This window comes from Lygodium microphyllum, chromosome 23 (assembly GCF_053477565.2).
Source record: "Lygodium microphyllum isolate KBCC chromosome 23, Lygodium_microphyllum_v1.1.10, whole genome shotgun sequence".
In the NCBI taxonomy this organism is placed as follows: domain Eukaryota; kingdom Viridiplantae; phylum Streptophyta; class Polypodiopsida; order Schizaeales; family Lygodiaceae; genus Lygodium; species Lygodium microphyllum.
Genome location: NC_141157.1, coordinates 137,504,151 through 137,648,329, shown reverse-complemented (window position 1 = coordinate 137,648,329; position 144,179 = coordinate 137,504,151).

The following is a 144,179-nucleotide window of genomic DNA, read 5'->3' as shown; positions in this document are numbered from 1 at the left end:
GAATCTTGCGTCTTCTTCCTTCCTTCTCCTATCATGCATCTCCTTTAGAGAGCAAATGTCCTCTGTATGGTTCTTCCGCAAACAGTAGGAACAAAAGGCTCTAGGAATGGTTGGTTTTCGTGTACATTTAGTGGCTAAATGGCCTGCTTGATGACACTTACCACACCAAGTATTTGACCACATCACATCTCTTCCTGCTCCTACAACGTTGGATATGCTCGCGGTATTCACTTTCAACATCTGTAGCTGCTCTGTAATCACATCCATCAACTCCTTTTTGATGTTTGCAACTGAGTTGGATAAATAATCCTTCAAGCTTTCTCCTCCTGACGTACTAGCAGGAGGGTTTTGAGGAGTTTCTGTGATCACTGCATAAACTGGTTGGGCTGGTATAGAGGGGTCTCTGTTCTGGTTCTGATTCAGTGCTCCTGTTTGAACTGTTGGCTGTTGGCTCCAGTTGGTAGGATTCCACTGTTGCTGCTGATTTGGCATTGAGGAAATTGGTTGGGACCATTGTTGTTGTGGTTGAGCCATCATTTGAGGCATGGATTGTGGCCACTGTGGATTTGGTGCACTGTACTGTGATACCGGGGACATCTGTTGGTAGGGATACGGAACAGTCCCTGGAACTGCATTTGGTGGGTACATCATTCCTGGCATCAAAGGAGGTAGGACTCCTCTTCCCGAATTCATCGCTAATCGAGCTTCCACTTCATCGTACAGTCTTGCACCTTCTGTTGCAGCTTGCAGGGTGGCTGGTCTTTGTAGCTCCACAAACTTACGGACTTCTGGTTGTAATCCTCTGAGAAACACCCCCTTCTGAATGCCATCATCTAGATTATGATTAGTCCATCTCTTCAGGATGGATTCCATTCGTGAGACATAGGCTTCTACTCTTTCTCCAAAGGATTGACTTAGGTTCATAAATTCCTCTCTCATCCGCTCTTCAAAACCTTCACGCCTGAATTTAGTGAGGAAGGCCAACTTTAGGTCGTCCCATGTGCCAAAAGTTCATGCTGCTTGTCTCTCATACCACTGAAACGCCGCGCCCTTGAAAGTGGCGGGGAATATTGCTAACCAATGCTCAGGGGTTCTGGCATTGTTAGCCACACACGCTACCATAAACTCTGCTACATGAAGATCGGGGTCTTCATTGTACTCTCCCTTAAAAACTGGCAATGGGACTACATTCGCTGGGCTGTCATCAATATTTCCAGGACGGATTTGGCTTGGAAGTGGACCTCCAGCAGGAGGAGGAAGGGCTTGATGTGCCATTGGGACTTCTGTAAAGAGTTCCGCAAGGGTGTCAAAGGCGGCTTCTGCTGCGAGCTCGCTCTCGGCTCTGATTCTTGCTTTCTCTCTTCTCACGTACCTCTAGACTCGTTCTAACGCTTGCCTCTTTATTGCATCATTCATCAGGGGGTTGGCTCCACTATGTTGTTAGTGCTCCACAGAGGGTTAACAGAAGGCTTCAGTCTCTGGAGGACTCTCTTGCCAACATTTCTTCTACTTCTTTCTTTTCAACGTCCTTGAATTCTGCTTTCATGCCACTGCACAGGGGAAGGTATTCGGTTCGGAAGGTGTCAAAATGCATACGTCTGAGCATCGTGGTGGTGCCATCATCATAGTAATGCCAGCTTCTGATGGTTTCAACAGTGTATGTTGTAAAGAACACTCTGTCTACCAACTTCCAGTGGGTTGCTAATTGAACAAACAGAAGATTATCAGTACACCAAGCATCCCATGTATCTTGCTGTTGAGCGTCCACGAACAAATTCCAACTCTTTTTCTTCTTGTCCCTGTGAACCTCTACAGACCAAGACTCCTAAAGCTTCTTCACAATCTCCCACTTGATGTTGTCTGGAAACTTCTCAATGAATGCCAAATCTTCCATGGATGGTCATTCTCTCTGTTTCTGCTCTTCAATTTATTCCCAAACAGTTTGCCACCAAGATGCAAGTTTCTGCTGCTTCAACAGGAAGAGGAAACTGTCCACCACATAGAGCATGCATCATGATGGTGATGTGTTTCCGCCATTGTGGGATGAACTTCTTGTGGAAAGTGGCTTTGATTATGAGAAATTCTAACTCTTTAGTGGAAGAAGGAACTTTACAAACATATATTGAATTCTTCTCTTCTTGGCAATGCCATTTCCTTTATTTTCAGCCTCTTCTGGTGCTTGTTGATGGCAAGTTTCCCCGGCTGCGCAACAAAAACATGGAGCCCCAAGAGGAACACCAAGGAAAAGGGAATTCTCTTGCAAGAAAATCTATCTTGTAACATCAACAAGCTTGTTTATCATGATTCATATGATCACAATGAAGAAAAGAACACCAGGCACAACAAATCTTCATACAGCATCATGTAGACCTCCCACGGTTTTGATAGAATCAACCATATTCTTCAACATCTTCACAAAATCCATCAATAGAACAAAGAAAGCAAAGGAATACACCATCTTTGAATGGAAATACATCACATAGTATTCATCTTCAATATCTTCATAGTCTTCTCTCTCAATCTCTCATATACAATCACTCTGTTTCAATAGAATTGGCTATCTCTGACTCTCTCTCTTTCTCTCTCCATCAATAACACATCATATCCTCACTAAAATCTCTCAAAATCCCTCTCAATAATCCTTCTTAGGTCGTGGATACCCCTCCCAAGAGGCATGTCTGATATGAAGGGTCACCAGAGCCACTACAGTGTCCTTTCATAGCTCACTACTGTCACTTCACTCTAGTCTTCACTTGAGTCTTTGGCAGCTACTTCTTTCACTTCTTTTAGCTCTTTTGCACTTGTATTCACCTCTTTCCAAGGCTAGAAAACTTTTCCAAAGTCACACATACATTCCACAGAACACTTACAGAAGCATACAGAACAGTCTACAGAACAGTACCAGAATAGCTACAGTACAAAACAGAACAGAAGCAGAACAGAAGACCTACAGAAGGTTACAGAAGGTCATCAAAACTACATAACTCATTCTCAAACCATTCCAAACTCTCACAAACTATTCAATAAACTTTCTCAATATCTCAATCTTCATCAATCAATACTCCATCCCTCCTTACAGAAGACAATCAGAACAAAACAGACCAAAACAGAAGGTATACATAACCAATCAGAACCTGTCAGAACATCACAGAACCACCAACAAACATCATGATCTTCCAAAACACGATCAATATCATCCAAAACATTCTCAAACCACTTCCAAATCAATCAATCATCTCATAAAATCAACCATTCAGCTCTTAAAAACAACAAAAATCAGCCAAAAAACAAGTCATTTCAACACTCAACATTGGGAGGCATACTTGTGATGTCCTTCTTCATCTACTTTGTGTCAGGTCTTCATTCGGCAAGTTGCGTTCTAACTTCTTCGTCTTCGGTGCTGACGATCTTCTGACCTACTGTAAATAGAGCTCCAAATTTTGCTCAGAGGTCTTCTTAATCGATAATGTGATTCTTGTATTCTTCAAGATGGTTTAATTGACAGAGAATCAATGCTTCACGTATAATGTCTGCTATTCGTGAGCACTGAGTCAGAAAGCCAACTACAATACGCTTCGAGTTCAATCGTCTTAATGTAAAGGACACGAAGGACGAGGAAGGTGACGAGAGGCGGTAACTGATGAAACGAAACATCGAGGAGCTCTGTGATTTTGAAAAACTTAAAGGCATAGACGCTGCTATGACTGAGAAGATGAGGGAAAGAGGCTTCAGAGCGTTATCGGTAGCCACATGCCACATAGCCTCTCCCAGCACTATCGCGATATCATCAATCTGTCTATCCTGAAAAACATTGTCTCGCTCCACTACTTCAAAGGTCTATGCTCGAGTTGCTACGACTAGCCTGACCTGATCGGGTGCCATGCTTAGAGAGTAAGAGAAGGACAATCCTCTGTCATTGAATATCATCAGAAGAATTCGTGTATAAGTCAAAGACTTGGAAGTCCTAAAGAAGGAAAGCAGGGAACGAGAAGATTAAGATTCTGTGCAACATCAACTTCTCCTTGCTTCTCGCACATTGAAGGAGTCAATAATCTGATTATCAAATCTTAATAAATGAAGCAATTCGATTTTGCGAAGTGGAGCTGTAGGAGTTCTTGCTTGATGAGCTTTTTACTGCTGTAAAAGGAGGAGGAGCATTCTTAAATGGAAGTCCTATGACAGATTCATTGCAGAAGGAGATTGGCAAATCATTCCCAGCTTCTGAGGTGGGGACCAAGCACGTTACTGAAACAGTTAAAGTCGCCACAAGGAGATTATCTCAAGCTGTGAGAAATAGTCTATTTACCACATTCAAGAGACGGAAAGGCTTGAACAAGTTGATTATAGTGCCATTATCAAAAATTGAGGTAACCTTCTTTCAAATTGAATTGTGATCTTGCTTGATTGATCTTCTATCCTAAAATTAGTCAAGGTCCTCTGTGGTCGCGACTTTGCTTTCGAAAACCCTTCGACATCTTTGGTGAACCCGACGTGAAAGCGTCGCAGAAATTTCAGGATGGGAGATACTTCAGCCTCTCTTTCAGCCTCTTCTACAATTCCAGCTGCGTCTTCTACTTCAACTTCATCAATGAGTGCTGCGTCAAGTACTTCAACAGAGGATCTAAAGCAGATTTTACAAAATATGTCGATGTATATGCAGCTCCAAAATCAGCAGACACAATTGTATATGCAGCAGCAACAACAATTGCATCAACAGCAGTTGTCTCAGCAAAGGCAACTCTATTCGGAGCAGGAGAATGCAAACAACGCGACTAAGGCTATTGAAGCAGTTGAGAATGAGAAGAAGCTATTTGACGGCCGTAATGTTTCAGCATATTTGAAGACATATGAGATCGAGATGGGGTTTTTTGGAGTTCCAGCTGGACTTATGAGTAAGTACTTCCTTCGTCTTGTCACACCCGCTTTGAGGGAAAAAGTGACTAATCTTTTTATTCAAAACATACATTGGCAAGATTTTAAGAAGGCCTTGAAAGAAGAATACTTCCTTGAGGACTTTGGTATGGCTACTCGGCGGTCATTCCGAGAGTGGGTCTACATGTCAAACAAAGGTCTAGCTGCTTCAGAGTTGATTCGAGAATTTGAGGAGAGGTACAGTCAGCTTGATGCCATTGAACAAAGAGCATTGGATGTTGCAAAAGTTGAGCTTTTCTTGCAAGCTGCAGATCCTGCTCTTCAAGAAGAATTGGGTGAGCTTCTTGAGGATCGCATGAAGCCTATGGGTCTTAAAACGGATTGGCAGGATGCTCAGGATGCAGTCTCGACTTTGACTAAGAGAAGGATATGGAAGACTCGCCTACAGAATGGTTCCATGACACCTACACCATCATCTGCTCCTATGCCTGCTTCTATCCCTGTTATTTCTTCTCCTCCTCAGCCAGTTTCTTGGCCTATGCCAGTGCCTACTGTTTCCACTCCACCTATTCCTCCTGTTCCACGACCGATGCCTACACCTTCTGCTCCAAAACCATCCGCTCCATCGGTGCCTACCTCTCTTGATGACATAATCAAAGGCATAACAGATTTGACACTGGAGTCAATCAAAGCCGAGTTGGTGGGAAAGTTGAAAGAGCAGTTTGCTTCGACTGCGCCTACTACTTCTTCTAGTGCTCCTACTGCACCTAGGAGTGCTCCTACTGCACCTAGGAGAGACCGGAGATGTATTTGGTGCGATAGTACGGACCATCAGCATTGCATGGATTGTGAATCTTTTCAGGATGCAAGGAGGAAGAATTTGGTATATTGGGGGCAAGATGGTAAGATTTGGTTGACTGAGACAGGAGCTCCACTTGCTACCAACTTTGGTAAAGGTGGAATGAAGAAGTTAGTGGATGATATGGCTGCGTGTACTTCTTATGTGACAGCTAGAGGTGATGCTTTTGCATATGGAGTCCAGATTGAGAAGGGATCAAAGACTCAGTCAGCACTATGGACTTATGCTATGGAGACTGGAAACAAGGGAAAAATTCAGCAAACTGTTTTGACTAGTGCAGGCTCTAGCATCAGATCAGAGACAGGTTGGGACTCGCCTGTTGACAGGTACTCTATTTATGCTTATTTGGCTAAGTCTCAGGGAGCAGATGCACTTGTTGAGGAGAAGCGTAAGAGGGATGAAGAAAATCCAAGTGCAGCTAAAAAGACTAGAGGGGGTGAGTTTGTTACTCCACCTACTACAGGACCGTCTTCAAGACCAGGGCCAGATTGACAGATGGAAGATGCTCAAAAGGGAGAAAAGAGGCAAGAGCCTAGAGAGAGAAAGCAGCCAGGGTTTAGATTGATGTCCGATATTGAGACATCTACAGACATGAAGAAAATCTTTAATGACAAGATACTTGGCAGTGAGGTGACTTTCACTATTTTTGAGATTTTAGGCATCTCGAGAAGAGAGCTTCAGGATCAGTTTCAGGAGGTCCTGAAGAGGAAAAGACATGCATTGTCTACCACTGATACACAGGGAGTTTTGATTGGGGAGTTGGATGAGGATGAGGATGAGGTTATGGTTGAAAATGCTTCTGTTTTTCTGCAGGTAGAGAAGAGGGTTCAGCCTATGCATTATGCTGAAATTGATGAGCATGTCTTGATACCGCGTAGTCACTTTTCGCGGAGCCATTGGGCTAGGGCAACTACAGAGTCGATGGTAAAGATTGGAGAGAAACAGGTGCCTTATGTTGCATTGGTGGATCATGGTTCAGAGATTAATCTCATAGTTCGTGGAGTTTATGAGAGTAATAGATGGCCTTTGGATGTAGAGCATGGGTGGCGTATGAGAGCCGCCAATAACACTGCAGGTGATTTGTATGCTGCCTGTCCTAGTGTCAAGGTTTCTATTGGTGATGTAGAGGAGGATTTTTATTTCTTTATGCAGGATTCATGCTCTTAAACTATAATTCTTGGACAGCCATTCATCACAGAGATGCGCATGGAAACAAAGGTAATGGATGATGGTTCTGCTTATGCGCGGATTCGCAGTAAAGATGGCATGAGAGCAGTTCAGTTTATGACTGTATGTGTGAACCATGTTAGAAACAGGGATACTCTCAGAGATGCACCTTTGCCCACTGTGAGGGATTCGGGTTTTCATTAGGTACCGTCGTTTCGCGAGACGACGGTGGTACAGAGCAGAGGAGATTGGAGTTCTCGCCTCCTGGCAGCAGTGTTTTCTCCTCCGATTTTGTTGGGATTTCAGCAAACAGTTTGATGAGCTATCAGAAGACTTCTAGGTTGCCTAGAGCTGCCAGGTAGTACATATGCAGGAAGGAGAAAAATTTGAAAAATGTAGGAATTTTGGAGGATGATGAGCACATAGATGGGATGTATGACAGTGTGATTTGTGCAGATACGATGACAGAGATGGGAGATATGCTGAAAACTGATATGCAGAATTGTCACAGTAATGTATTAGTGCAGTCCCTGGACATGTTTCATGAAATTGCAGATTTTGTGTCACAGATTGAGTCAGAGGCTGAGGTAACTCAGCAAAGAGTGTTGAGTGCTGAAGAAATTCAGCAAACACAGTTTCCACCTGATTATGATCAGCTTATAGAGACACAGAGGGCTGAAAATTTTCAGCCAACAGAGTTTACTGCTGAAATATTTCAGCATCCAGAGTTTAGGGCTGTTCCTATGCAGTCCATAGAGCAAAAGGCTGAGGATATTCAGCCACCAAAGTGCAGAATTGCTGATTTACAGCAAGATTTGAGTAATGTAGAGGATCATAATGAAGCCAAGGTTGACACGAAATACAAGACTGTGGATAAGAAGGTGGATTCTATAGGCAAGATTATGGAGTATTGTTCTACCACTTCAGAGATACAGAGATTCATTGGAGCTTGTGTGTTTTACATGATTTGGATACCCCATTTTGCACACATAGCAGATTGTTTATATGAGCTATTTCGAAAGGGGCAGAAATTATTTTGGGATGAGAGCCACACTAGAGCCATGCGGAAAATGAGGAAGTTATTGCAGATTTTTTGGAAGATGGTGAAAAGATGGTTTGGGTTGTATATAGTCAGAAATGTCTTTGATAATGCAACATATGACTGACAGAATTGGATGGGATAGTGCTTAGAGTGCCTATTGCAGGAAAAAGAATCAAGATTTTCAAGAAAAGAGATGATGAGGATTATGCATTGGAAGAATTTGAAAGAGAAGAGCAACGAGAAGAAACTCCAATAGAAGAGACAGATGATATGACAGATAATCTTGTTGATATACCGGAAATGCATAATGAAGAGATTGATCTGTTTGTGGATCTTGATGATAATGATCATGGGTAGTTGGCCCATCCGGAGGATGCGCAGGATTAGAGGGGGTGGATGTCGTATTGCTGCGCATTCGAGGTGTGAAATCCACCCAAAAGTTGTGTGTGTGGGATTTGTTACTTTGTACATACTTAGTCGTTGTGTTTGCATTTGTTTGCGTGGGCAATATAGTGGAAAAGGGATTGGAGCAAGAGAAACTTATTTGTAATGCTCTAGTTGGCATGTATGCCAAGTATAGAAACCTACCAGATGCACATGTTATTTTTGATACACTATCCAATTGAGATGTTGTGACATGGAGCTCTTTGATTGGAGGATATACCCAACAAGAACACATTCAGGAGGCTTTGCGACTGTTTGATCACATGAGTGATCTAGAATGTGAGCCTGCTAGCTTCACGTACAATCGTGTTATAGACTTTCTCATCAAGGCACAAAGATTTGATGATGCATTGGAAATGTATAATAGAATGCAGAAAGTAGAAATGCTTCCAGATAGTCTCACTGAGGGTATGGTTACTCTTAGACTATGCAAAGCCAATAAAGTAGATGATGCTCCTCAAGCTATATTTCCAAGTATTGTAGGCCGACCATGGCACACTGGTGTTATGGTTGGTATGGGATGCTTATGTTAGTGATGAAGCTCAATCTAAACAAGGAATATTGACTTTAAAATATCCCATTGAGCATGGTATTTTTACCAACTGGGATGACATGGAGAAAATTTGGCCACCGTGCAGTAAAAATAGAGCTGTCCGACTGGGAAGAAAAAGCAATGAACGAAAGGAGTGGAAAAAGCTGCTTTTATGGTCCGAAAGGAGAAAGAAGAAAAGACGTTGAGCTTTTGGAAGAGAGGCATATACGAAACGGAGAAGAAGTGGAAGGAAAGGCAAAAAAAAAGTTGATGAAGTGGAGGAGGAAGCATTAGTCATGACGAAGCGACAAGGACGAGAGGGAAAAAGCTGGAAAGGAAAAGCCGAAGAAAGCAACGCAGACGCTCCTGCGGGATGAAGAGGAAAGGACAGAAAAAGGGGAGGAGATGTAGTAGATGTGGCCGCAACAACGAAGAAGGAGCTGTGACAGGAGACGACAGGGCCACCATGAAGATGTTGAAGTGGTGGCTCTTCAAAAGATAGAACGGAAGTCGTAGCTAAAGAAGACGTGGAAGACCGTGTTGCAAAAAAGACGGTGCTATGATGGAAGTTGTTGGGAGGCATATTTGTGATGTCCTTCTTCACCTGCTTTGTGTCAGGTCTTCATTCGGCAAGTTGCATTCTAACTTCTTCGTCTTCGGTGCTGATGATCTTCTGACCTACTGTAAATAGAGCTCCAAATTTTGCTAAGAGGTCTTCTTAATCGATAATGTGATTCTTGTATTCTTCAAGATGGTTTAATTGACAGAGAATCAATGCTTCACGTATAATGTCTGCTATTCGTGAGCACTGAGTCAGAAAGCCAACTACAATATGCTTCGAGTTCAATCGTCTTAATGTAAAGGACACGAAGGACGAGGAAGGTGACGAGAGGCAGCAACTGATGAAACGAAACATCGACGAGCTCTGTGATTTTGAAAAACTTAAAGGCATAGACGCTGCTGTGAGTGAGAAGATGAGGGAAAGAGGCTTCAGAGCCTTATCGGTAGCTACATGCCACATCACCTCTCCCAGCAGTATCGCGATATCATCAATCTGTCTATCCTGAAAAACATTGTCTCGCTCCACTACTTCAAAGGTCTATGCTCGAGTTGCTATGATTAGCCTGACCTGATCGGGTGCCATGCTTAGAGAGTAAGAGAAGGACAATCCTCTGTCATTGAATATCATCAAAAGAATTCGTGCATAAGTCAAAGACTTGGAGGTCCTAAAGAAGGAAAGCAGGGAACGAGAAGATTAAGATTCTGTGCAACATCAACTTCTCCCTGCTTCTCGCACATTGAAGGAGTCAATAATCTGATTATCAAATCTTAATAAATGAAGCAATTCGATTTTGCGAAGTGGAGCTGTAGGAGTTCTTGCTTGATGAGCTTTTTACTGCTGTAAAAGGAGGAGGAGCATTCTTAAATGGAAGTCCTATGACAGATTCATTGCAGAAGGAGATTGGCAAATCATTCCCAGCTTCTGAGGTGGGGACCAAGCACGTTACTGAAACAGTTAAAGTCGCCACAAGGAGATTATCTCAAGCTGTGAGAAATAGTCTATTTACCACATTCAAGAGACGAAAAGGCTTGAACAAGTTGATTATAGTGCCATTATCAAAAATTGAGGTAACCTTCTTTCAAATTGAATTGTGATCTTGCTTGATTGATCTTCTATCCTAAAATTAGTCAAGGTCCTCTGTGGTCGCGACTTTGCTTTCGAAAACCCTTCGACATCTTTGGTGAACCCGACGTGAAAGCGTCGCAGAAATTTCAGGATGGGAGATACTTCAGCCTCTCTTTCAGCCTCTTCTACAATTCCAGCTGCGTCTTCTACTTCAACTTCATCAATGAGTGCTGCGTCAAGTACTTCAACAGAGGATCTAAAGCAGATTTTACAAAATATGTCGATGTATATGCAGCTCCAAAATCAGCAGACACAATTGTATATGCAGCAGCAACAACAATCGCATCAACAGCAGTTGTCTCAGCAAAGGCAACTCTATTCGGAGCAGGAGAATGCAAACAACGCGACTAAGGCTATTGAAGCAGTTGAGAATGAGAAGAAGCTATTTGACGGCCGTAATATTTCAGCATATTTGAAGACATATGAGATCGAGATGGGGTTTTTTGGAGTTCCAGCTGGAGTTATGAGTAAGTACTTCCTTTGTCTTGTCACACCCGCTTTGAGGGAAAAAGTGACTGATCTTTTTATTCAAAACATACATTGGCAAGATTTTAAGAAGGCCTTGAAAGAAGAATACTTCCTTGAGGACTTTGGTATGGCTACTCGGCGGTCATTCCGAGAGTGGGTCTACATGTCAAACAAAGGTCTAGCTGCTTCAGAGTTGATTCGAGAATTTGAGGAGAGGTACAGTCAGCTTGATGCCATTGAACAAAGAGCATTGGATGTTGCAAAAGTTGAGCTTTTCTTGCAAGCTGCAGATCCTGCTCTTCAAGAAGAATTGGGTGAGCTTCTTGAGGATCGCACGAAGCCTATGGGTCTTAAAACGGATTGGCAGGATGCTCAGGATGCAGTCTCGACTTTGACTAAGAGAAGGATATGGAAGACTCGCCTACAGAATGGTTCCATGACACCTACACCATCATCTGCTCCTATGCCTGCTTCTATCCCTGTTATTTCTTCTCCTCCTCAGCCAGTTTCTTGGCCTATGCCAGTGCCTACTGTTTCCACTCGACCTATTCCTCCTGTTCCACGACCGATGCCTACACCTTCTGCTTCAAAACCATCCGCTCCATCGGTGCCTACCTCTCTTGATGACATAATCAAAGGCATAACAGATTTGACACTAGAGTCAATCAAAGCCGAGTTGGTGGGAAAGTTGAAAGAGCAGTTTGCTTGGACTGTGCCTACTACTTCTTCTAGTGCTCCTACTGCACCTAGGAGTGCTCCTACTGCACCTAGGAGAGACCGGAGATGTATTTGGTGCAATAGTACGGACCATCAGCATTGCAGGGATTGTGAATCTTTTCAGGATGCAAGGAGGAAGAATTTGGTATATTGGGGGCAAGATGGTAAGATTTGGTTGACTGAGACAGGAGCTCCACTTGCTACCAACTTTGGTAAAGGTGGAATGAGGAAGTTAGTGGATGATATGGTTACGTGTACTTCTTATGTGACAGCTAGAGGTGATGCTTTTGCATATGGAGTCCAGATTGAGAAGGGATCAAAGACTCAGTCAGCACTATGGACTTATGCTATGGAGACTGGAAACAAGGGAAAAATTCAGCAAACTGTTTTGACTAGTGCAGGCTCTAGCATCAGATCAGAGACAGGTTGGGACTCGCCTGTTGACAGGTACTCTATTTATGCTTATTTGGCTAAGTCTCAGGGAGCAGATGCACTTGTTGAGGAGAAGCGTAAGAGGGATGAAGAAAATCCAAGTGCAGCTAAAAAGACTAGAGGGGGTGAGTTTGTTACTCCACCTACTACAGGACCGTCTTCAAGACCAGGGCCAGATCGACAGATGGAAGATGCTCAAAAGAGAGAAAAGAGGCAAGAGCCTAGAGAGAGAAAGCAGCCAGGGTTTAGATTGATGTCCGATATTGAGACATCTACAGACATGAAGAAAATCTTTAATGACAAGATACTTGGCAGTGAGGTGACTTTCACTATTTCTGAGATTTTGGGCATCTCGAAAAGAGAGCTTCAGGATCAGTTTCAGGAGGTCCTGAAGAGGAAAAGACATGCATTGTCTACCACTGATACACAGGGAGTTTTGATTGGGGAGTTGGATGAGGATGAGGATGAGGTTATGGTTGAAAATGCTTCTGTTTTTCTGCAGGTAGAGAAGAGGGTTTAGCCTATGCATTATGCTTAAATTGATGAGCGTGTCTTGATACCGCGTACTCACTTTTCGCGGAGCCATTGGGCTAGGGCAACTACAGAGACGATGGTAAAGATTGGAGAGAAACAGGTGCCTTATGTTGCATTGGTGGATTATGGTTCAGAGATTAATCTCATAGTTCGTGGAGTTTATGAGAGTAATAGATGGCCTATGGATATAGAGCATGGGTGGCATATGAGAGCCGCCAATAACACTGCAGGTGATTTGTATGCTGCATGTCATAGTGTCAAGGTTTCTATTGGTGATGTAGAGGAGGATTTTCATTTCTTTGTGCAGGATTCATGCTCTTAAACTATAATTCTTGGACAACCATTCATCACAGAGATGCGCATGGAAACAAAGGTAATGGATGATGGTTCTGCTTATGTACGGATTCGCAGTAAAGATGGCATGAGAGTAGTTCAGTTTATGACTGTATATGTGAACCATGTTAGAAACAGGGATACTCTCAGAGATGCACCTTTGCCCACTGTGAGGGATTCGGGTTTTCATTAGGTACCGTCGTTTCGCGAGACGACGGTGGTACAAAGCAGAGGAGATTGGAGTTCTCGCCTCCTGGCAGCAGTGTTTTCTCCTCCGGTTTTATTGGGATTTCAGCAAACAGTTTGATGAGCTATCAGAAGACTTCTAGGTTGCCTAGAGCTGCCAGGCAGTATCGTGATGCTAAAGATATTGGTCACCAATTTACAGCAGAAAGTCTACAAAAGCTAAAAATTGGTGAAGACTCTTTTCTCTTGCCGACTGAAAAGAAAATCTTCATGCAGATGTTAAAGAACCATGGTAAAGCCTTTTCATTTCAGCCACATGAAATTGGCTGTGTGGATCCAAGCATTGTGGCACCAATGGTAATTTTTACAGTCCCACATGTTCCTTGGAATCTTAAACCAATTCCGGTTCCAAGAGCTCATTTGCCTAAGTTATTGGAACTTCTAAATGAAAAGATAAAAAATATTGGAGCCATCTTCAGCTCCATATTCCAACCGATGGTTTGCCATACCTAAGAAGAATGGATCTTTACGATTCATTCAAGATTTACAACCCGTCAATAAAGTCACTATTAGAAATGTTGGATCAGGACCAATTGTGGATGAGTTTGCTGAAGCTTTTGCAGGTAGGGTAATCTATTCCATAGGTGATTTATATTCAGGCTACGATCAATTTCAGCTTGCTCTGGAAAGCCGTGACATTACCACAATGAAGACGCCTCTTGGCCTAGTCCGCATGTGTACTCTACCTCAAGGGGCTATGAATTCAGTAGCTCACATGATGATTGATATGCATAAAGTATTGAGGGATTATATTCCTCAATTGACTCTTCCTTTTCTTGATGATGTTCCAATCAAAGGATGTGAAGTTCATGAGAAAAATGAAGAACTCAATGAACTTGGATGTCGAAAGTTTGTTTCTGAACATATTAATGATTGTGCTCAAATCCTATCTAAATTTGAAGAAGTCCATCTTACTCTTTCAGGAGCTAAATCTGTTTTTGGAGTCGAAGAAGTCCTTGTGGTCGGACATATGTGTGGTCCATATGGCCGAAAGTCTTCTCCATCCAAAATAAATGCTATCAGCAAAATGTATGAAGAATGTACAAATGTTTCAGAAGTGAGAAGATTTCTTGGAGCATGTGTCTTCTACCTTATTTGGATACCACATTTTGCCCATGTTACTGAAAGTCTTTATCAGCTTCTAAGAAAGGGCCAAAGGTTTATATGGGAAAAAGAACACACTCAGGCTATTCGAAAACTCAAGAAAATGCTGACTTCAGCCCCCACTTTAAAGAGGGCTAATTACTCTAATGGACAGCCCATTATACTCACACTAGACACAAGTCCTATTGGAATAGGATGGGCAATTGGTCAAGACGACCTTGAAGGCAACATATATGTAATCCGTTTTGGAGCGAAGGTTCTTAATGAAGGACAAAGAAGGTATGCTCAAATTAAAAGAGAGCTTTGGGGAGTAGTAACTGCATTAAAATGTGACAGAGAGTACTTTATGGGCGCACATGTTATAGTTGAAATAGATTGCCTTCCACTCTTGGGCATGATCGCCAACTGTTCCACTCCTGACATAGCCATGCTAAGATGGATAGCCTATATTAAATCCTTAAATCCTGATTTGAAACATATTGCAGGTAAAGATAATCCAGTTGCTGACATGCTTTCACGTGCCAGATATATGGATAAAGAAGAAATGATGGATGAAGAAGAATCAGAGTTTATAAATGATGTTGTTAATGCAGGTACAACAAAAATTACAGCAAGAACAACAGGTTCAGCTGTTAAAACAAATTTTACATTAGCAAGGAAGGATGAAACAACCAAAGAAGGACAATGGATAGCTAGTAAACAACATGTTCAATGTTATGTTATGGTTTGTTCACATTTTAAAGAAGAATATTATGCAGATGATTGGCTAAAAATTGGCCAATTGTTTAGCACTATGACAAAGAAGGAAAACTGGACTAATGAAGAGTTCAAAAGAATTAAGAGAAAAGCTTATGGTTTTTTTCTTAAAGATGGTTACCTTTGGAGGCATGCGAAAAAGAAAGGAAGGATGCCTGTTCGTGTATTAGGAGACAAAAAGACACAAAGACAGGTCATGTAAGAATTTCATGAAAGCCTATTGGCTGGTCATAGAGGCATATGGGGCACTTTTGCCAAAATAAAAGAGAAATTTTGGTGGCAAAACATGTATAAAGACATTGAGTATTTTGTTGAGTCTTGTCATGTTTGTCAAATGTATTCTATGGTAAAGCATAGAGATGGGCTTCAGCCTACCTATCCTTTATCCATTCACTATAGATGGGTTATTGATTTAGTAACCATGCCTACAGGAATTCGGAACATGAGATATCTAGTACTTGCTAGAGAAGATCTCACAAATCAAGTGGAAGGAAAGGCCTTAACAACAAAGTCCACTCATGCTGTTTGTAGATTTTTACTTAAAGAAGTATTTTGCAGGTATGGATGTGTTGCTAAAGTAACTCCTGATAGAGGGGAATTGGATGCCGATGAGGCTCGCCATTTCTTCACTCAATTGGGAATTAAGCTATCTCTTACTTCAGCCTACAACCCTGAAGGCAATGGTAAGAGTGAAAGAGGTCATCAACAAATTCTTAAAGCTTTAGCAAAATCATGCAAAGGAAAGTTGAGGGAATGGCCTAAAATGCTACCATTCGCATTATGGGCTGATAGAACTACCCATAGTGCAGTGACAGGATATATGCCAGATGAACTCATATATGGACAGCCACCTATTATGCCTATTGAGGAATCCATTGTCACATGGAGTATCTTGCCTGGGGATGAAGGCATGAATAGAGAAGAATTGCTGTCTTTGCGCATAAGGCAACTTGAAAGAAGGCCAGAAGATGTCAAAACAGCCATTGAAAGGCTGAAAACAACAAGATTAAAGAATAAGAAGAGGTTTGACAAGCATCATCGACTCCGTCCAAGAGCTATTCAAGAGAATGATTGGGTTCTTGTCTATGATAGCAACCTGGACAATCAATATAGTGCTCATAGAAAGTTAGCCAAGCGATGGTTTGGACCATATATTGTAAAAGTAGTACATAATAATGCTACTTACTCTTTGGCTGAAATGGATGGGACCATGATTAAGATTCCAATAGCTGGGAAACGAATCAAACTCTTCAAACAAAGAGAACCTTCAACTTATGAACTTGATGACTTAGATATGAGCCCTCTACTTGAAGACATGGAGGAAGAAAAAGACTTAGAGAATGAAGATGAAGAAGAAGACCCTCCTTGACATGTAATCTTATGAAATGGCACATGCCGGAGGATGTGCAAGTTAGGAGGGGGTGAATGTCAAAGAGTTTACTATTTATAATATAAATTATGGGATTATTATCAATACAGAAGAGCTTCACTGGAAGTTATATGAGGAATTTACATACAAAATTTAGACATTGTTATCCAATAATCACCTTAGTTACACAAGTTCTTTTATATTTAGCATATAATTTTCAGTTATACCATGTATATTTATGAAAAATAAGTCTATGGGAACCTACAACTTGGTCAACTGGAAGTAATTGACAATCTGTAGGATAAATCACATTGATTCAGGTGCAAAAATATGGTCAGAACTCAAGAAAATTGCCAAAAGTTGCCAAAAGTCCACTAGGTTCACATGGGACTTGAAGTAATAGACTTAAGTGACCAGCAATGACCTGGGTAGATCGAAAAGTGACCACAGGCTGAGCAGGGAGCAGCCCACATTTTTTGGCACAAAATGCGGGCTTGCACAGTCTGAAGCAAACTGGAAAGAGCTGGAGCTATGGTGCATGATTTGGAGCATGCAAACTGAAGATCAACACGCCCAACTACTGAAGATGTACACATGGTGAGAGCTCTACTTCTCTGCCCCTTTGGTCTGACGAAAATGCATCCTGAAACAATCTATAAAAGAGGGAAATTTGAGAGAAAAGTATCCAGCCTACTCTTATGCACGACTTCTCTCATTTTGTCTACCTCAATCTTGGTCCAATGAAGCCCGCCTTGTACCCAAGTACTTGAGTGACTTTGGGACAAGCAAAGGGTGAGGATTTTGAAGGTATATGGGCTGTTATGGGCTGAAATAACCAGTCATAAACAGGGCAGCCCACTGTTATGGTCCATTTTTATGAGTAAACATGGGATTTATGTGGTTGTAATGGAAGGAAATGACCTCTTTTCATTAGGGCATTGTTCATTAATTATTAGAGGTGCTTCTTCTTGAATTTATACACTCATTTTGAGCTTGATTATGGGATGGAAATTTCTATTTTAAAACAGGGCTGAAGCTAAAATTATGCTTCTTCAATTCATTTCATGTATCATTGGCCCAAATCTTGAATGCATTTGAGTCTATCAACTTAATACTTGTTCCAAAGGGTTGAAATACATCTATGTACTTGAAATAAATGCCATTAGATCTTGCATTTGATATTCATAAATTGAATTGAGAATATGGAAATATCATTTATGATATGATGTAAGTATCTAGAGGCATTTGATGTAAACAAGATAGGCTTATTTATTCCGAACACGTATGCTAAGTACATAGTGAAAAAGCTTGAACTCTTCTTCCGTACCTAAATCATTTCTAAATTCCAGATCTTATTAAATCCCAATCTATTTTCCCTTTCTAAACCTTGAATCCTAAATTCCTCTTTTGCACTAAAGCCCTGGTGGTAGACCTTCAACCCTTAACAGGACGACAACGTGCTAGGTACTGAGTACTAGGTACTAAATACTAGTGTTCTATGATACTATATGCTAGGTCATAGAAAAAGAGAGAGATGGAAGGAGAGGATAAAAATCTAAGAAAAGAAAAGAATAATAACAAAAAAAAATTATTTGTTGTAACGTAGACAAAATGGAAAACGAAGAAGGTCCTGTTGTTCAAGATCGTGAGGCGTATCTTAATCAGCGTGTCCCATGTCCTTACTCTCAATGCAAGCTGGCAATTAGACGAAAACACCGATTGTCTATAGAACACGTACAATGATTTGGCGAGTTTCAATCTAAGATCATTGATCAGGCGATTGCGGATTTTCAACAAACGGTAATTTGAAGTTAATATCAATCATGCATTGTACTCGCAAGCTAATTGAATACCATATACAATAAGATTGGGTCTCGCTGGAAAATTTTCTATCCAAGGAGGTGATGTCTCATCCCAAGGAGGAGTGCAACATTGCAGCCAATTAGAAGAGTATGTGGGCATGCAATGGATGGAGTGCAAGAGCCAATCCACCATTTACAAGGCCAATCTATACCGTCAATGCCAAAGGAGACAGGTAACCTTCCAGACCTACCTACAATCTTAGAGCTTGAGATGGAGGCAATGATCGATGCATTGATTCCCATGGATGTCGAGACTTTTGATCCGCTTAGAGAGGAAGCATCCATACCATTATATGATGGGTGCCAAGTATCTCAGCTGAAGACACTGCTTGCACTCTTAAGTGTACAAGCAAAATACGGGTGGAGCGATACGAGTGTGACCGAGTTATTCAGGTACCTTGTACATACGCTTCGTTGATTTTTTTTTTTTGGCACTATTATTACAAAAATTTGTTCTTTTTCAAGGTGTTTATGATTTTTTTCAGGATATTGAAATATCATATATTACCACCTGCAAATACCATGCCTGAGTCTCGTGATGATGCACGACATGTTTTACGAAAGCTTGGCATGGACTACAATAACATCCATGCATGTATCAACGATTGCATACTGTTTCGAGGAGAATATGAGACTATGGAGACATGTCCAAAGTGTGGTGCTCACAGATATCGATAGGACTTGCAAGGGCAAACTATCCCTCAAAAAGTTCTCAGACACTTTTTGCTTATTCCTCGCATAAACCACATGTTTTGTATGTCTGGCATGGCAAGCTTGACAACGTGGCATGCGCAGAATAGGTCCACGGATGGAGTTCAACGAATATCAACGGATTCACGCACATGGAGCCACATTGACTCTACCTTCCCAGGCTTTGTCCGAGAGCCAAGGAATCTTCGGCTCGGTCTTGCAATGGGTAGCGTGAACCCATTCAGTCTGCACTCAACTTCTTATAGTATGTGGCCTATAGTCCTTGTTAATTACAATATTCCTCCATGGCTTTCTACGAAGAAAGGACATCTCATCCTTAGCTTACTCGTCCTCGACCGCTACAAAGTCAAAAATATGGACGTGTATCTTCGTCCATTAGTTGATAGGTTTAAGATTTTCTGGGAGGAGGGGGTCACCGTGCAAGATATGAGCAGGCGAGATGGTCAGCGGTCAGCCAATATTTGAGCCATTCTCATGTGGACAATGTATGACTTTTCGGGATTCGAAGAGTGCTCAGGTGAGCAGGCCTCCGTTCTCGTTATTAATATCTATATTTTATCTCTTTCAAGCAAGTATTCACTGGGTCGTAGTATTGGAATAGGTCTGGTTACCTCAGGTTATCATGCATGTCCATTGTGCGGGCCATAGTTAGACTCTCGAAGGTCATGAACCATGAAGAAGATGGTATATCAAGGATACACTACTTTCTTGCTAGAGGATCATGAACTCAGGGAAGGTTTCCTTAGACGACCTCCAACACGTATGAACGCTGCAAGCTGGTACGAGCTGAAAATGATCCATGCGGAATCACATCCAAATGAAATGTGGCGGTTCTCAGTTTTCTACGAGTTGCCATATTGGACCCACTTACAAGTCATCCCATGCATATTTTCAAGAATGTGGGCAGCTTGCTATGGGACCACATCACAGGAAAGAGAGACACTATAGGGGCACGAATGGATTTTAAGGAGGTAGGTAAGATGGAGGCGCTTTGGCCACAGTCAAGTGCTGATGGTCGCATGCATCTTCCTCGCGCTCGTTGGGTTTTGTCCAATAAAGAAGAGCACATTGTGAAGCAAGTAATCAAGTCTATCTACACTCCGATGAGTATGCGTACTCTCAGGTCTGCATTTTCTAAAGACGACCAATTATCAGGGCTAAAATCCCATGACTCGCATAACATATGTCAGGTTTGTATTACAAATGGATTGTAATTGGCGTGCGTATTTTGCTATTTGGAGTGTAGCCATTATTCATAATGTTTTCTCATTTGTGGTAGTTTGTACTACCGATCGCGATCGCAGGATGTCTTACTTCACAAATACGTGGGGCCATTTACAGGTTGTCGACTTTGGTGCAATGGATCTCACAGAAGGAGATTAAGACATCCTCTATTGAATCCGCGAGGCGAGGAGAAGTGGAGATGGTCTATCTCTTTGAGAAATACCTACCCACCATCATGCTCACGATACAAATCCACCTTCTTGTGCATCTTGTAGATGAAGTGGAGATTGCTAGACCTGTCCATACGCGATGGATGTTCTTCTTGGAGCGTTTCATGAAAACCCTGAAAGGCTTTGTGCGATAATGAGCTCGGCTAGAAGGTAGCATGGTTGAAGGTTGGTTGGTGTGTCTGATGCGCTAGTGCATATTTCACAATGGCTACCAATGGTGGATCCAGACAATGAAATGCTATGGTTGCTGAAGGACGATGATAGACTGACTGGAGATGTGCTGGTTGGAAATGGGGTAGAAAAAAGAATGGATGCCTCAATGGAGGAGAGGGTGAATCGCTTTTATATGTTGCACCATGCCTCTATGGAGACGTGGCTCGCCAAGTACCAGATCGCTAGGCAAGATCGAGAGGAAGCGCTAGCTGAATTTTGATGTAGTACACATTATCGACCAATTTGATATCCCGAAGGCATGGAGGAGATGCCGCGGTTCATGTCAATGCGATGGTTGTATGGAGCTTTGACCGCAGCGTCTCGCGAAGGGATAGAGGTCTCAATGGAGGAGTGGGAATTCTCGAGGGGATGTAGTCTAAAAATGATGAGGGGTTTAGAATCTGTCGTATCTAAATTTTATATACGACATCTAATTTGAGTGTTTCAATGTACAGTACAAAATATATAGTGCAGCGTGGTCGCGCGGACGACATTTTTGTGTGGAGCGTATTGACTAAATGCGCTCCACAATGGACTGTGGTATCATGGCAAGGTTCGAGCAAGAGAGCCAACGACGAGCAATGGATCCAAACACGATTGTGGATGAGATGGAGTATTTTGGGAGCTTGCAAAGTATTGTTACGGTGGATTACCGTAGCTTCTCCATGATACTACTCGATGTGCAGTGGTTCAAAGCGGTACTTGGAGGAGCTAGAGCAACAGTTCAACGATGTCCATCTAAATTTCTCGAAATAGATTCTGAAAAAAAATGGACGGATTTGCACGACACCTTTGTGTTGTCGGCCCATTGTGAACAGGTGCATGGAATCATTTGTTTGCTAATTATATTATGACATGATTTATGTCACAATGGTTTGAACTCTCTTGTACATGTTTGTGAATAGGTAATCTTCTATCCAAACTCCCAACAACCTCGATGGTGGTATGTTATACCTTCAACTCCCTGAAGTGCGAGAGTATATTATCAAAGTAATGTTTCGAGCATAGATGAAGATAATATGCAAATAGAGGGGTCGATATTGCAAGGGGTGGAGGCCGTTGAAAGCTTGGAGCCAACATCGGCTAACAATGATGGAAATACAGGAGTCCAAGAATTCTTTGAGAACAAGGTGGACTCATTCTTTTGTGGTGACATGTCTATCGACCTTCCAGTGTATGCGAAGTTGTGTCAAGAGATTAACATGGAACCATAGGATACTTCATACTTGGAGCATCCACTTACTCAATTTGTTGACCAATCGCTTATAAGGGTACATAAGATATGCATTTTAAGTGAGAATTTTTTTAAAATGATTTATATTACTGTGCTTTGTATGATTTAAATTGATTATTCTAACATCTTTTTTGTCTATGCAGGTGACATTTTCAAGGTGAGTCGAGGGATGAGCGATGAGGAGTTACAGGATATCTTCACATGCATATCTCCAGAACAGATCGTGAGATTCAGAGATATGGTAGACCAGGAGCTATCTCGGTCTTCATCAGGGTGCTCTGCTAGATCTATTTCAATGCATCAGATGCTTCGGCTTCGACCAGACGAGCTCGATGCTCTAGACTTGGGCCAGAGGGAGGGAGTGCTTCCGGGTCAAGGGAATCCTGTAGAGATACAGAGGCAATGAGCCCGCAGTTGACACGGGATACAGGTGCAACTCCTCACTCTCGTGGCCCTTCTAGGGAGCGTGGCTCAGGCTCAGATGGATGCTGTGGAGGCATAGACACGGTGTCTCTGTCTCATCGTTCAGCTGGAGCTGCGTCACCTCAGGGATTTGTCAGACCTGTGGGGACGTCTACTCTAGTTACTCCGACTTTTGCTCAGCCGTCAACATAGGTGGTACCCCTATGGGTGTCACTCCGAGAGATATTACCCCGGTCGGTACACCGAATGCACAGGGATCTCCTGGATATGCCCAGGAGCATGGATGTAGATGGAAGAGGACCCATCTTAGGCAGGCTATCAAGATTGTGGGAGAGAAGGAAGGAGTCTCACTTGTAGCTTTCTTGCTTGCACAATGGGGGAATACACATAAAGGTGGAGGTTGAAAACAGTTTTCCTCTTCTTAGTTGTGTAAGCCAAAAGAACTCAAGTACATAGAAATAGAAGAACCCTATATATAGGTCTCAAACCAAACTCAACTAACTAAGGTGGCATACTAACTGAGCCACGAAGTAGAGTAGATAAGGATAGTTGTCATCTAGCTATTATTCATGGGTGGTGTACCAACCGCATCTGCAACAACAACTGACAAGTCGGTGACATAAATACACAACGGTCACCCTAGCATATCACGAGTGGAGCTCGATATCTCAACACAGACTCCAGGGGGATATGGATATCTAGTCAATGGTAGGTCAGGAGCCATCATCATGAATGATGAGGGGAGGAGGGTGATGGCTCGCATGAGAGAGTTGTGGCAACAGGATTTTCAACACAACATCTTGGATCATTGGAAGAACATACCAGAGGGGAGCAAGGACTACATAGTAGCATCCTTTCAAGAGGAGTTTCTGGTTCCAGCCTCACTAGATAGATTCTCTACAGGCAGGATGATGGATTGCATGCGTGCATACATGTCACACAGACGATTCGACACACGCAAGGAAATTAAGAGTGGGACTCCAAAGCCTGAGTGGTTAGATACAAACAACTGGCGTCGTCGACTGAGGGAGGAGGCTACAGATTCTCCAAGACGTTGGAGTCAGCAGCACGAGGCAACGAGGGCACAACTTGAGGCCGGAGTGGTCCATCATCTTGGGAGTGGCGGCCACATGACATATTTGGAGGACTTTGTAAGTTTTTCTTTTGTTTTACTTGTTTATTTTTTTGCAATATTCTTTGTACTGACAATCATGTTTCTAACAGTTATCATTTTGTTTTCTTTGTAGCACTCCATTACAAATCGTGATTCAACTAGCCTTGAGACTCGATATGCAAAGAGGCATGGTCTCACTTCATTGATCGACCGATTGTATAGATGTGGCGGCCCTGTAAGTCACTCATCTTTCTTGTCCGTAGTTACCATGTTTAATTAGAATGCATTATTGTATGGTGGACTGATGTGTTGTTTCTTTTTCTGCAGAGTCCGTTCGATGCTCCTTTGCGGTGGGACGAGCTTTCGGGGGACGAGGATATGTAGCTCGCCTTGGATCCCTGGAGCTCACACACCTTTATTTTTGAGTCGCCTGATCTACATAGGCATTTTCTATGTATTAGTGATATCTTGTCATGATTGTACCAATCACTTATTATGCAATCGTGTATTTATTTCATGTATCAGTGTTATAATTTCAGTATACATTGTTTTTTTTGCAAGCGCATTGTACACAGTGCAGAAACTATTTTGTATGGCTCTAATAAAGCACACAGTGCTATATGTGGTAGGGCAGCTTGCTGCCCTGCCACAATTTTTTTTCCCCCATTACCATCGCTATTAGCATCGCAAATTTTACTGCTCACATCGCTATTGGCATCGTTATTTATGTCGCAAACCGTCGCTATCAGTGTCGACGGGGGCAAATTTTGATATTTGCATTTTCATCGCTTTAAACGTCGGTATAAGGCCTATATCTTGTAGTGAATGTAACATCCTTCCTTTCCCTCTTGCTGGAGTGTTGGACCATCCTCCGAAGATAATAATTACAACCACATTTGCATAAAATTAATATAAAAATTTAAAAATAATGTACAAATTGTATACAATTTTGTAAAAAAAGTTTTGCAATTTTTGGCATGGTTCTAGATGTTGTCATTTCTCCCCTAGTTAATTGATGCAAAGTGTCCTTACGAGCACAGCTTTCACGAACATCACGCATCACAAACACAACTACCACAAGCACTACTACACAACTTAAAAAAAGAAAACATATTCTCCCCCACTTAATTGCGAAGTGTCCTCACGAGCACAGACTCCACGAACTACAAAACCGCACAGAGAAGACTAGTAGACACTGAAAGATATAAAAATATTGACTTGTGTCTTTTTATAAACTAAACAAGAGAAATCTTGCAAGTAAGTTGTATAAAAGCTTGTTGAAACTAGCATTCCCCTTCACTCACTCTCCCCACCAGAGTGCATAACATAGAGGCATCCAATGCATGGAGCATACCAACTAGGAAGTGTTTTAGAGCCGTTAAGCAACAATAATCTCTCAAGGTAATGAAATGCCACACTACTTTCCTACGAGAAATATTGGTTGTGAAATAGCATCATTGATAAGGTACATGCTTATCAAAGAACCCATAAAAAGTAATCTAATACTACAATAGCAAATAGGACTCCTATGGTTTAACTCCTAACCCTCAATGTTCTATTAGAACAACTAGTCAATGATCCCTAACTCCAAAAAAAAAATTTTGGAAAGCATTCCTTCATAACTTTTAGTCAAAAGAGTATATATATTTATTATCCTTCCCAAAAAGGTCTCACCCGAAAGAGATGCAAGGCATTGGACACATGGCACCTGTTACAGAAATCCCTACAGCCTTTCAGGACGTCAGAGGCAATGGCTATCTTCTTTTGGTTTTTGTTTTTTGTTTTTAACCCTTCAGGCTTTAAGTTTTTTTTAAAAAAATAAGAATAAATAGATATACTCTCTTGAACTGAATTTATTATTATTTTAGTTTGGAGTCCCTTGACTTATAGGAATTCCTAGAAGGCTAGGAATTCATCACTAAGTTGAAGTTTCAAACATTTCAGCTCAATAGCTTCACTCGAGGAATCTAATCTAGCACATAGTATCAATCAACTTTCCTAGGCAAATGAAAAGACAAAGATACCCACCAGCTCAACATCTCTCATCCACACTATCCCTAGTCAAAATTTCATGGAGAGAACAGTGTTACTCAACTACCCTACATCGCTAAGAAGCAGCAAAGGTACGGGAGTAAACTCTATTAGATTACTAGGTAGTCATTGTTGGGAGATGGATCCTCCTGCCTGTGAGCAACCCATACAAGTGATCATGGGGCTTGATTCCCTCCTGGATGCTGACTCTATCGCCGCCTCTCGCTCCTCAAATGGTGGCCTGAATGGAGATCTGTGATTTTAGTCTTTCTCTCTCCTCCCTCTCTCTCCCTTAAGGGGGTGTTCTTGTGTGGAAGAAGACAATGAAGAATGATGGAGGAAAGCTTGTCCGGATGAGTCTGGATTGCTTTCGGATGGATGAAGACATGAAGAGTGCTGTTCTTAAAGATTCTGAGCATTAAATACATGCTGGAAATCAGTCCCGTAATCAATACCAAGAAACCAAGACCTGAAAATAAGCGGTAATGCTATTTTTACAAAGAAAAATGATCTTTTTATGGTATTTGCTTTATGAAATCTTGTTCATATGGGATGAAAGTTCATTATAATATTTTTTTTCCATGATTTTCAACTGTTTGCAATCTAAAAATCAGAAAATATAAGGCTACATGGCCGGAATTAATGTCAAAATACATGAAAAACACGCATTTTAAGGGTAAAATTGGGTTTTTTGCTATATAAATGAGAAATATGATATGTCACACCAACTAAATCTGAGTTTTTGCTATCAATGAACCTAATAGCCACAGCCCACAATCAACTTTCATTTTTAGTCATTATTTATTAAAGAAAAATAGAGAAAAATGCTTTAAAAAAAGAAAAAATGGGTTTAAAATTAGGAAAAAATGAAAAATGGGTTGAGGAAAATTATATCTATGTTTTTGCAATGTATAACGATGGAAAAGCACAAGATTGACCTCGGTTTGTCCCCGTTTCTATGTTTTGTGTGTATTTATTGTTCTTTTAAAATGGAAAAATGCATAGAAACCCTATCTAACTGATTAATGATGCAAGATGCTAAGAGTTGGATGAAAAGGGGCTAAAACATTGAAAGATAAGAAAATATTTGATTTATGCATTGCACTTGGCAAATAGGAAACGATTTAAATAAAGAGGATGATAGCAGGAGCACATGGCTTGGTGCCTCCTTTCAACGCAGCACGTGTTAGTGAAATTCATGGAAAGAATACTTTATGCACCATGCACGATGCTTATTTTTCTTTTGTTTGAGCACATATAGCCATACATGATTTTCATTTAGCATAATAATTAAAAGGTATCAGAAAAACCTCCTGGATGCATGGCACCTGTCTTTCTTAGGTTGTGACCAACGATGAGCGTGAAAGGATGTCCCAAGTTGTAGGTTAGTCGTTGGGTCCTAAAGGAAAATTGATGTGAGGAATGGTACATCCTGGAACATAAAATATTGGTACCTTGAGAGGAGTTTGTGCTCGTTTGTGTTATATGTTTAGCAGCGCATCAAAGGGCCAATCCCTAAGATGTAGGAGAGCTTCAGTGAGGCTCCCCGACTATTAGTCGGTGGAGTGCCTCCTATATGTGTGTGACGAGGCGTTATGCCTATGTACTTTGGATCTCCCTCTGAGGAGTTTTAGGAAATGTTGGACTATAAACTATAAACTCACGAATTAAGATTTAGGGCAGTTTGTCCTTCAGCATTAGATTGATGCTCCTGGTCCGTGAGGCCGTGAGGGTGTTTGTGTGTCATGAGTATGAGGTCAGGCTAGTGCCATAGCCAGTGCCGGCCTATTTTGGGTCCGATCAGTGGTGCGCTTGTTGGGAGCCACTTATAAGTGGTGGTTTTTGGATCTAGGGTTTCTAGGGACCAAAAGAAAGTTGGTTTATGTCGTCTAACAAGGACCGTCAAGCCGAAATCCAAAAAGTAGAACGTACTGAGAGGGCTAGACGGCAGTTAGAGATCGTAAGCCGTTATTCTCCTCAAAGGAGTAGCCCAGTACGTATAGGTAGCAGTGGTCTTAGTCACCCAGCTGCTCCACATATTTCGTTAGGTGCAGGAGGAAGCATAAGTTCTTCCTCTCCTCCACCAAGTCTACCCACTTCATCTTGTGCCAAATCTCTACATCTCTGATGGCACTCTCATCATGAGCAAACATAGCTGCTTTAAGTTCAGGAATGGTTGCTTCCAAAGTAAACATCCTGCCATCCCTTCTACCCTTGGCAATTAGCTTGCAGCCATTTCCATACTCCTCAATGAAACATCCATCCTTGTTAAACCTCACTTGCAGATTCTGTTCTGCCATTTGACCCACAGACAACAAATTCTTCGTTATGGTCGGTACATGTAAGACATCATGCAAGCCTTTCTTCTTGCCATCAAGCATCATCAATGGAACAATCCCTTTATGCTTTATGTCATGTTGGGTGTCATCCCCAGTACATACATGACCATGTGTACCTAGAACCATCTCATCAAACCACTTTCCATGCGAAGTCATGTGGTTTGACGCACCAGAGTCAATGTACCACCTGTAATCTCTGTTCTGCCTTGACGTAGTCTTGGACACATGCTGCATGGCAAAGAGTCTATCAACTTGATCATCCTGACCACCACTAGAGGATGCATAATGCCCATGTTGTTTGCCTTTTGCCTTCATGTCATTCTGCTTTTTGTAACATTCCTTCGCTATGTGCCCATACCTGCCACAATAATGGCAATCTTTGTCCTTGTTGGACTGATCAGAAGACTACCAAGATCCAGATCCACCTCCTCTTCCTCGAGGTGATCTCCCCCTGCCTCTAAAACCACCAGATCCTCCCTGGCCCTATGTATTGGCACCATGCCAATTTCCCTGCTGCTGCTGCTGTCCATAGGCATTACGAGTGTCGCCACGACCTCGATATGAACCATGGCCTCTACCTCCTCTGCCACGCTGGCTAGATTATAACACAGTGTCTCTGCTCTGAGAGGTACTGGAACCTATATTTAGGCCAAGTTTGACCTCCTTATGCAGCAACAATGCAACCAGTTCTTCCCAGTCAGGGGGATCTGCTCTAACTGAGATGGAAGTGTCAAATTCTTTGTATTCTTTCCCTAAACCATTCAATGCAACAACAATCCTATCATCTTCTGATACCCTTGAACCAATGGTAGCTAATTGATCAGCTATGGTCTTGATCTCCGTGGTATACACCTAGATGCTCTTGCTATTTCTAGACATATTATTGAACTACTGTTTCAACTGGATCTTCCGTGCATGTGTCATGGTTCCATAATTTCTCATCAGTATATCCCAAGCATCCTTCGGAGACTCACATCCAGTGATTTGAATAGCCATAGCATCAGATATACATAGTGAAAACCAATGCAGTACCTTACATGCTCTTTCAGTCCATAACCTATGAGCTCTCTTCTGTTCATTTGTTGCATTTGCTTCAGGCAATTCAAGAGCTGCTTCATCTCCTGTGCATAAGTCCTTTGCCAACCAGAAAATTTTTCATTCTGAATTTCCATAATGCAAAGTTTTTTTTGTCTAGCTTTTCTCCAACTATTTGAGTGATATTATCAGTCCCATGTGCATTAGCCATGATGCAACAGACTGTATATCAAATGCCTGACTCCTTCAGTCCACTACAGTTGATGATAGTTTTCTGCAATTAATTGTAGTAAAAAAATCAGTAAATTTCAGCCCAGTATCAGCCCAAAATAGTCCACAATCAAGTGGTCCAGCTCGTAGAAATAACTATCAATACATATGACGTGTACTTGCTTCAGATTGAACTCCTGCAAATCCACTGCCAAGGTCCAAAAACATGCAGTCTAAACCTGTAAACTGTGATTAACAGCAGCACTTTCAATGCCAAAAACAACATGCACACATGTCATATATGTCCCAAGTCTTCTCAGATGACTGTAAGTACATATGTCACTCCAGACATGAGCATAGAAGCACAAAACAGTGCATAATCAGCAAGTACAAGTGTCAACAGTTTTGTTTGCAGGTTGCAATCAACCAAAAAATAGCATAACCAGCTTCAAACCGCTTCAAAGTGTCTTCAAACCAAACCATACATTTGCTCCAGTATGACAAGGTCAATGCATGACTATGTAGTGACCATAGACTGTCTGTCTCTAATGAGCAAAGTCATACATTACTTCTGCAATTTGTATTCAGCCAAAAAAAAAACAAGATTGCATTTGCTTCAGCTCCAAAAATTTCGGCATTCAGTAGCACTTAATGCTTTTCTCAACCCATGAACATTCTAACATACATATGTCAGTACATACATCTCATAGATGTCACCAAATGTCACAGTATGCTTCAGTAAAGAACAAATGCTTGCTGTCCATGTTAAATGACAGTTTTCAGCCTGTTTGAAATGCTCCACATCTGAGTATTTCAGTTACCAAAATCATCTTGCAGTGGATCACAACAGGTACATATGACCTTCAGCATATACCTATGCTCCAAGAGTGCTTCTGGGCTTGTCAGAGAGCTTCCAAGGCTCTTCAATGTGTTGCATATACCATGTATGCTGTGTATACAGCAGTGCAGGCCTTTTTTTCAGATCTGCCCACTCTGATCTCAGCTCATGTCAGAGCTCAAAGTCAAGCATTTGCTTCTTGCAATCTCAAAGCACTTCAGTGATGACCTCACACTGAGTATGTGAGATATCCCAAGCCGTAGGGCTAGATATTCGGTTCCTTGGAAGCTATTTGGTGAGGTTTATATATCATGTCTTGGATGGATTTATCAAAAGAGTGGACTTTGTTTCAAATGTGTTTTATGTTCACGACACATCTTGGGGCCAAACCCTGAGGTGTAGGAGAGCCATAGTGGAGCTACGGTGATAAGTCAAGGGGTGCTCCCTTTGTGTGTACTTATGTAGTGAATAACACCAACATGTTTAGGGACTCCCTTTGAGAAGTGTGGGGAAGAATATTCCTTGAACTAGAATCATAAAAACACAAAGTTCTTAGACGTTCATGGTCCATATGCCATGTGGGGTGGTTTTAGGTGAGTAGTAGAGGCCCGGCTAGTGCCTTAGAGCTAGTGTTGGGCTCGTTTTAGTTCTTGACATGATATTTTTATTTGAAGATCCACAAGTAAAAACCATTATAAGTGTGAATGATCAAATTATCTACCAAGATCAATATATCTATGATGGAGATATCAACATCTTACCTCTTGATAGAATAGCTCACCTAGGTAGGTAAAAACGAGATGACTACATTGACAAAGGATTCCCCAAACACCCAAGTCACTATCGACTTCTTAATGTCCATGAGAAATCCAAGTTTATAAAGAAATACATGTGGCCAAGTTTCAAGACTAAAAGCCTTATATAATATATCAAAAAGCTATATATTATATATATTGAAGCAATACAACTTGAGCTTTTGATGGTGCAAATAATCTTAACTAAGGTTACTATACATCTTTCAAGTATTCCTACCACAAATTTTCTTGGTCGATCAACAAGATAAAAAATTCTGCTAAATTAAGTTAAAACACTTGCATTTAATGATGAGGGATTTAATATAAAATCAATGTTGAGACATGGATTGAGAAAATTGAAGACTACTTCTCTCTTGTTGGGGTGAGCATTGGGATGAGCATAGTCAATCAGGCTATGGTTACCCGATTACATCTCACTAGAGAATCCCATGTATGGTGGAAACAATGGTGCCATGATAAGATTGTTACCAAGACATCCCAAACTTGGAAAGAGATCAAGACAACTGTCCAAGGAAGATATCTATCCCTAGCATACCAAATCCATAGAATGGATGATTTCTTTAGCGTAAGGTAGTATGGCCTAAATGTGGAGGGGTACTACTCCCTTTTTTTTTCCCTCATAAAGTATGCCCCCAAAAATGAGAATGACACAATAGGTACCCTTAATAGAAGTGACCTACTTGTTGTGACATTTCCCTATCCAAAGAGATTTTCCCTATCAAAACTATCAAGGGTCAATTTTTATATGGAAAATCAAAATTGGGGTCGCCTTGACCTTGCTAATAAGGGACACCAATATCTAAGGAGTTTGATGATCAGGAGGGTCAAGGTACCTTGAATCCTAATCAATAGGATCAATATCTTAAAGATAAGGCATCAAGAAATTTTCAGGAAGGGGGTTTAGAAGAGCTATTTCAAGCTCTAGCAAAGTGCTCCTTGCCATTAACCTTGGAGTAGATCTTGGATTTAATATCAAGGTTCAAGGAAAAGTTACTCTTGAAGATCAAGAAAAAGCAACAAGAAGTTCTTGAAGCTAAATCAATTTAGGAAAAGGCAGTTTTTGAGTGTCAGGAAATCATACCAACCCAACAAGGAGTTGTGGATTATTATCAAGTGCCCACCATTCAAGTTGAGGATGGAGGAAATAAGCATGATTATATCCTATACTGGATGGGGGATCGTGAGTCAATATACTTCCTAAATATACATATTTGGAAACCAAGCAGGAGGAACTGCTACCAGCCCCATTTTAAGTTAAGATGAAGGACCAAAGTATTGAGAGTTTGGTAATCACGCCCATTCGTATGCCTCTTTGTATGGAGAAATGGGCAAGGAAAATGCAATTAGGAGTCTAGAAAGAGATGCATAAATCCCATAGGCACAGTGGAGAAAAATGGAACCATCATGAGCCTATAAAGTATTATACTTTCTTATCATTTGAGTAATGCTATCTTCCTTTGTCCTTTTAGTCATTGTCCATATACACGAGCTTGTGTTTTTGAGTCCAAGTATTTAATCTTGGAACCTAATTCACTTATGTGAGAATCATTCTACTTATCTATGACTTCATGAGTTTAGTCTTTGTCTTTAAACCTCCATAGCCATGCTCTGGATCCGTGTTTTTCAACATGGTATTAGAACTCAGTTGAGCATGGCTCATCTCTCCTCTCTACTCCCTGAGCTTCTCTTCATCTCTATTAGAAGAAGAAAATAAAATCAAAAGCAAAGAAGAGGCAAGAACTTCAAAAGATGAATAAGTGTCATATGTAAACAAGTACAAACAAAAGAAAGACCAATTGGTTTGTGACTTTTGCAAAAGAAATGGACACACTACGAGGTTCTATCATGCTCAAAAAAAGTCTCAGAAGACCTACCTTACAACTGTGAAATAATAAGAAGGCCATGGAAATGAAAAAGAAGAAGACCATCAAGAGAAGGACAAGCCTCACCAATCCTTCTATTTGCACTCTTCTAATTGACTATTTTAAGTCTTGGTATGAACTTTCCTTAGTGCTCCTTTCATAAGCTGTGTAAAACTCCTCATGTAACTTCTGGCACTATAGCCTCTCTACTCTTTGTGAAGCCTCTGTTATAGCCTTTAAATGTCCACCATGTTTTTGGTGCCCACACTTAGCCCTGTTTGCGACAGCCTCTAGATGATTACCATGTTTGTGGTGTGCCCACAATTTGCAGGTGGTTGTTCAAAAAAGCCTCTACACACTTTATGCCTTCTTGGTTGTGACTGAGGAGGGGTGTTGAAGTTTGGTAATCACCCAGTTGAGGACAACAGGAAAGATTGGGATGAAAAGCTGGATTCTGCAATATGGGCTTTTAGGATTGCATAAAAAGTAACAACTAGACTTACACCTTTCAAGCTGGTATATGGATTAGAGGTTGTGGTGCCTATGGAGATTTTGGTTCCAAGTTTGAGTGTTGCTATAGAATACAAGTTGGATCTTGAAAAATCCCTGCAGTACAAGTTGGAATAGCTCCTAAAATTGGAGGAAGACAAGGTGTTACATGCTTATGTTTTAAGAGTTACCCAGTAGCAAAGACAAGCCTCGGCGAATAAACAGATTAAAAAGAACATTTTTGAAGAAGGAGACTAGGTTGTGGTTTACAATTCCTGACTTGACAAATTTCCCAGTAAGTTGAAGCTTCGATATGCGGGCCATTTATAATATGTAAGGACCTTAGACATGACACATTTTTGTTAAAGGATTTGCAAGGTAATATCTTGAAACTTGTAGTCAATGGATTTAGACTTAAAAGGCTTGTTCAACCTTATTATTCCACTATTAATTTTATTATTTCAATTGGAAAAAAGGAATCAATTAGGGACAATTATGGGATATTTATGTGTGTGAAAGGTCACAACTTCATTATCATGATGTGACAATTGACACAAAAGGGTTTTTGCTTTCTCATCCTTCTCCCCCTCATTTTGTACAACTCCACCTATTTCACTCGCCATGACTCATACCCAGCGCACTTCAACATGTAAGTTGTCGTCTCTATCAAAGCACACTCGGCTAGATGAGGATGAAGAAGATAAATTTGATGCTGTCGAGATGATGACAAGTCTGCTCAGTTCAAGGAAAATGAAACAACACTAAAGCATGTTGTTCTTCTTTCTAGTCTAAGTGTTGTAGGTACTCCTTTTGTTGATTCAACTTTGGTTCTTAATGTTGAAGAGGATGTCCATTGCATATGGTTGGAGAAAATTGGCTTGGATGCATATGCTCAATTGCCCTAGGATATATGGGCTTGGAAAATTTTCCATTTGACCATATATCCTAGGGCATATATGCTCAATTGCCCTAGGATGCATATGCTCAATTGCCCTAGGATGCATATGCTCAATTACGACATGTTCAGAAAATTGTAGAAATGCAACACTTGATAGATAAGAATAAAATGTCTATTGCCTTGTTTGAAGGATGAAAAAATGAACTTCAGAGTGAATGTCTAGCAGAGATGGAAACTTTCATGGAAATGTATGTAAAGCTATAGGTGGAGCATAGACTGCTATTAGAGAGATTACAACCTCTTCAGGAGGTGGAGCAAAAGATCTTACAGAATGTGGAGGTTGATGTAAATGCCTCTGTGGTCTTGAAGTCTAAAGTTCAAGATATAAGAAATGCTTAATTGAGTGATGTTAAAAATACATGGCAGTTGATTGATGAGATATTTGATGGTATGATATCTAGGCAGTATAACATGCTTAAAGATATATTTTTTTCAACAAAACATGATTCAGTGGCACAGGAGAAAGATGCATTGGCTCAAAGAGGGTGACTGAGTTAGAGACTAGATATATGGACTTGAATGCTAAGTTGAAAGTTTCTTTGGAATCAAAAAGGCAAAGTGATGATTATGTGGCATCATCATTGCAGAAAAAGGATTTTAAGCTTGTTAACAAAGAAGATGTATTTGCAAATGTGATTCATAAAGTTAATCAAGAGCTTAATGCTATGAATCATGATTATACTGCAGTGTATAGTGATGTTGCTATATTGCATGCGGTGCTGATGATTCAGTTGTGTAGATGTCTTCATGCAGGGATATTATACTTTATGTCCCTAAAGCTCTTTAGCTTTTATCTCTATTGTACTTTTGTATTTTCATTCATGACATTCCTTAGCTCATTTCGCTAAATCTTAGGACCAATTTTGCAATTGCACCATAGAGGGCTTTGAGTATTCTAGAGGGGCTATACTCACTACTGCTTAGTGTGGTTTGCCAAGGGGTGCAAGGCCTCTAGCAAGTTATAATTGTGTTCTTTGAGTCAGTTTTCATGATAGAGAGTTTTCATGCTTTCTAATAGTTAGTTGCATGCTTGTTGTGAGTTTGAGTACTGACTGTCCTAGTCATCCACTAAGCTGTGTCAGGTGTTAGGGCTCAAATTCCATCGTCTATTTAGTACTTTTATACTTAGTACTTATATACATGTAGGCTTTTAGGATTAGCATGTGTAAAGCGACTTATATTTCATATGATGTTCACTTGAAGTTCAAGCACCTGTCCTAAGAAACAGGAAGTTGTATCTTTTCAGATTATGCATAACTAGGGTAATAATTTTTTCAAGACATCTCTAGAATATAGTTGCTAATGTCTAATTTTATTTATCTATGTTGTTCTTTTGAATATTAATGATATCTACTTCAAGTTATTCAATAAAGAATGGTCATGATAACATTAAACTATTTGATAATTGTCAAGAGAGCGGTGTCAATTGGATGATTATAATATGTATTTCATGTTTTCATATTGTTCTTGAACATTAAATGCTTAATATGGCCTTAAATAGATTCAAGAAGTTATTTGCACCAATAAGACTATTTTTAGGTATGTTGATATGTTATGTGTTCCTGTTGTGGTCTTGAGAGGCCACAACATTGTTCACCACTTCTTTCAAATGATTCAACCTTGCATATTGATCTCTTCAATGATCATGAGAGAGACCAACTCATCGAGATCTAGAAATGTCTTCTGTACATACAACACAAAAGTAACAAATAATTTCCAAGCCTTTTTATTATTAAGACCACCTAAAGTAGATGATACCAAATCATCATCATCAGGCATTGCATTAATAGCTCAAGGCATCAACAATGCTTCTCACTTTCAAAATATACTCATTTATAGACATCTTCTCTTTCTTGAAAGTATTCAACTCTTACTTGAGTTAAACCTTTCATGTCTTTATATTTACTAAAAGCATGTTTTGAAAAATTATCCAATCTACATGTGAAGTTCTACATTTTTTATATCCTAGCATAGTATTATCAATGACTGTAGATAGAAAATATATTACATTTTTGTCTTTTGCATTACATTCTTTCCACCCCTTTAATTCATCTTTAGTCGCCTTGCGGGGTCACTCAACTCTGGCTCCTTTTCTTCACCTAAAACAAACTCAAAGAGGCATTTTTCAATAAGAAAATTGATCACATAGAACTTCCATGATGGGTAGTTGTTCTTGTTTAAGTTCTCAATGACCCATGGGGTTTTCACTCTTCTCTACCATTATCACAAAACTAATACAAAATAGATCAAAGCAAGTCCTTTGAAACCTTTCATAATAAGTGCAAAGCAATATACCAAGCAACCTTTTTCACTGATTTCTCAACAATACATGTAATATACAACTTGTTAGTAGATAAAACTTGTGTTCGCTTCTTGACAAATATCTCATAACTTATAGATCCAAAATTTATAACCTATGCACCTACTTTTGGTCGACACAGGTAAAATCACAATATGCCCTGAAATTGTTGTCTGTAAAACAAGACCCAAAATAATCTCAAATGGCCAAAAATGTATATAAGTGCTCTGCTCGGATGCCAAATCCCCCAACAATCTGAGATTTTTACTATGCCATGCTTTCAGTGTCTCCATGGGCTCTATCCAAGAGAAAGAGTGGAAGAATAGGAGACCTTCTTACTTATTGCTTGCTTTCTTGAATCCTTTGTTTGTCTCCTTCAATTCATCCCTCAATACTAGCCTCTCTTACTGGTGCCTCTCTGATACCATATCACAAATCATGTGGTGAGGGACTTGCTTGAGTTGTTGCACCGAACACACATCATACTACACACTAGAGGAAGCTCTCTCAAGAACACAAGAAGAGAGACAAGGACCAAAACATTTTTTAATGTTGGTTTCTTATTCTTCTTTTTCACAAAATATAGTGTACAAAAAGTATAAATAAGATATAATTTATTGTGGTACTACTTATTCATTCATGTTTTCTAAGTGCATTAAGAAAGTATGATTGGAGCTTAAATCCACTAGAAAACTTGTAGTTCAACTAGCAAATGGGAAAAAAGCATGCTTAAATAAAATTGTGAAAAATATTGATCTTTACTTAGGAAATCAATACATAAAGGCAAACTTTAGGGTTCTATTCTTGGGAATATATAATTGTCTCTTAGGTATGGATTGGCTATGATGTCATATCAAAGAATACATTGATGAAATTAATTAACCTTGGGGACTGAACCAATAGCAAAGAGACCTTATAAAATGTCTATTTGCAAGACCATCGAAGTAAAAGAGTAGCTAACTATGAGAGCAAGGATTTATCCAACCTAGCAACTACTATAGGTTGCTCCCACACTTTTCCAAAAGAAAAAGATGGAACTTTAAGGCTTTGCATCAATTATCATGGGCTACATCAAGTAACCATTACAAATAAGTACCCCATCCCATGGATTGAAGAGTTGCTTTAATAGACTTCAAGGAGTATAGCTATTTTCAAAAATTGGCCTAAAATTAGCCTCTATATCAAATTCGAACTAAGGATGAGGATATTCCAAGAAATGCTTTTAACATGATTTATGACCATTTTGAATTTAGTGTAATGTCCTTTGGTTGACTAATGCACTAGCTACTTTCAGTAGATTAGTCCAAGACGTCTTCAAACCATACCTTGATGAATTCATCCTTGTATTCTTTGATGACATCATAGCCTATTAGAAAGAAGAGAAAGACAAACCAAACCACCTCAGAATTGTCCTAAAAACCTCGAGGGAAAATAAGCTCCCTACAAAGAGGACCAAATGCACCGTGTTTAAAAAGAATATTGAGTACATTATAGGATTCATTGTAGTGGAGAACAAGGAATTATTGCTAATCTTCATAGAGATTATAAGTTGCAAGGCAAGTTAGAGGTGGTGAGAGAGATTAGAGCTCTTCCAGGGATGGTCACCAGTGCATTTAGGGGAGTTGATACATGTGTCTAAAGAATGATCTTGAGAGGACATAAAAAGACTAGCCGCAAGAACTCTTAGTGGAAGTCCTATTTATCAGGTGGAACTAAGAAAATTTCATCTTGCCCATGAGTAAGGAGGTTGAGTAATTATAAAATATCTCTGTCTTACCATTTGACCGTATTTTACATGTAGTACCTAATTAGCATGTAAATTGTAAAGTGAATGGGGATTTTAAGGTCTAACCTTAATTGATTATGGAAGAGTGGATAGGCCCAAGGAAGCACCAAAATATGTTTAGAAACTAGGCTGTAAAGTGGCATCTACGATGTCCAACCTTCAAAATCTATAGAAATTCTTTACATTGCCATTTTGCTAATGTCCAATTACCTTTCTATTAGACGGGACGTCTTTTTTTTCCCTTTCCAAATCACATTGACATTATAGTGGTGAGTCATGGCATTTTTACAGAATGTTTTTATGTTTAGGAGGAGCATAAATATTACAAAGAAGATAGCCAAATGCTAGGCATATGTCCATGCAGAGTACACTTTAGTGCCTTCTTTGTGCTCCTCCTAAACATTAAAACATTATGTAAAAATGAAATGAAATAATAAAAAATTGGAAGGAGATGGTCGCAATAGGATGAAGGGGTGATAAGAGAGGATGCAATCTGAGGAGTCGGTCTATAGGAGAGGAAAATATAGGGAGAGGGAGAGAGAGAGACCATCTTCTTAGGACAGCTTTCACTGGTGCAATGTCTTGAGGGGAAGCACAATTTTACTAATCAAAAGAAAATGGGCAAGAAGATATATGATTTGCAATATCATAAGAGCAAAAGCAACAAATGGGCAAAAGAGAAGTATAGGAAGATTTATGGGCAAATCAAGAGATCCACGGCGTAGGGTAGCAAAAATCCAAGCTCATTGTGGTTGCCTTTTTCAACTTGAGCCTATCCTTTCTTGCCAATGGTTTGTCAGAATGAGAGTGAAAGATATAAAACAAAACATTTCTTTCCAAATCTATAGGAGAGTTGAGGACCAGAGCTTGTAAAATGTCACGAACATAAGCATAAGATAGGAGTCGAAAATCAATGTAAAGCCTCTAATCTTGAGTGGTATTGGCTCTCATTCTCTTGCCATCAACACCATCAAATGTAGTAGAATCAACATGACAATTTGCAACTGAGAGAATCCTTTTGAGAGAGAGCATCTTCTCAAGGAGAGAGAAGAGATGGAGGGCACCATTTTTTTAACCATTTGATGGGTAATTGGGTAGAAATGGAATCCATGACAGTAGAAAGAATACAATTTAATTCAATTGATCTCCAAAATGACACCAATTTCTCTTCTTCTCCTCCACGGCCATGATCTTTCTCTAATCATCAATCTAGAGCTTCAATGTATTTGGGTCAACTGAGATTGCATGTGTCAAGAAGAGTTTCTCAGCTTCAAATCACTTTACTTCACACATAGTTTGGTGGACAAATTATCAAGATATCAAATTAGTCCCCTACCCTTTCATTCATCACCATGTTGGATAGGAAGAAGCCATAGTCATTAAGCTTTTAATTAAAGCTTAAGCTTTAAGCTCATAAAGCCCATTCATATTGCAACAAAGCAATTGTCAAGTGGGTAGTTCTTGAGAATAGGGATCAAAGTGAAGAGCTTATGATCACGATGACTCGGTGGACCTCACTCCCTATTTGGACTACAAGATGTGCTTACGAGGACGTGATATGACCCATGCATTTCCAAGTAAGCATTTGTTCCATTTAACAAAAATAAGTAGTGTGACGTTATAATTTTCTTGGTTTAGAATTTTTATCTAGTGTCTTAAAGCTTTTTTTTCTCGTTTCAATGGTTTTTAGTATTTATATATAATTTTTTATTTTTCAAAATTTGAAAATTGTTGAAAATGCTTTAAAACGGATCTTAAACTGTAGATATAAATTTTTATAAACTTTGTGGGCAATTATTTATTTGATATAATATTTTTCTTATAAATTTTATACTATTAAACTTTGTTGAAATTTTTAAAAAAAAATTAGAAAAGATTTAATATGCTTTAAAATTCAAAATTGATTATTTTGTGTAAAAATTATAGTCTTTATTAATGAGAAACCATATTTATGTCAATAAAAAATATGATATCTCATGGGAAAGTTGAGAGTACATTTTTCAATATATAGTTGAAATTTTTAAAAGTTTAGAGAAAGAAAAAGAGCTTAATGTTATTTTTTAAAAGAAATATTCATATAAAATATGGTGTTTCTACTTTTATGTAAACTAAGAGTGTACGTATTACGTTGATTTATGTTATATGGGTATGAGGGGGATATAAAAGTATTCTTGATTATTGTGAAGTTTGGTAATTTGTTATAATTTATAAAAAATAATTAATAAAAAATAATAACAATTGTTAAAATTCATCAACAACATCGAAATTTACAGTTTGTTAATACGATGGCACGAGGGAAAGCCTCAATATCTATGTTGAAACCCTACATTTTATTTATATAAATATTGCCTAGGTGCTCGAGAAAATAAAAAGTGGAGGACCATTAGGTTGAAAAATGGAGGAAACCATAACTATCCTAGGTTTAGTATTCTAGTGCCCAGTCTAGAGATCTACCTATGAAGTTACTAGTGAAAAGAGAAACAAGAGAATTGAGTAGTTTTGCTTAGTTTGTAGGCATTGAATAGTGTTAGTTGGACTACTATGGTAAATACTTGGAAAGTTAGACGGAGCTATTGAAATTAGTGATACTTATCACCTATCTAGTGCAACAACTCTTAGGAGTTAGCTTCGCAACCTGGTTAAAAGTGGCTCTGGTCATTTTTTGGTGTGTTTTCCGGGAGTCAAGTGCACTCGGACAATAGGTGGTGAGTCTCCCTAAGATATTCAAATCCTAGGGCACATTGGCTGGAAGTTAATGAGTGATTACGAAGTCTCTTTCTCAAGACACTATTTTCTAAATTTGCCCTAGGATTGCTGGCAAAGGCACGTGTTAGATTGGGCAAGAGATACAGAATTAGTAGAGGGTGGCAAATATTTTGGTCCACAGTTAACGATAGATGTTGAATAATTATCCTCCTAGAGTTGGGGGTGTAATTGTAATATTTCCACCACGAAATATTGAAGACCCGTAATCCGCGCAAAAAAGCAAACTAAAATAATATCCCGCATCGGTAAGTGTGGTGGTTAAGTGCTTACCCCGCGCACGCGTCAATAAACTCTAGCCGCGTTGTGCAAAAGAGGCTGAGGCTAAAAACCCATAGGCCGCATGGGAGCACCTCTTCAAAGGAAAAGGTAAATGGATAGTGGTTAAAATTTTGACAAATTTTTTAATTATTAACCCCCTCACCCTTAGCCGATGCATGGCAAGGAGAGGGAGTGGGGGAAGAGCATGAGATGGAGTGGTGTGGAGTGGAGAAGCATGAGGGAGGGGAGGCATGCAAGCCGGCTACGTCGGTGGCTATCTCCCCCCCCTTATCCTATATAACCTCCCCTTAAGCTTGGGGGAGGAAAGGGGAGGAGAGAGTGAGGATCTGACGTTGTGCTGTCGCCAGCCCATAAACGCCACCGCCCTGGTTGCCCGCTCTGCCCTACTATCGCCTGCAACGTCACCATCATCATCGTCATAATCATCCTCATCGTCATCACTCTGCCCATCATCCTCTCCACCAATCATCTTCTCTCTCCACGATCGTTTCTGACTCAGAAGCATTAGAAGCTTCTAATCTTAAGCCTCCATAGGCCTGGTTCCCCCGTGCTTCCCTGAGGAATTTAAAACCAAGTCCCTAAGGCCGTGTCCTGCGTGTGAGGAGGAGATAACGAATAGAAGTAGATTCGATACGTAGAATGAATGATATGAGAGTTGCTAGAACTGAATTACTGCATCCAATGGCCCCTAAACAAAAGATGCAAGGCACACATGTGGGAGCTTCCACTCCGAGTTCATGTGTGGATAACACCCCAAACCTCAATACTCAGGTTCCAATCGTATTCTCGTGTGAAAGGGATACGTTAAGCATGACAGGTTTTAGGAAAGTTTAAATGCATTTATTCAGTCGATTACAAAGTTAGTGCATGTCGTGCATTTGAAATTGCTTGCACTTTCAAGTTGCAATCCTTTTGCATAGGTTAAAAGGTGGATTTGTCTAAATGCATCCTTGATTTCCTCGTGAAAAAGAACAGCACCTAATGCATTTAGATAATAATCTCCTAGTTGTGATTTGTATGAGTTAATCATTGACGTCCATTAGATGTTGTCCAAGTAGTTGCATTGCATGAAAGGGATTTATGTACCTTGCAAATCGCATGTGGTGAAAATTGCATCCTAGGTTGGCTAAGTGCTGAAGGACAAATCAAATCAATAATGGTCCCATGACATTCATGCAAGGACTTCGTTTATCGAAGTTGGATTTGGGAATGGATGAAATTTCATATTAAAGCTAGAATTCAATGCATTAAGCAAAGGGTTATAAGCATAGTTCTTGATAAATCAACGTAGGTTTTATACAAGTTAGCCCAAAATCTGTCCATCTTTATAGTTTAGGCAAGGAAAAGAAATGGTCATTGTACATTTTATAGTTGCATAGAAGGAAAAGTCTATGAATTGCATATTTGCATGGAATGTTATGTCTTGCAATTATTTACATCTTTTAGGAAAAATATTAGCATCTTTAAGGAAAGATCACCTATGTCGCAAGACAATTAGTTCGATTAGGTAATTCGCTTGCAATGGTGTAACTCAAACGATGATTACATCAATGCGCTAGGTAGAGTTTAGTACGCTAAAAATTCTGCCTAGTACTGCACTTGGATGTCAAGTCAAGACTTTTGATCCCAAAGGTCCTACCCTCATTCACAAAATGTTAGGGCTAGTTAGACGCCCATACAATTGTCAAGAATCGCGTGGTGGGGGGACTTGCTCAAGATGCTACACCAAACACACACAGAATGCACAAGGAGAAGCTCACTCAAAAGACAAGAAGAGAGATGGAGGCCAAAACGTTTTCTTGCTGGTTTTTTCTTCTTCTCCACACACTTTACAATGTACACAAAGTATAGATAAGATACAATATAAAGGAAAGTGGCCTACTAAGTCAAACAATGCATAACCGACTACACTAGTCGACTGGCGCTATAACTATGCCAACTATAAATAGGTGTAACAACCTGAATATAATAAGTATTGAGTCAGTGGCCATGTGAGAGTCATAATGACCACTAACGTGCTAAGTGTAGACGTATGGACCCATCTAACTAGGCGGTCCCTCATCAATGTCCGCATGTGTTGAGCTTGTCATCTCAACACTCCCCCTCAAGCTCAACTGCATCTCTACAACTCCAAGTAAGCTTCGAAACTTTTGAAGCTTCTCTATACCCAATGCCTTCATGTCATCTCAACACTCCCCCTCAAGCTCAACTGCATCTCTACAACTCCAAGTAAGCTTCGAAACTTTTGAAGCTTCTCTATACCCAATGCCTTCATGAAGATGCCAGCTATCTGATCTTGTGTACTGACATACACCAAGTCAATCTCACCTGCTAGTACCTTCTCTCTCAGGAAGTGGTAGTGTATCTCAATATGTTTTGTCCTGGCATGGAACACAGGGTTCCTAGCTAACTGTATACTGCTCATGTTGTCACAATAAATGACAACTGGACCTTCAACCAGCACATCTAAATTAGCCAATAACTTTTGTAGCCATACTACCTCACATACTGCAACAGCAGCACCTCTATACTCAACCTCTGTACTCGAAAAAGCAACTGTAGGTTGCTTTTTGCTGCTCCAAGTAACTGCTGCACTACCAAGAGAGAACATGTAACCGCTGGTAGATCTTCTATCAGACATACTACCAACCCAATCTGCATTTGTGTATCCAAACACCTGTACATCTGTACCTACCTCATAGAAAAGTCCATAATATAATGTGGACTTCACATATCTCAATATGCGTCTGACTGCATCCAAATGTGGCTTTCTAGGTACTTGCATAAACTGACTCACAAGATGATCAACATATCTCAAGTCTGGCCTTGTAATGGTCATGTAGATCAAACTCCCCACTATCCTCCTGAACAAAGTAGGGTCTTCTATCTCATCCCCAACATCATCACTCAACTTTACATTCTACTCCAATGGGACTGAAAGTGATTTGCATACTGTTATACCATACTTGGACAACATATCCAAGCCATACTGTCTTTGGGAAAGCCATATACCATCATCACATCTAATCACCTCAATGCCAAGGAATTACCTTAGCTCACCTAAATCCTTCATCTCAAACTTCTTCTTCAAAAAGTCCTTGACTTCAGCAATCCCACTATCACTATCACCTGTAATAATCAAGTCATCCACATAGATGACTATGATGACCAAACCTGCATCTCCCTTTCTCACATAAAGTGAGTGATCAGCATTAGAAACATAAAAGCCAATATTGACAAGATACTCTCTGATCTTGTTTGACCATGCTCTAGGTGCTTGCTCGAGCCCATAGAGCGCCTTCTTCAACTTGCACACATATATGCGACGCTCTAAATATTCATAACCTGCTGGCTAATCCATATACACTTCTTCCTGCAAATCACCATGCAAGAAGGCATTCTTCACATCTATTTGCTGCAACCTCCAACCTTTGGCTGCTGCCAAAGCAATCAACATCTGACAACTGCCATCCTTGCAACTGGACTGAAGATTTCATCATAATCTATGCCACATGTCTGGGCATAGCCTTTTGCAACCAGCCTAGCTTTGTACCTACTAATAGAACCATCTGCATTGTGTTTAATCCTATAAACCACCTTACATCCAATAGCTTTGTTGCCCTTTGGCAATGATACTAGATCCCAAGTCTTATTGGCCTCTAATACAGCCATCTCCTCATCCATTGCTGCATCCCAATGAGTATGACCAACAGCATCCTCAAAATAAGTGGACTCAACATCCTCAACTAGTTTCACCATATAAGCATAATGGTAAGCTGCATAACCTTCAAAACCAAATCTTTTAACAAGGTATCTGACCTTGCTAGATCTGCGTACCACCGGATCACTCAATGGAGCCTTTACATTACTATGAGCTCTCTGTACACCTAGTGTCCTGAAGAAGGAATGCCAAACTCATCATCCAAGCTCTTTGAGTCACTAGAGTCTCCATCAAGAACTGCATTAATGCCATCTGACACTTTATTCTTTCCTTTGTCTTTACTTGTAGTGCTACTAGATGCACCTGAAGATGTAGGGCTACTCCTTAGTCTCCCAGACCAAGGACTACCATATGATGTCTCTGGTCCACTAAGAGTCCGTAATTCTTGCTTTTCAGCCTGCACATGAGTGTCATGATCATCATCATCATCGAATGCATCACCACTAGATGCATACCAACTGCTCATTTCATCAAAGATGACATCCTTGCTCACTCTGAACTTACATGTGACAGGGTTATAACAGCGATACTCTTTCTACTCTAAAGAGTATCCAATAAAGACACATTTTTCTACCTTTGGATCAAGCTTCTTCCGTAGCTCATCTGGCACATGAACATATGCAACACATCCAAATACCTTCAAGTGCGATACATCAGGCTTCTTGCCAATAAAGCATTCTTGAGGAGTCATCCCATGAACTGCAGCTGTGGGAGTTCTGTTCATAATATAGACAGTAGTATGGATAGTCTCTGGTCCACTAAGAGTCCGTAATTCTTGCTTTTCAGCCTGCACATGAGTGTCATGATCATCATCATCTTCTTCAATGCATCACCACTAGATGCATACCAACTACTCATTTAATCAAAGATGACATCCCTGCTCACTCTGAACTTACATGTGATAGGGTTATAATAGCAATACCCTTTCTGCTCTAAAGAGTATCCAATAAAGACACATTTTTCTACCTTTGGATCAAGCTTCTTCCATAGCTCATCTGGCACATGAACATATGCAACACATCCAAATACCTTCAAGTGCGATACATCATACTTCTTGCCAATAAAGCATTCTTCAAGAGTCATCCCATGAACTGCAACTGTGGGAGTACTGTTCATAATATAGACAACAATATGAACAGCCTCAGACCAAAAATGCATAGGCATATTCTTTTCAGCCATCAAGGTGCGTGCAACTTCTCCAATATGCCTGTTTTTCCTTTCTGCAACCCCGTCTTGCTATGGGGTATACCTGCATGTGAACTGTCTCTTTATCCCATGAGACCTCAAAAAATCACTGAACTCATTCGAGAGGTTTCTCTTTCAAGCCTGTTTCTCTTTCAACTACAGCCTTGAAAGTTCTAAAGTGCTCAAACGCTTCACTCTTTTCCTTCATAAAATATACCCACAGCTTTCTAGAACAATCATCAATGAATGTGACAAAGTATGAACTGCCTCCAAGAGATACATTTTGTGTAGGCCCCCAAATGTCTGTATACACAATATCAATGATATTTCTGCTTACATCTCTGTCATGCGAAAAGGGTTGTCTTGCTTGCTTACCAAATTGACATGCTTTGCATACCTTATGAAATTCTGCAACTCTAAATGTAGGCAAACCTGTAACCAACCCTTTGGACTGCATTAATTTCAGCCTTTGTACATTTGCATGTCCAATGCATTTGTGCCAAATTTCAATAATTGCAACAACACCTTTTCCTTTAGCATACATAGCAGCATTCAGAGTAGGAATTCAAGCATCCAGAGTAAACATACGTCCAACTCTACTTTCGTTTGCAACCAACCTGCACTTATCATTGAAGTCTTCTACAAAGCAGCCCTTTGCATTAAATCTAACTTGCATCCCTTGCTCTACCATTTGACCAACTGGCACCAAGTTCTTTGTAATAGATGGCACATGTAATACATTTGAAAGACTCTTTGTCTTACCATTATGCAAGGACAAGGTAAATTTTCCAATATGTGAAACTGGGTGGCATGAATCATCACCCGTCTGCACATAACCTACATTTTGCAAATCATGCATCTCTCCAAACCATTCTGCATGGCTAGTCATATAGTTGGATGCACCTAAATCAACATACCAAACATCATCATGTGTTCCCTTTCTAGTAACAGCATTCAACATATGCTGCATAATAAACAGATGTTCATTTTTGTCTTCATTCTGTCATGAAGACGATGCATAGTTTCCTTGCTGCAACTTACCACTATGAATATCATCTTTCTTAGCATAACATTGGGCTACAACATGACCTGTTTTGCCACAGTAGTGACACACAATACCAGAGTTGTTAGAACCTACGTTCTTCCATTCATCTCTTCCTCTAAAGCTCCCCATGCCTCTAAAGTTACCACGACCTCCTGAAACCTGCATATCACCAAATTGCTGATTCAATCTGTTTTGTAGGTTATCACTACCACATCCTCTACCACAGCCTCTTGAAGAGAACCTGCCATGTCCCCTTCTTGAAGTGGAGTAGAAAGCTTGGACTTATTCACCACTTCTTTCAGATGTCTCACTCTGCATGTTGATCTCTTCAGTGACCATAAGGAAGAGCAACTCATCCAAATTTGAAAATGGATTTTTGACCTATACGAAAGTTACAAAAGACTTTCAAGCCTTTTCATTGTTAAGTCCAGCCAAGGTAGACGACACCAAATCATCATCATCGGGCATTGCATCAATCGCTGCCAAGGCATCTGTAATGCTCCTTACCTTCAGTGCACTCATTGATAGACATATTCCCTTTCTTCAATGTATTCAACTCTTGCTTGAGTTGAATCTTTCGTGCCTTTGTATTTACAGAAAACATACTTTCAAGTATGGTCCAAGCTGCATATGAATTCTCTGTATTTCTGATATGTCCCAACATATTATTGTCAATTACTGCAGACAGCCAATACATGACCTTTTTTTCTTTTACATTCCATTCCTTCCGTGCCTTTGTCTCTTCTGCAGTTGGAGGATCACTCACCTCCGGCTCCTTTTCTTCACCTGACACAAACTCGTAGAGGCCTTTTCCAAGAAGGAAGTTCCTGACATGGAACTTCCATGAAGGGTACTTCTTCTTGTCGAGCTTCTCAATGATGGGGTTTCCACAGTTCTCTGCCATTATCACAAAACTAATACCAAACAACAGGCAAATCTTCTGCAACCCTCGACCTGTAGTACACAGCAATACACGAGACAACCTTCACTATCTACTCAACAATACATGCAATCTGCAAACCAGTTTGTAGATAAACCTTGTTTTTATTCGCTGGTAAACACCTTTGAACTTACAAATCTGAAATTTGTAACCTGTGCACCTATATACGGTAGACACAACTAAAATTGCAGGGTATCTAGAACTGTTGCCTGCAACCTTGCGGCTCTAAAATGAGGCCTGAAATGACCTCAGATGGCCAAAATAGCAGCAGGAGCATCCTAAAGGGCTAATCTTCAAAATACATAGTGCTCTTTGTGCACACCAAATCTCACTGCAATCTGAGATTTTTACTCTGCCCTACTTCTGGTGCCTCCACAGGCACTATCCAAGAGAAAGAGTGGAAGAATGGGAGTGCTTCTTACCCGTTGCTTGCTTGCTTGAACCTTACTTCTTCTCCTTCACTTCAGCCTTCGAAATCAGCCTCTCTCAGTGGCGTGGCTCTGATACCATGTTAAGAATCACGTGGTGGGGGGACTTGCTCAAGATGCTGTGCCGAACACACATAGAATGCATAAGGAGAAGCTCACTCAAGAGACAAGAAGAGAGATGGAGACCAAAACGTTTTCTTGCTAGTTTTTTCTTCTTCTCCACACACTTTACAATGTACACAAAGTATAGATAAGATACAACATAAAGGAAAGTGGCCTACTAAGTCAAACAATGCATAACCGACTACACTAGTCGACCGGCGCTATAACTATGCCAGCAGTAAATAGGTGTAACAACCTGAATATAATAAGTAGTGAGTCAGTGGCCATGTGAGAGTCATAATGACCACCAACCTACTAAGTGTAGACATGTGGACCCATCTAACCAAGTGGTCCATCATCAATGTCCGCATGTGTTGAGCTTGTCATCTCAATAACAATAATGATCTAGGGTTTTTACCCCACGGTAAATTGGCCTAATACTAGACTTTCGATTGAGTCTAGAAACCCTAGGGCCAAATGTTGTCGGCCTACTTGGGTTAGGGTTGGGCTGGGTCAAGAGGACTCCGAAACCCTACATCTTGACCAATGTATTCTTGACCAAGGAATACCATGTGATTGGAGGAATAAAACCACAAGTTAGGTGCGACACTTGTCTCGTGCAACAAGTTGCAACGTCACATGGTCTGGTGTCTAGAACACAAAATGGTATTGCCACTCCTTACACTGAGGTTGGCAAGTCCTAAGTACAAGTCAAACTATCTTGAGGATGAGTAGTCATCCTGTTCACATCACCTTCCCCTCAGGCTGATTCGCCAAGTTAGGGAAGTTGTGTATCGTCTAGCAAGAAAACGACCAATCAAGATAGGACAACAAGGTTTCCCAGGAATTATTGACCCTAATGTAATGAAATCTAAGGTGTTTGTTAATTTGGGTTAACAAGGTATAAACCTTAACCCAAGGATAAAAGGGTAAACAAACAATAAAACCCTTGGGTATCTTGCCAAGTCGCAATTGATCCTGGATCGAATGTGGGATGCATTCGAAGAGAAGGATTCACGCCTTAGCAGTTGGCCAAACAAACGACCACTGGATTGATTGTGTTTGTAAATTAGGAGCACTGTTTGTATTTCTTTGCTCAAGGAACTAAAGCTAGAAAAATAATTAATGCTTCAGATTGAAGGCCTAGAGGGAGAGGTAGCATCAGTTACCCCCGACTGTCTGCGTGACCCTATCCAAGGGGGTTGTTAGCCTTGCCGGGTATATGGACCGAACCCGCCACGAGAGGTCTCTCCATGGGTGCTACTTGGAGCAGGAGGACGCTTGGGTGCTAGGGGGACTCTGGCCGTAAATCCCTTGCCTCCTGGTCCTGCACAAGAGGCCGTGCACAAGAGGCCAACATGACTTGGGATTGGATCTCGAGGCCCGTATACTAGTCTATGGGCAGAAACTTGGATTAGTAATTCTTGAGGATTGTTCGATTGCCTTTGGGCAGATTATGGAATTGCATGCGGGCTGATTATGGATTAGCCTTCGGGCTGGATTATATGATGTATTCCAAAGACTGATAAATAAGATCAATTGTTAAAAAGGAACCTGCTTGTTTGACATTGTTTTTCTATGTCAGTGCTTAAGTTACGTGAAGGAACCGCTGATTAATTGGCTAATTAAGGAAGCTATTTTTACTTGTCAAACTAAATGTGTTAGGTAATTAGATAACTAAAGCAACCCTGAGGAAAGTGCGGTGGATGTGACCATGGGTCCGTCCTACGGAAGGGTGGTCCTGATTGGCTGGTAACTTTTGTCAACGGAATTGATAACAAGGTAACGATGTCCTAGAATCTAGAAAGCTAGAAACCCGATTTATGATGTTCTAGGAGAACGGAATGGGACTATGCCTTATGGGTAGAGAGGTCGACCTTTGCATCCCTCTCTTTTCCCATTCTCCTTGAACCAAGTGCAGCATGAATCCGCTTCGACCCTGACATTTCTGCGTAAAGTAGTTTGCCTGGGGTTCGACGCTAGCTACTGTTCTAAGAATTTGACCACTAGGAAAACCCTGATTCAGGTTGGTCCTCAGTGGGAACAGTTAGAATTCTTCCACTTGGTGGCAGACTTGGGAAGACCTAGTTCGCAGACCTCGTGACATTCCGTGGGAGTGCCGGGCGACGCTTTCTAGACTCTCTTTCCAATGGGCTGCTAGGACGTGTCCTACAAGTAAACAGGTGGACACAATACAGTTGGTATCAAAGCGAACCAATGAAGGATCTGTCTTGAAGGTGACATGCTCTTCATTTGCATCCGTCCAGAGAAGAGTTCCCTATGCTTGGGTGAATGCAAAAAGATAAGTCCAAGGTATTGTGGACCCTACAAGATCCTCAAGTGCCTAGGGCCTAATGCTTATAGGCTGAAAGTCCCTGAAAACCTAAAGGTTCATAATGTATTCCATATCACTCTATTGAAAAAGTATGTACCTAACCCTAGTCACGTGCTTAATGATCAACAAATTGTAATGCCTAGCCTAGGAGTCCTTGAGCTAAGGCCTGACAAGATCTTAGATGTTAGGGACAGGCAATTGAGATCCAAAACCTTTAGAGAATACCTCGTCCAGTGGAAAGATTATCTGGAAGAGGATGCCACTTGGATGGATAAAAGTACTCTCAACCAACAATACCCCTAGTTCTTCTCGAAATGAGGACATCTCAATTCCTCTAAGGGGGAGAGAATGTAATATTTCTACCATGAAATATTGAAGACCCGTAATCCGTGCAAAAATCCAAACTAAAATAATCTCCCGCATCGGAAAGTGTGGTGGTTAAGTGCTTATCCCATGCACGCGTCAATAAACTCTAGCCGCGTTGTGCAAAAGAGGCTGAGGCTAAAAACTCGTAGGTCGCACGGGAACACCTCTTCAAAGGAAAAGGTAAATGGATAATGGTTAAAATTTTGACAATTTTTTTTATTATTAAACCCCTCCCCATTAGCCGATGCATGGCGGGGAGGGGGAGTGTGGGAAGAGCATGAGATGGAATGGTGTGGAGTGGAGAAGCATGAGGAAGGGGAGGCATGCAAGCCAACCACGTCAGTGGCTATCTCCCTCCCCCCCTTATCCTATATAACCTACCCTTAAGCTTGGGGGAGGAAAAGGGAGGAGAGAGTGAGGATCTGATGTCGTGCTATCGCCAGCCCATAAACGCCACCGCCCTGGTCGCCTGCTGCTATCGCCTGCAACGTCACCATCATCATCCTCATAATCATTCTCATTATCATCGCCCTACCCATCATCCTCTCCACCAATCATCTTCTCTCTCCACGATTGTTCTTGACTCAAAAGGATTAGAAGCTTCTTTGGAAGCTTCTAATCTTAAGCCTCCATAGGCCTGATTCCCCCTGCTTCCTCGGGGAATTTAAAACCAAGTCCCTAAGGCCGTGTCCTGCGCGGGAGGAGGAGATAACGAACAAAGTAGATTCGATACACGGAGTGACTCAGAGGAGAGTTGCTAGAACGGAATTACTGTATGCAATGGCCCCCAAATAAAAGACGCGAGGTGCACATGTGGGAGCTTCCACTCCAAGTTCGCGTGTGGATAACACCCCGAACCTCAATACCCAGGTTCCAATCGTATTCTTGCGTGAAAGGGATACGTTAAGCATGACAAGTTTTAGGAAAGTTTAAATGCATTTATTCAGTCAATTATGAAGTTAGTGCATGTCGTGCATTTGACATTGCTTGCACTTTCAAGTTGCAATCCTTTTGCATAGGTCAAAAGGTGGATTTGTCTAAATGCATCCTTGATTTCCTCGCGAAAAAGAACAGTGCCTAATGCATTTAGATAATAATCTACTAGTTGTGATTGTATGAGTTAATCATTGACGTCCATTACATGTTGTCCAAGTAGTTGCATTGCATGGAAGGGATTTATGTACCTTGCAAATCACACGTGGTGAAAATTGCATCCTAGGTTGGTTAAGTGCTGAAGGAAAAATTAAATCAATAATAGTCCCATGACATTCATGCATGGACTTCGTTTATCGAAGTTGGATTTGGGAATGGATGAAATTTCATATTAAAGCTAGAATTCATTGCCTTAAGCGAACGGTTATAAGCATAGTTCTTGATAAATCAATGTAGGTTTTATACAAGTTAGCCCAAAAATTGTCCATCTTTATAGTTAGGCAAGGAAAAGAAATTGTAATTGTACATTTTATAGTTGCATAGAAGGAAAAGTCTATGAATCGCATATTTGCATGGAATGTTATGTCCTGCAATTATTTTCATCTTTTAGGAAAAATATTAGCATCTTTAAGGAAAGATCATTTCTTGTCGCAAGACAATTAGTTCGATTAGGTAATTCGCTTGCAATGGTGTAACTCAAACAATGATTACCTCAATGCGCTAGGTAGAGTCTAGTACGCTAAAAATTTTGCCTAGTACCGCACTTGGGATGCCAAGTCAAGACTTTTGATCCCAAAGGTCCTACCCTCATTCACAGAATGTTAGGGCTAGTTAGACGCCCATACAATAACGATCTAGGATTTTTACCCTAGGGTAAATTGGCCTAATACTAGACTTCCGATTGAGTTTAGAAGCCCTAGGGCCAAATGTTGTCGGCCTAGTTGGGTTAGGGTTGGGTCAAGAGGACTCCCAAACCCTACATCTTGACTAAGGTATTTTTGACCAAGGAATAGTGTGTGATGGGAGAAATAAAACCACAAGTTAGGTGCGACACTTGTCTCGTGCAATAAGTTGCAACGTCACATGGTAAGAACACAAAATGGTATTGCCACTCCTTAGAATGAGGTTGGCAAGTCCTAAGTACAAGTCAAAATCTCTTGAGGATGAGTAGTCAACTTGTAAACATCACCATCCCTTCAGGCTGATTCTTCAAGTTAGGGAAGTTGTGTATCGTCTAGCAAGAAATCGACCAATCAAGATAGGACAACGAGATTGCCCAACCCTAATGTAATGAAACCTAAAGTGTTTGTTAATTTGGGTTAATGGGGTATCAACCCTAACCCAAGGATAACAGGGTAAACAAACAACAAAACCCTTGGGGAACTTGCCAAGTCGCAATTGATCCTGGATCGAATGTTGGATGCATTCGGAGAGAAGGATTCACACCTTAGCAGTTGGCCAAACAAACGACCACTGGATTGATTGTATTTGTACAGTTAGGAGCACTGCTTGTACTTCTTTGCTCAAGGAACTAAAGTTGGAGAAATAATTAATGCTTCAGGTTGAAGGCCTGGAGAGGGAGAGGCACTGTCAGTTACCTCCGACTGCTTGTCTGACCCTATCCAAGGGGGTTGTTAGCCGCACTGGGTACGTGGACCGAACCCGCCACGAGAGGTCTCTCCGTGGGTGCTACTTGGAGCAGGAGGACGCTTGGGTGCCAGGGGGCTCTGGCCGTAAATCCCTTGCCTCCAGGTCATGCACAAGAGGCTGACCTGACTTGAGATTTGATCTCGAGGCCCGCATACAATTGGTATCATAGCAAACCAACAAAGGATCTGTCTTGAAGGTGACATGCTCTTCATTTGCATCTGTCCAAAGAAGGGTTCCCTATCCTTGGGTGAATGCAAAAAGCTAAGTCCAAGGTATTGTGGACCCTACAAGATCCTCAAGTGCCTAAGGCCTAATGCTTATAGATTGAAACTCCCTGAAAACCTAAAGGTTCATAATGTATTCCATATCAGTCTATTCAAAAAGTGTGTACCTAACCCTAGTCATGTGCTTGATGATCAACAAATTGTAATGCCTAGCCAAGGAGTCCTTGAGCTACAGCCTGACATGATCTTAGATGTTAGGGAGAGGCAATTGAGATCCAGAACCTTGAGAAAATACCTCGTCCAGTGGAAAGATTATCTGGAAGAGGATGCCACTTGGATGGATGAAAGTACTCTCAACCAACAATACCCCCAGTTCTTCTCGAAATGAGGACATCTCGATTCCTCTAAGGAGGAGAGAATGTAATATTTCCACCACGAAATATTGAAGACCCATAATCCGTGCAAAAAAACAAACTAAAATAATCTCCCGCATCAATAAGTGTGGTGGTTAAGTGCTTACCCCGTGCACGCGTCAATAAACTCTAGCCGTGTTGTGCAAAAGAGGCCGAGGCTAAAAACCCGTAGGTCGCATGGGAACACCTCTTCAAAGGAAAAGGTAAATGGATAATGGTTAAAATTTTGACAAATTTTTTTATTATTAAGTCCCTCCCCCCAGCCGATGCATGGCGGGGAGAGGGACTGGGGGAAGAGCATGAGATGGAGTGGTGTGGAGTGGAGAAGCATGAGGGAGGGGAGGCATGCAAGCCGGCCACGTCGATGGCTATCTCCCCCCTCCCCCCACCTGGTTATCCTATATAACCTCCCCTTAAGCTTGGAGGACGAAAGGGGAGGAGAGAGTGAGGATCTAGCGCCGTGCTACCACTAGCCCATAAACACCACCGCCCTGGTCGCCCGTTGTTGCCGCATGCAACGTCACCATCATCATCATCATAATCATCCTCATCGTCATCGCCCTGCCCATCATCCTCTCCACCAATCATATTCTCTCTCCACGATCGTTCCTAACTCAGAAGCATTAGAAGCTTCTAATCTTAAGCCTCCATAAGCTTGGTTCCCCCGTGCTTTCTCGGGGAATTTAAAACCAAGTCCCTAAGGCCATGTCCTGCACGGAAGGAGGAGATAACGGACAGAAGTAGATTCGATACACAGAGTGACTCAGAGGAGAGTTGCTGGAATGAAATTACTGCATCCAATGGCCCCCAAATAAAAGACGCCATGTGCACATGCGGGAGCTTCCACTCCAAATTCGCGTGTGGATAACACCCCGAACCTCAATACCCAAGTTCCAATCATATTCTCGCGTGAAAGGGATACGTTTAGCATGACAGGTTTTAGGAAAGTTTAAATGCATTTATTCAGTCAATTATGAAGTTAGTGCATGTCGTGCATTTGAAATTGCTTGCACTTTCAAGTTGCAATTCTTTTGCATAGTTTAAAAGGTGGATTTGTCTAAATGCATTCTTGATTTCCTCACGAAAAAGAACAATGCCTAATGCATTTAGATAATAATCTCCTAGTTGTGATTCGTATGAGTTAATCATTGACGTCCATTAGATGTTGTCCAAGTAGTTGCATTGCATGAAAGGGATTTATGTACCTTGCAAATCGCATGTGGTGAAAATTGCATCCCAGGTTGGCTAAGTGCTGAAGGACAAATTAAATCAATAATGGTCCCATGACATTCATGCATGGACTTCATTTATCGAAGTTGGATTTGGGAATGGATGAAATTTCATATTAAAGCTAGAATTCAATGCATTAAGCAAAGGGTTATAAGCATAGTTCTTGATAAATCAATGTAGGTTTTATACAAGTTAATTGTCCATCTTTATAGTTTAGGCAAGGAAAAGAAATGGTCATTGTACATTTTATAGTTGCATAGAAGGAAAAGTCTATGAATCACATATTTGCATGGAATGTTATGTCCTGCAATTATTTACATCTTTTAGGAAAAATATTAGCATCTTTAAGGAAATATCACTTCTTGTTCGCAAGACAATTAGTTCGATTAGGTAATTTGCTTGCAATGATGTAACTCAAATGATGATTACCTCAATGCGCTAGGTAGAGTTTAGTACGCCAAAAATTATGCCTAGTACCGCACTTGGGATGCCAAGTCAAGACTTTCGATCCCACAGGTCCTACACACATTCATGGCAATGTTAGGGTTAGTTAGATGCCCATACAATAACGATCTAGAGTTTTTATCCTAGGGTAAATTGGCCTAATACTAGACTTTTGATTGAGTTTAGAAACCCTAGAGCCAAACGTTGTCGGCGTACTTGGGTTAGGGTTGGGCTGGGTCAAGAGGACTCCGAAACCCTACATCTTGACCTTGACCAAGGAATACCATGTGATGAGAGGAATAAAACCGCAAGTAGGTGTGACACTTGTCTCGTGCAACAAGTTGCAATGTCACATGGTCTGGTGTCTAGAACAAAAAATGGTATTGCCACTCCTTAGAAAGAGTTAGGCAAGTCCTAAGTACAAGTCAAACTATCTTGAGGATGAGTAGTCATCGTGTTAACATCACCTTCCCCTGAGGCCGATTCGCCAAGTTAGGGAAGTTGTGTATCCTCTATGAAGAAATCGACCAATCAAGATAGGAGAACGAGGTTGCCCAGGAATTATTGACCCTAATGTAATGAAACCTAAGGTGTTTGTTAATTTGGATTAACAGGGTATAAACCCTAACCCAAGGATAAAAGGATAAACAAACAACAAAACCCTTGGGGATCTTGCCAAGTCGCAATTGATCCCGGATTGAATGTTGATTGCATTCGAAGAGAAGGATTCACACCTTAGCAGTAGGCCAAACAAACGACCACTGGATTGATTGTGTTTGTACAGTTAGGAGCACTGTTTGTACTTCTTTGCTCAAGGAACTAAAGCTAGAAAAATAATTAATGCTTCAAGTTGAAGGCCTGGAGGGAGAGGCAGCATCAGTTACGCTCGACTGTCTGCCTGACCCTATCCAAGGGGGTTGTTAGCCGTACTGGGTACGTGGACCGAACCCACCGCGAATCAAAGCATCTTGCAGACTAATTGGGTGCATAGATTCTAGGCATGTGTTCAGAGGAGTATTCAATACGTGACAAAACTTAGATACCTATTGAGCAATAGTCATGAAAGGTGCATATTTAAGTAGTGAGATAAACTTTGATTAATATTCCTCCAGGCTCATTCCCAATTGTCTTAAGTCAAAGAACTCATTCATTTTTAGTGTGTGATAAGCTGGTAGCAAGTATCGACCATGCAGAGCTTCTTTTAGCTTTTCCCAAGTAATAGTTATCTCAACGAGTCCTTGGTCTTTACATCATTGTTTCCACCATAGGCATGCCTCATCAATCAATTTCAACTTGGTGATCATAGCATGATTAATAGGGGTAGTTCCCGCAGTAGTAAGATAGTCCTCCATGGTCTCAATCCAAAATCTCTGCCTCACATTTAGACTACAAGTGCCAGGAAGATACAACTGAAGCAAAAATTCAACAACATAGAGAGGAAGAACAGATCCATACAGGACTATGTCACGGAGATTAAAACCTTAGCAGATCAGCTCGCATCTGTTGGCTCACAGGTAGAAGATGAGGATATGGTTGCAGTGACCTTAAATGGCTTGGGTCCGGAGTATAAGTCTTTTGACACTTCAGTATCTGTGCGGTGGGAATGGCCGGAATGCTTGCGCTTCATGGCAGACTCAGGAAGACCTAGTTCACAAACCTCGTGACATTCCGTGGGAGTGCCATGCGGCACTTTCTAGACTCTCTTCTTGATGGGCTGCTAGGACGTGTCCTACAAGTAAACAGGTGGACACATTACAATAACGAATGTGTGCAAATCATTGTTTTCTTAACAACACATTTTGGGCTGATAGAAAAAATCAAAATAAATATGATTAGTGTGTCATACCACTTTGATTGGTATTATCACACAGCTTATTCGATGTTTAGAAGGACTAAGTGGAATGATGTATTGGCTTGGATACATGTATCCAAAGGCTTGAAATTTTCTTTTGACACAAAAGACGTGAGAGAGAGCTGAAATTTTAGGTCTAATTCCTAAGTAAAAGGAGACATTACCGTATGGAGAAGAAGATCTAGAATCGCCAACTATTCTCAAATTATTGAGCACATATGCAACCACAAAAACCCTGACTTTGTAGCTTTAGGGGAAAACCCTGACTTTGTACTAAATTAGTGGCAGTCCATGAGTTGTGAGGAGAGACGGAGACAACAAACTGAAGCTCGAAACCAATGTGCAAGGGAATGAGCCACTCGACAAGAAGCTTAGTTGCTAGAGGGGCTAGAAAAGGTGAATGCTTTGTTGAATTTGGAAATAGACATTGCATCAAGCTCAAACATGGAGATGCTTGGTCCTAACATACCATTTGATAGAACCCCATCACAAGCAAGTGAAGAAGATTCATAACAATGGAACTGGGTAGTTTTAAGTACTAGTAGTTCTGCTAATGCTATAATAGAAAGTAACGAGCCATACATTGATTGGGACTTAGAGTCAGATTTCAGATTTTGCTAATTATTTAGAGAGCCAGTGGAGGCTTCGTGGATAGAGCAAGTAATAGATTTTGGATTACGATTCTTATTTAGGATTTCTCATTAAGGAGATTCATTTTAAAACGTACATGATCTAGGGTTGAGGTCCCTGTTTAGGGAGTCTAAGGAAATTGCATGGGTTGACTCTACTCAAGATTTTGGGCTAGGAGCATTATTTAAAGAGAGAATGACTCGTAATCTTGTAAGGCTAAATGACTTTACCCCATTTGGGGGATTGTGGGACGAAGATCCCAATGCTCACATGCAAAGGTTTGAGGTGACTTCCATAGCGAATGAGATGGTAGATGATGATCAAAATTTGTACATTTTTCCAATGACACTAAAAGATGAAGTAGCTAGATGGTACGATAAACTCAATGCTCAAAATAAAAGGACCTATGTTGCCTTATCAAGAGCGTTCTTAGAAAAGTTTCGACGGCAAGGTTTCCAAGATCTGTTAGCTCTTCAATTGGACTATTTATCCCAAGGAAGTAGTCGAAAGTGTTGAGCATTACATTGAGCATATGGAAACAATTATTCGAAAGATGAATCCAACTCCTGATGATGAGCTTACACAAAAGAGTAAATTTATTGACGGACTTAATCCTAAAGTCCATCAGCATGTTAGCCTACAAAGTCCAACAACGTAGCAGATGCTAAAACACATGCTAGATGGTATGAAGAAGTGCAACTCAGTCAATAATGATAGAAAGATCTATTCAAAGAACCTAAAATGGAATACCCTGCCAGTACTTCAAGCAGGGTGTCTAAGAATGTGTCTTATGTGACCATTCCCTTGAATCCATCTGCAATGACATATTCCAATGTGGCAAGTGTGCCTCTAAATCCATTACCTCAATCTCGGCTTACATGATGCACACATGCATGCCTTCTATGCCTCAGACTCAATCCACTTTAGATGAGGGTAAAGTAGCAGAAATTTTTACAAAATCACTAGGAAAATTAAAATAGGAAATAATGAGTTCAATTCAAGCACCATTGAAGGAAATTTATGCAATAAAAACATAAGCTACTAATGCGCAATATCCTTTGAACATTACCATATTTGGGTTTATGTGGATATTGATGTCAAACGCCTTCATGATTTAATGCATGATCATCCTCCATTCTATACTTTTTGTCTTAAAACAAGGCATTTAGAAACAAATTGTTGGCACAAGATTGACCAACAACAACAAAAGATCGTGCAATGCAAACGAATTACAATCACATGGATCGCAACAACACTACTTATGAGATTGGGCCACCCAATCAACCTTTTAGGCCCCGTGGATTTCCTACCCAAGGCAGACCTCCAGTGCCACGAAACAATTACAATAGTGATGGAAACCGAGGAAAAAACTCTCATTTTAGGAGAAACAATGGTAATTTTCAAAATCCAATGGGGCAAGGTGGACAACAAATGCCTAGAGGACTAGTAATCTATTATCATTACCACAGGAAGGTCATATAGCTACATAGTGTCCAAATGCGCGTAGAAATCAAGACTATACCCCTCTTTATAGGAGGTGTAGTGGCGAAGGACTTTACGAAGAGAATTGTCCTAAGCGAGAGGAAAATAAAACTAGGGACAAAGATAAATAAGTCTCTAATGAACCTTCAACATCTACTGCAAATTTAGTGGAAGTAGAAACAAAAGAGCAAGAGAGTAATGTTATGTAAAAAAATTTACCTCATAGAGTGACCTTTAAGGCTGACACCATGATTGATGTCATTACTAGAGCGCAAAACTAACAACAAAGGAAGCAATGTTTAGAGGAGGATAGTCCATAACCAAAAGAAATCGTGAAGGATAAATCTAAAGATATAGATTCTAACATAGAGCTATCTGAGTCAAATTCTCCTCAGCAGTCTTCTGATCATTCATTATTGCTCGTGCCCCTCGTATATCCTAATATTCAAGTAAGACTAGTTCCTTTTCTTGAAAGACTCGTATCTCCAAAAGAAGAGAGCAAAGAGCAAGTGAAAACAATCAATAAGGCCTATGATATTTGGGCAGCATTGGAGGAAATAAACTTAACAATTAACTTGAGGCAACTGCTTGAAATAGCCCCTAAAAGGGAAGTGGAACCCAAGAGGAAGAATCTTGGCGGTGAGAGCTATGGCAGATGGAGAGAAAGAGCCGAGAGAGAGAGAGAGAGAGAGAGAGAGAGAGAGAGAGAGAGAGAGAGAGAGAGAGAGAGAGAGAGAGAGAGAGAGAGAGAGAGTCAAAAGTGGAAAATCCAACAACCAAAATATGTGGCTAGGCCTTCCTTTATTCAAACTATCACTAAAAGAATAAAGAATAAGTGACTGTGATGAGTGCCCGCCACCTGTAGTGTGCAGTGGCAGGTACTGTTAGTGTAGTACTACACGGGCGGCTAGGCGGAGGCACCTTTACCCCCAACAACCTCCCACTTAAAGGTGAATCTGCCCCAATGAGAGAGAAAATAGAAAAGACAGTACAACATGTACACATGTACAACAGGATGAGGAAAAAGAAGTCATCTCATCCAATGCCCATCAATCTCCTAAGGAAGGAAAATCGCTTGGTAGTGAGGCTCTTTGTGAGAAAGTCTACATGATTCTGCTTAGTCGGAATCTTGACAAGGTCAACAGACCTGTCCTCAATGACTTCTCAAATGAAGTGATACGTCACCTCAATATGTTTCGTTTTCGCATGGAATACCTGATTCTTGGCCAAGTGAATGGCACTCATAGAATCCGAATGCAGTGTAGGCATAGCATTTGTCATACCAAGGTCAACAATCAAATGGCCTAACCAGATAGCCTCCTTGCAAGCCTCTGTGGCTGCAATATACTCGACCTCTATAGTAGAAAGAGCGGTACACTTCTGCACCCTGGACATCCAAGAGATAGCCCCTCCAACATAAGTGAACACATAGCCAGAAGTGGACTTTCTACTATCTACGTGTCCTACATAATCAGAGTGAGTGTACCCCACGACTCCTATATCTTGGCTACCATAACAAAGACATATGTCTATTGTGTCCTTCAGGTACCTCATGATACCCTTTACGACATCCCAATTTTTCTTGCTAGGTGTAGCCATATAACGTGCCACAACCCCAACTGCAAAAGCTATATCTGGACACATGGCTATCATGGCATACATAAGACTGCCCATGGTTGATGCATAGGGAATCTTAGTCATCTGGGCCCTTTGCTGGCCCTTTGCTCATCAATCTGCGAACAATCGGCCTATGAAACCTTCACATGAGAAGGTAATGGATAGCCAATAGGCTTAACATCCTGCATGCAGAAGTGCTCAAGGACTTTATGAATGCACTTCCTCTATGACAAATAGAGTAGTCCCTGAGACCTATCGCACATAATGCGCATACCAAGTATATGAGAGGCATGTCCTAGATCTTTCATGTCAAAGCTCTTCTTGAGCTGAGCCTTAAGAGCTTCGAGCTCCTCATGATCTCTCCCTGCCAAAAGCATGTCATCAACATAGAGTACCAAAATCAATAAACAACCGTCACGGGCTTTCTTTGTGTACAAGCATGAATCCATAACACTGCAACTGTAGCCCTGTGACTACATGAATGCATCAAACTTATGGTACCATTCACTAGGTGCCTGCTTCAAGCCATATAGACTCTTCTTTAGCTTGCACACTAGGTGTTCCTTACCAGGGTCTACAAAGCCCTTAGGCTGCTCCATGTAAATATCATCATACAAGTTCCCATATAGAAAAGCCGTCTTGACATCCATTTGGTACAAGTCTAGGTCAAGCTGTACAACGAAGGTCAAGACTAAGCGTAGGGTGGTCATCTTTATCACAGGAGAAAATACTTCATCAAATTCAACACCATGGTCCTGCTTAGAATCCTTAGCAACCAATCAAGCCTTGTATGCCGGCTTGAGGTGTCTAGGGGTACTTTTTAGATTGTACACCCACTTGCATGGCAAAGCCTTCTTACCCTACCCAAGTTTGATTCTTATGCAATGAGTCAAGCTCAGACTGCATAGCCCTCTCCTAAGAGTGACAATCACCCCTGTGCATAGCCTCATCATAAGTGAGAGGCTCTCATGCATGTGTAACCAGTACATAATCCATAGAGGGCACAAAACGGTCAGAAGGTCGTCTATCTCTATTAGAACACCTCAATCTAGGCTCTGCTGCATGACTGACATCTTGTCTAACATCAACATGTCTAGCATCTGGGCCATGAGCATCAAGTGATGTTGCACATTGTCTAGCTGGCCATGGAGCAGGCTGAACGAGAGCAGGTGGCTCCTCATGAAAGATAACTATGCATACCTCAACCACTTTCTCAGGCTACATATGCATTTTGTCCTCATGAAAGATGACATCATGGCTGCGGATCACTTTTTGCACCTACAAATCCCATAGATGGTAACCCATCTCTCCTGCATCTCCATAGCCAATGAAAATGCATTTGACACTTTTAGGATCCAGTGTATTGCGTTTGTCCTTGGGCACATGGCAGAATGCCTCACAGCCAAAGACATGCAATTGATCATAAGAGGAGGTCTTGCCTGCCCATACCTCCTCTGCAACCTAAAAGTCAATGCCACTGCTAGGTGTCCTGTTAACGAGATGCAATGCAGTAGTAACTGCCTCAACCCAAAAGTGATGCGGTAAGCCATCCTGGCTAAGCATGCTACGGACCCTTTCCTCAATGGTCCTATTCATGTGTTTAGCCATACCATTCTAGGGTGGGGTGTAAGGGGTGGTCAATTGATGCTTAATACCCCACTCATCACAAAACTACTCAAAAGCACGTGATACATACTCACCCCCATTATCTAACCTTAGGAATTTGAGCCTTTTCCCAGACTGGTTATCTGCCAATGCAAGCCAACGCTGAAATGTGTCTAAGACATCAGATTTTCTGTTTATGGAATAAGCCCAAACCTTATGTGAATAATCATCTATGAAAGTAACAAAGTACTTTGCCCCACCAAGTGACTGATAGGGCATGGGCCCACATACATCTGAGTGCACAAGAGCCAAGGGCTCACCTATGCGTTTCTTACGAGGCTTTTTATGAGTATTTTTAGTCTTCTTGCCATAAAACAATGATCACAAGAATCAAAATGTGAAGAGTCAAAAGGCAGAAGATATTGCAAAGCACAGAGCATTTTCATTTCTTTAAGAGACATATGTCCCAAACAAGCATGCAAAAGGGATACATGGGGAATAGAATCCACAGACAAAACATGATCCAATGTAGCTCCAGATAAAAGTAAGGGATAGAGGCTTCCAGATTTGGCACCTCTTGCAAGTACAAGCATGCCACAAGTAATCTTCCATGTAGAGTCTCCAAAAGACACAAAATACCCTACATCATCAAGCTATCCAGTTGACACAAGGATGCAAGTCAACGTAGGTACATGGTGTATATCATGCAAAACAAAAGAACTGCTAGAATGAAACTGCAGCCTAACATCTCCAACACCCACAATGTCAAGAGACCTGTCATCAGCAAGACGCACAGAACCAATCATGGTACGATAGGTATGAAACCAATCTCTATAGGGTGTCACATAAAAGGACGCACCTGAATCCAACAGCCAGCACTGCGCATACTTAAAATGTATCTCAGAAGTCTATAAGGCATCGCATGAAGAATATATAAGTATGTAATCATCATCTAAATGAATGGCATGTATGACATTAACCTCTTCTATCTTCACATTGGACTTTGCAGGTATAATACTGCGCTTAGAAGACTTTTCCTGCACTTTTTCTTTTCCCTTTTCCTTGCACTTATCATCGTGCATTTTATGATACTGCGGCCTAATATGTCTTTCTTTTCCACAATAATGACAAGTAAGATCAAAATTCCATCAATGAGACTTACTGCAACTACGTGATTTGGACCTGGACTTCTGAGAGTCCCTACCCTTATGATCATTATCATGCCTACCATGCCTGCCACCTCTAACGGTCAATGCATGTGAAGAGCGGGAAGCATAATTGTTTCTCCTGTTGATTTCCTCAGTCAATAAGGCACTCTCAATATCTTTGATTTTCAGCCCATCAAGCTTGTTTGTGCATATGGCAGTACGGAAGACATCCCATGATTCAGGCAAGGTGCCAAGCAGAAACAATGGGTGCAAGTTGTCTTTGAACTCAATACCCTATGACAACACACTCTTCATGATAGCATGAAACTGGCTGAAATGAGATGAAAGGGAGGTCCCCTCCTTCATGCAAAGGTACATTAACTGCTTCAGCCAATACATCTGTGACGTAGGACTCTGGTGCGCATAAAGCTCCTGAATCTTCTCCCATAAGTCCCATGCACTCTGATTTTCATATTCAACAACATTATGATGGACCTCTTCTGAGAGTGACAAAATAATGGTAGACTTGCATAGCTCATCAACTTCCATCCAAACATCATGATCCATATCCTCAGGTTTAACACCCTTGAAATGCAAGGGTTTAATATGTAACTTCTGCACCAAAACCTGCCATATTTGGGACTTCCAATATCCATAGTTGGTACCATCCAACTTGGCAATGTTAAACAGAGCTCTGTCTTTCATATGACCAGCCATATTGTCCAAAATCAAAGCAAAAAAGCAAAATTGCATGTTATAATAAGCAAAAAATGCACTAAAACCACTGCTAAAATTAGCTGAAAGAGTGGATATCAACAAGAGAAGCACATGTCTACCAAATATGACCAAGATAACATCAAATAGTAAGCATTACCCTCATAGAAGTGCTCAAAATCTACAGATTTTAGCTTGCTATAATAAATGATAGTAGTATGTAAAACTATCTCAAAATGAAGCAATCACTGATACATATGTCACTGCAACTTCCAAGTAGCAAGATACATCCAATAGTGAGTATCCAGGGGCAAGAAGGTACCAAGAACTATCAAACTAACCTATCAGTCAAGAGATATCTCGTAAATCTAGAAGTCATGCATATAATGGGTCTCGGGGTAAGAGAAGAGACCAAGCACAAGCACAACTGATAGAGCAAGAAGCTCAATACATAACCATTCCAGATACATAAAAATTTGGCAAACCTGTGACAGAGATAGGTGTTGGCCCCGATAGGCGTATCAAATAAGCCCACTACATACTAACTACAGGCATAAAGCTCTCAAGAGAGCAAGTGCATGTAACTGTCCCACAAGCTCAAGCTCAAGTGTAAACAAGACTCTATGTACGTCCAAATATACCAAGAGGCTCCCACTAGAAGTAAAGTCAGATGCAAAGAGAGCAAGCGGCGCTCTAATACATCGAATACATAGCATCAAACATGCCAAATCCCAGTAGGGTACATGCAGAGCATAAATCCCAAGCTATCTTAGACTTGTAAAGCATAAGCCTGAAAGCATTCAAAGAGCATGTAATTGAAAACCAAATGTAATGCCTAGTAGATCCAAAATGATCAAATACATCTGAAGACGAAGCTCCAAGTAACTATCAAGCACGGGCAAACCAAGTGGCATCCATAGCTTACCAAAGCATAAATCCAAGAAGCCTAAATGTCAAGCAGTGACAATAGGCATAGACCGGTCCAAAGCATGCCAACTGAAGCCAAATGCCAGTGAAGAAAGACCAATTCGGAGCCTAATCCAAGCTCAAAAGCATTCAGGAACCAAGAAGAAGCATTTGACAACCTCCAAATACATTGGTATAATCATTCAAACCTCCAGTAAGCACCCCGCATCCATGAACCAATGCATACACCAAGTAAATGAGCTTTAGCCCATTGTACTAAAGCAAGCAATTTACTGTTAAATGAAGCTCAAAAGGTGCTCGAATCTGCTCCAAATCAGTCTCAAAACATAGACATAATATCCGGGCATCATCGGGCATCAATAGGCATCAAACAGGCAATGCGAAGAAGCATTGAATAGTAAATGTCAAGTGTTGCTCTGTTTTGATAGTCCTGGGACTGTGTATATAGCAAAGGGCTGAAGGGGGAAGCGCTGAAATCGATGAGCGGGAGTCAAGCATTAATGCTGGGGAGTCAAGCAATGCTTGGGAAGGTTTCCAAGAGTGCCGGGAAGCCGAGGAAGAGCAAGGAAATGCCAAGAGCACGTCAGCCCATCCCCTAAAAATATGCCAAAAATTATGTTGGCTATTCTTGGGGGTTGGGGGGTCTTCAATAGTCCTCAAGGGCACTTGGCAATGTCCAGCCCGGGAAGCAGCCGATGAAGGTCTGCAAGCTTGTGGAGGAGGCCAGAGATCAAAACATATCTGCAAATGAAGGTGCCATGGCTACCATTGAAGCTCGGGTTGAAGCTCTTCAAATACAGGCTGAAGAGAATTCCGCGCAAGCTCCAATGCCTTTGCTCTGATACTAGTTGAAAGGGAAGTGGAACCCAGGAGGAAGAAGCTTAGCGGTGAGAGCTATGGTGGATAGAGAGCAAGAGCCGAGAGAGAGAGAGAGAGAGAGAGAGAGAGAGAGAGAGAGAGAGAGAGAGAGAGAGAGAGAGAGAGAGAGAGAGAGAGAGAGAGAGAGAGAGAGAGAGAGAGAGAGAGAGAGAGTCAAAAGTGGGAACTCCAACAACCACAATGTGTGGCCGGTGTCATCGTGTCGGGGGTCGAAGGTCTACCACCGGGGCTTAGAGCAGAAGAGGAGTGAGAGATTCAAGGTAAGGAGAGAGGGAAAAGAATGGGGTTTGATAAGTCTTGGGTTTTAGAGATGATTCAGTTGGAGAAGAAGACCTCAAGATTTTTCATATACTTAGCATACATGAATGGCATCAAAGACTTTGACTTGATTACATCAAATGCTTATGAGGTTAAAAGACCATTACATGTAGATATTTTATCTCAGATTTATTCCAGATACATATTTCAAATGCAAGCCCAAACGGTTACAATTTCATGAATGCCAATGAACAACAACTCCAAGGTACAAGTATTTGAGTGGTAGATTCCACTACTTCCAAGACATAGACCAAAAGCTCTTGAAATGCACTGATAAAGCTCTAAGTACACTTCAGCCCTGTTTTATGACACTAATTTCCATCCCATTAACAAGCCCCCAAAATGCACATAAACTCAAGAATATGCCTCTCTATTCACTCTCAAATGAAGCCTTGATGTTTAGAGGTCAATACCAACACTTGCAACCACATAGATCACTTGATTTCCCTTTAAGAAGACAAGAACATTGGATTTCCCTATTTATGACAGTTTTTGGGAGAGCCTATTCAGCCCATACATTGGCAAAAATCACCTCTTGACTTGCCCCAAAGTCACTCAAGTACTTGGGCACAAGAAGGGCTTGAATGGTACATGAATATGGTAAGAGAATGGAAGAAGATGCTTATAAGAGTAGGCTGAATAATTTTACTCTATTTTTCCCTTTCATGGACTGTCATACAACTCATTTTCGTGACCAAATGGATGGGGCAAAAAGGACTCTCACCTTCTTTTTTTGTATCTCCTCTTTATCTTTAGTTTGCTCTGTGTTTGCATGCTTTGGAGCATTCACCATAGTCTTCAACTCTCCCTCCATCTTCCACAGGTGTGCAAGCCCAAAAAATGGATTGAAAAATGCGAGCTGCATTCCTCTTCTTCTTCCATACAAAAAGTGGACCATATAGGTCACTTACTAGTCACACAAGTCTCTTACAACCATTACTTGATGTCCCATACAAACCAAATGGACTTTGGGCACTCTTACATCTCATGAACCAATGTGACATAACCTGTAAACTGTCAATTACCACTTGTTGATCAAGTTGAAGGTCCTCATAGACTTAATTTTTGTCAATTTACATGATAGAAACTGAAAATTGCATGTCAAGTTACAAAGTAACTTATGAGATTAAATGGCATCTAAGACAAATGTAGGGGAATAATGACTGAATTATGTATGAAAGTTTCTCATGTGAATCCTAATGAAGTTCTTCTGCAAACATAAGAACTCCATGTTTTATGCCATGAACAGAAAACCCTTTGATATTCACCCCCTCCTAACCTGCACATCCTCTGGCATGTGCCACTTTATGAAATTACAGGTTAAGGAGACTCTTCTTCTGACATATCTTCATCTTCATCCTCTAAGTCTTCTTCTTCTTCCTTGTCTTCAAGTAGATGGCTCACATCCAAGTCATCAAGCTCATAAGTAGAAGACTCTCTTCGTTTGAAGAGCTTGATACATTTGCCAGCTATTGGTACCTTGATCATGGTCCCATCCATTTCAGCCAAAGTGTAAGTAGCATTATCATGTACTACCGTCACCACATATGATCCAAACCATCGCTTGGCTAGCTTTCTATGAGCACTATATTGATTTTCCAGGCTGCTGTCATAGACAAGTACCCAATCATTCTCTTGAATAGATCTTGGACAGAGTCGATGACAGTTGTCAAACCTCTTCTTATTCTTCAACCCTGTTGCCTTCAGCCTTTCAATGGCTGTCTTGACATCCTCTGGCCTTCTTTCAAGCTGCCTTATGCGCAAAATCAGTAGCTCTTCTCTATTTTTGCCTTCATCCCAAGGCAAGATACTCCATGTGATAATAGAATCCTCAATAGGCATAACAGGTGGTTGCCCATACATTAGCTCAGCCGGCATATAACATGTCACTACACTATGGGTAGTTCTATCAGCCCATAATGCGAATGGAAGCATTTTAGGCTATTCTTTCATCTTCCCTCTACAAGACTTTGCCAAAGCTTTGAGAATCTGTTGATGACCTCTTTCACTCTTACCATTGCCTTCAGGATTGTAGGCTAATGTAAAAGATACCTTAATTCACAATTGAGCAAAGAAATGGTGAGCCTCATCTGCATCCAATTTTCCTCTATCAATAGTTACTTTGGCAACGCAACCATACCTGCAAAACACTTCTTCAAGTAAAAATCTACAAACAACTTGAGTGGTCTTTGTTGTCAAGGCTTTTCCTTCCACCTGATTTGTGAGATCTTCTCTAGCAAGCACTAGATATCTCATGTTCCAAATTCTTGTGGGCATGGTTACTAAATCAATAATCCATGTGTAATGAATAGATAAAGGAAAGGTAGGCTGAAGCCCATCTCTATGCTTAACCATAGAGTACATTTGACAAACATGACAAGTATCAACAAAATTATCAATGTCTTTATATATGTTTTGCCACCAAAATTTCTCTTTTATTTTACCAAAAGTGCCCCATATGCCTCTATGGCCAGCCAATAGGCTTTCATGAAATTCTTGCATGACCTGTCTTTGAGTCTTCTTGTCTCCTAAGACACAAACATGCGCTTCTCCTTTCTTCTTTGCATGCCTCCAAAGGTAGCCGTCTTTGAGAAAGAAGCCATAAGCCTTTCTCCTGATTCTCTTGAACTCTTCATCAGTCCAATCTTGCTTCTTCGACATACTGCTCAAGTATTGGACAATTTTCAGCCAATCATCTACATAATATTCTTCCATAAAATGAGAACAAACTAAAACAAAGCATTGAGCATGCTGTCTTTCAGCTGCCCACTGTCTTTTCATCGTTGTTTCTTCATTCTTTGCTACTGCAAATTCTGTTACAGCAGCACTGCCTATTGTACTTGTTGTAATTAATGATGTATCTGCATTTATGACAGCTATACCATCATTAAGAACAGCTGTACTTGCTGTTTTCTGATTTGAACCAGCAATTATAGCATCATTTTCAACAAATATAGACTCTGTTACTTCCTCCTCCATCATCTCTTCTTCTTCTTTATATCTGGCACACGAAAGCATGTCAGGAACTAGATTATCTCTTCCTGCAATATGTTTCAAATCAAGATTTAAGGATTTAATATAGGCTATCCATCTTAGCATAGCTATGTCGGGCGTGGAACAGTTGGAAATCATGCCCAAGAGTGGAAGACAATCTGTTTCAACTACTACATGTGCACCCATGAAGTACTCCCGATTACACTTCAATGTAGTTACAACTCCCCAAAGTTCTCTTTTAATTTGAGCATACCTTCTTTGTCGTTCATTAAGAGCCTTCGCTCCAAAGTGGATTGCATACCTGTTGCCCTCAAGATCATCTTGACCAACTACCCATCCTATCCCAATAGGACTTGTGTCTACCGTGAGTATGATAGGTTGTCCATTAGAGTATTTATCCCTCTTCAAGGTGGGGGCTGAAATCAGCAATTTCTTCAATTTTCGAACTGCTTGAGTATGCTCTTTTTCCCACATAAACCTTTGGCCTTTTCTTAATAGTTGATAAAGATTTTCAGCAACATGAGCGGTGTGGGATCCAAATAAGATAGAAAACACATGCTCCAAGAAATCTTCTCACCTCCGAAACATTTGTGTATATTTCCCCGCATTTTGCTTATGGCATCAATCTTGATTGGAGAATGCTTTTGGCCATATGGGCCACACATATGCCCAACCACAAGAACTTCTTCAACTCCAAAAATAGATTTAGCTCCTAAAAGAGTAAGATGGACTTCTTCTAGTTTAGACAAGATTTGAGCACAATCATTAATAAACTTGTGGCATCCAAGCTCATTGAGCCCTTAATTCTTCTCATGAATTTCACATCCTTTGATTGGTACATCATCAAGGAAAGGAAGAGTAAGTTAGAGAATATAATCTCTCAATACTTTGTGCATGGCATTCATCATGTGAGCCATTGAATTTGTAACTCCTTGGGGTAGAGTACACATGTGGACTAAACCAAGAGGCGTCTTCATTGTGGTAATATCTCGGCTCTCCAAAGCAAGCTGAAATTGGTCATAGCCTGAATATAGATCACCCATGGAATAAATTGCTCTACCTACAAAATCCTCAACAAATTTATCAAAAATTGGCCCCGAATGAACATTTCTAGTAGTGACTTTATTGACAAGCTGTAAATCTTGAATAAATCGCAAAGATCCATTCTTCTTAGGCACGGTAAACCATCGGTTAGAATACGAAGCTGAAGATGGCTCCAATATTCGCATCTATATCTTTTCATTTCAAAGCTCCAATAACTTGGGCAAATGAGCCCTTGGTACCAGAATTGGTTTAAGATTCCAAGGGATGTGTGAGACTGTGAAAATCACCATTGGTGCCACAACACTTGGATCCACACAGCCAATTTCATGAGGCTGAAATGAAAAAGATTTTCCATGTTTCTTTAATATATGCATAAAACCTTGCTTTTCAACTGGCAAGAGAAAAGAGTCTTCACCAATTTTTAGCTCCCGTAAGCTTTCAGCTGTAAATTGGTGACCAATATCTTTGGGCTCACGAAGACTTGGCTGTTTGGATGCCCTTTCCGCTAGTCCCTTACTTTCGGGAGGTAGTGGAGTTGCCACCGACAGTACCTTCTTGTCAACTATCTTGTACTTCGTTTCTACTCTTGCCTCATCCCTGTTTGGCTGTCCAAAAGCTTCATGATTAGTAAATTCTTGAATTATGTCATAAATATCCAATGTGCATACCTGTATGGACTGATTTTCAGTCTCATTTTCTGCATGAATAGTTTCATGTATTTTAGCCAATGTATCATTATAAGTCGGCCCATAAAATAGTCCTAAATTTTCTTCATTTTCAACCAAAACATCAACTTGCATTAGCTCCCGTTTCACATGACATAAATGCTTTTTTTCAGCCCTATTCATGGCTGAAAACTGTTTATAACAGTCCACATTGTTGGCCGTAAATACTTGCAAATCAGCCTTTGGCATAGCCCCCTTTACATGTGGAGGAAAATTTTTATGACATGAAGTGATGGGACCCAAAATGGGCCGGCATTGGCTATGGCACTAGCCGGACCTCATACTCATGACACGCAAATACCCTCACGGCCTCGCAGACCAAGAGCGTCAATCTAATGCTGAAGGACAAACTGCCCTAAAGCTTAATTCCTATGTTTATAGTTTATAGTACAGCATTTCCCTAAAACTCCTCAGAGGGAGATCCCAAAGTACATAGGCATAATGCCTCGTCACACACATGTAGGAGGCACTCCACCGACTAATAGTCGGAGCCTCACTACAGCTCTTCTACATCTTAGGGATTGGCCCTTTGATGCGCTGCTAAACGTATAACACAAACAAGCACAAAATCCTCTCAAGGTACCAATATTTTACGTTCTAGGATGTACCATTCCTCACATCAATTTCCCTTTAGCACCCAACGACTAACCTACAGCTTGGGACGTCACGCTCATCATTGGTCACAACCTAAGAAAGACAGGTGCCATGCATCCAGGAGGTTTTTCTAATACCTTTTAATTATTATGCTTAATGCAAATCATGTATGCTATATGTGCTCAGACAAAAGAAAAAGCAGCATCGTGCATGGTACATAAAGCATTCTTTCAATGAATTTCACTAACGTGTGATGCGTTGAAAGGAGGCACCAAGCCATGTGCTCATGTTACCATCCTCTTTATTTAAACCGTTTCCCATTTTCCAAGTGCAATGCATAAATCAAATCTTTTCTTATCTTTCAATGTTTCAGCCCCTTTTCATCCAACTCTTAGCATCTTGCATCATTAATCAGTTAGATAGGGTTTCTATGCATTTTTCCCTTTTAAAAGAACAATAAATACGCACAAAACATAGAAACGGGGACAAACCGAGACCAACCTCATGCTTTGCCATCGTCATACATTCCACAAACATAGATATAATTTTCCCTAATTTTTCTCAGTCCATTTTTTATTTTTTCCTAATTTTAAACCAATTTTTTCCTTTTTTAGTAATTTTCTCTATTTTTATTTAATAAAGAATGATTGAAAATGAAATTTGATTGTGGCATGTAGCCCTTAGGTTCATTGACAGCAAAAACTCAGATTTAGTTGGTGTGACATATCATATTTCTCATTTATATAGCAAAAAATCCAATTTTACCCTTAAAACGCGTGTTCTTCATGTATTTTGACATTAATTCCGGCCATGTAGCCTTATATTTTTTGATTTTTAGGTTGCAAACAGTTGAAACTCATGGAAAACAATATTATAATGAGCTTTCATCCCATATGAATAAGATTTCATAAAGCAAATACCATAAAAAGATCATTTTTCTTTGTAAAAATAGCATTACCGCTTATTTTCAGGTCTCGATTTCTTGGTATTGATTATGGGACTGATTTTCAGCATGCATTTGATGCTGAGAATCTTCAAGAACAGCACTCTTCATGTCTTCATCCATCCGAAAGCAATCCGGTCTCATCCGGACAAGCTTTCCTCAATCATTCTTCATTGTCTTCTTCCACACAAGAACACCCCCTTAAGGGAGAGAGAGGGAGGAGAGAGAAAGACTAAAATCAGAGATCTCCATTCATGCCACCATTTGAGGAGCAAGAGGCGGCGATAGAGTCAGCATCCAGGAGGATATCAAGCCCCATGATCACTTGTATGGGTTGCTCACAGGCAGGAGGATCCATCTCCCAACAATGGGGCGCAAAAATCAGTGTGATGTAGGCACCTTCTCTCCACGTTTTCTTCATCCTTTTGTTGCCCACGATTCATGCTACATTAAAATGCCACATCTCCCCCCCAAGGGTCATGACCATTTTGCCAAACTTTGGTCCACTCCTTCAAATCTTGCCCATTTGTTGGCCATTTCCCTGTCCATTGTCCAAATCAAGTGCTGTAAATTTATGCGCATCTGGCTTGACATCCCTCATTGGCTAGTAAGATCTGACAACCCACACGACAGTTTGAAAAATTATCAAAAATCAACAAGTGTCGCTCGGGTGCCTTTAAAGCACTTGACGCTTAAAATCGCCCTAGCTGGAGCCGCCACCTTCGACGTTGAATATTTTTCCCTTGATATTTGTAATTCTTAGCGATTTTTTAAAGCACTTTTTGGCATCAAAACTCCGCTCTCATTGGCGACCATGGGATAGGGCAACTCAGCCTGTCGAATCCCACAGTAGATTTGCACAAAACAACCAAAGGAAGCATCAAGCTAATACAAAATAGATACATATTAAACACAGCACAACGCTCACCCTACCCCCTGACAGAACCAAGGCATGACATCCACAAGGAGTAGGCCTAGCGTAATCTGATAGAAGATCCAAAGCTAGTTACTAACCAACTGCTCCAACACGGCCAAACTAAAAAGAACTATCAAAGAGGTTGCCCTAAGTGGTGGTCTGAACTACCTACCTAACTAAGGACAACACAACCAGGAGCTCCTACTAGGCGAGGACTCCTATAGCCTGATCAAGAAGTATTTTCTTTCAGCACATTTCTTCTTCCATAGTTTTATTTTATTGACATACTCGGGCATGTAAAAGGAGGGAGCTGAGCGTAGTGACCCAAGGAGAACAGGGCATCGGCCTCAAGACCTGTCTCGGTATGCAAGAACCTACCAAGCCCTCGCAAGGTAACACTTAATCCTTTTTTTACGCTCACTTTTATTTTCGCTCCAACCTTCCTTAATTTCTTCTTTTCCAACAAGATGCCACCCCTAGGAAGACAAGGCATCGGCCCCGCGTCTGACTCGTACCCAAGAACCTACCAGGCCTTCGCTAGGCGATGATCAACTGCATATAAATGTTCCTTTATTTTCTTTTTCTATTTTTATAGGGGTTAGAACCCCTTTTTACACACCTTTGTATTTATTTATTGTCTTTTCAGATATTCAGGGTTTCTTATCATCATCATTATTTTTCTTCTGGCAGGCTTCTCTAACTGCCTCACAACTAACAAGAACTCCTAGAACGGCTGCCTAGCAGTTTAGCGGAACAAGGTCACTAGGACTTCCGTCTAAAACAAGTCTTTTGGTGTCGGGCAATGTCTTTACAGGAGGCAACGACTACTCAGACCTCCCTCAAACATAATGAACCTAAACCTAGGACTTCATGCCTTGGACGCTGGTCCCCAACAAGAAAAGAAAAACCCCTTACAAGCACACAAACATGTATAGCACAAAAACTATAGTACTCATAAAGGAGAGATGTCACCTGGATAGGGCCACGAGAAGCGTCCATGCAACAAAAGGCTCCTTCCAAGCTCTTCTTCGAACCTGTCTAGCACAAAACTAAAACAAGAAAACATTAACCGCACCTGCACTAAATAGACAACTGGTCCTCTTGGCCTAATGAAATAAAGCACTTCACCACAAAACTTAATTGGCCCTCTTGGCCTAATGAAATAAATTAGAATAGCACCTACATATCCCTCCCTGAAAGAGCACAGATATACAATAATAAGCTCCTTTCCAAGGAGGAAAAACAAGCTCGCAGCCCTTAACCAAATGCATAAGGTTATGACCCATCCCTCTTGCATATATAGCAAGAGGTGTATGCGTAACATGCTGTCTAATCAACCTATGGGTCCAGGATAATAGCGGTAGATTGGTCTTAGCTACTCTTTGCATCACCCATATCAACCATCGTCTATCATATATCGCATGCTCTAATAACATTCCCCACAAGCGACCGGGTCCTGTTTCACACAATATCCAAACTAGGACCACAATTGAAGAAGAGGTCTTCCTCATAAGCAAGATTTTCCAATGAATCTGCAAACTGATTCTAGTAATGTGGAATCAGCTGAAAAGACACTCTCTCAAACTCCTCAAGTAGGGTCATAGCAGTCCGATGATACATACAAAGAATGGGATTCCACACTGTGTACGTCCCATATAGCTGATTCAGGATCAACTGGGAATCCCCTTTTACTAACAACCGACGAATACCACCTTGCTTGGCAATATGCAGTCCCATAATCAAAGCTTTATACTCCGCCATATTGTTAGTGAATCCTACCCCGAGATAAGCAGCTAACTTCATCGTAACTCTACGTCGGGGATCTCAGATTACTACTCCAACACTTCCTTTTTTATTAGGGCCCCTGGACGCTCCATCAAAGTATAATATATACGTCCACAATGGGTTTACATAGCCTGCCATCAGAACTCCTCTATTCGTAATTATGATAGTTAAAGTTTAGCATGTTTAGAGGATCAACTGATGGCTCCATCCCACCTTCTTCATTGAACTCAACAGGGATGCTTGTCAACAATCGTAAGAAGTAATGGCAGAAGACTTTGATCTCCCACACAAAGGTTCCGTCTTCTTGCTCAATCACTTTGTATCCTTTGCTCCACCAAATGAGTTTTCCCTGATGGTATCTCTGCTCCAGATATGGGTGCTCCAAATAAGGAATTAACCGCCCCATCAACCAGCTTTAGGCTCTTTTGCAGGTCTCAAATCATCCCCAACATGGACCTGCAATGCATTTCACTATATTAGCATACTTAGAAATAATAAGGTTTAATCTTATTAAGATTAACCTTATTTTTAAACTCTACTCCCTATAGATCAGCTAATAGAGCCGTAGACCTATTTTTCCCTAACCTAACAATCTTGTAGGGGCCATCCCATTTAGGTTCCAGCTTCCCTAGAAACAACTCCCTACGTGGATCATAATAGAGGACTAATTGCCATTTTTTAAAGGTATATTTCTTCGCCCTAAGGTCATGCAACTGCTTCATCCGACGTTTAGCTACCTCTTGGTGTAATAAGCTCTGCAATTTCAGCTCATCCAGGTGGGCTATGGTCATGAAACGTTCAAAAAGGGAATCCTTATCTCGCAAAGAATGGTTAATTGCAAACCGTATGGTTGGCAATTCGATTTTGAGAGGTAACACACACTCTTCCCCATAAACCAATTTAAATGGAGTATGGCTGGTAGCGCACTTAAACGTGGTATTGTACGCCCATACTGCCACATACAGCTTCTTGTCCTAGTCTCGTTTCTTCTCAGAGACTATCTTAGACAAGATGTTGCTTTTTAGTACTTTCAACTTGCCTTTTTGCTTGCGGATTATAAGGGGTCATTTTATTATGCTTGATTTGCCAAGCCTCAATCAAGCTTTTGATCACTTTGTTCAAAAAATGGGTTCCACAGTCCGACACTAATTCTTTCGGTGCACGGAAATGGCAGATAATCTGCTCTAAAAGGAAACTTGCATTCTCTTTTGCATTGTCCTTCCTCGTCGCCCGCGCTTTTGACCATTTTGTGAAATAATCAGTGGCTACTATAATATACTTCTTCTGGGTAGTAGACGACGGGGTAATAGGACCCACAAAATCAATGTCCTACTTCTCAAATGGAACGATAGCCACGATAGGCATAAGTGGGCGTTTCCTATTCTCTCTACTGTCATGTCTTTGATAGGTATCACATTTCTTTACATACTCAAAAGAATCTTGGAAGATGGATGGCCACCAATACCCAACTCTTAAAGCTTTTTGTGCCGTCAACTGTCCTGCGAAGTGCCCTCCACATGCAGAGTCATGACACTCCTCCAAGATGAAAGGAACCTCGTCTGGCATCACACATCGGCGGTAGATATCATCCATACCCTGCCGATATAGTGTCCCTGCGATCAAGGAAAACTTCAATGCCTGTTGTTTGATTTTCCTCTTTTCAGAATTTGATAAACCAGCTCTCATCTCTCCTTTTGATAGATAATGTGTAATAGCAACATATCAAGATGGGATAGAAGCTGTATCAATTTTAAACATTTCCTCAATATCACTTCCTTCAGCCAAAATCTCTTTTAGCTCCCCGAAATACACAAGGCATTTCACAATACCCTGCAACCTCGGTGGCTTACTCTTAATCTCATAATCAAACTCCTGCAAAGTGATTAACCACTTTGCCAAACGATCAGATGGCTGTAGCTTGTTCATAAGCAATCTAAGTCATTTCGCCTTCGTATAGAATACTACCTTTTCATGGAGGATGTAGTGCCTGAATTTCTTAGTCCCAAAGACCATCGCAAGACACAACTTCTCCATGTAGGTGTAGTTGATCTCTGATATGCCCAATTTCCGACTAGCAAAAGCTATCGGATGATACCACTTTTCCTCCCAAATTTGGGCTAAACAGTAGCTGATACTATGCATGGTGGCTGCTGAAAATATATAGAACACCTCACCTCTTTTAGGTGCTTTTAAAATGGATGCTTTTACTAGCTCCTGTTTCACATCCTCAAAAGCTACCTTACAAGGGTCGCTCCATTCAAATGAACAGCTAAAGGATAATAAATTCGTTAATGGCAACGTCCTTTCTGCCAAGGCATTTATAAACCTCCGATAGTATCCTATCGATGACAGAAAGCTATGTACCTCTTTTGGAGTGCGTGGTGGACTCATAGCGACTATAACCTTGATCTTTTCAGGGTTAGTTGCTATCCCTACTGAACTGACCACATGGCCTAGTAATAGCCCATAAGGTACTCCAAAGACACACTTCCTTGGATTAAGAGTGATACAAAATTTTCTGTAGCGCTCAAAGCATTTTCTCAAAATAATCAACATCCTTTCCCTTACAGTGGCTGTGTTAGAAGTCAAGCTCTCCCGTCTATCCGTCTTTATGTATGACCGACATCTGTGACAGCTAGTATGTAGCTGTCTGCATGTGACTACATTGAATAAGTCGATTGATTTTCTGATGCATATCATGGCATAAAGTTTATGGTATTTTAATTAACAGGATAGTAGCACGAGTGTTGTCTCGGTGCTATCCTTATATCGTCGCAATGGGTTAGTGAATAAGCATTGAAAAGCCTGATTGTGCACACCACATGTCTGATTTTAAAATGATATTTGAGCACTCTAGGATCATCCACCTTTGCATGTGCATGTAAACCATGGTGTCAGAAGAAAAAACTGGATGCATAGCACCTGTTTTCAATGACAATGACCCACACTTGAGTGTGAAAAGGCATCCTGGTGAATTTTAAAAATGAAGAGTGGAGTTTGTTCGTTTGTTCTATATGTTGAGCAGCACATCAAGGGGCTAATCCCTGCGATGTAGGAGAGCTGTAGTGGGGTCATGGTGTTTCTACCGAGAGGTTGCCTCCCATGTATGTGATTATCATGGCATTTATTGCCAATGTGTATGGGTTCTCCCTCTAAGGAGTTTATAGAAAAAGGGAAATTTTGGACTACAAAACTACAAAACTATAAACGCATAGATTAGGCTTTAGGACGTCCTTTAGCAGCAGGTAGACGCTCTTGGCCCGCGAGGCTGTGAGGGTGTGTTTGTCTGTTATGAGCATGAGGTCCGGCTAGTGTCATAGCCAGTGCCGGCCCATTTGAGGTCCCATCACCCATCAAATGAGAGTAGAACAGATATATCCTAGTTTGCACAGATTATGTCACCAAGTGGTGTGAATCTAAAGCTCTAAAAGCGGGATAATGGTAATAGCATGGCCTTGTTCCTGTATGAGAATATCATCACCCATTTTGGCAGTCCCCTAGAGCTTGTCGGTGACAAACGTATCCACTTCCTTAATAAAATTATGGAAGAATTGACTGAACTATATAAGATTCGCCACTCCCTATTACCTGAGAGCCGACAGCCAAGTTGAAGTCACCAATCCCATCCTTTGCTCGATCCTAACAAGGATGATTGCTGCACATCGACATGATTGGGATGATAAACTTACAGAGGCCCTTTGGGTGTATAGAACCTCCCATAAGCAGCTACAGGACAGACACCCTTCAAGTTTGGTGTATGGAACAGAAGCCATCTTTCCTATTGAACTTGAGCTACCCTCTCTGCGTGTGGCCATCAATGAACGCTTGGAAGATGCCGAGTCCCTGCAATGTCGTCTCTTGCACTTGGAGTGTCTCTGTGCGTGGCCATCAATGAATGCTTGGAAGATGCCGAGTCCCTGCAATGTCGTCTCTTGCACTTGGAAGCCACACAAGCTCGTAGAAAGGTCTATCATGATAGCTTCATCAAGCAGAATGAGTTCAAGAAAGGTGACTTAGTTCTCACTTATAATTTTCGATTTGGCAAGTTTCTAGGCAAGCTTCAACAATGATGGATGGGTCCTTATAAGGTACTTGTTTTCAATCCGAATGACTCACCAGACAGTTGATGCCTTTGATGATCCCCTCCTGATCAATGGCTATGGCCTGAAGAAGTACTTCCCTCCTTGGGGATCTTGACAATCACAATCGACCCACCCTTTCCCTTTTGGGAATCGCACTGTCCTTCTCCTTGTACTATTGATAGCCATTATACTCTTCTTTGTGAGGCGGCATCCTTCTATTAGCCCCTCCTAGACATCTCCCATCCCTACTTTGTTCTCCTCCCGTTTGATCTAGCAGTGGTGGCAAGGGTGGTTCTAACACATGGTATTTATACCATTCTCCTTCTTAAGTTTTTTTTTTTAAAGAGTTTAAAAACAAGATATATCAGTCATGGGACAAAAGGACTTAGGTCCCTATCATGCCGACCTATTCTTCGAGAAAATGTATAAACACCCTCAAGAGTAGGAAATAATATAATTTTTTTTAAAAAAACAAGTAAATTGTTATGGGAGAAAAGGAAGCAATTCCTTGTCATTGTAGGAATTGCTCCAAGAAAAGATGGTAGACACCCTTGGGCGGGAAGCTGGTTGTGGAAAAGGTGGTAATACCCCACAGTTCAGGATAGCTGACTCACCAACATACCTTCTTTAGATACAATTTCAAGCCACCTCTCATGGTGTACTGTCTCTGCAACTTCATCAATTCGTCTAACCCCTTCAACAGACAATCTTTTTTCCAACCCAATCGAAGTACCAGACGTGTTGGCTACTTCCTTGGATATTCCTCATCTTCAACACCCTTATGACAATAATGAATGAAGCGATCTTCATCAACAACCCCTTGAGTGATGCGAGCTTTCATCCTAACCAAATGGGGATGTGACTATGATCTGTCCTCTATATCTATTAGTGAGTGTGAGACAAAGGGTGGGGTGAGTGACCAGTCTTTGCCCTTTATATTTAATAGAGAGGTGCAATATGTGAATGGAGTGTTGCACGCATGGGTTGGCCCTCTCAATGCACAAAGCACGATCTCTTCCTGCGCACCACACTATAAGGCTCCCTGACCTTTCCTTCTCGCACCATATGCCGACATAGGGTAGGATGCACAGTTGCACAAGCAAGTGCGCACAAGGCATACAACCTCTACACAAGTGACTATGAGGATAACATCAATGGGTTTTAAGAACGGGCTGCCCTCCTGTATCTATCAAACAGAGTGTGAAACAGAGGGAGGTTGAGTGTGCCTAGTGTTTCCTAAATCAATTATTGAGAGGTGAGGATTGAGGGACGTTACGAAAATTAGAGTCAGGTACGTTCTCATTCCCCTATGCACACACAAGATTGGTCTCTGCTATCACCATAGGACACGTCATCCTCTTCTGTACACTGCACAACAAGGCTCCCTAGCCTTCCTACTTGCACCTATGCCAAATGGGGTTGGACGCACTAATGCACCATCAACTATGCATCCTGGCATACTCCCTCTGCACCATCCCCCTTTTTGATTCCTAACTAGGGTGTGAGATTTGGGTTTTCATCATGATTCACTTGAGTGATGTCAGTAATGGGACGAGTGATTGTTCTTTCATTCCATTTGAGTGACTGTGAGCTAAGCACAATATTCTTTGCCATCGACGATTTCCTGTGATTCTCTCAACAAAGCTACCTCCTTGGGTATTGCTACTACATGGTCCCTACCCCACTGGATGTGTACGTGCTGCAAAGACACCTTGGTCTCTCTTGCATTCAACTACGACACAATATGTGACATTGACAGTCAGCCTTGATTCTCTCCAACATGGGCCAAGTTTTTCTAATCCTACATCTTTTGTTTATTAGTGACAGTCAGGTCTTAAGTGCGGGGACATTAGCAATTGGTCTAATGTGTGGTCCTAAGTCCCTGATGTTCGGTTTACCCTTCCCGTTAAGGTTTTAAGTGTGGGGACACGTCCCTCCGCTTCTATGATGCATACCCCCTACATATGCCTAAATTTGATCATGCATCTATGCCATGACTTGCTTTTATTTTGATGGGGTCCCTTTCCCACCCACCCCTTCACTTTCACCCCACTCCTTTGGTCGTTCGTTCTCTATTTCCCTTTATCCCTTGTTTTAAAGTTTTTTTAATGTGAACGCACACTACGGTCACCGAAACCCCAATACAACCTTACAGCCATGTTTGTCCCTTTTATGTGACCATTTTTTCTTTTTACTAACCCCTAGTTTGCCAGACGATTCTTGAGTTATTAATTTTTGAACCATTTTCCATCAATTGCACGTGTTTCCATGTGAACACATCCTTTTTTCTTCGGAATAACAATCTAATGTGACAACCCTACCCTACCCCTTTCCCTTAACATTTTTTGTTTTTAGCACTCATCATTCTGATGCATGGTTCATCGGTTATTAATTTTTGCGGGTTTTCGCGATATTTTCGTGCGTATTTTTTACATTTTTCCATGTGAACATGCCATATTTCCACCAGATTTCTAGTTCAATTTGATAGCCATGTCCATCCAACCTTTCTCCAAATTTGTTCTTTTTTATCCACCCTATTTTGCATGCTGGAGTTTTAGTTATTAATTTTTCAACGTATTTTCAAGAGTCTTTTTTGTGTTTTTTGCATGTGAACCCCTCCTCATTCCCCCGAAAATGAGTTTTGATGTGCTTGCTCTGTGAATCCCCTTCCGACAACATTTTTTCTTTTAACTACCCTTCATTTCAGTATTTGGTTATTTCCATATTAATTTTCGAGTCATTTTTTTGGGTTTTTGTTCATGTGAATGCATCATATCTCTGTCAAAACTGTGTTTTTATGTGATAGATTTGTCGAGCATGTTATTTTGTACATTTTTCCTTCTTTCTGCCCTGCGTTTCGGTGAGTGGATTTTCTAATATTAATCCACGTATGTATTTTTGGGCTTAATTTTTTCCTTTTTCCCATGTGAATGCCCTGCATTCTCCCCAGACCCCCTATTGCATTTTTCCATTGTCTTCCTCCCTACCTTCCAACATTTTTTTCATTTTTCTGGCATTTCATTCGGATGCACGGTTTGGGTTTTATTAAAAAAATTTGTGTTTTAACATGTGCACGCGCCTCCCACATTGCTTGTGAACATCCGCGGTTTTTAATTTACATGTCCTCTGATGCGTCCGTCGCACTGTTTGCCCCCGTGACGGTGTCCTAGTCATCTATAGGTCCCCCCACTGTAATTTTTTTTACCCCTGCCCCGCGCCTATGCATGGTGTCGCAACACATAGGGTTGAAGGTCACCACAGGGGTTTGGCAAGAAAACTGGACAAGATAGATTGAGATGTTTCTTCAAGAGATAAGTAGATTACAGTGAATGTTTAAAGGTCCAAGAGGTACTTCATGGTCAATCACACGGCTTTGAGAGAGAAGAATGTATGGGGGTTCAAGAGCTTAGACTCCAGAGATGGTAGAGATACGAGAAGGTTTGAAGGTTTCAAGCCACAAGTTCTTGAAGATGTTGATAGAGCTTCCAACTGCATGTTCTTTGATGATAGCATAAACTTCCCCTAACACGGTGTCGGTGCGTTTGGTGTCAAGAGTCCACCACGGGGGTAAGAGATAACATGGTGAAGGTAGATTTAGGGAGAGGAGTAGATGGAAGAGAAGGGGTTTGAAGAAATTGAAGACATAGAAGAATAATCCCAAAAAGAAATAGAAAATGAAGAAGAATACTAATAGAGATAAAGTGTGTCAGTTTCTTTCAGCATTATGAGAAGATATAACTCTAACAGACAAAAATGTGTATAAAATATTACCTTCCTCTATGCTGCTCAAATCGCCAATCTCATGCCTCCATTGGCTCCAAAAGGGAGGTAAAATACCAACACACCTGGCCAAAAATCTACCAGATCACTTCTTCTTCATCTCTCCCTTTGAAGTGTTGTTCATTGCTTGAAAACAGTGATTGCGCGTCACGCGATTTCGTCAATCTCTCTTTTTACATAAAATCCTCTCAAATTGGCTGAAAGCTACCTGCTTTCTTTTACATGTCATCCTAATCTAGAAGCTGTCTATAGTTTTATGGATTTTCGCAAGAGATAATATCTAGAATATCAAAAATTGGCTAAAACTTGTCCAAAAATCTAATATTTTTGAACCATGGACACTAACACTAATGTCTAAAATGGCATTGACTCTCTAAATCATTAAGAAAGCCACACTCTAGATTTTTTTACATGATGTGCGCGTAGCGGCATGACATCCACCGCTCCTAACCTGCACATCCTCTGGCATGTGCCAATGTCTTATGGATCTGCAATGTCAGAAGAAGTATCTTCTACCATGGGAATGTCTTCATCTTCTCCCTCTTCTTCTTCCTCTATGTATTCATGCTCTTGAATTATATCCAAGTTTTCTAACTCATATGTTGAACTTTCTCTTCGTTTGAAGAGCTTGATTCTTTTTCCAACTATGGATATCTTCATGCTTGTTCCATCCAATTCAGCCAATGAATATGTGGCATTGTCATGAACGACCTTTACCACATACGTGCCAAACCAACGCTTTACCATCTTCCTAGAAGCACTATATTGATTGTCTAGGCTGCTGTCATAGATAAGCACCCAGTCATTTTCTTGAATTGCTCTTGGCTGAAGTTGATGTCACTTATCAAATCTTCTTTTGTTCTTTAGTCTTGATGTGTTTAACTTCTCAATAGCTACTTGAACATCTTCATGCCTTCTTTCTAGCTGCCATATGTGCAAAGTCAGCAACTCTTCTCTACTGATGCCTTCCTCCCAAGGTAGAAGACTCCATATGAGAACAGATTCTTCATTTGGCATAATTGGTTGTTGTCCATGCATAAGTTCAGTTGGCATATAGCCAGTCACTGAACTGTGAGTAGTTCGGTCATCCCATAATGCAAAAGGTAGCATTTTAAGCCATTATTTGATCTTTCCTCTACAAGACTTTGCTAGAGCTTTGAAAATAGGCTGGTGCCTTCTCTCACTTTTCCCATTGCCTTCAGGGTTGTAGGCTGATATTAAAGCCAACTTAATACCCAATTGAGCAAAGAAGTTGCATGCCTCATCAGCATCCAACTCTCCTCTATCTGCAGTTACTTTACCCACACAACCATATCTACAAAATACTTCTTCAAGCAGAAAACGACAAACAGCTTGAGTGGTCTTGGTTGTTAAGGCTTTGCCTTCAACTTGATTGGTTAGATCCTCTCTTGCAAGCACTAAATATCACATATTCCATATCCCTATAGGCATGGTTGCAAGATCAATAACCCATCTATAATGTAAAGACAAAGGATAATTTGGTTGTAACCCATCTCGATGCTTGACCATAGAATACATCTAACACACATAACAGATTTCAAAAAAATGTGCTATGTCCCGATACATGTTTTGCCACCAATATTTTTCTTTGACTTTACGAAAGGTCCCCCATATGCCTCTATGGCCAACCCATAGGCTTTCATGAAATTCCTTCATTACTTGTTGTTGCAATCTTTTGTTACCTAAAACTCAGACAGGCACTCCTTTCTTCTTCTTTGCGTGGTTCCATAGATGCCCTTCTTTAAGAAAAAAGCCATAAGATTTCCTCTTAATATCACTACAAGGAAACTAGGCCATAGCGACGCCGATTAGTGACAATAAATAGAGACGTCGCTATTAGCGTCGCAAATAGCGACATCCCACAGAGAAAAAAAAGCGGGTCAAATCCTGAGCGTGTTTCATTTCGCATATTCTGAAAGTTTTTGAGAGGGAGAGTGAGACAGAGAGCGAGCGTTTTGCATAGAGGGCGAGAGAGGGAGAGGAAGAAGGCTTCTCGCCGCCGCCACCGCCGCCGCCACCGCCATCGTTCGTGAAGAAGAGGAGGAGCTGCTATCGCGAAGAGGAGCCACCAAACCCTCCTTCGAATCTTTATAGTGAGTCCATTGTCTCTCTCTTTTCCTTGTTTAGGGTTTAATTTGTGTATATTGAGAGAGGGAGAGGAAATGAGAGAGAAAAAGAGAGAGAGGGAGAGGGAGGAAATGAGAGAGGGAGAGGGAGAGGGAGAGGGAGGGAGAGAAAGAGAAAGAGAGGGAGAGGGAGAGGGAGGAAATGGGAGAGGGAGGGGGAGGGGGAGGAAATGAGAGAGGGAGAGGGAGGGAGAGTGCATTCTCTCTCTTTTTTACTTTTTTTTATATAATTTGTGTATATTGAGAGAGGGAGAGGAAATGAGAGAGAAAGAGAGGGAGAGGGAGAGGAAGAGGAAGGGGGAGGAAATGAGAGAGGGAGAGGGAGGCAGGGAGAGAAAGAGAGGGAGAGGGAGAGGGAGGAAATGAGAGAGGGAGAGGGAGGAAATGGAAGAGGGAGGGGGATGAAATGAGAGAACGAGAGGGAGGGAGAGTGCATTCTCTCTCTCTTTTAATTTTTTTTGTATAATTTGTGTATATTGAGAGAGGGAGAGGAAATGAGAGAGAAAGAGAGGGAGAGGGAGAGGGAGAGGGAGGGGGAGGACATGAGAGAGGGAGAGGGAGGGAGAGGGAGAGAGAGAGAAAGAGAGAGAGAGGGAGGAAATGGGAAAGGAAGAGGGAGGGAGAGAGAAAGAGAGAGGGAGGGAAAGGCAAGGAGAGGAAATGAAAGAGGGAGAGGGAGAGGGAGACATTAAACATAATAGGGAAATGAGAGAGGGAGAGGGAGAGGGAGAGGGGGAGGAAATGGGAAAGGAAGAGAGAGGGAGAGGGAGAGGGAGGGAGAGGAAATGAGAGAGGGAGAGGGAGAGAGAGAGAGGGAGGGAGACATTAAACATAATAAGGAAATGAGAGAGGGAGAGGAGGGAGAAGAAATGAGAGAATGAGAGGAAGAGAGCAAAAGGAAATGAGAGAGGGAGAGGAGAGATAAAAAGAGAGAAAAGATGTTAAACATAATAGGAAAAGAGAGAAAGAGAGGGTGTGGGTGTGGGTGCGGGTGAGGGTGAGGGAGGGAGAGGAGAGAAAAAAAGAAATGAGAGAGAGAGGAGAGAGAAAAAGAGAAAAAAATCATTAAACCTAATAGGGAAAGAGAGAAAGAGAGGGTCAGGGTGAGGGAGGGAGAGGAAATGAGAGAGGGAGAGGAGAGAGAAAAAAATGAGAGAGGGAGAGGAGAGAGAAAAATGTCAAGAATTGCGTGGTGGGGGGAGTTGCTCAAGATGCTGCGCCGAACATACATAGAATGCACAAGGAGAAGCTCACTCAAGAGACAAGAAGAGAGATGGAGGCCAAAACGTTTTCTTGCTGGTTTCTTCTTCTTCTTCCACACACTTTACAATATACACAAAGTATAGATAAGATACAACATAAAAGGAAAGGGGCCTCCTAAGTCAAACAATGCATAACCGACTACACTAGTCGACTGGTGCTATAACTATGCCAATTGTAAATAGGTGTAACAACCTAAATATAATAAGTAACGAGTCAGTGGCCATGTGTGAGTCATAATGACCACCGATGTGCTAAGTGTAGACGTGTGGACCCATCTAACTAGGCAGTCCATCATCAATGTCCGCATGTGTTGAGCTTGTCATCTCAACACTCCCCCTCAAGGTCAACTGCATCTTTGCAACTCCAAGTAAGCTTCGAAACTTTTGAAGCTTCTCTGTACCCAATGCTTTCATGAAGATGTCAGCTATCTGATCCTGTGTGCTGACATACACCAAATCAATCTCACCTCCTAGTACCTTCTCTCTCACAAAGTGGTAGTGTACCTCAATATGTTTTGTTCTTGTATGGAACAAGGGTTCTTAGCCAACTCTATACTACTCATGTTGTCACAATAAATGATAACTGGACCTTCCACCTGCACATCCAAATCAGCCATTAACTTTTGTAGCCATACTACCTCACATGCTGCAACAGCAGCACCTCTATACTCAACCTCTCTACTCGACAAAGCAACTGTAGATTGCTTTTTGCTACTCCAAGCAACTGCTGCACTACCAAGAGAGAACAGTATCCGCTGATAGATCTTCTATCAGACATACTACCAGCCCAATATGCATCTGTGTATCCAAACACCTGTACCTCTGTACCTGCCTCATAGAAAAGTCCATAATGTAATGTGGACTTCACATATCTCAATATGCATCTGATTGCATCCAAATGTGGCTTTCTAGGTACTTGCATAAACTGACTCATTTGGCCAACAACGTAGCTCAAGTCTGGCCTTGTAATGGTCATGTAGATCAAACTCCCCACTATCCTCCTGAACATAGTAGGGTCTTCTATCTCATCCCTAACATCAGCACTCAACTTTACATTCTACTCCAACGGGACTGAAAGTGGTTTGCATGCTGTCATACCATACTTGGACAACATATCCAAGCCATACTATCTTTGGGACAGCCATATACCATCATCACATTTGATCACCTCAATGTCAAGGAAATATCTTAGCTCCCCTAAATCCTTCATCTCAAACTTCTTCTTCAAAGAATCCTTGACTTCAGCAATCCCACTATCACTATCACCTGTAATAATCAAGTCATCCACATAGATGACTATGATGACCAAACCTGCATCTCCCTTTCTCACATAAAGTGAGTGATCAATATTAGAAACATAAAAGCCAATATTGACAAGATACTCTCTAATCTTGTCAGACCATGCTCTAGGTGCTTGCTTGAGCCCATAGAGCGCCTTCTTCAACCTGCACACATACGTGGGATGCTCTAAATCTTCATAACCTGCTGGCTCATCCATATACACTTCTTCTTGCAAATCACCATGCAAGAAGGCATTCTTCACATCCATTTGCTACAACCTCCAACCTTTGGCTGCTGCCAAAGCAATCACACATATAATAGTTTCCATCCTAGCAACTAGACTAAAGGTTTCATCATAATCTACGCCATATCTCTGGGCATAGCCTTTTGCAACCAGCCTAGCTTTGTACCTACTAATAGAACCATCTGCATTGTGCTTAATCTTATAAGCCCACTTACATCCAATAGCTTTCTTTCCCTTTGGCAATGATACTAGATTCCAAGTCTTATTGGCCTCTAATGCAGCCATCTCCTCATCCATTGCTGCATCCCAATGAGCATGACCAATAGCTTCCTCAAAACATGTGGGCTCAACATCCTCAACTAGCTTCACCATATAAGCATAATGGTGAGCTGCATAACCTTCAAAACCAAATCTTTTAACAGGGTATCTGACCTTGCTAGATCTGCGTACCACCGGATCACTGAATGGAGCCTTTGCATTACTATGAGCTCTCTGTATACCTGGTGTCTTGACAGAAGGGATACCAAGCTCATCATCCAAGCTCGCTGAGCCACTGGAGTCTCCATCAAGAACTACATCAATGCCATCTGACACTTTATTCTTTTCTTTGTCTTTACCTATAGTGCTACTAGATGCACCTGAAGATGCAGAGGTACTCCTTAGTCTCCCAGACCAAGGACTACCAGATGATGTCTCTGGTTCACTAAGAGTCCGTGATTCTTTCTTTTCAGCCTACACATGAGTCTCATGATCATCATTATCATCCAATGCACTAGATGCATACCAACTACTCATTTCATCAAAGGTGACATCCCTGCTCACTCTGAACTTACGTGTGACAGGGTTATAACATCGATATCCTTTTTGCTCTAAAGAGTATCCAATAAAGACACACTTTTCAGCCTTTGGATCTAGTTTCTTCCGCAACTCATCTGGCACATGAGCATACGCAATGCAGCCAAATACTTTCAAGTGTGAGACATCAGACTTCTTACCTATAAAACATTCTTCGAGGATCATACCATGAACTGTAGTTGTGGGAGTTATGTTCATAATATAAACAGCAGTATGAACAGCCTCAGACCAAAAAATTCTTAGGCATATTCTTTTATGCCATCAAGGCGCGTGCAACTTTTGCAATATGCATGTTTTTCCTTTCTGCAACCCCATTTTGCTGTGGGGTATACCTGCATGTGAACTGTCTCTTTATCCCATGAGACCTCAGAAAATCACTGAACTCATTTGAGAGGTACTCTCCCCCTCCATTTGACCTCAAGCACTTTACTTTCAAGCCTGTTTCTCTTTCAACTGCAGCCTTGAAAGTTCTAAAGTGCTCAAAAGCTTCACTCTTTTCCTTCATAAAATATACCCACAGCTTTCTAGAACAATCATCAATAAATGTGACAAATTATGAACTGCCTCCAATAGATACATTTTGTGTAGGCCCCCAAATGTATGTATGCACAACATCAAGGATATTTCTTCTTACATCTCTGTCATGTGAAAAGGGTTGTCTTGCCTGCTTATCAAACTGACATGCTTCGCATACCTTATGAAATTCCGCAACTCTAAATGTAGGCAAACCTGTAACCAACCCTTTGGACTGCATTAATTTTAGCCTTTGTACATTTGCATGTCCAATGCATTTGTGCCAAATTTCAATGTCTGCAACAACACCTTTTCCTTTAGTATACATAGCAGCATTCATAGTAGGAATTCCAGCATCCAGAGTAAACATATGTCCAACTCTACTTTCCTTTGCAACTAACCTGCACTTGTCATTGAAGTCTTCTACAAAGCAGCCCTTTGCATTAAATCTGACTTGCAGCCCTTGCTCTACCATTTGACCCATTGACACCAAGTTCTTTGTAATAGATGACACATGTAATACATCTGAAAAACTCTTTGTCTTACCATCATGCAAGGATAAGGAAACTTTTCCAATGTGTAAAATTGGGTGGCATGAATCATCACCCGTATTCACATAACCTGCATTTTGCAAATTTTGCATCTCTCCAAACCATTCTACATGGCTGGTCTTATGATTGATGCACCTGAATCAACATACCAAACATATTCATGTGTTCTCTTTCCTATAACAGCATTCAACATATGTTGCATAACAAACAGATGTTCATTTTTGTCTTCATTCTGTCGTGAAGACGATGCATAGTTTCCTTGTTGCAACTTACCACTGCGAATATCATCTTTCTTAGTATAACACTGGGCTGCAATATGACCTATTTTGCCACAGTAGTGACACACAATACCAGAGTTGTTAGAACCTCTGTTCTACCATCCACCTCTTCCTCTAAAACTTCCCCTGCCTCTAAAGTTACCACAACCTCCTAAAACCTGCGTATCGCCAAATTGCTGATTCAATATGTTTTGCTGGTTGTCACTACCACGTCCTGTACTATGGTCTCTTGAAGAGAACCTGCCACGTCTCCTTCCTGAATTGGAGTAGAAAGCTTGGACATGTTCACCACTTCTTTCAGATGTCTCACTCTGCATGTTGATCTCTTCACTGATCATAAGAGAGACCAACTTATCGAAATCTGGGAATGGCTTTCTAACATATACGGAAGTTACAAAAGACTTCCAAGCCTTTTCATTGTTAAGTCTACCCAAGGTTGACGACACCAAATTATCATCATTGGGCATTGCATCAATTGCTGCCAATGCATCTGCAATGCTCCTTACCTTCAATGCACACTCATTGATAGACATCTTTCATTTCTTCAATGTATTTAACTCTTGCTTGAGTTGAATCTTTCATGCCTTTGTATTTACAGAAAACATACTTTCAAGTATGGTCTAAGCTACATATGAATTCTCTGCATTTCTAATATGTCCCAACATATTATTATCAATTACTGCAGACAATCAATACATGACCTTTTTATCTTTTGCATTCCATTCCTTCCGTGCCTTTGTCTCTTCTACAGTTGGAGGATCACTCACCTTCGGTTCCTTTTCTTCACCTGAAACAAACTCGTAGAGGCCCTTTCCAATAAGGAAGTTCGTGACACGGAAATTCCATGAAGGGTAGTTGTTCTTGTTGAGCTTCTCAATGATGGGGCTTCCACTGTTCTCTGCCATTATCACAAAATTAATACCAACAGCCAAGCAATGTTTCTGCAACCCTCGACCTGTAGTGCACAATAATATACCAGACAGCCTTTTTCACTGTCTGCTCAACAATACATGCAATCTGCAACCTGTTTGCAAATAAACCTTGTGTTTACTCACTAGTAAATACTTTTGAACTTACAGATCTGAAATCTGTAACCTGCGCACCCACTTTCGGTCAATACAGTCGAAGTCACAGTGTACTCTGAAGCTGTTGTCCGCAACCTTGCAGCTCTAAAACGGGGCCTAAAACGGCCTCAGATGCCCAAAATAACTGCGGCAAAGCCCTAAAGGATTTATTTGCAAAATGCACAGCGCTCTTCGCGCACACCAAATCTCATTGCAATCTAAGATTTTTGCTCTGCCTTGCTTCCGGTGCCTCCACATGCACTATCCAAGAGAAAGAGTCGAAGGAAGGGAGAGCTTCTTACCCGTGGCTTGCTTGTTCCAACCTTGCTTCTTCTCCTTCACTTCAGCCTTCGAAATCAGCCTCTCTCAGTGGCGCGGCTCTGATACCATGTCAAGAATTGCGTGGTGGGGGGAGTTGCTCAAGATGATGCGCCGAACACACATAGAATGCACAAGGAGAAGGTCACTCAAGAGACAAGAAGAGAGATGGAGGCCAAAACGTTTTCTTGCTGGTTTCTTCTTCTTCTTCCACACACTTTACAATATACACAAAGTATACATAAGATACTACATAAAAGGAAAGTGACCTCCTAAGTCAAATAATGCATAACCGACTACACTAGTCGACTGGTGCTATAACTACGCCAGTTGTAAATAGGTGTAACAACCTGAATATAATAAGTAATGAGTCAATGGCCATGTGTGAGTCATTATGACCACCGACGTGCTAAGTGTAGATGTGTGGACCCATCTAACCAGGCGGTCCATCATCAATGTCCGCATGTGTTTGAAGTTCCTCCTGAAGAAGATGCACCACCATTTCTCTGCTCCTCATAAATTAGAAGAGCAATCAACTTCTCAAAATCAAGAAATCTTTCACGGACAGAAATGGATGTTCTGAACTGTGCATAATCCTTTCCTAGACCATTCAAGGTCACGGAAACTAAATCATCATCTTCCACTTGCGACCCAATGGAAGCAAGTGCATCCGCAATCTTCTTCACCTTCATGTGGTAGTCATTGATGCTCATACTTTCTCTTTGCACATTGTGCAACTCTTGCTTGAGCTGTATTTTCCTGGCTTGTGTATTTGTGCTATACATTTTTGACAAAGTATCCCATGCCTCCTTTGGCGTACTTACATCCTGAATATGCACAATCATAGAGTCTGAAATACTGATAGACAGCCAGTACATAACTTTTCTGGCTCTCTCATGCCATCCTTTAAATGCCTGCATTTGCTGTTGATTGGGAACATCAGGAAGAACTGGTTCTTCTTCATTTCCTGCAACAAATTTCCAATATCCTTTTCCCATAATGAAATTTTTCATTCTAAACTTCCATGCTTGGAAGTTGTTCTTGTCAAGATTTTCAGTGACAATCTCTGAAAGAGAATCAGACGCCATTACAGAACACTGCAAAAAATTCTGTCGCTATAAAAAACACAGCTTTAGCCTCACAAGGGCAAATCTGCAAAACTAGTGAAAGTGGTATTTGACCACACAGTCACTTTCTAGTGACAATTTTGCATCAAGAGGCAACAAGGATGATTCTGTAACTCCCGATGTCTTTGCGCACAGGCATACGATGCAATTTCTACGATAACTTTTCACCGACCTACAGAACAGTGGTCGCACAGCATAAAACAGAGTCTTTTCCTTAGTGCGTGCAGAAAACTTCCACCTCCAAAACAGGCCCTGAAATGGCCTCAAATCAAAAAAAAGAGCAACCAAGGGCTAAAGCCCTTATCCGCAGCATATACTGCCCTCTTGCTACACCGAAAAGGGCGTCTCAATCTGAGACAATGCACTCTTGCACTTTTTAGCTATGCTACCTGCAGAAACTTGCTCCCAAAATAGAAAAATGAAAGCAACATTGGTCCTCTTACCAGAACACCGCGAACTTGGTTTGCTTTCTTGAGCTCCTTACCATGAACAAGGCTCTGATACCATGTCAAGATTGTGGGAGAGAAGAAAGTAGTCTCACTTGTAGCTTTCTTGCTTGCACAATGGGGGAATACACACACAGGTGGAGGCTGAAAATAGTTTTCCTCTTCTTAGTTGTGTAAGCCAAAAAGAACTCTCATACAAAGAAATAGAAGAACCCTATATATGGGTCTCAAACCAAACTCAAATAACTAAGGTGGCATACTAACTGAACCACGAACTAGAGTAGATAAGGATAGCTGTCATCTAGCTATTATTCATGGGCAGTGTACCAACCGCATCTGCAGCTAACAAGTCAGTGACATAAATGCACAACGGTCACCCTGGCATATCACGAGTGGAGCTCGATATCTCAACATTTCCTTCCCCACTACGACAACATTAGGCAGTGTGATGACTTGCCTCTCGACTTCCCTATGACTGCATTTTATAGCTGAGGGGAGGGGATCCTCCCTCCCCCATGCGGCATCCTGCATGGATTCACCCCCCCGGCATCCAGCAAGGATGCTCAATCATCCTTGCTATATCCCTCTCCTCCAGCATGACTGTCGGTTGGGGAGAGAGGGATAATTCAAAAAAAATTGTATTATTTCTAAAAAAATTTATCCTTTTGGCCTCCTAAGAGGTGGTTTGTATGAAGAATGCGTTTATTTAGAAATCAAAATTATTACATTCTATCCCCCTTGGAGAAATCAAGATGTCCTCATCTCGAGATAAACTGGGGATATTGATGGTTGAGAGTGCTTTCATCTACCCAAGTGGCATCCTCTTTGGGATAATCTTTCCACTAGACGAGGCATTCTCTCAAGGTTTTGGATCTCAGTTGTCTCTCCCTAACATCTAAGATCTTGTCAGGCCTTAGTTCAAGGACTCCTTGACTAGGCATTACGACTTGTTGGTCATCAAGTTCATGGTTAGGATTAGGTATATACTTCTTCAATAGGCTGATATGGAATACATTATGAACCTTTAGGTTCTCCGGGAGTTGCAGTCTATAAGCATTAGGTCCTAGGCACTTGAGGATCTTGTATGGTCCACAATACATTGGACTTAGCTTCTTGAAATATCCTAAGCATAGAGAACTCTTCTTTGGATGTACGCGAATGAAGACCATGTCTCCTTCCTCAAAGATTCTATCTTGATGCTTCAAATCCGTGTATGCCTTTTGTCTATCCTTGGCGGCTTGGATGTCCTGTCTTATTGACTTTATTTGGTCATCCATCTCTTCCAACATCTTCCTTGAAGCTTCAACCCTCAAGGTTGGATCTGAGAAGTTTAGATGACTTCGATAGTCATGACCATACAATGCTTGAAAAGGGGTCATCTGAATGCTTTGTTGCTAAGAAGCATTGTAGGAAAATTAAACCAAAGGAAAGTATTGAATCCACCTTTTTGGTTCACGACAGCAGTATGCCCTGAGTATATCCTCGATAACTTGATTGACTCGCTCTGTTTGGCCATCCGTTTGGGGATGGTAAGCTGTGCTAAAATAGAGTTGAGTCCCAATGGCTTCAAAGATGGCTCTCCAGAAGTGTGATGTGAAGAGAGAATCACGATCACTAATGATTCTTCTGGGTAGCCCATGTAGCTTGAATATCTCCTTGATAAACAACCTTGTAATGTCTGAGGCTTTATAGTTTGTCTTTACTGGAATAAGGTGTGCAACCTTAGTAAGCATGTCAACCACAACCATGATGGAGTTGTATCCTCCCTGAACTTGGGGTAGGCCAACAACAAAGTCCATACTGATAAATTCCCATTTCATTTGGGGAATGTCAAGTGGCTGCAACTTCCCTGGCATTTTGACATGTTCGGCTTTGATACGTTGACAAGACAAACATTCAGTGACATATTTAAGAATGTCACCTTTAAGCCTCTCCCAATAGTAGCTCTTCCTAACTGCATTGAGAGTCTTGGCATAGCTAGGATGTCCTAAGAAAGGGAAATCATGAGCTTCCCACAATATCTTCTGCTTAAGTAACTGGCTTGCCAGTATACATAGCCTCGTTCTATAGTAGGCAAGTCCTTTATTGATAGAGAATTCATGATACTTAGCCTATAGCTTTTGGTCCTGATCCTTGATAGAGATTTCCCTTAGCATCTTTTGATAGGCTAGATCATGGCATGCTTTCTCTCTAGCTAACTCAAGTATTGGGTTGTTTGGCATGGACACCTTTGTGGCTAGAGATCTAGCTGTTGATGGATTTTGCAAGATTAGAGAATTAAGGAATGCCTTGCGACTGAGTGCATCAGCAACTACATTCTCTTTTCCTGGTCAGTACTTGATTTCAAAGTCATACTCCTCCAGCACTTCAATCCACTAACTTTGCCTCATGTTGAGCTCGTTCTGGGTAAAGATCCACTAGAGACTCTTATGATCAGTCACTAGAGTAAACTTGTTACCCAACAGGTAGTGTCTCCCAAGCTTTAGAGCATGGATGACAGCTAACAATTCTAGATCATGGGTAGCATAATTTTTCTCATGAATCTTCAGTTTCCTTGAAGAGTATGCTACAGGATGAACTTCTTGCATGAGCACACATCCTAAGGCAAGTGTGGTAGCATCAGTTACTACCTCAAACTCCTTATTACTGAGGTCTGGAAGTTTTAGGATAGGTACTGATACCAAACTTTGCTTCAATCTATCAAAGCTAGTTTGTTCGGGAGTTAACCATGCAATGGATGTTTGCTTCTTCAGTTGATCCGTCAGAGGTGCTGCAATCAAGGCATAATTTTTTATGAAGACCCTATACCATCCTGTCAATCCAAGTAAACTGCATATTTCTTTGACAGTTGTTGGTATTGGCCATTCTAGCACATCTCTGACCTTGTCTAGGTCCACTGAGATTCCTTCCGCTGATACGATGAATCCTAGATATTCAATTCTGACGTTTGAAGAATGCACATTTCTTCATCTTAGCATACAGCTTATGTGACCTCATTGTCTCAAGGACAATCCGAAGTTGGGGTTCATGATCTTCTTCCTGTTTAGAATAGACTAAAGTGTCATCGAAGAAGACGAGTACAAAGTCATCAAGATATGGCCTAAAGATATCCTGCATTAACGTGTTGAAGGTGGCAGGCGCATTCGTAAGCCCGAATGACATAACTAAAAAATCAAAGTGTCCATATCTTGTGTTGAAGGCCATCTTTGGGATATCTTCTTCCTTGATCCTTATTTGATAGTAACCAGACCTGAGATCAATCTTGGAAAAGATCTTCGCTCCCTGAAGACGATCAAGAAATTCATCTATTCTAGGAATAGGGTACTTGTTCTTGACAGTTGATTGATTCAGCCCTCTGTAATCAATACATAGTCAAAGTGTTCCATCTTTCTTTTTCTCGAATAGTATTGGAGCTCCCCATGGTGAAGTGCTAGGGTGGATGTAGCCCTGATCTAGTAGTTGCTTGAGTTGTTCCTTCAGCTTAATTGCTTCCGGTATGGACATTCTATAGGGTCTTTTTGCAATTGGCGCAGCTCCTGGCACTAGCTTGATCTCATGATCCACTTCTCTTTGAGGTGGGAGTTCTGTTAACTCTTCAAGAAATATGTCCATGTATTCCTTTAGCCAAGAAGGTCCTTCACTAGACTCCTGCTTCTTATCTAACTTGTTGAGCTTAATCAAGTAGACAGGTAGTCCTTTTCTGACTCCCTTTATGATCCAAGATTCTTTGGCCAATTGAATTTCTGGCACTTGAGCCTCACCTTGAGTTGTGACTAAATCCCCTTCAGATTTCCGAAAGGAAACTTGGCCTTTTCCACAATGAATGTGGGCATCATTAGGTTTAAGCCAATCCATTACGAGTAGACACTTATGGATACCTAAATTCATGACTCTGAATTTGACCGAAGTCATCTTTCCTCCCATAAAGAATTCCACCTTAGTAGTTTGCCTGGTACAAGTAACCTCACAACCATTTGCTAATTCCACAAGCAAGATAGGTGCTTCTACCGTGGCTATTCCTAATCTTTTTACACAAGCTGGTGAGATAAAGGAATGTGTACTGCCACAATCAATCAAGCTCTTGAAACCTTTACCTTGATAGTCCGCCAATGGTGTCTGAATCACCGAGAACTGGCGATTCAGCCCTTTCTTGTGAAGAGTAGCATGGACTGTCGCCCTTTCAAACTCTGCTTCCATGCTCGGATCTTCTTCTTCTTTACACATTTGCTTATTGGCAACGCAGGCAGTTCTTTCTTTGCCTTGGGTAGTGGCTCCCTGACCTTCCTTGGAAAGGTGATTGGCGATGTCCTCCTCCAAGCTTGGGACATTGCCTCTTGAAATGATCGGGTTTGTTGCAGTGGAAACAACGGAGGTTTCGGCCATTGCTTTGAGTAGGGACAAAGTTGTTGACATTATTAGTCCTTGCTTTCTTTCTTTGTCCCTAATTCTGACCTTGAACTCTCTTCATTTGAGGCCTAAATACTCCTCTGTTCGGGTCATTATAAGACCAAGTTTTGTTACCTCTTGGTTTAACCTACATCTCCTGAATTATAGGCGCAACTCGAATGAGAGCATGCTGAAGATCTGATGGGCGCATAGATTCGAGACGGGTATTCATTGGTGGGTTTAAACCAGCACAAAATTTTGACACATGCTGTGTCATGTCCATCTATGGCGCATACTTAAGAAGTGAGACAAATTTAGAGTAGTATGCGTCAAGAGTGAGTCCCAGCTGTTTCAGCTTGTAGAACTCATTCATTTTCTGCATGCGATACGCAGGTGGTAGGTATCTTCCTTGCATGGCTTTCTTCAGTTTTTCCCAAGTAACGGATCCTTCCGCGATCCCTTGATCTCTGCACCATTACTTCCACCAAAGCCTGGCTTCACCGGTGAGCTTTAGCTTGGCGAGCATAGCCTGGTTGGTGGGTGCAGTACCATGCTTCAAAGTAATCCTCCATGGATTCAATCCAAATTTCAGTATCTTCTTGGACGGACCACCCTCTCCCGTCAAATTCAGGCGGCTTAATCTACTTGAGAAGAAACTTCTTCTCTTGGATTACAACAGTACTTGATGTAGGAGGCAAACTGGGATTCTGTACCTAGTTGTGACTGGATAAAGGTTTCTTAATGTTATTACTCGTTAATCGTTACGATTTATATTTCATCTCCATTTCAGCTCTATCAACCAAGCAATCTAACCACTTAACTTTTTATCAATTCTCATGCATAATCAGACATTGATAAAAAGAAGTCTTATTGTATTTATATGGGCATAGCCCTTTTCGAAATACAACATTTCTTGGGATGATACGGCAACTGTTTACATTTAGTTTGGGGAGAATAATGTTGTATTACATTTATCTACAGGAATTGGATAATAGTATGGTTTCGGATCATGGATCTTCAAGAATCGATAAGTCATTGGAAGATCACGGTATCCTTTCCTTTGGAGCTCATTCTTCTCATAGAGCCCCAACACTTTGATCCTGTCAGCGAGCTGTCAAGAATTGCGTGGTGGGGGGAGTTGCTCAAGATGCTACACCGAACTCACACAGAATGCACAAAGAGAAGCTCACTCAAGAGACAAGAAGAGAGATGGAGGCCAAAACGTTTTCTTGCTGATTTCTTATTCTTCTTCCACACACTTTACAATGTACACAAAGTATAGATAAGATACAACATAAAGGAAAGTGGCCTACTAAGTCAAACAATGCATAACCGACTACACTAGCCGACTGGCGCTATAACTATGCCAGCTATAAATAGGTGTAACAACCTGAATATAATAAGTAATGAGTCAGTGGCCATGTGAGAGTCATAATGACCACCAACGTGCTAAGTGTAGACGTGTGGACCCATCTAACCAGGCGGTCCATCATCAATGTCCACATGTGTTGAGCTTGTCATCTCAACACTCCCCCTCAAGCTTTACTGCATCTCTGCAACTCCAAGTAAGCTTCGAAACTTTTGAAGCTTCTCTGTATCCAATGCCTTCATGAAGATGTCAACTATCTGATCATATATGCTGATATACACCAAGTCAATCTCACCTGCTAGTACCTTCTCTCTCACAAAGTGGTAGTGTACCTCAATATGTTTTGTCCTTGCATGGAACACAAGGTTCCTAGCCAACTGTATACTACTCATGTTGTCACAATAAATGACAATTGGACCTTTCACCTGCACATCCAAATCAGCCAATAACTTTTGCAGCCATACTACCTCACATGCTGCAACAGCAGCACCTCTATACTCAGCCTCTGTACTCGACAAAGCAACTGTAGATTGTTTTTTGCTGCTCCAAGCAACTGCTGCACTACCAAGAGAGAACATGTATCTGGTGATAGATCTTCTATCAGACATACTACCAACCCAATCTGCATCTGTGTATCCAAACACCTGTACCTCTGTACCTGCCTCATAGAAAAGTCCATAATGTAATGTGGACTTCACATATCTCAATATGCGTCTGACTGCATCCAAATGTGGCTTTCTAAGTACTTGCATAAACTTACTCACAAGACCAACAGCGTAGCTCAGGTCTGGCCTTATAATGGGCATGTAGATCAAACTCCCCACTATCCTCCTGAACATAGTAGGATCTTCTATCTCATCCCCAACATCAGCACTCAACTTTACATTCTGCTCCAACGGGACTGAAAGTGGTTTGCATGCTGTCATACCATACTTGGACAACATATCCAAGCCATACTGTCTTTGGGACAGCCATATACCATCATCACATCTAATCACCTCAACGCCAAGGAAGTACCTTAGCTCACCTAAATCCTTCATCTCAAACTTCTTCTTCAAAAAATCATTAACTTCAACAATCCCACTATCACTATCACCTGTAATAATCAAGTCATCCACATAGATGACTATGATGACCAAACCTGCATCTCCCTTTCTCACATAAAGTGAGTGATCAGCATCAGAAACATAAAAGCCAATATTGACAAGATACTCTCTGATCTTGTCAGACCATGCTCTAGGTGCTTGCTTGAGCCCATAGAGTGCCTTCTTCAACCTGCACACATACGTGGGATGCTCTAAATCTTCATAACTTGCTGGCTCATCCATATACACTTCTTCCTACAAATCACCATGCAAGAAGGCATTCTTCACATCCATTTGCTGCAACCTCCAACCTTTAGCTGCTGCCAAAGCAATCACACATCTGACAGTTGCCATCCTAGCACTTGGACTGAAGGTATCATCATAATCTATGCCATATGTCTGAGCAAAGCCTTTTGCAACCAGCCTAGCTTTGTACCTACTAATAGAACCATCTGCATTGTGCTTAATCTTATAAACCCACTTATATCCAATAGCTTTCTTGCCCTTCGGCAATGATACTAGATCCCAAGTCTTATTGGCCTCTAATGCAGCCATCTCCTCATCCATTGCTGCATCCCAATGAGCATGACCAACAGCCTCCTCAAAACATGTGGGCTCAACATCCTCAACTAGTTTCACCATATAAGCATAATGGTGAGTTGCATAACCTTCAAAACCAAATCTTTTAACAGGGTATCTCACCTTACTAGACCTGCGTACCACTGGATCACTCAATGGAGTCTTTGCATTAACGCGTGCTCTCTGCACACCTGGAGTGCTCACTGAAGGAATAGCAACCTCATCATCTAAGCTCTCTGAGCCACTGGAGTCTCCATCAAGAACTGCATCAATGTCTTCTGACACTTTATTCTTTCCTTTGTCTTTACCTGTAGTGCTACTAGATGCACTTGAAGATGTAGAGCTACTTCTTAGTCTCCCAGACCAAGGACTACCAGATGATGTCTCTGGTCCACTAAGAGTCCGTGATTCTTGCTTTTCAGCCTACACATGAGTGTCATGATCATCATCATCAACCAATGCATCACCACTAGATGCATACCCACTGCTCATTTCATCAAAGATGACATCCCTACTCACTCTGAACTTACATGTGATAGGGTTGTAACAGTGATACCCTTTCTGCTCTAAAGAGTATCCAATAAAGACACACTTTTTATCCTTTGGATCTAGTTTCTTTTGCAACTCATCTGGCACATGAACATACGCAATGCAGCCAAACACTTTCAAGTGTGAAACATCAGACTCCTTGCCAATAAAACATTCTTCAGGAGTCATACCATGAACTGCAGCTGTGGGAGTTCTGTTCATAATATAAACAGCAGTATGAACAGCCTCAGACCAGAAATGCTTAGGCATATTCTTTTCAGCCATCAAGGCGCATGCAACTTCTGCAATATGCCTATTTTTCATTTCTGCAACCCCATTTTGCTGTGGGGTATACCTGCATGTGAACTGTCTCTTTATCCCATGAGACCTCAAAAAATCACTGAACTCATTTGAGAGGTACTCTCCCCCTCCATCTGACCTCAAGCACTTTAGTTTCAAGCATGTTTCTGTTTCAACTGCAGCCTTGAAAGTTCTAAAGTGCTCAAACGCTTCACTCTTTTCCTTCATAAAATATTGTTGAGATATCGAGCTCCACTCGTGATACGCCAGGGTGACCGTTGTGTATTTATGTCACCGACTTGTCAGTTGCAGACGTGGTTGGTACACCGCCCATGAATAATAGCTACATGATAGCTATCCTTATCTACTCTAGTTCGTGGCTCAGTTAGTTGAGTTTGGTTTGAGACCCATATATAGGGTTCTTCTATTTCTTTGTAAGAGAGTTCTTTTGGCTTACACAACTAAGAAGAGGAAAACTGTTTTCAGCCTCCACCTTTGTGTGTATTCCCCCATTGTGCAAGCAAGAAAGCTACAAGTGAGACTCCTTCCTTCTCTCCCATAATCTTGACATAGTATCAGAGCCTTGTTCGTGGTAAGAAGCTCAAGGAAGCAAGCCAAGCTCACGGTGTTCTGGTAAGAGGAGAAGTGTTGCTTTCATTTTTTGTTTTGGGAGCAGATCTCTGCACAGGTAGCACAGCCGTAAATTACAAGAGTGCATTGTCTCAGATTGAGACGCCCTTCGCGGTGAAGCAAGAGGGCAGTATATGCTACAGGAAAGGGGTTTAGCCCTTCGCGACCCTGTTTTTTAAATTTGAGGCCATTTCGGGGCCTGTTTTGGAGGCGGAAGTTTTCTGCACACACTCAGGAAAAGGCCCAGTTTTATGCTGTGCGACCACTGTTCTACAGGTCGGTGAAAAGTTACCACAGAAATTGCATCATATGTTTATCTGCAGAGACATTGGGAGTTACAGAATCATCCTTGGTTTCTGTTTATGCAAAATCGTCACTAGGAAGTGACTGTGTGGTCAAATACCACTTTTGCCAGTTTTGCAGATTTGCCCTTGTGAGGGTGAAGCTGTGTTTTTTGCAGTGACAGAATTTTTTGCAGTGTTCTGTAATGGCGTCTGATTCTCTTTCACAGATTGTCACTGAAAAGCTTGACAAGAACAACTTCCAAGCATCATGGAAGTTTAGAATGACGAATTTCCTTATGGGAAAAGGATATTGGAAATTTGTTGCAGGAAATGAAGAAGAACCAGTTCTTCCTGATGTTCCCAATCAACAATAAATGCAGGCATTTAAAGCATGGCATGAGAGAGCCAGGAAAGTTATGTACTGGCTGTCTATCAGCATTTCAGACTCTATGATTGTGCATATTCAGGATGCAAGTACGCCAAAGGAGGCATGGGATACTTTGTCAAAAATGTATAGCACAAATACGCAAGCCAGAAAAATGCAGCTCAAGCAAGAGTTTCACAATGTGCAAAGAGAAAATATGAGCATCAATGACTACCACATGAAGGTGAAGAAGATTGCAGATGCACTTGCTTCCATTGGGTCGCCAGTGGAAGATGATGATTTAGTTTCTGTGACCTTGAATGGTCTAGGAAAGGATTATGCATAGTTCCGAACATCCATTTCCATCCGTGAAAGATTTCTTGATTTTGAGGAGTTGATTGCTCTTCTAATTTCTGAGGAGCAGAGAAATGGTGGTGCATCTTCTTCAGGAGGAACTTCAAAAGAAGCTGTCTTCTACTCAAATGTTGGAAAAGGTAGAGGCAGAGGTAGAGGAGACCGATATGGAGGCCGTGGTAGAAATCAGAATATGCAGTAAACTCAAGAAAACCAGTCCTATGGAGGAGGACGTGGTAACTCTAGAGGCAGGGGGAGCCAAAGAGGTCGTGGTGGATGGCAAAAAGGCCAAAATGCAAACAGTAATATTGAATGCTACTACTGTGGTAAAATGGATCATATGGCTAAAGACTACTATAAAAAGCAGAATGACATTATGAATGGAAAACTGCAACAAGGGAATTATGCATCTTCTAGTAGACAGGGTGATGACAGGAGTGAGCATTTATTTATGGTGCAGCACATGAACAATAATGTGACAAGTGCAGAAGAAAGCAATGATGTATGGTATGTTGACTCAGGTGCATCAAACCACATGACAAGTCATGCAGAATGGATGGAGAATGCAAGGAAAATGGAAAAACTAGGATTTGTGAGACTGGTGATGATACTGCACATCCTATTGTGCAGATTGGAAAAATTCCTTTGTCTATGCATGATGGGAAAAAGAAATACCTTTCCGATGTATTTCATGTCCCGAATATCACCAAGAATCTGGTTTCTGTTGGTCAAATGGTTGAGCAGGGCTTGCAGGTCAGATTTAATCCTCATGGATGCTTTGTTGAGGATATGAAAAATAAAGGTCACTTGATAGCAAAAGGAAAGAAGAAGGGCAGAATGTTTACGTTGGATGCAGACATGCCTGAATTGAGTGCAGCAATGTTTGCACATGGGACCGGTGTAGTTGCAGATATTGATATCTGGCATAAACGCATTGGTCATGTTAATGTACAACGACTTAAATCAATGCAGGCCCAAAATATTATTGCAGGATTGCCCAAATTCAAGGTTTCAGAAATGCATAAGGTATGTGAAGCCTGTCAGTTTGGAAAACAGGCAAGGAAACCATTTCCTAGACATGTTCAAGAGAGTGAGAAGCCATTGGAATTAATCCACTCTGATGTGTGGACTATTAAAGCTGCATCTCTTGGAGGCTTCATTATTTTGTCACTTTTATTGATGACTAAAGCAGAAAAGTTTGGGTGTATTTTATGAAAAAGAAAAGTGAAGTTTTTGGGTATTTTAAAACTCTTAAAGCTATGGTTGAAAAAGAAACAGGCCTGCAGATAAAATGCCTAAGGTCAGATGGAGGGGGAGAGTACCTCTCAAATGAGTTTGCAAGGTTCCTGCAGGAGCATGGCATAAAGCAGCAATATTCATGCAGTCATACCCCACAACAAAATGGAATTGCAGAAAGGAAAAACAGGCATATTGGAGAGGTATCTCGTGCCATGCTCAATGAAAAAGACTTGCCAGATTTTTATTGGGCTGAAACAGTTGCTACAGCAGTCTACATAATGAACAGGACTCCCACTGCAGCAATACATGGAATGACTCCAGAGGAGAGATATACTTGTAGGAAACCAGATATTTCTCATTTGAAAATTTTTGGTTGCATTGCCTATGTACATGTGCTAGATGAGTTTAGATCCAAGTTGGATCCAAAAGCTGAGAAGTGCATCTTTATTGGTTACTCTCTGCAGCAAAAAGGGTATAGATGCTATAACCCTTCTACTCGTAAGTTTACAGTGAGCAGAGATGTTATTTTTTATGAGATGAGTAGCTGGTATAAACCAGTAAATGTGATTGATGATGTAGATGCACAAAATGGTAATGTTGCACAGAATTCACAGCAGCAGTCACAAACTATTAGTGGACCTGGAGCGTCCTCTAGCAGTGGTTCACATTCTTTGCCATGGACAGGCAGATTGAGATCAGGAGAATCTTCTCAAAGTAATGTAGATAGTGGTATGCAGGTATCACGAAAAGGAAAAGAGAAGGTTGATCAGCCCATGTTTGATGTAAATGCAGGTCACTCTTATGTGGATGGTGAATCCAGTGGCTCAGAACAGAGCATTGATGATGAGTTGGGTATTCCTTCTATTGTTACACCTGGAGTAAGGAAGACCAGGGATGTTTTGAGAGCACCTGCGAGTGAACTTACTTTGCGCAAGTCTACGAGAGCTAGGTATCCTGTGGATAGGCTGAAATATGATGGATTTACAGCCATTCACTATGCATATATGGTCAAAGTGATACAGGAACCAGAACCCACTTCTTTTGAGCAAGCCATGGGAAAAGAAAAATGGGAGAAAGCCATGGATGAAAAAATGGATACCTTGGAAGCAAATGCTACATGGGAATTGGTACCTTTGCCTGAAGGTAAAAATGCAATTGGCTGTAAGTGGGTTTATAAGGTGAAGCACAATGCAGATGGTTCTGTGAACAGATACAAGGCAAGATTAGTACTCAAGGGGTATGCACAAACATATGGCATTGACTATGAAGAAACATTCAGTCCGGTTGCAAGGATGGCAGCCATAAGAGCAGTCATTGCTATGGCTGCATCAAAGGGATGGTCTTTACATCAGATGGATGTAAAGAATGCCTTCTTGCATGGTGATTTGCAAGAAGAGGTCTATATGGAGCAGCCACCAAGTTATGTGCATGCTGTTCATCCTGAGTTTGTTTGCAGGTTGAAGAAAGCCTTGTATGGCTTGAAGCAAGCACCTAGAGCATGGTCTGACAAGATAGGACAGTATCTTGTCACTATTGGCTTTCAGATTTCCAAGGCAGATTTTTCACTTTATGTGAGAAAAACAGAGAAAGGTATTATGCTACTTGTCATTTATGTTGATGATTTGATTATGACAGGTGATAGTGATGAAGATATCCTTCATGTGAAAATGCTATTGAAGCAGAAGTTTGAGATGAAGGATTTGGGAGAGCTGTGTTATTTCTTGGGCATTGAGGTGATTAGATCACCAAGTGGGATACAGCTCTTGCAGAGGTAGTATGGATTGGATATGCTGGCCAAATATGGGATGACAGGCTATAAGCCTATTTCAGTTCCTTTGGAGCAGAATGTGAAGCTGAGCACAGATGCAGGTGAGCTTCTAGAAGACCCTACTATGTACAGACGCATAGTAGGAAGTTTGATTTATATGACTATTACCATGCCAGATTTGAGCTATGCTGTTGGATTGGTAAGTCAGTTTATGCAGGCTCCAAGAAAACCACATTTGGATGCAGCTAGACGCATACTCAGGTATGTGAAGTCCACATTGCAGTATGGACTATTTTATGAGACTGGGGTTCAGATACAGTTGCATGGATACACTGATGCTGATTGGGCTGGTAGTATTTTTGATAGACGATCTACCAGTGGATATGTGTTCTCTTTTGGGAGTGCTGCAGTCACTTGGAGCAGCAAGAAACAGCCTACAGTTGCCTTGTCGAGCACAGAGGCCGAGTACAGGGGTGCAACAATGGCTGCATGTGAGGTAGCTTGGTTGCATAAGCTACTTTATGATATGCATCAGTCTACAGATGGGCCAGTTGTCATTTATTGTGACAACATGAGTAGTATACACTTGGCAAATAACCCAGTCTATCATGCTAGAACAAAGCACATTGAGGTGCATTATCACTATGTGCGAGAGAGGGTTTTACTAGGTCTTATTGATCTAGTTTATGTCAGCACAGAGAATCAGGTAGCTGACATATTCACGAAGGCATTGGGCACAGAGAAGCTGCGCAAGTTCAGAGACCTGCTTGGTGTGCAGGAATTGGGATTGAGCTCGAGGGGGAGTGTTGAGATATCGAGCTCCACTCGTGATACGCCAGGGTGACCGTTGTGTATTTATGTCACCGACTTGTCAGTTGCAGACGCGGTTGGTACACCGCCCATGAATAATAGCTACATGATAGCTATCCTTATCTACTCTAGTTCGTGGCTCAGTTAGTATGCCACCTTAGTTAGTTGAGTTTGGTTTGAGACCCATATATAGGGTTCTTCTATTTCTTTGTAAGAGAGTTCTTTTGGCTTACACAACTAAGAAGAGGAAAATTGTTTTCAGCCTCCACCTTTGTGTGTATTCCCCCATTGTGCAAGCAAGAAAGCTACAAGTGAGACTCCTTCCTTCTCTCCCACAATCTTGACAAATATATCCACAGATTTCTAGAATAATCATCAATAAATGTGACAAAGTATGAACTGCCTCCAAGAGATACATTTTGTGTAGGGCCCCAAATGTCTGTATGCACAACATCAAGGATATTTCTACTTACATCTTTGTCATGTGAAAAGTGTTGTCTTGCCTTCTTACCAAACTGACATGCTTCACATACCTTATGAAACTTTACAACTCTAAATGTAGGCAAACCTGTAACCAACCCTTTGGACTGCATTAATTTCAGCCTTTGTACATTTGCATGTCCAATGCGTTTGTGCAAAATTTCAATATCTACAATAACACCTTTTCCTTTAGCATACATAGTACCATTCATAGTAGGAATTCCAGCATCCAGAGTAAACATACGTTCAACTCTACATCCCTTTGCTACCAACCTGCACTTGTCATTGAAGTCTTCTACAAAGCAGCCCTTTGCATTAAATCTGACTTGCAGCCCTTGCTCCACCATCTGACCCACTGATACCAAGTTCTTTGTAATAGATGGCATATGTAATACATCTGAAAGACTCTTTGTCTTACCATCATGCAAGGATTAGGGAACTTTTCCAATGTGTGAAATTGTGTGGCATGAATCATCACCCGTCTGCATAGACCCTGCATTTTGCAAATCCTGCATCTCTCCAAACCATTCTGCATGGCTGGTCATATGATTGGATGCACCTGAATCAACATACCAAACATCGTCATGCGTTCTCTTTCCTGTAACAGCATTCAGCATATGCTGCATAACAAACAAACGTTCATTTTTGTCTTCATTCTGTCGTGAAGACGATGCACAGTTTCCTTGCTGCAACTTACCACTGTGAATATCATCTTTCTTAGCATAACATTGGGCTGCAATATGACCTGTTTTTCCACAGTAGTGACACACAATACCAGAGTTGTTAGAACCTCTGTTCTACCATCCACCTCTTCCTCTAAAGTTCCCCCTGCCTCTAAAGTTACCACGACCGCATGAAACCCGCATATCGCCAAATTGCTAATTCAATCTGTTTTGCTGGTTGTCACTACCATGTCTTGTACCACGGCCTCTTAAAGAGAACCTGCCACGTCCCTTCCTGAATTGGAGTAGAAAGCTTGGACCTGTTCACCACCTTTTTCAGATGTCTCACTCTGCATGTTGAACTCTTCAGTGATCATAAGGGAGACCAACTCATCGAAATCTGGAAATGGCTTTCTAACATATACGGAAGTTACAAAAGACTTCTAAGCCTTTTCATTGTTAACTCCACCCAAGGTAGACGACACCAAATCATCATCATTGGGCATTGCATCAATCATTGCCAATGCATCTGCAATGCTTCTTACCTTCAGTGCATACTCATTGATAGACATCTTCTCTTTCTTTAATGTATTCAACTCTTGCTTGAGTTGAATCTTTTGTGCCTTTGTATTTATAGAAAACATACTTTCAAGTATGGTCCAAGCTGCATATGAATTCTCTGCATTTCTAATGTGTCCCAGTATATTATTGTCAATTACTGCAGACAACCAATACATAACCTTCATGTCTTTTGCATTCCATTCCTTTCGTGCCTTTGTCTCTTCTGCAGTTGGAGGATCACTCACCTCCGGCTCCTTTTCTTCACCTGAAACAAACTCATAGAGGCCCTTTCCAATAAGGAAGTTCGTGAGACACGGAACTTCCATGAAGGGTAGTTGTTCTTGTCGAGCTTCTCAATGATGGGGCTTCCACTGTTCTCTGCCATTATCACAAAATTAATACCAAACAGCAAGCAAATCTTCTGCAACCCTCGACTTGTAGTGCACAGCAATACACCAAACAGCCTTTTTCACTATCTGCTCAACAATACATGCAATCTGCAACCTGTTTGCAGATAAACCTTGTGTTTACTCACTTGTAAACACCTTTGAACTTACAGATCTGAAATCTATAACCTACGCACCCACTTTCGGTCAATACAGTCGAAGTCACAGTGTACCCTGAAACTGATGTCCGCAACCTTGCGACTCTAAAACGGGGCCTGAAACAGCCTTAGATGCCCAAAATAAATGCGGAAAGGCCCTTAAGGGCTAATCTGCAAAATATACAGCGCTCTTCGCGCACACCAAATCTCACTGCAATCTGAGATCTTTGCTCTGTCCTACTTCTGCTGCCTCCACAGGCACTATCCAAGAGAAAGAGTAGAAGGATGGGAAAGCTTCTTACCCGTGGCTTGCTTGCTCGAACCTTGCTTCTTCTCCTTCACTTCAGCCTTCAAAATCAGCCTCTCTTAGTGGCGCGGCTCTGATACCATGTCAAGAATCACGTAGTGGGGGGAGTTGCTCAAGATGCTGCGCCGAACTCACACAAAATGCACAAGGAGAAGCTCACTCAAGAGACAAGAAGAGAGATAGAGGCCAAAACGTTTTCTTGCTAATTTCTTCTTCTTCTTCCACACACTTTACAATGTACACAAAGTATAGATAAGATATAACATAAAGGAAAGTGGCCTACTAAGTCAAACAATGCATAACCGACTACACTAGCCGACTGGCGCTATAACTATGCCAGTTGTAAATAGGTGTAACAACCTAAATATAATAAGTAATGAGTCAGTGGCCATGTGAGAGTCATAATGACCACCAACGTGCTAAGTGTAGATGTGTGGACCCATCTAACCAGGCATTCCATCATCAATGTCCGCATGTGTTGAGCTTGTCATCTCAACACGAGGATTACACAGGTCACTTCCTCATATACATATGAGTTCAGCTCAACCCTCCAACCTCGAATATGTAAAGTTAAGTTTACGTGAGCCTCCACAAAAATGAACAGCTTCACAACCTTCAGGTCTTCCAACCACTTGATCCTCTTTAGGTTGGTTTGAAGGTATGCAAACCGCTGGGCAGCTACATAGTAGATTCCTGAGGTGCCCATCCATCTTTGTTCCATATACAAAGGCGATGGATTATGTCAATAATCTAAGGAATGCATAGTAGTCATAAACATGACATGGAACACTAAGAACTTGTTCCATGCTTCATAATTCTGTAAGACAGCATTGAAAGTAAAGAAATGTTCGGAACATCAACATTTGCTTTACTTCATCTTATTAAGATTTCATAAAAATAACATCCTTCATTGGTTCGCTCTCATACCAAGTGTAACGTGTCCACCTATTGTCTTCAGGACACATCTTAGCAGTCCATCGGAAAGGATGTCTAGAAAGCTCTGCCCGGCACTCCCATGGAAAGTTACAAGATTTGCGATCTAGGACTTTCCGCATCTGCCACGTAGCAGAAGTATTCTGGCCATTCCCACTTAGGACCAACCTGAATCAGGGTTTTCCCTATTGGTCATTTCCTAAACGGCAACTAGCGTCGAACCCAAGAGAACTACTTTACGCAGAAACGCCAAGTCCGAAGCAGATTTACGCTGCACTTGGTTCAAGGAGAATGGGAAACGAGAGGGATGCAAGGCTCGACCTCTCTGCCATAAGGCATAGTCCCATTCCATTTCCCTAAAACATCGTAAATCGGGATTTAGATTCTAGGTCAGCGCCCTTGCTGTTCGTGTCCTTTGAACGATCTTTTTACTATCCATCATGATTGAGAAAAGTTCTCGGCCTACCAAGACCACCCATCCGTAGGATGGATCCATGGCCACATCCACCGCACTTTCCTCAAGTTGTTTTAGTTATCTAATTACCTACCACATTTAGTTGGACATGCATCAAACAGCTTCTTTAATTAGTCCGTTACACACTGGTTCCTTCACGTAATCATAGCACTTGACATAGAAAAGCAATGTCAAACAAGTTCATTTTCAACAGCTTATCATATTTATCTTTGGAATACATTTATAACATCCAACCCGTAGGCTTATCCATAATCCGCTCAAAGGCTATCCAACAATCCACAGGGATTACTAATCTAAGATTCTGCCCACAGACTAGAATGCGGGCCTCGAGATCCAATCTCGAGTCACGTTGGCCTCTTGTGCAGGGCCCGAAAGGTGAGGAATTTACGGCCAGAGCCCCCTCTCGCACCCAAGCATCCTCCTGCTCCAAGTAGCGCTCAACAGAGACACCTCTAGCGGTGAGTTCGGTCCACCTTCCCGGCGTAGTTAACAACCCCCTTGGTTAGGGTCAGGCAGACAGTCGGGGGTAACTGAAGCTGCCTCTCCCTTCAAGTCTTCAACCTGAAGCATTAGATATCCATTTATCCTTTAATTCTTTGAGCAAACAAAGCAAAATAGTGCTCTTAAAGCTGTTACAAGCACAATCATTTCCATTGGTTGTTAGTTTTGGCCAACTGCTAAGGAGTAAATCCTTTTTTCTGAATGCATCCAGCACTCGATCCAGGATCAATTGCGACTTGGCAAGATCCCCAAGGGTTTATTTGTTAACCCTATATCCTTGGATTAGGGTCGTACCTTATTAACCTCACTTAATCAATACCTTAAGTTCAAATAGCAGTACATATGTTATTCCAATTTACAGATTGGTCTTTTGCTTCCAAGCAAATATCTAATCCCCGTATCTGGTCACTTTACCCAAGAAATGTACTATATCAGGACCATTATTCATCCTCTTGCAAGATAACTTGCGTAAGAATCGGCCAATCTCATTCTGAGGAATTGGCCATTCCCTTGTGATCAAATCACAAGATCATGCGACTCTGCAACTTGTTACCAAGTGTCGCACCTAATCCATGGGACTATTCTACCCATCAACGGTGTCTTCTAATTACGGTATCATGATTAGATATAACAATCCGTTCCTGATTGCATTAGACCGACATTGTCAGTCCTAAGGTTCCAAGTTCAAACCGAGTTTCACTTTTTTAGCGAGAGATCCTTAGGGTAGAAGCCCTAGATCATCTCTCGAAAGTATGTCCTATTGTCCCTACATTCCATGAATGTGGCCAAGTCTTTAGGTTTAAGATTTTCAGCTTTAGCAATAAGAATGATTAGGTAATGTCCTCAACGTGCAAACCCTAGTTAGCTCTTTGGGATATGTTGCATTGAATTAACCCTTCCTAAACGAGTACCTCGCGGTTTTAGGTGTTTAGGTTTAAACTTTTCTATTCTTGAAGATAATTACGCTACCATTTCCGTAGCCACATGATTCATTGTCTACGTAAAAGTTGATTTACAAACTCTAACTTTTTGTGTTAAGATCAAAGCATAGGTTAAGTTATAGCATAATTCCAATTGATCATCCTATAACATGCAAACAAGATTCATGCTACTAAGATTTAGAATTTTATGTTTAAACATGTAGCCTTTTTCTACTTTTATTTCTCAATGAATTAGTCGTATGCTGAACTTATAAACCTTTCCTTGATTTCAGTTTTTAGGCCACTTGCCTAGAGTTAAATCTTCTTCATGCAACCCTAGTAATTCCCTACAGTTGCTAGTAACTTTCTTTAAGAATCATTTCGAAAAAGATGTTCAATAATGCGATATGCGGTTTATTTCTCCCATGCTTAATCGAAGTGTACTATCATAATTTCGTTTTGTAAAAATTAGCATTAATTAATCTAATTTCATTACTTTGGAATGCATAAGGCCACTTCCTAGAAATGCATAGAAATCTTATGCTCAGTTTATTTTGTTTGTTTTATTGAAAAAAAATACTAATGACCAAGTCCCTCAATTGTGATCTATTAGCCAAAGTATCTTCAATCGAAAAAACATGCATCCTTATTCCTCAAATGATCCATGCATAATTGAAATATTACGACGTTAATCAAATTTAAGAAGAAGAACTTGGACTTGTGGTGAAATGTCCATATGGATGTTAGGAGATGATCCTCCTACGGTTGCGCCTTGTGCTTTCTTAGGAGCCATCGCGAATTCGGCCCTTCCGTCTTCGACGCAGATTTATGATGTTGGCCGTCTCCTTTGCACGCGATTCCCTTTGTGATTCCACCGTCCTTCAAAGTCGAACCTTAGAAATGGAACTTATGAATTTTTCCTTCCTTCCGTAGAAGCTCCGGGGGTGCAAATTGTCTACACGGAAAGGGGGAAAAGAAAATAGCTTTGTGGTATGCAAAAGGGGAAAAAGATAGCTTAGAAATCCGGTTTATAAAGACCCCTTTGGAAAGGGTTTTAAAAAGTCCCTAGGAAGGGCCTTTAAGATGACGTGTGAGGGGGGAAAAATCCACGGGAATTTCTAAAATGGCTATTTGTGTGGGGAGGATTTTAAAGGAACCGGGTTAAATAGCCTTAGGGGAATGCTGTGAAAGGCCTTAAAACTAGCTAGGGGAGGAAAAATCCACGAGAAGGGATTTGAGGACTTGTGTGGAAACCTCACTCAAAGGGGGTTAGGTGGAATTTCTAAGGGAATGGGTGGAAAAATCCCGGGGGCAGGGGGTATAAGAACCACAATAGGGGCTTTGGATTCCGGGGGTGGGGAAAACCCACGGAGAGGGTTTTAAATCCCGGGGAGGGGGGGTTTGAAAATGTTGTTGATGGAAATAAAAAGGGGGGAAAAAAGGTGTAAGAATCACCTGTGAGGGGATTAAATCCCGGGGAGTGGAAAAGTGGTTTAAAAAACTTTCGAGAGTAAGGTTTAATAAAGCCACGGGAAGGGGGGCTTAGCTCCTCCCCTTAGAAGCTTCCAAGAAGCTTCTTGGAAGCTTATGTGGTTCACAAGAACCAGGTGGAGGGAAGGGAGGGACTTAATGGCGGCGTATTGGCGGCATCAACGGCATCCTGCCGCAGCTTTTGGCGAACTTCAGCGGCTTTTTCCCTCCGTCTCGGCGGTCTTGCTCCTTCTCGACTCCCTTCCAACTGGCGACGTCCCCTCCTATCTCGCAGCTTCCCTTCCCCACTATGGCAGCATCAGGCAATGTGACGGCTTGCCTCTCGACTTCCCTCCGATTGCATTTTATAGCTGAGGGGAGGGGATCCTCCCTCCCCCATGCAGCATCCTGCATGGGTTCACCCCCCCTAGCATCCAGCAAGGATGCTCAATCATCCTTGCTATATCCCTCTCCTCCAGCACGACTGTCGGTTGGGGAGAGAGGGATAATTCAAAAAAATTTGTCTTATTTCTTAAAAATTTTATCATTTTGGCCTCCTAAGAGGCGGTTCGTATGAAGAATGCATTTATTTAGGAATCGGAATTATTACAGCGAGTGCCGGGCGAAGTTGTCCAAGATAGTTCCCCGATGGACCACTAAAACGTGCTACCAAGGAATTGACAAGTAGGCATGTGATAGATATCCTCATCATCAACACTATCATCTAAATCAGAATCTAAAGAATCTCGATTACTCTTCTTCTTAAGATTGCTCATACCGAGCCTTTTTTCCACTCTTTGTGTCGCTTCAGCTAATGCATCAATGGTATTATTATTTCTCACCTCTACATTAGCAATGGCTCCTGCAATACCCTTATCCAACCCCTTAACAAAATATGAGTATTGTAAATCCAATGAAGGCCTATCCTATTGATTCAACCTATTCACTAGGTTCTTGAATTTTTTGGCATAATCCTGAACCAACATATTCTTTTGCTTGATTTACTTCAACTTTTTTAAAACATCTTGAGCAGTCTTATATTTTCCAATCTACTTAGAAAAGCATTCTTAAGATTATCACATGTTGTGAAATGTCTAGCATCATAAGTACTACAATCCATGGCTTTACCGTTGAAGGTTGCTACAAATTGTTGTAATTCAACCTAATCCCCAAACATATTATTAAAACCACTAGCCACCCATCTTGTTTGAAACTATGCAACATGGCAGGTAGGATCTTCTTTCTTTTTGCCAGAGAATTTACATGCCCTAATCTTAGGGTTAAGTGATGGATTAGGTTTCATAGCTCTTGGCTTCTTCTTCCTTATTGGAGGCATGGGATCAAAGTAAGAGACTTCTTTGCTATAATTACACTACTCCTCAATAAGACGGTACTCCCTAATACCAAATGTTGCAATCTTTCTGTTGCTTTATCAGGAGGAGTTGAAAAAGAATCCAATTTAGGTATTCTATTTTTAGCTTCAATGGGACTTCGAGGAGATTCATTGGATGTGGCAGGAGAATGATATGATGTAATGGTACCAGCAAAGGTACCAATATCCTAGACCTCCTCTCTAAACAAGGAAAGCACTTCTTCATCCAGGATGGGATTGCCTCTTACTTCCCCAGTATCATTTTTTAAAAACCCCTATCGTTTTCCTACCAATAACTCTCTGAATTCTCTGGATTTGATGTGAGTTAAAATAACATTTGATGGATACGAGTACTTCTCTGACATATATGTAGAAATGGCAAAGTTAAATATTTAATCAGCATCATGCTATTTCAAGCAATCTACCACTGCTTCAAGAATTTATATTAAAGAATATTATTTTGATTATGCTTTAACATCCAAAATAGAGTAATAGAATAAGATTGATTCCCCCTGGCTATGGTACAACATAGTGGCTTCCTGCAACAATTCTGCTTCATACAAAAAACTGCTTCATGCAAGAAATTGCTTCAAAAAGAAAATTCACTTCATGTAGAAATTACACTTCATACAAGGATCGTGCTCCATACAACAAATTCGAATTTCTAGCCTCAACCTTTGTCATTTTTAATGGTGTTTGAACACAAGGATACAGAAAATCAATGGTAACATATACCAACAGAAAACCCTTCAAACTCAATATAGAAAATACGTTTTTCATCCATAAAATAAAGTCATTTTTCACAAATCTCAAGTACTTCTTTAAATCTTTGCACAAATTTTGCACCTAAAAAACCTTCCAAACTGCATATAGGAAATTAGATTTCCTTTCCTAAACAATGTCATTTTTTACAGAGCTTGAAATTTATGGCATCAACAGAAGTCATTTTGCTGTTAAACTTCCACACCAGAGATTCAAAAAAGTGTGGCAAGATCGCCAAAGTTTTGCTGCCCTATTTATGCAGAATACATAACAGGATAGAGAATGCTTCATGGGGTAAATCCCAAATATCATAACCAAAACTCATAGAAACTCAGAACTAACCACATTGAGATATAGAAACACTGACTTCAGCACTACAAATCAAATAATAATAAGTAAAACATAGAAAATATACTACAAATAATGTAAAGACACAATAGATGATGGTGTCAACTATAGATCCTCTCTATAATCATATAAATCCATCATACATCAAACATAGACATCATAGATTATCAAATCCACAAAAACAACACACAGAATTGCCCCATCAAGTCACGTTTTTTAACTGCCTCAAAACTGCACTTCATGAGGCACCAAACTTCATCAGACAAATAGGGGCTTCCTCACACACAAGACTGTCATAACTAAGGTCCAACCATGCTAAGGGTATAATACATGATCCATAAAATGTGAGACCATGACCATGGCTAACAAGTGGGACAAACATAAGAAAGTCCACTACCACATGGCTACATGGACAACAAAGGAACTGGCAATGCTAAGAGATCCATTGCCATTGCACGTATCAGATTCAAGACTCATAGGTGTGGAAAGGATCATAGGAACATAAAAAATGCAGCAGGGATTGCAACCAATTCTAGGTCCAAATTTAACATTTTCTAGATCAAAAGTGACCATTGAAGTATCAACCATGATGCAGCATCTGCCACCAACTCCTCCTAGAAATACTACTTGTTAGGTCATAAGGGAATCAACCTGCTACTACTGAAGCTAAGGCTTTGTCCTCAAAACAACCCTAAGCAACAAAGCACTATCGCGTAGAAAAGGAAATCATGAAAAGAATTGTCTTCACACTATCACATTATTAATTTTCAATGAATATTTGTTTGAGCACAATGGTCATATTCCCTTTTGCATTCATGCGTCTCATGGTATCGTATCTTGGATGCATAGCACTTGTTTATATGGCTGATGGCCCGACGCTCAGAGTATGAGGTATACCAAGCTATAGGGCTAGATATTCTATTCCTTAGGAGTTATTTGGTGAGGATTATTTATCATCTCTTGGATTGTTTATCAACATAGTGGACTTTGTTTCGAAAGTGTTTTATGTTCACGGCACATCACAGGACCAATCCCCAAGGTGTAAGAGAGCCATAGTGGAGCCGCAATGATCAACTAAGGGGTGCTCCCTATGTGTGTCCTACATGGTGTATAACACTAGTATGTTTAGGGACTCCCTTTGAGGAGTAGGGGAAAGAGTTATTTGTTGGACTATGAAAAACACTATAAATGCAAAGTTCTTAGATGCTCCTAGCCGCAGGCCGTGTGGGGTGGTTTTAGGTGAGTGGTAGAGGCCCAACTAGTGCCTTAGATCCAATGTCAAGTCCATTTTAGGTCTCGACAGGCGGTTTGTTTGTCGAGAGCCACTAATAAGTGGCAGTTTTTGAATCTTGATCAATAAGGACCAATTCATTGGTGTATGCCAAAAGGTAGTGACATAGAGTCAAAAGACCATCAAGTCGAGCTTCAGAAGCAAGAAAGAGCTAAACAAGCCAGATAGTAGGCCGAAATAATTCGAAGATATTGTTCACAAAGGATGGTCCAATATTGTTACAAGGGTGAGGTCTTAATAACCCTAGCTCGACACATAGTCCGCTCTAAAAGGAAGTACTAGTACTTTCCCTCTTCCAAACAATCCGTCCACTTTGAGTGGAGTAGTACTTCTGATTGTTCAAACTCCTTCAACGAATCCGATTGCTACCATGGTGCAACCCATTACAATCCCAGCAGGGACATTGAACTTGCCAGCCCTAAGGTTTCCTCTACCCATTTTTTATGGGTTAGCAAAAGAAGATACGGAACTACATGTCAATGAATTCTAAAACTTAATGTTTAACTGTTGAATTCAAGATGGATACTTGATGATGTTCTTTAATATGACTCTGAAAGGACAAGCTACAGTATGGTATCATAGCCTAGAGGCTGGAACCATAACTATGACTGACTTATTCTTTGCGGCCTTTTGAAGAGATTTTGCCCCTAAAAGGGGAGGTCAGTATTGTGAGAGCTATTTTTTGGACAACAAGTATACTCCACATACATGGGTACATCATGAAGCTCCCAAACCATATCCATAGGCATTAGACATAAACTCGCTTGTAAATGCTTGATGTCCACAACTATATACAGCCATAAATCCTGTGAAAAAAAGAGCTATCAATGGCTCAAATCATCCCACAAGTGCTCCAAAGCATCAACATAAGGTCCAGACACATTAATAGCATCCCTGTAGCATAATACAAGCCATAGGAATAACAAAACATGAAGTATAGCAGCAATCTACCATGTTTCCACAATCAAGGGCTAAAGCTCAACATGTCAAAATTGAGCTCAGATACAAAGGATGAATGTGGGATGGTCAGCAATCGTTGCCAAGATGCCAAGGACCATTTTCAAGTTGTAAAGGGGGCCTAGGAGTGAGGAAATCTGATGGGGGAGGCAGCAGTCCAAACATGCGCAAACACGCCAACTGTTGTTGGGTTTGTTGTTGCCTGTGTTGAGGGTTATGGGGCATATGGGGGGCACCAATGATGCTCAAAGATGCCTACTCAAGTGGCAGATCAAGCCGATTCAAAACTAGTACAAGCTGAGAAGCAATAGAAACATACGAATATACCTAGGTGGAAGAAGCCATGGCTGTCTGGGAAGGAGACCCATCAAATGTAGAGATTCAACAGGAAGCTGAAGACTCCACGAACCAAGATTGAGTAGTCATGAATCCATGCTCTGATACCAGTTGAAAGGTGAGAAGGATTGAACCTTGCTTGGAAGAGCTATGGCAGGAGAGCAAGAGTAAGAAAGAGAGAGAGACCAAATGGGAACTCCAACAGTCTCACAGTGTGTAACCGAGCCTTTCTTTATTCAAACTCTCACTAAAAGAATAAAGAATAAAGTGACGGCGGATGGGTGTTCGCCACATGCAGTGTACAATGGCAGGTACTACTAGTGTAGTAATACATGAGCGACTAGACGGAGGCATCTTTACCCCCAATATTTAGGACCCGATTTGGACCTGTTCTTGAAGCGCTGGAGCCTGTTTTTGAAGCCGAAAAGTGTCTGAGAGACGTTAAAGAGTCAATTTTCAAGAAAAAACAAACAGTGGTGGATGGCTAAGCTGGAGTATTCATAGATGCATTTCGACGTCAAGAATCCAACTCAAGTCTCGGTTCGTCAATCGGAGCTCGTTTGACCCCCCATTTAATCCCCGCCGCAAGGTTTGGCATTATAAAGTAGCTATTGGATCTAGGAGCCAAAAAGTGCACGATGGGACCCAAGTTTATAGATTTCTACATCACGAAGACAACCGTCTAGTTGGATCATGAATCGAAGTTTATTTACATCTCCAAACAGGCCAAAAACCCTTCCACGACAGTATGAAAGTGGTTTTTTTGAAGTGAACATTTTATAAATGAAATGAAATGAAAATCTAAATGAAAAAAACATATAAAAAATATGTCGAGATGCAAGAAGTAGGTGTTTTTTATTTGCACCCCATATTTTGGGGATTTGTGTGCCTCTTGGATGCTCAATCATGTATAGAGACAGAGACAGAGGAAGATCCTTGATCTATGCAAAGAGGGTAAGATTTTGATGGTAACCATGTGTAATATGACGAAGGGAATGAAATTTTGATTTTTAGTATTTATCTCTCCTCCTTTCTCTCTCCTCTTATGGGTTGTTCATATGCATCAGTGAAAGAGAGAAGGGGGTGGGGGTGATGATGATTTTAAAGTAAATGATGTTGATGGAACAGTAGAGGATATAGATCGGGCTAGAGAGTGCATCAGTGGTAATAGGAAAGCGTTAGTTTCTCTCAATCTCAGGATATGCACCTTGAACACGTGGGTTTTTATAAGTAAGTGTTATTTTTCTTTGTCTGATGAAAGATAATTGAAAGAAATGATAGATGATGATTGATCTTAGTTGCATATGCTAAATTGTCTTTGAAAGGAAATAAAAAAACCAAAAATTTTGATCACATAATAATTTTTTCTCAAAACACGTAAAACTCACAAAGTGCGCTTTTTAAGAAAATCATGAAAATTAGAGGTTTTAGTGAGTATTTCGAGTTTCTATGGAATAAAAATAAATATAAAAATGGAGCTAAGCTCCTTTGATAAGTGAGAGCTCACAACTTTGATTTTTTATAATTTTTAAAAAAAATAAATAGAAAAATAGAGAAAATTAAGTTTTTTGTGATAAATAAATAAGAAAAAATATTATCCATGTTTGTGGATGTATGACAAGGTTAAGGCATGAAGATCAAGCCTCAGCTCATCCTTATTTGTAAGTTTTAGTGCAGTTTTTATTACTTTCTACATGAAAAAAAGACATAAAAATGAACCCTATACCTATGCAGCATTACAAACCTAAACAGTAGGGGAGAGAGAGCATTTGTGAGTGTGTTTAGTTGGTAGAAATACATGAAAGTTTGATTTATTTGGTTTATCCATAGCATATAGACCGATGATCATTTAAGTTTAAGGAGACTAGCAGCACGAGGAAACTCGGTGCTAGTCTCTAGCAACGCCGCAATAATGATCAAGCTGAAAGTCATTAAAGAATTGTCTTGCACACAACATGGCTGATTTCTAATCATAAAATGCTTTTGCAAAATGGTCATACACTTTTATATTTTGCATACCACATGTGGAGCCCCAAGAGAAACACCAAGGAAAATGAGTTCCTACTGCAAGAAAATCTATCTTGTAACATCAATAAGCTTTTGTTTCATTCTTTATAGAACTAGAACAAGGAAAAGAACAAATCTTCACGTGGCATCATAGTAGATATCTCCCACGAATTTAATAGAATCAACCATAATCTTCAACATCTTCATAGAATCCATCAATAAAACAAGGAACACAAAAGAAAGATACCAATTTTGAATGGAAATAATCACATAGTATTCATCTTCATTATCTTCATAGTTCTCTCTCTCAATCTCTCATAAATAGATACATTATTTTAATAGAATTGACTATCTTTGACTCTCTCTTTCTCTCTCAATCAATAAAACAAGGAACACAAAAGAAAGACACTAATTTTGAATGGAAAATAATCACATAGTATTCATCTTCATTATCTTCATAGTTCTCTCTCTCAATCTCTCATAGATAGATATATTCTTTTGATAGAATTGACTATCTCTGACTCTCTCTTTCTCTCTCAATCAATAGTACATCATCTCCTCACTACATTACTCAATAATCACTCTCAATAATCCTTCTTAGGTCATGGATGCACCTCCCAAAAGGCATGGGAGGTATGAAAGGGCACCAGAGTATCTACAATGTCTTTTTATAGCTCACTACTGTCACTTCACTTCAGTCTTCAGCAATTACTTTTTTCTTCTTCTTTTTTGCTCTTTTAAACTTAGATTCATCCTTTTCAAAAGTTAGAAAAATTTTCCAAAGTACACCCTCATATAACATAATAATTACAGAAGATCTACAGAGGATTTATAATATAGAAACAGAGCAGGAACAGAGGCTCTATAGAAGATCTACAGAAGGTCAACAAAAAACATCAGAACCTCATAACTCATACTAAAACCATCCCAAACTATCAAAAACTATTCAATAATATTTCAAAATATATTAACCTTCATCAATCATCAATCCATGCTTCATATAGAAGAATATCATAACAAAACAGAAGCTAAACAAAAGGTATCAGAACCAATCAAAACCTATCAGAACATCACATAGCCTCATTTTTCTACTAAGAATCATCGTAAGCTTTCAAGACATAATCAAATTTAAAAGCTTAAGGGGCCTAAATTTTTCCATCTAGTATCGCGGCATCTACTGGATGGAATCGATGGCGAAAAATGACTACCCCCCTCCTAAATTCGAATTGACGACAATCAGCTTAATAACTCCTAAAGCCTAAGTCATTAAAGCTTTACAAAAGCTTAATCACTAAAGTCTTCCAAGTCTACAACTTCTACAAGTCAACTAAGTCCACAGAAGTCATTACTGATTTACTTCAACAACTCCCATAAGGACTGTTCCTGCGCAGAAGCACAGAATTACAAAATTGCTCCTTGGAAGTCTCTATTCGCATACGCAGACTTGCTGAACCAGTTTTAGCACACGCAGAAGGTCATACGCAGTTTCTACAAAGACTACGAATCCCGCAACCGCAAAAGACAAAGACCATAAAAGTCAAGCAAAAATCTATAAGCCTTGTATTCTTAACTTTGAGCTACGCTCATCCCGCTAATTAGATTTCGAGAGTGTGAGGTCTTTTGGATTTTTACAAGATGATGGAATAAAATATGGATGATTTAATGGCTGAAGGCGATCTTCTTGAACCTACGATGGAACAAAATTTGTATTTAATTATGATGCAGCTTGATGAAGAACGAAGAGCCCGACAAGCTTTGCAAGTTCAATTGGCCAATTTGCAACAAACTACCACTGACAAAGATGGACCATAACCCAAAGATCTTATCCGACGTACCATCGATGCAACGCTCAAAGCTCAATCCATCCGCAAAGAAACAAAGATAAGTAAAAGAAATTTTAAATTTCGTACTTTCAATGGAATCGAGATGGAAAAACTGTACTTGCATTTATCAGTCAGTTTGATGACTACTTTCATGAAGAGACATTCGCTGAGAAAGATAAAATTAAATGTGTCACTAATCATTTAGTCGATCAAGCATCTCTTTGGTGGACTGTGATTCGCAAGAGCATTGATTGTCCCACTACTACCTGGGAGAGTTTCAAAAAGAAGTTTTTGCAGAATTTCATTTCTCCTCAATTCTATAAAAATGCCATAAAGCAATGAGATCTTCTACAGCAAAGAGATCGTGAGCTTATTTTCCAATACACCGAACGTTTTTGGAATGCCTTACTACAACTCCGCATGCTTGAAGACGTACCTGAAGCGACTCACAAACGCAAGTTTATGTCTGGATTACTTGGACATTACTACGTTGAAGTCAATATGTTCAAGCCAACAATCCTTAAAGATGCAATTTCTTTGGCTCATGACACTGAAGACAAGATTCGAGGAAGAGGCAAGCGTCCACAACAATTTCAAGCAAATGGTAACTATGGTTCCAAGCAATTCAATTCAAATTTTAGAAGATTCAATCAAAGTCATTTTCCTTCATCATCTTTTCGTAAGTCTTGGACATGACCACCTGTTTTGCCATCAAATACCAATCAAAATCCTAAACCATGCTCACAGCCAAATCCTAATATTCCTAGACTTCTTGCCATTGCCAACAATGTATCTAAAGCCAAACCTATAGTTTGTTACAAATGCCATCAACCTGGACATCTAGCAGTCAATTGCCAATCAAAGAAACCACCTATCCATATCAATTATCTTGGAGCAATGGAAGATGAAGAACGTGAGAAAATGCCTGACTTTACGGAAGATAAGGACGACATTGCTACTCCTTCAGATATTTTACTAGGTATGTCAACTCCACATTCTTTGTTGACAATGAAATGTTTAGTACATGGTAAAGAAAAGATTATTTTGCATGATGATGATAGTACACATGATTTTATTTCTGCAAAGTTAGTGAAAGATTTGAATTTACAAACTGTTTCTACACATTATCGCATTAAAGCAGCATTCCTAGGCACAAGATATAATGGAACATTTAAAGATTATTTTGATGATGATTTACCACCTGGAATATCTCCTTCACGTCCTGAAGATCACAAAATAGCTTTAATTCTTGGTACACAGCCACCATGTAAAGCACCGTATAGGCATAACCAAATTGAACAGAAAGAAATTCAAAATCAAGTAGAAGAATTGCTTAACAGAGGATTAGTTAGACCTAGTAGTTCTCCATTTGGCGCACCTGTTTTATTGGTAAAGAATAATAATAATACTTATCGCATGTGCATTGATTATCGTGCCCTAAATAAAATTATTGTTAAGAATAGATATCCAATTCCTAGGGTAGATGATCTTATGGATAAACTACAAGGTTCTGCCATATTCAATAAGATAGATCTTAAATCTGGTTATCATCAAGTGAGATTAGATAAATCTGATATATTCAAAATTGCATTTAGAACACAATTTGGATATTATGGATTTCTAGTGATACCTTTTGGATTGACTAATGTACCTGCTACATTTAGTCGAATGATTAATCGCATATTTTTGAAATATCAGTATTGTGTTATAATATTCTTTGATGATATATTGGTATTCAGTAAAAATGAGAATAAGCATTATGAACATCTATCTTTAGTTTTCAAGTTGTTGAAAGATAATCAATTGTATGCTAATCCAGAAAAGAGTGAATTCTTTCAAACAAAAATTGAATATCTAGGTCACATTATTTCATCAGAAGGTATTAAGGTTGACCCTAAAAAGATAGAAAAACTTTTAAATAAGGGTATTGTTTATAACTGGACTAATAAACAACAAAAATCTTTTGATTTATTGAAACATGCATTAACCCACGCTCCTGTATTACAACTACTTGATTTCAATAGACCATTCTTTTTAGTAGATACTAATGCTAGCGGATCTGGAATAGGAGATGTACTTATGCAAGATAATCATCCCATAGCCTACTCTAGTTGTAAACTGAAACCATCTGAACTTAAATATTCTACATATGATAAAGAATTACTAGCTGTAGTACAAGCTTTACGACAATGGAAACATTACTTAATGGGTTCTAAATTTATAATTAAGACTGACTAACAAAGCATTAGACATCTCCTTAGTCAACCCCAAATATCTGATAGACATATCAAATGGACAACTTTCATTCAGAGTTTTCATCCCTTTATACAATATCAACCAGGAAAAGAAAATATAGTAGCCAATGCTTTAAGTAGAAGACCAACAATTCATAATATTTCTATCATATCATTTGATTCTCTTATCCCTATGAAAGATACTTATCATCAGGATATTACTTTTCAATCTGATTGGAATAAATTAGTTAGAAATAATTTGATTCATATTGATTCACTGTCTTACAATGATGGATTTATGTTTTATGAAAAGCGATTATGTATTACAGTTCCATTTAGATCTTTTGTTTTGAATGAGATTCATTGTCATCCATATCAAGGTCATAGAGGTATTATATCTACTTTGCGTACATTGATTGAAGATTTTTATTGACCACATATGGACACTGATATATCTAACTTTGTTTCTGAATGTTTAGTTTGTCAACGAGTTAAGAGACATCATGGTAAACAATATGGTTTACTAATGCCATTATCTATTCCATCACGACCATGGGAACAGATTTCTATGGATTTTATTACTGGTTTACCTAACACTAAAGCTAACCATGATATGATTTGGATTGTTGTATAGGTTTAGTAAACAAGCATATTTCATTCCATGTAAGAAAACTTTAACAGCATCTCAAATAGCTCAATTATTTTTTAAAACTATTTTTACTAATCATGGTTTACCAAAAGTTATTATTTCTAATCGTGATTCTAGATTTTGTAATAATTTTTAGATTACTTTGTTTGCTAACTTAAGAACAAAGATTGATTTTTCATCTACATTTCATCCTAAAACTAATGGTCAAACAGAAGCTACTAACAGTACTATTTTAGATCTTTTACGTGCTTACACTATTTCTAAACCACATACATGAGATACACATCTACATTTACTTCAGTTTGCATATAACAATACACCACACACAGCTACAAAGAAAACACCATTCGAAGTTATTTATGGTTATAGATTGCCTACACCTGTTGCATCTTTATCAAATAAAATTTAAAGTGCTGATGATATTGCTAATATGCACACTACTATTTTTGATAAAGTTAAAGATATGATTGCCAAAGCCCAGTAATCATATACAAAGCAAGCAAATAAGAAAAGACGGGCCATGAATTTTAAAGTTGATGATTATATTTGGTTAAGAATAGAAAAACGTAGACTACAAAGTGTAAATAAACACCCAGTTGTGAAATTAGCACCTAGATTCTATGGACCATTCAAGATCATACACAAAATCAATGACAATGCATTTTAACTAGAACTACCACCACATTGGAAAATTCACAACACTTTTCATATTAGTTTATTACGACCCTTTAGAGGCCAATTACCTCTACACCCTGTTTATGAAAACCTACCTTTGTTAGATGAAGAGACTGAAATCCTTGAGCCTGAAGCCATTATAGATACTGACTTTATGACCACTAGAACTTGCCATAGATATTCTAGATATTTGGTCAAGTTTAAAAACCATCCTATTGAAGAGGCCCAATGGATGCACGCTAGAGACTTAAATGCTTTCCCCACTCTGTTAGCTCCACATTGAGCTAATAGCAATTGAGGACAATTGCTATTCCACCCCGGGGGTATGATGCCAGGAGGCATATTACACGGTGGATTCTGTGCCACGGTGGATTCCGTGAGGTTTTACGATGGATTCCGTAAACTTTGATTATCAGGGCTCATACACAAAGTGGATTCTTTGTGCGAGAAGTCGATGGGGACGCCTATCCTTTTCGGGCGTTTCGTTAATTTAGTGTGTACATGGGTGATTCCATAGTGGGTGATTTCGCAAAATACATATTAAATTAATAAATGTTTATGAGTTTAGAGTGCGCACACGTGATAAATTAGGGTAATGATTAATTTCTAACCAATTGATTTATTTATGTAGCTGAAGACTGCTAGATATTCACTTTTGTCGATTTAATTATATTATTTTACTAACGATTGTGAATACTTCAGTTGATGTGTAGAGATAGCAGCTATGGCGGTGGAAAGCATTGGAGGATAGCGTGTATTCAAGTTATCATCTATATTTTGATGGGCGTATACCTTAGGCATGGCGCCTATATTTTGTCACGCCTATTTATCAAGGCGTTTGATATTTATTTATTATTTTTGTATGCACATGGACGCACGATTTAGATATTTGTATTTGGATATTGTATTGGGTATGCCTGACTTCTTGGGTGTCCGTCCATTAGCTTTATTTCTACTTGGCACTAAAGCAAACTCAAAAGCCAAAAGCATACTATTTTGTAATATGGGCTATTATTTGAGCTTGAAGATGATTAATACATAAAATACATGCTTTGTGAAGTGCTCACACAAGGCATGGGGAGAGATTGCACCCAATTGGTCTCTTGTTCATGTCGTGTATGTTTTCTACATTGAGTTTTGTGCAAAAAGTAGAGTTCTTTTATTCTTGGGGACCTTCTAACGCTCACTACGTGCGCTTACGGCATCCGATTTGTGCACCACATATGTATCCTTGTGGAGGATCGATCACCAGTATCCTATGAGCAGAGCATTTATGGTTGTCTCTTCTCCTGCAAAGTGTCCACCACATGGTTCATCATTGCATGCTTTCAATACTATGCCAATTTCATCTCCTTCTACACATCTTCTAAGTACTTCATCTTTTCCTTTCTTGTATAGTGCGCCACCCAACAGGGTGTAGGGGGTTGATTCCAACAAAATCTTCTTCTTCTCACATTTCGAGATGCCAGGGAGATACTGCTGAATTGCCAGGAAGTTGGCTATGTCTACATACCAGGGAGTTGCATTTCAACCAAGAATAAGAAAGCATTAGGAATGTTCGGATCATCGTGTTCCTCTTTTGCAGTTTGAGGGATCCATGATAGATGATTGGCTAGGACATGGGAACGGCCAGGCTTAGTGACCACTTCAAAATTGAACTCCTGGAACAGGAGCAACCATCTCATCATTTGTCCTTTGACATCTACTTTGTTCATCAAGAAGGACAGGGCTTCATGGTTCATGTAGAACTTGAAATGCATCGACAGCAAATAGTGTCGAAACTTCTCCAATGCAAATACCATTGCTAAGCACTCAAGCTCTGTCACTGTGTAGTTCTGCTCTCTGTCGGTTACTTTTCGACTTGCATAATAGATTGGTTGATCCAACTTGGAAGAATCATTCTAGCATAATATAGTGCCTAGCCCTTCAACCAATGCATCTGTGTGTACATGGAACTCATTTGTCCAGTCAAGAGATTGTAGGATGGATGCTCTGATGAGGCACTGTTTTAGGGTATTGAAGGCTTCTTCGCAGTCATCAGTCTAAAGAAAATCCCCATATTTCCTTAGGAGCTTGTGTAGAGGGGCTGTCTTGGTTGCAAAATATGTAATAAATCTTTTGTAGTAGCCCACATGGCCAAGAGATCCTCTCAATTGCTTGAGATTTGTTGGTGCTGTTAAGACGGCCATCTTCTTAATCTTCGCCAGATTTGTAGACCTCTGAGGAATACTCCTTTTTTTATGCCTTCATCCAAATGATGATTGATCCATCTCTTCAGGATGGATTCCATTTGCGAGACATAAGCTTCTACTCTTTCTCTAGAGGACTGACTTAGATTCATGAACTCCTCTCACATCCACTCTTCAAAACTTTCACGCCTGAATTTAGTGAGAAAGACCAACTCCAGGTCATCCCATGTGTCAAAAGTTCCTATTGCTTGTCTCTCATACCATTGAAATGCCGCGCCCTTGAAAGTGGTGGGGAAGATTCCTAACCAATGCTTGAGGGTTCTTGCATTGTTAGCCACAAATGCTACCATAAACTCTGCTACATGAAGATCGGGATCTTCATTGTACTCTCTCTTAAAAATTGGCAATGGGACTACATTTACTGGCCTGTCATCGATATTTTCAGGACAAAACTGACTAGGAAGGGGATCTTGAGTCGCCATGGAGAGTTCTATAAAGAGTGCTTTTAGGGCATCAAAGGACGCTTCTACTGCAATCTCATTCTCAGTCTTGATTCTTACCTTCTGTCTTCTCGCATACCTTTGGACTCGTTCTAGTGACTGCCTCTTGATTGCATCATTCATCAGGGGGTTGGCTCCAATCAGTTGGTCTGTACTCAATAGAATAGAATCAAAGGGGACTTCAATCTCTAGAGGACTCTTTGGCCAACATTTCTTCTACTTCCTTCTTATCTATGTCTTTGAATTCAGCTTTCAAACCACTATAGATAGGGAGATATTCCATTCTGAAGGTATCAAAACTCATTCTTTTGAGGATCGTTGTTGTGCCATCATCATAATAATGCCAACTTCTGATGGTTTTAACAGTGTATGTTGTAAAGAACACTCTATCTACCAACTTCTAATGGGTTGCTAATTGAACAAACAAAAGATTGTCAGAACACCAAGCATCCCACGTATCTTGCTGGTGAATATCCATGAATAAATTCCAACTCTTTTCTTTTTTGTTTTTGTGAATCTCCACTGACCATGACTCTTGAAGCTTCTTCACGATTTTCCACTTGATGATGTCTGAAAACTTCTCAATAAATGTCAAATCTTCCATGGATGGTCATTCTCTCTATTTATACACTTCAATTTGTTCCCAAACAATTCGCTACCAAGATACGCATCTCTGCTACTTCAAAAATAGGAAGAGGAAATAGTCCACCACATAGAGCTTGCACCATGATGATAATATATTTCCGCCATTGTGGGATGAACTTCTTGTGGAAAGTGACTTTGGTAATGATAATCTCCAACTCTTCAGTGGAAGAAGGAACTTTGCAAACATCCATTGAATTCTTCTCTTCTTAACAATGCTAGTTTCTTCACTTTCAGCCTCTTCTGATACTTGTTGATGGCAAGTTTCCCCGGATGCGCACCAAAAATATGGAGCCCCAAGAGAAATACCAAGAAAAAGGGTTTCTACTGCAAGAAAATCTACCTTGTAATATCAACAAGCTTTTGTTTCATTCTTTAGAGAACCACAACAAGGAAAAGAACAAATCTTCACGCATCATCATAGTAGATATCTCCCACGAATTTAATAGAATCAGCCATAATCTTCAACATCTTCATACAATCCATCAATAAACAGAAAACACAAAAAAGACACCAATTTTAAATGAAAATAATCACATAGTATTCATCTTCATTATCTTCATAGTTCTCTCTCTCAATCTCTCATAGATAGATACATTCTTTTGATAGAATTGACTATCTCTGACTCTCTCTTTCTCTCTCAATCAATAGTATATCATCTCCTCACTACAATACTCAATAATCACTCTCAATAATATTTCTTAGGTTGTGGATGCACCTCCCAAAAGGCATGGAAGGTATAAAAGGACACCAGAGCATCTACAGTGTCTCTTCATAGCTCACTACTATCACTTCACTTCAGTCTTCTCTTCAATCTTCAACGACTACTTCTTCCATTTGTTTTAGCTCTTTTGAACTTAGATTCATGCTTTACAAAAGTTATAAAAAAATTTCAAAGTATGCCCTCATATCACAGAATACTTATAGAAGATCTACAAAGGATTTACATAACAAAAATGGAGCAAGAACAAAGGCTCTACAGAAGGTCTACAGAAGGTCAATAGAAAACATCAGAACCTTATAACTCATACTAAAGCCATCCCAAACTATCAAAAACTATCAAAAATCTTTCAAAAATCTCAACATTCATCAATCATTAATCTATGCTTTATATAGAAGAAAATCAGAACAAAACAGAAGCTAAACAAAAGGTATTGGAACCAATAAGAGCCTCAACAGAACCTATCAGAATATCACAGAGCCTCATATTTCTACTAAGAATTATCGTGAGCTTCCAAAACATAATCAATATCATTCAAAACACTCTCAAATACTTCAAAATCAACCAAAAAACATACAAAATTAACCATTCAGCTCACAAAAACAATAAAAAATCAACCCAAAAACCTGACACTTCAACACTCAACAACATGGTATAAAACCTAGATGTATAGCACTTGATTGCCTAATAAATGACTAATGTGGATTGTGTAAGGATACCCTTGTTGTAGGCTAAATGACTCGTTTCTTGGGAAAAGTGGTTGGTGAGAAAATATTGAAGTCTCCTAAATCATCCAAAATCAAAGAGCGAAGATTGTTTGTATGTCCTTTATGTTAGCGTAGTGCATCGAGGGCCAATCCTCTCAGTGTAGGAGAGCTACAGTGCGGCCATGGCATTCAGTCAAGAGGGGGTACTCCTTTATGTTTGTGCTACAGGGTGATCTACACCAAAATGTGTGAGATCTCCCTTTGAGTAGTAAGGAAGGGAAATTGTTGAACTACATTCCATTACAAATGTAATATCTCTAGTAGCGATTAGGGTAGTGTACCCTCGAATGCTCCTAGCCGTGAGGCCATGTGGGGTTGTCTTGTGATTCTTATAGAGGCCCAAGCTAGTGCCTATAGCCACTGTCAGACCCATTTTAGGTCCTAAAAAGTGGTCTATTTTCCAGGAGGTAGCTATAAGTGGCGATCTCTGAATCTAGGTCATGAAGGAACCTATGTTTATTATGTCCGTTAGGAGTGTGCTAAGTTGCCCATAAAATAGGGTTCATTCAAGGATGGAAAACCTTGGCTTTTGCTATACAAAACTTACTGATGGACTTAGTTAGTTATGTAGAGCATGATTTCCTCTACAAAAGATAATTTAGGTGATGACAAGAGTAACCAATTAGTGGTTACCCCATCCTCTAATGCCATGGCATGGACCGAGATTGACCTTGGTGTGGTCTGTACCCAAGAGAAATCATGTATAGCCATCCATCAACCTAGAGGGCATGGAACAAGTATGTTGAAAGCTATAGCGGTCATGGCATCAAATGATTATGCTAAAGCCGTAGTGCCATGGGAAAAACTCGATATACAATGAAGTGCAGTTATGGCTGAAACATCCCATGTGGTGGGACATTGTGCCAAAATTTTAGGTATCACAAGGATGTTAGAAGCCCTAGCTATAAAGAGAGAACTGTTGCTTAAAAGGCATGGTCCATATGTCCTAAGTGCTAAGTTTTCTTTTGATGAGGGGCAAAAGCTCCTAGATAAAGCCATCATGGAACTGCCTAGAAAGGGGCAAGATATGGAAGATCCTCTAAGAAAGGATCGGAATGACATGCTAAGAGCTATAGGCCTCCCTAGACCACTTTATGAGTTGGCAGAAAGGGACGTTAAGGATAGTATTAACCTTCCTACACTAGTAGAGGTGGAAACGAAAAAAGTCAGAGACCCTAAAAGGCTGGAACTAGGTCATGATGAATATGAAGATTTTAATAACCCAGTGCTGATCCCAAGAAAGAAGACTAAATGCCCTCCTCCTTATAGGAATCTCCTAGTGTTTCATGGGCTGGTAAATGAGGATTCGATGTTGCACTTAAAGGAATATAGCCTAATGTGTCTTGCAAGTGGGTTTGATGACACACATCAAATGCTTGTGTTCTCTAGCAGCATGAAGGGAGAAGCTAGGAAATGGTATTAGAGCCTCCCAAGAGGGTTGATTAAATCCTTTGATGAGCTATGTGATAAATTTTTAGATGAATATGAAAAGAATGTGCCTACAACCCACGTATTAGGATAGCTTATGCAGGTTAGACAAGAGTCATATCCTTCTGCTAAAGAATACACTAAAGCCTTTGATGATATTCTTAGGATTTGGCCAAGAAGAGCTACTACGTTACCAGATGATGTGGTATGTAGGAATCCAACGCAAGTCTTGGTTCATCAAATGGAGGTCATTTCACCCCCCATTTAATCCCCGCAAGGTTTGGCATTATAAAGTGGCTACTAGATCCGGGATCCAACAAGTACATGACGGGGCCCAAATTTATACATTTCGATGTCACAAAGTCAGCTGTCTAGTCAGATCGTGAATCAGAGTCTATTTGCACCCCCAAACAGGCCGAAAACCCTTCCATGGCAGTGTGAAGGTGGTTTTTTTGAAAAAGTTGATATTTTATAAATGAAATGAAATGAAACTCTAAATGAAAAAAACATGCACAAAACATGTCGAGATGCAAGAAGCGAGTGTTTTTTTATTTGCACCTCATTTTTTGGGGATTTGTGTGCCTCTTGGATGCTCAATCATGAAGAGAAAGAGAGACAGGAAGATCCCTAATCTATGCAAAGAGAGCAAGATTTTGATAGTAACCATGTGTAATATGATGAAGGGAATGAAATTTTGATTTTTAGTATTTCTCTCTTCTCCTTCCTCTCTCCTCTTGTGGGCTGTCCATATGCATCAATGAAAGAGAGAAGGGGGTGGGGGTAATGACGATTTTGAAGCAAATGATGCTGATGGAGCGGTAGAGAACGTAGATTGGGGCTAGAGAGCATGTCAACACCAAGAGGGAAGCGTCAGTAGCCTCTCAATCTTAGGATACGCACCTTGAACATGCAGGTTTCTATGAGTAAGTGTTTTTTTCCTTTGTTTGATGAAAGATAATTGAAAGAAATGATTGATGATGATTGATCTTGGTTGCATATGCTGAATTATCTATGAAAGGAAAGAAAAAAACCAAAAATTTTGATCACATAATAATTTTTCCTCAAAACACATAAAACCCGCAAAGTGCAATTTTCAAGGAAATCGTGAAAATTAGAGGTTTTAGTGAGTGTTTTGAGTTCCTATGGAATAAAAATGGATCTAAGCTCTTTTGATACGTGAGAGCTCATAACTTTTAATTTTCATAATTTTTGAAAAACTAAATAAATAAATAGAGAAAATTATATTTCTCGTGATAAATAAATAATAAAAAATATTATCCATATTTGTGGATGTGTAACAAAGTTGAGGCATGAGGATTAAGCCTTAGCTCATCCTTGTTTATATGTTTTAGTGCAGTTTTTATTGACTTCTACCTGAAAAAAGACATAAAAGTGAACCCTACACCTATGCAACATTGCAAAACCTAAACAGTAGGGGGAGAGAGCATTTATGAGTGTGTTTAATTATTGGAAATACATGAAAGTCTGATTTATTTGGTTTATGCATAGCATATAGGTCGATGATCATTTAAGTTTAAGGAGACTAGTAGCACAAGGAAACTCGGTGCTAGTCTCTAGCAACGCCGCAATAACGAGCAGGCTGAAAGTCATTAAAGGATTGTTTTGCACACTACGTGGCTGATTTCTAATCATAAAATGCTTTTTCACAGTGGTCATACACTTCTACATTTTGCATACCACATGGTATAAAACCTAGATGCATAGCACTTGATTGCCTAATAAATGACCAACGTGGAGTGTATAAGGATATCCTTAATGTAGGCTAGACAATCGTTTCTTGGGAAAAGTGGTTGGTAAGGAAATATTGAAGTCTCATGGATTGTTCAAAATCAAAGAGTGGATACTTTTTGTATGTCCTTTATGTTAGTGCAGCGTATCTAGGGGCCAATCCTCTCGGTGTACGAGAGCTGTAGTGGGGCCACGGCATTGAGTCAGAGGGGGTGCCTCCTTTATGTTTGTGTTGCATGGTGATCTACACCAAAATGTGTGGAATCTCCCTTTGAGGAGTAAGGAAGGGCAATCGTTGGACTATATTCCATTACAAACGCAATATCTCTAGTAGCGATTAGGATAGTGTACCCTCGGATGCTCCTGGCCGTGAGGCCGTGTGGGGTTGTCTTGTGAGTGTTATAGAGGCCCAACTAGTGCTTATAGCCAATGCTAGGCCCATTTTAGGTCCTAACATATTGGCTACGTGTCCTCAATGTAACACGTCAAGGACCTCATGAGAATGTTCATGGGTATGCCAAGAAACTGAAGAAAGTGTTTCGTAAGTTGCAAACTATATTCCCATTCCAGCTGTACTGCTCAGTTGCAATACTTTTTGAATGGGTTAGATTTTAACATTCAAGTTCAGTTGAGCAGTGTTGCTCTTGCCGACATTGATATGGCTATTACAAGAGAGCAAAGGAGGTATAATTGCGATGACAAGTGGCTTAAACCTCCAGGGCAAATTGGAATCCGAGTTTAGGGTTTGAAAATACGTTAGCATTGATAAATGGAGATCAAGGAAGCATAATTCAAAATGTGCCCATGTTGCCATCTCCTCCCAGTGTGACCATGCCTATGGCTAGTTAGATGGCTCTAGCAAATGTTGGAAGCCAAATGATAAATCCCACCGTTGTTCGAGAAAATCAATAACCAATTCCCAATCAAGTGGTTAGGTCAACGGAACAACAGGTAGACAATCATGGCTATGATTCAAGTGCCTCAAATGTCCTTGGCAAAGTTAAGAATATGATGAAGCATTATACTGGTATGATTAGTGAACAATATAGACAAATAGCTATTTATGTCAATTTTCTTAAGAAACAATAGAATTTGATAGGGAGTTGATACCCTAAAGAGGGTGCCCCCTCAAGATTTAGATGTAAGTGGTGTGGTGGCCAACATTTCCCTAGAAATTGTCGAAATGTTAAATGTGACATATGTGGGAAGTTTGGCCACCTAGCTAATACATGTTGAAGTAAGATCAACTCTCTCCAGCAAGGAAGTAAATAGCCAGGTCCGATCAATCATCTAGTTCAAGGAAATAATCTCTAGCAAGATGAAAGACAGAAACAAATACTACAAAGAGGGACTGTGGTAGAGGAGTTGCCTAGTGGCAATGGAGTTAGCCTTATAGAAGCTGTTTGTGTCAATGGCATTGAAGCTTCTAACCTATGGGTCATTACGAGATGTCAAAAGAGTAAAGCAATTGATAAAGACAAGGTAAGACCTATCAAGGAAAACCCTAAGTAAGATGATAAGGGAACGCAAGTCCTTGATCCTCATATGAAAGGTAGATCTCTAAAAGCAGTAGATGGTAAATCCAACCCCAAGAAGGATAAGGAGTCACCAAAGAAGAAGGAAAAATCCAAGAACGAAGGACCAAATCTAGTTCAAAGACCAAAGGAGCGAATGGTCTGGCAAGAAAAGCGAGCTCTTGCTAGTTATCATGAATTTGATTTAGCGAGTTCTCTTTGTGGAGTTAAGCCGAATGTAAACCTTGTACAGTTGATTAAGCTGTCTCCAAGAGTGTGTTAAGAATTTAAGCAGATTTTTGCATGGGTTATATTATTGAACCCTTGGGAATAGCACGAGTAAATGATGATTGGTTTGAACATGCTGAAAAGCATTAACTAAGGATAGCAGCATATGTTGATGGAATATTAGAGGACTGTTGAGGCTCGAATTGCACTATATTAGTACTTGTATACCTTAGTACTAGCATACATGTAGAACCAGCATATGGAAAGTGACTTAAGACGTCATATGAAGCATTCAGATTTTTACCTGACATGCAGGCACTTTCGTGATGGTCAGGAGTTCGTGTCTTTTGTATTCCTACGTGATGAGAAATGAGATATTCTTCAGGACAGTGCCAGATTCTGGTCGTTTATGTCTGGTTCTAATAATGTGTATCTGTGTCCTAAATATTTGCACTGTCTAATGCAAGTTATTTGATCAGGAGTAAATATGATGATGATAAACTGTGTGATCGTTTTCAGGATAGTGGTTCAGCATTGATGAATATAATATGTAGTTCGTGTTTGTATATTGTTCCTAAAGATTAAATGTACGAAATGGTTGTAAATTGTGTTAGGAAGTTCCCTGCAGTGCTAATTTCTTGCATCTTCTGTTATGGTCCCGATGGTCCATAACACTTTGGCGATCCTGCCCAGTTTCATGAGAATATTTCTCATGATTTAGGTATACGGCTTGGAAGAAATACTTACACAATTTGGCTGCATGAATGTAGGATGCTAATGGCATTGAAGATGTACAAGGTGCCTTGCATGGGGAGTCTTTATGTCAAAGAATTATCCTCATTCCTCCAATCTTATTTTCACAAGGAGCAGATCTCGAGCATTGAGAGAGGCATTGTCAAGACAGCAACAGCAATCTGTAACATTCTTGTTAAGGGATGCAGGGGTTTTAGTTAATAAATCTTTGAATTTTAATCATTTACCACCTCAAAGGAAACCTAAGAAGAAACACAATATGAATCAAAATCAATTGTTCAACCCAAAGGTGAGGGTATCTAAATTTTCAGGCAAGAAGAAGGAAGATCTAGATTGTCATGTAGCTCAGTTTGAAACAAGGTGGACAGCAAGTGGATTTAATCAATTGTATGGAGATCAGGTTAAAGATCAGCAGCTCGCAGCCACTTTGCAGGGAAAAGCCATGGACTGGTTTTCCAGTTATGGCATGGCAGCATTTAACACCTATGATGAATTGAAGAATGCATTTTTGGGTAGGTTCCGGAAAGATAACACACCAGGAGATATTTTGAGGAAGATAAAGAGAATTAAGCAAAAGAGGATGTTGGTGGAAGATTATGCTCAAAAGTTCATGAATCTATTGAATAGGTTGAATAATGTTGATGCACCATCAGTGGAAATGCAAATTACTTATTTCATTAAGGGTTTGCAAAGAAGATCAGGAATCCAATTGCTAATGTAGAATTGGGACATAATGGTACACTGGATACCATGATTAGGCTGCTATAAGAGTGGAGAGAAGGCTGGGTACTTCTCGTTCAAAAAGACATAAAGAGGATGATTCTTCAGGATCAGAGTCTGACACAGATTTAGATTCAGAATCTGAAAGTGATACTAGTGATGATGATAGTGAAAATAGTTCAGATTCAGAAAATGATGCCAGTGATTCTGATAGTGAGACTTCTCGTAGGAAGAAACACAAGAAGAGGAAGGAAAAGTCAGGATCAATCAAGTCCAGAAGGAAGAAAACCAAAGACAGGAATGAAAGAAAAGCAGAGGAGACTAAACTAGATAGAAAGATCAAGCAGAAGCTGAAGGATTTAGGTCTTTCAGACACTAAGAGGAAAGAAAAGTATTGTGAGATATGCCAAAGAAATGGCCATGAAACAAGGACATGCTGGTACAATCCTAATGTTAGGATACCACAGTAGATGCCAATGGGGCATCCTAGGCTGAGGCCTTTACAGGCAGTTGCAGTAAATCAGGTTATGACTGACACAATGCCTCAAAGACCTTTCAGGGGATCTAGAAGAATACAGGCAAGACAGCCTTGGGAAAATTTAAGAACACAGCAACAAACTACTCAAATGGGAGCATGCCATTATTGTGGAGGTTAAGGACACTTTGTGGGACCAAACTGTGAACTTTGGGCAAGGCATAGGACTGAGAGAGGAATGCCAGTAGCAAGGAACCGCAATGATGGGAGACCTGCAGGAGCATCTCATCTACACCATCCACCTGCCCCAATTGCATCAGTCCTAATAGAGTTACCTGATCACGAATTATGAATAGCGGTGTAAAAGTGAGCACAAGCTCAACCACCAAGACCCACGGACCGCTTATTCTTCAAGTGTATCAAGTGAGAACTAATGGCTACCTTTACATAGCCAACGCGCTATCCCTCTCAAGTGTAGTGAACTTACCTTGATGTACGGTTGACTTGCTTTCTCTCTCAAGCACTCCGATAGCCCCACAATTTGTGATGCAAGCTCAAGCATCCTCAAGCCTCTTCCTCGAAGCTCCATCCTCCATAGCCACATGCAAGACAAGAGAATAGAAGAGAAGAGAAGAAGAAGAGAGAAGAAGGTGGAGAGCTTCACCTCCAAGATCCCTCACTCTCACAAGCTCACTCCCTCACACTCACAGGCAAGTAAGAGAAGAGAAGGAGAGAAGAAGAAGAGTCAACTTTGCCACACACCAAAGAATGAGCTCTCATTCACTTTTTGAACTTTATATACAAAGCCCTAAATCCCTTTTGGGCGGTCATCCCCTTATCCCATTTTTTTATGTGGCTAGCCTAGGCCCTTTTTCCCATTGTCCTCCTATCTTCTTAGCTTCCTTCCTACTTCCCATCTACCTTTACAATTTGCATGGGTGAGCGTCTACGGTGCTCTTAAAATAAATCACGGTGTGCCTTGCGCTCTTTTACAAAATTATTGACTTGCACATTTTCTTGTGTGCCTTTCTTGTTTATTTAGGATTTTTCCGTACTTCTTGTATTTCTATATTTTTCTTGGTGCACCTTCGTCTTCCATTCCTTTTGCCTTGGCCTTCTCTTTTGCGTTAGATTTTTTGGATTTTTCACCTTGTTCATCTGAGGGTTAATATTACTCCCCTCCTAGCTGAGTTCCAGTCACACGGCACTTACTAAGTTGGACAATGTTGCTGGGGAGGCCATATGGCTTTTTATGTTTGTATACAAGCCATGTTGGAGGGTGTGTTGGAGGGATTTATGAAACTGGAAGGCCCTTAAGTTGTGATGAGCCCTGGTGTTGGAGGGATTTATGGAAGTTGAAAGGCCCTTGTACTAGCTCTGGTGGAAGGTGTGTTTCAGGGATCTATGCCTTTAAAATTGAAGATAAAGTTGGACGGATCCATTAGTTGCCCCTCCGTGGGCTGTCTTTTCTAGTTCTATTCAAAATGAACTTCTTTATTCATTTTTTGATTGCCTTTTTGTGTTTGCCCCTTGCTTTGTTGTGCCTTAATGGTGACATGTCACATAATATGGGAAATACATTGCATGGATGATGGGGTCTCTAAAGCTAATGGTGGCAGCCCTTGTTTGTACCTGGAAAGAGAAAAAGATGCACTACTTGGAGGTGTGTATGTCTTTTTGTGGAGTGTGGTGTCAGTGCTTGCAGGACTGGGAGGTGGGTACACCCTTAGGTAAGCCCTCCGTGTGTCCCATGTCAAGATTGTGGGAGAGAAGGAAGGAGTCTCACTTGAAGCTTTCTTGCTTGCACAATGGGGGAATACACACAAGGGTGGAGGCTGAAAACAGTTTTCCTCTTCTTAGTTGTGTAAGCCAAAAGAACTCACTTACAAAGAAATAGAAGAACCCTATATATGGGTCTCAAACCAAACTCAACTAACTAAGGTGGCATACTAACTGAGCCATGAACTAGAGTAGATAAGGATAACTATAATGTAGCTATTATTCATGGGCGGTGTAGCAAACCGCGTCTACAACTGACAAGTCGGTGACATAAATACACAACGGTCACCCTGGCGTATCACGAGTGGAGCTCGATATCTCAACACTCCCCCTCGAGCTCAATCCCAATTCCTGCACACCAAGTAGGTCTCTGAACTTGCGCAGCTTCTCTGCGCCCAATGCCTTCGTGAATATGTCAACTACCTGATCCTCTGTGCTGACATAAACTAGATCAATAAGACTTACTAAAACCCTCTCCCGCACATAGTGATAATGCACCTCAATGTGCTTTGTTCTAGCATGATAGACTGGGTTATTTGCCAAGTGTATACTACTCATGTTGTCACAATAAATGACAACTGGCCCATCTGTAGGCTGATGCATATCATAAAGTAGCTTATGCAACCAGGCTACCTCACATGCAGCCATTGCTGCACCCCTGTACTCAGCCTCTGTGCTCGACAAGGCAACTGTAGGCTGTTTCTTACTGCATCAAGTGACTGCAGCACTCCCAAAAGAGAACACATATCCACTGGTAGATCGTCTATCAGAAATACTACCAGCCCAATCAGCATCAGTGTATCCATGCAACTGTATCTGAACCCCAGTCTCATAAAATAGTCCATACTGCAATTTGGACTTCACATACCTGAGTATGCATCTAGCCGCATCCAAATGTGGTTTCCTTGGAGCCTGCATAAATTGACTTACCAATCCAACAGCATAGCTCAAATCTGGCCTGGTAATAGTCATATAAATCAAGCTTCCTACTATGCATCTGTACATAGTAGGGTCTTCCGGAATCTCACCTACTTCTGCGCTCAACTTCACATTCTGCTCCAAAGGAACTGAAATAGGCTTACAGCCTGTCATCCCATATTTGGACAGCATGTCCAATCCATATTGCCTCTGCAAGAGCTGTATCCCACTTGGTGATCTAATCACCTCAATGCCCAAGAAATAACGCAGCTCTCCCAAATCCTTCATCTCAAACTTCTACTTCAATAGCATTTTCACATGAATGATATCTTCATCACTGTAACCTGTCATAATCAAATCATCAATATAAATGACAAGCAGCATAATACCTTTCTCTATTTTAATCACATAAAGTGAGAAATCTGCCTTGGAAATCTGAAAGCCAATAGTGACAAGATACTGTCCTATCTTGTCAGACCATGCTTTAGGTGCTTGCTTCAAGCCATACAAGGCTTTCTTCAACCTGCAAACAAACTTAGGATGAACAACATGCACATAACCTGGTGGCTGCTCCATATAGACCTCTTCTTGCAAATCACCATGCAAGAAGGCATTCTTTACATCCATCTGATGTAAAGACCATCCCTTTGATGCAGCCATAGCAATGACTCCTCTTACGTTTGCCATCCTTGCAACCGGACTGAATGTTTCTTCATAGTCAATGCCATATGTTTGTGCATACCCCTTGACTACTAATCTTGCCTTGTATCTGTTCACAGAACCATCTACATTGTGCTTCACCGTATAAACCCACTTACAGCCAATTGCATTTTTACCTTTAGGCAAAGGTACCAATTCCCATGTAGCATTTGCTTCCAAGGTATCCATTTCTTCATCCATGGCTTTCTCCCATTTTTCTTTTCCCATGGCTTGCTCAAAAGAAGTGGGTTCTGGTTCCTGTATCACTTTGACCATATATGCATAGTGAATGGCTGTAAATCCATCATATTTTAGCCTATCCATAGGATACCTAGCTCTCGTAGACCTGCGCAAAGTAGGTTCACTCGCAGGTGCTCTCAAAACATCCCTGGTCTTCCTTACTCCAGGTGTAACAATAGAAGGAATACCCAACTCATCATCAATGCTCTGTTCTGAGCCACTGGATTCACCATCCACATAAGAGTGACCTGCATTCACATCAAACATGGGCTGATAAACCTTCTCTTTTCCTTTTCGTGATACCTGCATACCACTATCTGCATTACTTTGAGAAGATTCTCCTGATCTCAATCTGCCTGTTCATGGCGAAAAATGTGAACCATTGCTAGAGGACGCTCCAGGTCCACTAATATTTTGTGACTGCTGCTGTGAATTCTGTGCAGCATTATCATTTTGTGCATCTACATCATCAATCACATTTACTGGTTTATACCAGCTACTCATCTCATCAAAAACAACATCTCTGCTCACTGTAAACTTATGAGTAGAAGGGTTATAGCATCTATACCCTTTTTGCTGCAGAGAGTAACCAATAAAGATGCACTTCTCAGCTTTTGGATCCAACTTGGATCTCAACTCATCTGGCACATGTACATAGGCAATGCAACCAAAAATTTTCAAATGAGAAATATCTGGTTTCCTACTAGTATACCTCTCCTCTAGAGTCATTCCATGTATTGCTGCAGTGGGAGTCATGTTCATTATGTAGACTGATGTAGCAACTGCTTCAGCCCAATAAAAATCTGGCAAGTCTTTTTCATTGGGCATGGCACGAGATACCTCTCCAATATGCCTGTTTTTCCTTTCTACAATTCCATTTTGTTGTGGGGTATGACTGCATGAATATTGCTGCTTTATGCCATGCTCCTGCAGGAACCTTGCAAACTCATTTGAGAGGTACTCTCCCCCTCTATCTGACCTTAGGCATTTTATTTGCAGGCCTGTTTCTTTTTCAATCATAGCTTTAAGGGTTTTGAAATGCCCAAAAACTTCACTTTTCTTTTTCATAAAATACACCCAAACTGTTCTGCTATAGTCATCAATAAAAGTGACAAAATAATGACAGCCTCCAAGAGATGCAGCTTTAGTAGTCCACACATCATAGTGGATTAATTTCAATGGCTTCTCACTCTCTTGAACATGTCTAAGAAATGGTTTCCTTGCCTATTTTCCAAACTGACAGGCTTCACATACCTTATGCATTTCTGCAACCTTAAATTTGGACAATCCTGCAACAATGTTTTGGACCTGCATTGATTTAAGTCATTGTACATTAACATGACCAATGAGTTTATGCCAGATATCAATATCTGCAACTACACCGGTCCCATGTGCAAACATTGCTGCACTCAATTCAGGCGTGTCTGCATCCAATGT